Source organism: Manis pentadactyla, chromosome 2 (genome assembly GCF_030020395.1).
Source record: "Manis pentadactyla isolate mManPen7 chromosome 2, mManPen7.hap1, whole genome shotgun sequence".
Classification (NCBI taxonomy): Eukaryota; Metazoa; Chordata; class Mammalia; order Pholidota; family Manidae; genus Manis; species Manis pentadactyla.
In genome coordinates this window covers 180665288-180809466 of record NC_080020.1, presented here as the reverse complement: position 1 = coordinate 180809466, position 144179 = coordinate 180665288, and the positions used below count along the sequence as shown (strand labels likewise).

The 144179-nt window shown below is 43.9% G+C and overlaps 1 protein-coding gene across 6 annotated transcripts; it reads right to left on the bottom strand.

Moving 5' to 3' along the window:
- Positions 1–26384: 26384 nt before the first annotated feature.
- On the bottom strand, positions 26385–143446 carry SPRED2 (sprouty related EVH1 domain containing 2). 6 transcript variants are annotated; one of them, XM_057497136.1, is made up of 9 exons: positions 143116–143446; positions 142133–142311; positions 141868–142050; positions 139870–140540; positions 56786–56963; positions 48527–48695; positions 46254–46318; positions 31633–31782; positions 26386–29676 (listed from the first exon to the last, which is right to left on the bottom strand). In XM_057497136.1, exons 4-9 carry the CDS (start codon positions 139893–139895, stop codon positions 29011–29013), a joined length of 1254 nt encoding a protein of 417 aa, XP_057353119.1. In that variant the 5' UTR covers positions 139896–140540; positions 141868–142050; positions 142133–142311; positions 143116–143446; the 3' UTR covers positions 26386–29010. The 6 variants fall into 6 exon arrangements, with proteins under 6 accessions (XP_036776635.1, XP_057353119.1, XP_057353121.1 ...); XM_057497138.1 differs by having other exon boundaries at positions 139870–140537; XM_036920733.2 differs by lacking the exon at positions 141868–142050 and having other exon boundaries at positions 139870–140537.
- Positions 143447–144179: the final 733 nt, after the last annotated feature.

Genomic DNA, 144179 nt, shown 5'->3' with positions numbered 1-144179 from the left:
CAGAGCTGTGCCTCAAGTACTTTACCAGTGTAACCATGTAATTCAAGTAGGAGTTATAATCTCCACTTCATAGATGAGAAAAGAGTCTGCACAGGTAAAGGAAGCAGAACAAGGACTCGGCTAGGAAGCGGCAGAGGTGGAGTTGACCTCATGCATCTCTCTGGCTACACAACGCTTGCTTCAACACCCTACGACGGTTCTGCGTGGAGGTATCCATGTCCCTGCCTCACAAAGCCTTGATCAGCTTAGGACCCTGCCTGACCCCACCACTCATTCGGGGGTCCAGAGAAAGCACTTGCCTTCTGTGTGCCTTAATTTAACTCAGGCAGATGAGTAGAGTGGCTCCAGCTGGAGTGGTTGACATCCCAAGTGCCATTAGAGAAGTGCTTTGATATGAAGTGCCCTATAAGAGCCTGCTCTTCTGTTTACAGAAACCATTCCCGCGAAGAGAATTAAGTGGTAGCTCTGGGAGTGAACAAGTGAACGGTCTGCTGGGCACAGGCATTTAAATCCAGAACAGCTTGTCACACTTTCAAGATTTATCCAGTTCAGCCTTTTTTTTTTTCTTTTGGTAGGCTTAGTTTTGCCCAGCAGGTGTTCATTCTGGTTCCAAGGCTTGAATTTAGATCAGAACTTGACAAATTAGTCAACGGAGTTTTCAAAATCTCCACTCACAGCAGGAAGGCAAAAAATGGAAAGAATGTCAGTTATTAAGGTTAGCCGTGGTTCCTGGAATCCAAATGGCCCTTGAAGAGAACACTTGGGAAGGGGAAACATTTGAGTCGCTTAAGACTGCTAAGAACTTGCCATGTGCGGAATGCTCTGAGAGTGACGGGTGTGTGAGCAAGCTCTCAGCGACCACGGGCCGTAGGGACAGCCCAAAGGCCATCTGCAGGGGCTGAAGTGTGCGAGGGGGCGTTGCCTTCCGGGAAACGGTAACTCTGTTCCCATGCAGAGCAGCTGTGTGTCACTTAAGTAGCAGCTAAGTTTGCTATCTGAATTCAGGGATGTTTCCCAGACTTCCACGTTGTGAATAGCTCTGTTGTTTAAGATGGCCTTAATTGCTTACATTCTCCTTTGCCAGGAGCAGGGGGAGGAGCCTGGATCTGGGTCTCCTGTGCAGGAGGACATGATTAGTGGTTAGCCTATCTCTAAAAGCCCTGGGGAGCAAAGCGTAGGGAGGAAGGAAGGAAGTTGTGTAGGATAAACAAAACAAAGCAAAAAAAAAAAAAAAAACCCAAAAAAGCCACAAGAAAGTACTTCAGATGTGCAAGAATCTGTAATTCACTTCCTTATGGGGTAGTTGAAGGTTAGGACCTGGATTAAATGTTTTCATCTGAAATGGGAATATCAAGAAAAAAGCAACCAAGAGGGTGGAGTGCCTGGCTTGGTCTAAAGAGGTCCTGGAAACCGATTCCTCCTAATGGTTCTGGATGTTTAGACACATCAGGGCCTATATGTAAATTGTTTAAAAATATATCTAGCAAGTTTTACCGTTAGTCCATGCACATTGCCAATATGCCATTAGTTTTCCATGACCGGATTAAATAGGGTTTATGATCTTTTTGAAAATAATTCATCACGTTTTTGTTTTTAAACTGTGGTTTAAAAAAAGTGAATATACCGATAAAAAGTAAGAAATGATCTTTTGAATGTTAATCAAAACCCATTCCAAATGAAGGAGTCTCCAGCAGGCACTATTTTAGAGTACCTGGCCTGGTACCTGGTGACCCTCACAATTCAGGGTTTTACAACTTTCAAAGAAGAGATTCCTTGGGATTGATCCTGTGTGTCACACATCAGAGGTGGGGCTTTTTCAACGTCTTAACAGCCCTTTGTATAGACCCAAATACCTTTAAAAAGTAAAATTGGTGGGCATTTTAACAGGCTGCTAAATTATCTCAATATAAAGTGTGCCAGAGATCACTAAGCCAAATGCAGTTAGAAGTGTCAGCTTTGTGCAGCTGGTCTGGTGAGACGCTGGAGGGCCAGCTTGTGTGCAAGCCGAAGTTTTTGCAAGTTTTGTACATGTGTATATGTAGTCAATTAATCTGAGGATGGTCTGTCAAGTTGAACTTGACAATGAACCAAAAAACAAAATAAAAAAAGTAACAGAAATCAACTCATGACCATGTTAGTTTCAGTTTGTACAGAATGAGCACATTTGAAATGTCCTATGTATTAAATGGGCTTTGTAGGAAACAAATTTTTCTTCCTCAGTGGATAACAGTATTTCATCCTGTGTTAGTTACAGTCATTTAACCATAAAGCTTGCACATACTGTCAGGGGTCCCATTGTTTAGAGATCACAAGCTGCATTTCCTAAATCAAGTGGTGGCAGAAATAAAGCAACTTCCCGAGACATTCTACAGAACTTGAAAGGGACTGTATTCTGCAGTGTATTTTTCCCTCCTTCCCTTTTTAGAGTAGCACTCAAAATTGGTCTGAAACCCGTGACTTTTAAAAGTCACTTTAATTTGCATGAAACTTTGAGTTTTGAATTTGAAGAGGTGTTCTGCAGGGTTCTAACCTAGGGAAAAGGCAGCATGGGGTGATGTAGAGGGTATTCTGTGAACCCAGATCCCAGCAGGGTGCCTCACAAGCCAAGGGTGCGAGGAGGTAGGGAAATGTGCGTAAATCGCCCTTGCAGCCTATGAAAGTCTCTGAGGAGTCCTGCAGGGAGGAAACCGAGTGGACTTTCTTTTTGCTGTTTGTTTGCCTACAAAGTCTCTTTCTCTTAAACATTGCCTCCTTTTCTCTCTCTGGCCACCACCTAGCAATACTGTGCAAAGCACATTCTGGAGAATCCTGGACATAGCTGGGACTACAGTGGCTCTGGCCAAATCCCACATTTCAACCCCTTTTCTCCTCAGTAAACAAGTTTCAAGGTACTTGGAATACTTCTTAACTTCCATTCTCTTCCTCAAAGGTTTACTTTAGAACTAAGATTGGAGGATTTCACAGATTCTTTTTCATATTCAGAATGAGCCTTAGAATGCCAGAACAGCCGCAGATAGGAGGAAAGAGGACAGTGACTGGAAAGCAAATACCACAGTGGGTTAATGGATGCAAAGAAAACCTAGAGATAGGGAACTCTCCCCGTGTTAGCTCTTCCCACACGTAGGGGCTCTTCCACATTTTAAGTGTTGCTTCCTGGAGACAGAAGTCACTAACTCACCCTCCAGCCTGTCTTCCAGGCAGCGTCTGCCTGTCAGGCACTCCCACTTGGGAAGCAAATACCTGGGGACCCTCTCCTATTCAGGGGGGCAGCACAGGCCTGGCTTTCACGCCCGGCATCTTGTGTCCAGTGTCAGAGGGTGGGCGGCAAGGGCTCTGTCCAGAAGGGGAGGTGGCGGGGGGCCTTACTGAAGGCTTGTTTTTGCCTGGATGACCTCCAACTGGACTCCGGCCTTCCGAGGGATTCTGTGGGCACCCAAGGACCCCTTACTAATTTCTCTCTTTTCTGCTCAAAGCAGAAAAGGTCAGGGCAGGTCATGTTGTTTGCAGCTAAGACCCTGACTCATATGCCAGAAATGGCTAGGACACAATTCTGTCTTAATAAATCTGGGTACTTAGCAATGAAGGACACTGGAGGTAGTCCCAAAACATTTAGTTCAGTAATACAGAATGTGTTTATTCTCTCAAGTGTCTGGGATAAGAGCTCTGTTGACCATGCACAGCAGAGGCTGGCTCACTATTTGTCCAATTACAGACAAGTGCTCCCTTCTGTCTGGGAGCAGGAGAATCTGACTTTCATGGGAGCAGAAGGTCAGAAGAGCAGAGAACTTGCTCAGCTGTATCCTGCTGAATTTGTTTTTCTCACCCTATGAATATGATAAGAGTAATAAAATTCCCAATGAAGTTCCAGGAAATTTGGCAGCATTTATAAATGACAATGAAGTAAGACAAATTCGAGGTAGGGTTTTCCCCCTTCTTAGAGGAGCTGGCGGGGGAGTAGGGAGTGGTTGGTGCAGGATCAGAATTTTATTTGTGCCTCCTCAGAAACCAGGCAGAAGTGTTCGAAGTCAAGAAAGCCACTTCGAAAAGTATTTTCCTTGATATCAGGAAACTGCAGAATTTAATCAAGTAAAACCAAAGCTTTTTAAATACACTCTCTGCTGTGGGTTTAGCTGTCTGCTTGCCCTAAGGAAGATCGCAGCATGTGTTTTTTCTGAACCATTTGAGAGCAGCTCAAGACTTCCTGCCTCCTTATCTCTTAATGCCTCAGTGTTTATTTCCTAAGAACAGGATATTCTCTTACACAGCTGTGGTACAGTTATCAAATTCAAGAAACTTAATACTATTATGATAATCTCTTTTCTATGCCCAGTAGGGTGTCAAAGCATTTTCCCCGCTCTGGTGTGGAATCAACATACAACGGTGAGATACTGCATCTCCTTTGTTTTCTTTACTCTGGAGCAGTTCCTCAGCCTTTGTCTTTTAATGACATTGAAACGTTTGGATGACAGAGGCCAGTTACTTTATAAAACATTTCTCAATTTGGGTTCCTCAGATGTCTCCTCATGACGAGGTTCAAGTTCTGTGGCCCTGGCCAGAAGACAACCTAAGTGATGTTGGGTGATGCCCAGCTGCTAATCTTCATTTTGATCACCTGATCGATGTGCAGTCAGGTTCCTCCCCTGCATAGTTAACATCTTCTTCTTGCAGCTCTAGTAAGCAAGCTGTGGGGCTATATAACCTGTCTTCGAAGGGATTGGGGCAACCACATTAATGGAGGAGGCTGCCGAGGGCAGTAGTGAGAACTGTTTTGAATCCTGACTGCTTTTCGTTAGCTGTGGGACCTTAGGCAAGTTACCAAACCTCTCAGATCTATTTTCCTCATCTGCAAATGGGATAGTATTTCCCTTCCAGTGTCGTTAAGAGGATAAATAAATATGTAAGGTGCTTGGCACATAGGATCCATTCCATAGACGTTAACACAGTTCTCATTCCTTTCCTCTGCCTTTTAAAAGCTACTTTGAAGGTAGTGGTCTGTCGATCTCTTCTGATTGTGTCCAGTGTTCTGCAGGGGCATCAGGGACAAGCAAGTCATAAGCAACCTCTATAGCAAGAGGCAGATATACACAATCGAGGCCCACGGGAGAAGTGTGCAGTTCTCTGGGGAGATACTAGGTGCAGGGGCTGGAGGGAGCAATGAGAGGGCCGTCTCGAGGCTCACATCATGCTCACATGAGGGGTAGGTATAAGGAATATGACCAATGGGACAGAGACTATTAGACTGAATTAGGCTCCAGGACTCTGGCTGTGACCCAGCAAGGCCCCATGGCTTCACCCCATGCCCAGGCTGAGGCCAGGGACACAGGGCCTATTCTGCTCTGCCCCAGCTCACCATGTGTCCCCAGGCAAACCACCAATCTTCTCTAAGCCTCTGTTTCCTCATCTATAAATGAGGGGGTTTGGCCAAATCTGTAGTTCTCAATCCTGGCTGGGCATTAGAAGCAGTAGGTGAATTTTAAGAAAATCCCAATTCCTGGGCCCTTCTGCAGACCAATTAAATCAGAACCCAAACATAGGGATTTTTCAAAAGTTCCCTAGGTGATTCTACTAAATAATCTTAAATGTCCTTTCTAGCCTTAAGTTTCTACAAGGCCATGAACGGAATATTCTGAGGAACTAAATTTTTGTGAATTTAGAATTCACCACTAGCAATTCCTTCTTGTTTCTATTCCTATTTTCGAAAATGTTTCTAAAGTGGATACATCTAATCTTGGAGTTCCTTCCTACCTTAGTGTTTCTATGACTACATGAAAACGATATTCTGAGGAACTAGAATTTTCTGGTTAATTTAGAATCCCACCAAAAATTGCTTTTCATTTTTATTCTTATTTTTGAAAACTTTCCTAAAGTACAAGTTCCTCCCTAGGGAAACAGAAATCATAACTTCATAACATTGAGGATACCACATGCCATCTCCCTAGCCAGAGCAGACATTACTAATTGCTGATGATGCCTCCAACTTGCCTTAAAGATCTTTCTCAACCCTCAGCAGCCATGACTAATCAATCAGCTGACATATAGGATGAAACCTATTGACCATTCTGGGTATGGTGAGTTGAGCGCAATGTTTCTTTCATAACAGGGTATCTTTCAGGGCTTCAAAGGCAAGATTCCAGTAGCCCTCCCTCCACCCCAACTCCTCCAAATACACAGGACTACACAGGTGGTAGAGGAGGCTGTGCTGCATATACACTGATCTGGATAAGCTATGGGTATAATACATACAAATTTTATCAAAGTATGGTTTGCTGCTATTTACTTTTACTTAAACTGAACACAGAGAACTGGTTCTGGGGAAATAATGTAGCAAATAGAGTAAGAGCCAGGGTTCAAATTCTGATTCCACCACTTACTAGTTACTCACTTTGGACAAGTTACCCAAATTCTAGTCAATAAAATGTGACTAATGAGGTAGTAGCTACCTCACAGAGTTATTGTGACGTTTGAATGAAATAACAGACTTAACAATGAGGGTCTCTGACATGCAGGGACCTCTCAACAAATGTGGCCTATTTACCTTGTTAGTACCATTCAATGAAGGTTTTTCATTAATCAAGTTATGATGAGTCAAAATTTCAAAGAAGCGTTAGAGGTAGTAGAGATCTTTGTAATGGAGACAATAGAAATACCTATATTGTGCCCCAAACACCAGCTGGTGGGAGGGACAGAGGAATCTATGTCCATCCAAAGTGGGTGCTAGTCAGCATGGTCTTCCTTATGGGCAGTGATGCACACACATCTGGGATACAGTCACGGGAGCTTAGCATACTCAAGAGGAGCTGAGGTGCCCCAGAGGGGTGGTTTAGAAATTGGGGTGTGTGGCTTTTGGGTAACATCCCTGTTGGCATTTAGGGATAGGGGGTAGGGGGTACCTAGATTTCCTGCAGTGTTTGGGACAGTCCCAAACAATTAAGAATTGTCTCATGTCCCACATGACTTTTGAATTTTCCCCTAGACTCAGCTCACTACAAGTCTAAGTCAGCAATACTTAGAACATAATACTGAAAATAAGTTCTCAGAAGTTTCTTGGAAAGCCTAGCAATCTAGAAGACCATTCCATGGAGAGAAACTTAAATGGAAGAAAAATCTTATCTGTAAATTTCTGTGCAATTTATTCATGCTGTACAGGTTGCTGGTTCTATGCTTTAAGGATTGCTAACTACTAATTTTCCTGAAAAGGGTTTCAGTGCAGTAGGGCAGTTACTGTACAATGAAACCAACTGAAAATCTATAACCCATGTTTGATCTCTTTAAACAGACCTTGAACCAAATAGAAATTAATAGGCTCATGAAATGCAAGGATCTTGAATTTCATTAATGTTTTAAAAAACATTGTTATAATATTGCCATCTATATACATAAGATATATATAATATTTTATACATAATATATATAATAATCTTTTATAGCACAATAAGAAATCTAGGCTGTGAGAATTACACTTTCAAATGGTTCATTTTCTAGTTGCCTCTGCTGTTTCAACAGGATTCTGATTCCTCCCCAGAGGTCTTCCCCAACGCTTGGCCTTTTTTATTCCAGCTTCTCACGGGATTCAGCCCCTAGTTCTTTTTATGTATTGGAGACTCTGTCACTAGAGCAATAACCCTGCTCATAAAATAGCCACCTGCCCTGCTTGCTGTGCCTATAAAGAAGTCCCAGCTCTCTGATGGCTGGGTCTGTAGCTGGTCTTAGTATACTATCTCTATTTTAATTGTGGTTATTTGATTCTTTCTTTTATATACAGGTAAATGTTCTCTGTTGTTAGTTAACCTAACACTAGTTTGCATTCTAATGCACTCTTTTTTCTGTTCTTGTATAAACACCTTCTGATCTTACTTCTCTTAAATCCAAACCCCTTCATTATCAGTAGTACAGGCAGCTGGTTACTTCATTGTGTCCTCCATGCTTGAGCATTTCTATCTTGGAGTACACGTTACTTTATTATATAGTATCACCTTTTTATTTATCTTTCATAAATAAAAGTGTTTTTGGTTTTGTTTAGAGGAGTGGTCCTCAGTGGGTGGATGATCTTGCCCCCCAGGGAACATTTGGCAATATGTGGAGACATTTTTAGCTGTCATGATTTGGGGTGGGGGTGCTACTGGCACCTAGTGGGTAGAGGCCTGGACTGTGGCCAAACATCCTACATAGCACAGGAGGGCCCCCCCAAGAGTTATGTGGTCTCGTGTCAATAGTTCTCATGTTAAAAAAATCCTGTGTTAAAAGTTAGGGTATTACATTAATTTTTTTAATGTACAGATAACTATTAACCCATAAATTTCATTTGGGATACAGAAAGGAATTTACAAAATACTTATTATGCAAACAAGCCGAAAAGCAAAGGCATAAATCAAAATAAGAGGAAGTAGTCTGGGTCGACTTTAGATTTCTCATTTCCACCACAGCCTTTGAACTAGTTGTGTAAACAGAAAATGACTTTAGAAAAGTGCTCTATCCCTTAATCTCATGTGGAAACCAAAGGTCAGTGAGAAACCTCAGTGTGTCTACATTGCTGAGCACCCATCCTTTCAGGTATATTTCTTAAACGTCTATCACCAAGCATCCTCATTTCAGAAAACATTTGTTCAGCACCTGGTGAATCCAGTCTTCCCCACTCGCATCTGGACTGCATTTTTAGGGAACACTTGAGAGGGTCTAAGTCACCCACAGGACTTGGTAGGAACTCTTCCCTTTCAGCCGGCACCCAGCTCCAGGTCTGCCGCAATGCCTGACCTGAGAGATGCAGCCGCAGGAAGGCAATAGGGTTTCTTCCCTGTGCCACAAATATCCTGTGAAGAATGTCTCAGTATCATTTAAAGGTGTGGCACTTAGTGGGGCTAATAGGTGAGAGAAAAGAGTTTGTATATAGTGCCATTTAGCACAATCCTTCCCAAGATGCATTAGGAAGCCTTCTCTACAAATTATGTTAAACAAATGGAATGGAAAATTCCAGAGTCTGCAAAAAAATGAGGGTGAGCAGACTTTGGAAGAGAGTCTTCATCTCTTCTGGTGCAGCATTTGGACCCCGTTCCCACCATTTATCATGCTGTGTGGTTTTGGACACAACTGTATCCTTCGGTTTCCCGACGGCTGTCCTCTGTAAAAGGGATATGAAGCACCTAGCTAGCAGATGTCTGGCACACAAAAGATGTACTGTGAGATGCTTTTGCTTAATAAATCCACTCAGCATATTACAGTATGGGGAAAAGATGGGCCCACCACGTCAAACTGGAGCTTGCTTTAAAGTAGTTATATCTACAGCAGCTTGTTAGCACTGGGGAGGAGTGCCAGGCATTAAGCCAGTCCTGAACTTTGAGTCACCTGCTGGTTACTTACTCAATTATGGACTGGCTTTGGGCCCACAAACCATCTTAAGAGGGACCCGTTGGCTACTGTGAGAGGTTGCTGTATGCCAGATTATGTATAATCTCACTTTATTTCCACAGTAGTACAAAATATAGTTGCTATTGTACCTTTCAGTAGGTGCAGAAAGGGAGGCCCAGGGCAGTACAGTGACATGCCCTGGCTTATGATGGCGGGGCAGAGGGGCTGCGGCATGCCTGAGCCTGGCACGGCTTCTGCCTGCTGCCTTTGCACCTGGTCAGGGTCTCATCCCCTCCTTCTAGGGAAATCACTGCCAAAAGCCGCTCACCCACATCCTGGGTGTGGAGACTTTGTGAAGTCAGCTGGCACTTCTCAGGGACTCCCAGCTCATGGGGCCTGGGGCTCGCTCCTGCTCCAGCACAGGGACGGGTCCCCCGGGCCCTGGCTCCTGGCTGCCACATCTGCTTGGTGGAGAAATGGGTGGGGCCCAAAGAGTAGATTTATTGCTTCTCCAGCGCCTTGGGCTGCATCCCAGCCACCCAGTTTTGGAGCAATGACAAGGATGAATGTGTTTGGCTCCAGGCTCAGTCACTGAGGATTTATTTAGCACCTGCAGTAATAAAAAATAACAAGGCAGCAGCGTGCAAGGCACAGCGTGGGCATGTGGGCAGACGCAGAGGGGGTGCGGACAGCAAAAGATGTGTGCTTGCTCTCTAGCTGCTTGCAATCTAGTTGGGGAGAGATGGTTCCGGGAGAATCCTGAAGGAGGAACAAGGTGGGGCATCTTTGTGATGAGGAACCTGAGAGGTCTTGTATTCTGAGGTCTCACAGCTAGCAAGACACTGAGTGACAGCTGCAGATCCTGTGACATTTACACAAGCTCTTTTTTTTCTCTTTGGAAAAATTAAAAAATACAGCTAAACCACTAAGGAGGGGAAAACCACTTGAAATCCCACTGCCTGGCGATGACTACCATCACCCTCGCAGGGGATACCTGCTGGCTTTCTCCTGCCCTGTGCAGCTGACTGTACATGAACACTGTCCTTATTTTAGACTTGGATCCTGAACAGACTGTTCGAGAACCCTGTCTCTTTCACAGCCCTCACCAGCTGTTTAAATGGCTTCCTGCCCAAGGCAGGGAAGAGGGGGCACTTCCAGATGTTCCTCTCCTCTGCAGGCAGCACTGGGCTCCAGGAGGGGTGTAGGCAGGTGGGAGGTAGGCAGGGAGCGTGACACGTGGAGGGGAGATGCTCCTGGTGAGATGTGTGGTAGGACCTCAAGGTGCTGAAGGGAGCTGGTTCAGGCCTAAGGGCTGCAGAGGAGGCAGCAGGTGAAAACTTCCACCCCTGGGGTTCCTCCGTGAGATGGAAGGAGCTGGGCCTGTGGCTGGGTTCGTTAGGTAACCAAAGCTACGGACTCCCTCCAGCTTCCCACGTGCCTCATCAGAAGCCGCTTCAACAGGAACAAAGCATAAAACCAATGTTTTCTCACATGTGCCCCAAGGAACATAAATCCTACAAAAGGGTTCTCCAGAAAAAGTGTTTAAAAACAAACTTTGAAAAATATGGTCTGCAGTTACTGACCTTGGAGTATTACAATGCACAAAAGCTTACCTGTGGCCCTGAAGAAAGGAGATCTGAACTCCGGGTTTCCCAGATGTATTTTCTCAGAATAGCTCTTACCATCTACGGAATTCCCCTCCTGCTCCGAGCCCAGTGATGTTGGAGAAGACAGCACAGAGCTGCTGGGCTGGAGTCCCCTCAGCAAGGCAGCTTCCTTACAATGTTTGGAAAGCCCCAGGCCTCATGGGTGTCAGGTGCCCCTCCCTCCCATCCCCGCTACCTGCTCCCCCATCACCCCCCGCCCTGAAAGAGCAGAAGTCAGTAATCTCAAGGTCTCCTCCAGCACTGACTCTTCTGTTTCTGAAATTCCTGCCAATTAAATCTCACTTGGAGGGAATAGGAGGGGTGTGTGGGCCTAGGCCATCACATTTCTTGGTTAAATTCATTTACTCAACAAATATTTTTTGAATTCCTACTGTGTGCCAGACACTATTCTAGGCATTGGGGATTCAGGAGTGAATAAGGTAAAATCTTTTCTCTTACTTGCTCTAATGCAGAAACAGACTATAAACAAATAACTGTATCATATATATGTCATCTAAGGGCTATAAGGGGAAAAAGGGAATGCAAGCATAGTGTAGGATGGGGAGACTGAGAAGAGATGAAGTTTTAGATAAAGTTGTCTGGGAAGGCTCTTCTAGAGGTGGTATTTGAGCAGAGACCTGAAGGAAGTAAGGATAAAGCCCTGCAAAGATCTCAGGGCAGAGCATTTCAGGTGACGGGAACAGCATGTGCAAAGGTCCTGGGGCAGGAATGTGTTTGAGGAACAGGGAGGCTGGTGTGGCTTGAAGGAGTAAAAGAGGGAGAGTGCTAGGAGATGAGTTCAGAGAGAGAGTGGGGGCCAGATCTTGTAGGACTGTGAAGGTCATGTAGGAATGTCAGATTTTATTCACAGGGAGATGGGAAGCCATTGAAGGGATTGAGCAGGAGAGTGACATGTGATACAAGTGAGAATTTCTGCTAATGAGGATGAAGACTTAATGGTGAGAGCCCACTCTCTGTCTTTGAAAATACCGAACTTGGGAAAGTGACAGTTTCCATTTGATGACTGAAGATCTGGCCACATCTCAGGATTGGCCATTCATTCATTACACAGTTATTGAGCACCTACTATATATCTAGTTCTGTGCTAGGCACCAGGGATACAAATGTAGTTGGTATGACTTTTGAGTCCCCAACTTTTGGTACAAAAAAACATCAGAATCACTCTGCCCCCTAATTCAGTAGGACTCTAAACTCCCACTTGCCATGACAGCGAGGAGTCCCATCTCAGTGCTATTTCGGGGCTACCCTCCTTTCCACTGTGGTCCCATATGAATCCACTACTCACAGGTGCCTGGAAGAGGAGGGGTGTCTTGCCTCCATTCTGTTACGGCTGATGCCACGATGCTTATGGTCCAAGCCCACGGGTCAGGCAATTCTACCCCTCAGTACCAATCAGAGCTTCCAAGAGCCTTTCTTTAGTATCACAGCCCTTAAGACCTCAGTCTTCCTGGTACCTACTTACTACTGTTCAATGATCAGGTCATCAATGGCCACGTGGAGGCATAAAGCACGGTAACCTTCCCCCAGGCCTCCTGTGGTCCCACAGACAAGTAAGCCAGGGTTCCGGGTAGGTGAGGCTGTGCTGTCAGGGCGGTGTGGGGTGGATGAGTCAGAGACAGCCACACAGCCCATGTTCTCATGTTGTTGTTGTTTTAATGTCCTGTTCAGTGTTTAATATAATTAATACAATAATTATTCCTGTTTAGTTTTGTGCACCAAGTAAAGGTGTGTAACAGGCTGTCTGTTTTCTGAAAGATGCTGAATTTATTATGACTGTCGAACAGAAGCAGGTATATTTCTTTTTTTTTCTTGGAGGCAGAAGGACTTTCAGGGATCATCTAGCTGGAAAAACTGATTTTGTCCCTTAACCTTTTCAAGCAACGTGACCTCTGCAGGCCTCGGCTTCGTCACCTCTGTGCCCCACACTCCAGTGGATGTGCAGCGTCAGGCTCTCACTAGAAGCACTAACTGGCTGAACAGAGTTTCACTTGTTTATTCTTGTGTGTTCTGCTTTTGCTTTGTTTCATCCTTACCGAAGGGAAATTTCTTCTCTCCTTCTACTGTCATCTTCACTCTTTGCCTCTCCTTTTTTCTTTTTTTTCCTTCCTTTTTTATTCATTCACCAGTTTATTATGAGGGATCTTACAAAGAGTACAGATGAACAGCCAGGGGAAGAGGTACATAGGGTGAGGGCTGGAAGGGTCCCAAGCAAGGGGCTTCTGCCCCCATGGAACTGGGGTGTGGAACCCTCGCCCCATGTAGATGCTTTCACCAACCTAGTGACTCCATGTTTCCTTGTTTTTTTAAAGATCACTTGAAACTCTGGGTGATCAGAGTCAGGCTGGGGCCCCTCAACCTCACCTGGACCCTCCACTCAGCCCAGGAGGCCGCAGGTCCCCTCTGTTCAGGAAACAGGAGTGCCACCATGTCCTGCCACAGCAGAGGCCTGTCCTCTCCTGTATGACACTCTCAGCAAAGGGTCAGACGTCAGCTGGCAGCAGGCCTGCAGCGCTGATGAAGTTTAGGGAGTGCTCAGCTGAAAAGGGCACGGGTGGGGAAAGTGAACTGGTGTCACACACAAGGGCTTCGCGTCTTTCTCCCTCCTTTGGTGAGGAGAGCCCTTGCCCTCACTCTGTAAAAGCTCAAGGAGGAAAGGACGTTCACCCAGCTATTCATCAACCCTGTCTATGGAGTAGGAGTTTTGGGAAACCATATGGAGCTGCACACTTTTTAAGAAGGCTTTGGGGACTATTAATAGCAGGCTGCGCAGGGCACAGGAAGAGGCTACAGACGAGTGTTTTCCACAAGATGCTGCCAGGTGATAAAATATTAAAACCACTACCAACACTCACTCTTCAAGGAATGGTCTTAATGATTCTGTCAGATATCTGGGCCCTGTGGTCAAATGGACAGTGAACTTTAGGCTTTATCAAAAATAGCTTAATGGGTGCTGTAAATGGATGCCAACAGTGCTGAATGGGTGCCGGGCCCTGTGCTAACCTTACACATTATCTCTTTTTATCCTCCCAACCATCCAGTGAGGGAGACCCTGCTACTCTCCCCAGTTTACAGATGGGGAGACTGAGCTTGCCCAAGACCACACAGTTATGATGTAGTAAAGCTGGCTTGAAATCTGGGATTGGGATTCCAGAGCCAGTGCTTCCTTTCTTTCTTCTTTAACAAAAAACTTAAAGGGAAATAATACATGCACACATGGTAATAGTGCAGAGAGCCGACAATGAAAATTAACTGTCCCACCAGACTCCAGTCCCGATGCAGCCACCATTACTAGTTTCTTGTGTTGCCTTCCAGCTATACAGAATGCACACTCTGATGTGTACATGTTTGTGGGGCAACACATGGGTGGGTGCTATCTACACTAGCTGCACCTTGCTTTCTTCATTAAATATGTCTTGGAAGGCTTTGGTGTCTGTACAAAAAGAGCCACCTGACTTTTTAATGGCTGCATTTTGGTTCATAGTATGGATTTGTAGGAACATAACAAGTCTACTGCTTAGGGACATTTATGGCTTTCTAGATTTTTGGGGGTGCCTTTCTAGATTTTGCTACCAGTAACTATATTGCAAAAAGCAACCTCAGGCAAATGTCTCTGCAAATGTGTGTGAGCAACATTGTGTTTTTAATCACAAGAGCAAGATGACATCCAGGGACAGTTGGGTCACTCACGAGGTCACTGGCTCAGAGACAGCACTGCTGTCATCTCCTGGGCACTGGGGATGGTACCCAGGGGACCATGCAGGCTCTTGGCTTAGGTACATCCCATGCGTACAACCTTCTAGGTTTGATAGTAGCAGACTTCAGTACCGCCTGTGCCCCAGGGACATTTCTGAATGGAAACAAAAATGTGGATAGCAGAGGTTCCTCTCTCTAGCTACCATCTCATCACATCCCCCTTGGGGCAGCTGGGAACTGTAAAGGTCACGTGTGGAGCCTGCTGCCCCAGGCAGGTGGAGACCTGTTGTGCCTGATTCACCTGAGAAGGCATGAGCTGGAGTCCAGAGAGAGAAGCTTGCCAAAGGCCACACAGTAAACAGATTGTGGAGAGATCAGTGGGCTGGGGCTGGGGTGGAGTCTTCTATCTCTTTGTGCATTGGCCCCCCCACTTCCCCTCTGGGCTGGTGATGGTCTGCTCAACAGAGCTTTACTGCTTCTCTAGTTAGTACTAAGGCTTGGGAGGATCCAGAAGCCTCTGGGTCTGGGGAAGAGGGTGCAGGATTGATTAGTGATGCCTGCCCTCTGTGTAGGGGGAGGGGGTATTCCTCTTGTCACCTTTTTGTCTTCCCTTCACTAGAGTGAAGCTGGCTTTTTGTCTCATGAGGTTGATGTTTCTTATATAAATGCTGCTATCTGTGTATCAGTCAGGACAGTCTTTGGTGGTAACAAACACACCCAAATTTATATTATTTAATACTGAGATTTATTTTTTACTTCCTCCTTGTGTCAGGCACATCCCACATCAGCTGTTCTCCCTGTAGTGACTCAGTGACCCTGTCTGCTTTCATCTTGCAGCTTACCACCTCAATGGGGGCTTCCATGATTGCCCTGGTGGGGGCTGAGGGGCATATCACACACTGACTCTTAAATGCCTCTCTGGGTCACTTTTACTTAGCTCACTGGCCAGAACTAGGCATGTGATTGCACCTAACTGTAAGGAACTGGGCAATGTAGGGGAAATATATTGCATGGCTAATCCCGAGCAGTAGGCATCTCTGCCAAGCCCACAGGCTAGTGGGGCCAGGTGAATATGGGCTGCACTAAACAGGGCAATGACCACAGGCTTTTGGGGACTATTGTTAATAACAGTTGATTTGGGGACTAATATTAGCTTTTAGGTGCTATTCAATTGTTAATTTATCTGCAAACAGCTTTTATTTTTCTTAACCATCTTATTGTCAATAAGACACACATACAGAAAACTCCACGCAACAAACATAGACTTAACCTTAGTAAATTAGTACAAGGCAGATAGATACTCTTGACACTGCCTTCCAGGGCACTTAACAGTAGAGTTAATTGCTTTAATTTTTGGACTCAGTGCTCTATTTTGCCAAAATGGAGTCTAACACAGCTTTGGAAAAGTAAAGTTTTGAATTTCAGAGGTATAATCCTCCACGTCGACACTGACGGCTGTCTAATCTTGACAATGAATTTGCACTATGTCTGTGATCCAAGGGAGTGTGGAACTCCTCCCATCTCAGTGCATGTGAGGGAAGGCATGTGGGGGGCCTTGAGCAGCCAAGCCAGCAGCCTGGGTAAGCTGCTGCCAGCCCTCTCAGGGTGCCGTAACTCGGCACTTGGTTCCCAGGGCAGCCCGTTTCTTGTGGCCCCGGTGCTCCCAGAGAGCACGTCTCGCCTGAGAGGCCACCACACCCACCATGTGGCCCCTGTTCGAGGTCAAACTGCAACCTGGAGTCAGCCTGATCCTGGGGACTTTCAGCTCTGGGCAGGAACCCTATCACCCCTGCCAAGGTATGTGTCAGCCTCTGAGCAGCTCACCATGATTTGGTAACTTACGAAGGCCAAATCCTAGAAAGACCGCGTGCTCCTGGCTGCTGGCCGCCCAGCCCTGGCGCTGCTTGCCCTGCCTCCAGGGAGCCCAGCACACCTGCTGGGAGACACACTGGGCAGGGCCTTCCAGCCAGCTCTGTCAACACATATTTCTAGGCTCAAGTCAGACTTGGGAAGTGGCTTTTTCACCTCTCCACCCCCTGGTCCCCTGTACCCATTAAGCAGCTGATCCAGGTTTTGATGGGAAAAGGAGAAGCTTCATACTCAGAGGAGAGGAGAAGCAAGCCAGGTCACCCTGGTCTACCCCGGGTGCAACCCTTCTCCTGAGCAAGAGGCAAGGAACTTGGATCTTCTCACTCTTTTCAGAGCATCTGGAACAAACTCCCAAAATACCAGAGGCTGCATGCAAACCGCCTTTACTGTCATCAAGAGGACTGGTGAATCATGCAGAACACGCAATTTCTCTCGTCCCCAATTGCTGAATATATACTTACATTCAGTGCCATTTTACATGTGCAAGGTGTTTTTTAAAAAAGCCCTTCTCTCTCTTTTTTTTCTAAACCAAAAACACCAGCTGTAAAACCCACTGTTTCCTTCCCCGCCAAGTCTGCAGAGGTAGGAGGTGGTGGCGGCAGAGAGCCGGGCCCTCTGTGCTCTGAGTCAGGCCTCCCTCTCCGTGGCTTGCTGCCTGTAAAGCAAACTTAAAAGCTGGTGAATGGCACTTAGGGGTGTGCAAACATGCAGGGAGGCCTAAAATATTTGCAGAGGCACACTGCAGAATGGAAGGCCACTATGCACACACATATCTAGGCCCTGTTGGGGCAAAGCATCTTCAAAGTGGCTTCTGCTTTCTGTCCATCAAGCCAGCAAGGAAGCAAAGATGTTCACTGGAAAGCAGCATCAGAGACCACACCACAAATTCCTGGGCCCAGGGGGCAGACTCCAAAGGGACCGTGGCCCAGAGGCCCGTGTTTCTCCCTCTTGCCCTTTCTCCTTGGCTGCACACCACACAGGATGGTTTTGGGATGGCATACAATGTCAGCTTTCAGGGCTGGGCAGACATGATCGATTTTCTCTCTTTTGGCAGGGGAAGGCTTTTTTGGAAGACACTCAAAAGGCAACCATAGTTACTAATGGAGCATGGCAAGCATGAGACAGAGGTAGTTATTACCCAGGCTTGACAAAAAAAGGAAAAAAACATAGCATGGTTTTTACATCAAGCCACAGATATTAATTCCAAAGACTCCCAGGTGAGTGCAGAAGCAGACAAGACACACCTTGTACCCCTCTGCAGTATTCCCTATAAGATTCCAGAAAGTCCACACAAATGTGAAATCTGGCAACAGCCCTGTGACCAAAGATGACACCATGAGCCAAAATCCAGGCAGAATATTCACTAACCACATTGTCCGCTGGGATGCATTTAGAACGTTCTTGGATTTCAAACCATTTGTGTTGTCCCCCTGAGCCAGAATAGGATGGAGAGCCCCAGAAAGGAAGGAAATAGTCTTGTTTTACTCAGTCCCTCTGTCAGTGGTGATATTCCACCTGGACAGGTCGGAATTATCTTCAAGGTCAAATAGCCTAGTTTCATTCTCCAGTACTGTTCTCTCTGCAATAGCACAGTGAGAGAAGGATGGCTGAAGACATGCATCAATTTCTTCAGATTTAATTGCTAGAGGAAGTAGTATCAACAATGGTAGAAAAGGGAAGGGTGCTAGCAGGGGCTGCTCAAAGGTCTGCAAACTACATTTGATTCTCCAGCCTACTCAGAAATTCCCAGAGCTGAGCAGAAGCAAGCTTACCTTGGCTCAGAAATATTCCAGATAATGTTCACCAGGCATGAACATCTGAGCTAAAAGCAGGCTTAGATCCAAAGAGGAAGCTCCCAGTGCCCAAGGGGGAGGCTAAGGACACTGCATGTACCTTGTCTGATGGCTGAGGTTGAGCCTGGATAGAGGGCTCTTCACTGCAGTGATAAATCCCAACAAGGAGCATTGAAAAAAGCCTGAAGGAGAGGGAACTGCCCTTGAGACCAAAGGGCAGCAGATCTTCCTGAACACTACTGTTCTATGAGGAACTGATGTTAATCTGAGATTGCTACTTCTCTGCGTCCTGGTAAGATGAAGATAATTTGGCATCAGTGGGACTGGCTGAAGGAGTTAGAAGGACAAAACAGTCTGAGATGAGAGATACAGAGAGAACTTGCTACAATAAGAATATAAACTACCCCAAGAAGAGAAGAGCCAGAGTTAAAGCTGCATTGCCAGCAGATCAGAGCAAAACTGACTGCGACACAGCCTGCTAACCATGAAGGAGCAGCCGCAACTTTTCTCAGTATCCCTTTATACCCTCTTAAAAAGTGGGGACCCCAAAGAGGTTTCATTTAAGGTTATAGTTATTGATATAACCACATTAGAAATTAAAACAGGGTATAACTCCGGGGGGAAAGTCCCAGGGCAAAATACCTTTGAAACCGAAATCAGTCAAAGGGAGAAATAAAGTGGGAGAAACCCATTTATTCCTTACGAGCAGTCCACTTCTGCTCTCCGGTGCCTCTTGAGACCCAGCTGCAGAAGCGGCCCCACCCAACATCTCCAGTCTACATAAGCCCTCGGTAGCCCTAGTAATTACCTGTTGATATGGAGATGAACTACTTCTCTCCACCCCTTGGAAACACCTACTGATATGGAGATGAACTAAGGCCAGGCAAGACATTCTGGAAACATTGCAGTTTTACCTACACTGAGACATTTAAATAATACTTACTAACAATTCATTTAAAAATAACAAACCCTTTGCATATTAATGTAAATAACATTAATGAAAAGTAACTTTTCCCAAAAAAATTGTTAGCAAGAAGAGTTATATTTTGCAAATCATGTTAATATCTGCCGTAATAGAAGGCACCTGTATTCTCATAGCTGCATTTTTTTAAAAACCTTTTTTATTGAGATATAGGTGACAACATTAGTTTCGGGTGTACAGTTTAATGATTATTTGTACATAAGACGAAATGGTCACCACAGTCAAATTGGTTAACTTCCCTCACCATGCACACACATTTTTTTTCTTGTGTTGAGAACTTTTAAGATCTACTCTCTTAGCAGCTTTCACTTGGCTGTATACTACATTCCCAAGACTTCTTTATTTTGTAAGCATAAGTTTGTTTCTTTTGAGCACCTTCACCCATTTCACCCCCCCATCAGTTGCCTTGGCAACCACCAATCTGTTCTCCATATCTATGAGTTCAGGTTTTTTGTTAGTTTTTAGGATTCTGCATATAACTAACATTATATGGTATTTGTTTCTTGGTTTCTGACTTATTTCACTTAGCATAATATTCCTCCAGGTCCATCCATGTTGTGAGAAATGGCAATATATCCTTCTTTTTTATGGCTGAATACTATTTCATTGCGTATATACCACATCTTGTTTATTCATTTATCCATCAATGGACACTTACCTGGTTTCTGTATCTTGGCTACTGTAAATAATGCTGCAATGAATGTGGGGATGCATATATCTTTTTAAGTTAGTGTTTTTGTTTCCTTCAGATAAATACCCAGAAGTGGAATTGCTGGATCATATGGCAGTTCCATTTTTAATTTTTTGAGGAACTTCCATATTGGTTTCCATAGTGACTGCACCAATCTACATTCCCACTAATATTTCCTCTATACCACTTTGTTGAGAGTTTGTGTCATAAATAGATGTTGAATTTTGTCAAATATCTTTTCTGTATCTATTGAGATAGTCATATGATTTTTATTCTTCATTTTGTTAGTGTGATGTATCACATTGCTTTTATAGATGTTGAACCATCCTTGACTCCCTAGAATAAATTCCACTTCATTATGATGTGATTCTTTTATTGCATTGTTGAATTCAGTTTGCTAATATTTTGTTGAGGATTTTTGCATCTATGGTTCATCTGGGATATTGACCTGTAATTTTCCTGTGGTATCCTTGTCTGGTTTTGGTATCAGGAAAATGCTGACCAAGTAAAGTGAGTTTGGAAGTTTTCCCTCCTCTTCTATTTTTTGGAAGAATTTGATAAGAACTGGTATTGATTCTTCTTGGTAGAACTCACCAGTGAAGCCATCTGGTATTAGACTCTTGTTTGTTGGGAGGTTTGTAGTTATTGATTCACTCTCCTTGCTAGTAATCAGTCTGTTCAGGTTTTCTATGTCTTCATGATTTAGTCTTGGTAGGTTGTATGTTTCTAGGAATTTATGTTTCTTCTAGGTTGTCCAATTTGTTGGTGTATAATTGCTCACAGTAATCTGTTATGATCTTATGTATTTCTGTGGTATGTTAAAACATCTCATTTCTGATTTTGAGTCCTTTTTTTTCTTGATGAGTGTAGCTAAAGGTTTGCCAATTTCATTTTTTCAATGAACCAGCTCTTAGGTTTCATTGATCTTTTCTACTTTTTAAAAATGTCTATTTCATTTATTTCTTCTCTGATCTTTATTATTTCCTTCCTTCTACTAACTTTGGGTTTCTTTTTTCTTTTTTTTGAGGTGCAAAATCAGGTTGTTTGAGATTTTTCTTGACTTTTTTTAATGTAGGGATTTATTGCTATAAAATTCTCTTATAGAACTGGTTTGGCTGCATCTCATAAGTTTTGTTAGACTGTGTTCCTATTTTCATTCATCTCAAGGTATTTTTTTATTTCGCATTTGATTTTTCCTTTGTGATGTTTAGTAGTATGTTGTTTAACTAACCTCCACATACTTGTGAATTTTACAGTTTCTTTTTGTAATTGATTTCTAGTTTCATACCATTGTGGTTGGAAAAGATGCACGATATGATTTCAGTCTTCTTAAGTTTATTAAAATTGTTTTATGGCCTAATATATAATCTGTCCTGGAGAATGTTCCATGTGCACTTGAGAAGAATGTATTTTATTGTCTTTTTAAAAATTGAAGTGTAGTTGATATACAGTACTATACTGATTTCAAGTACCCAACATAGTGATTCAACAGTTACCTACATTATTAAATGCCCATCTCAACTAGCATAGTTACTGTCAACATAAAGATATTTTCATCCCCATGACTAATTTATATTATAATTGAGATTTTGTGCCTCTAAATCTCCTTCACTTATTTCATCTACCTGCTGCAAACCCTTCCCCACAGAAACCTCCAGTCTCTTCTCAATGTCTATGAATCTACTTCTGTTTTGTTCATCTTTTAGATTCCACTTATAAGTGAGATCATATGGTATTTTTCTCTACCTGGCTTATTTCACTTAGCATAATACCCTCTAGGTTCAACCATGTTGTTATAAATGGCAAGAGGTCTTTCCTTTTTTATGGCTGAATAATATTCCACTGTATATAGGTACCACATCTTCTTTATCTGTTCATATATTGATGGTCGTGTAGGTTGCTTCCACATCTTGGCTACTGTAAATAATGCAACAACAAACATAGGAGTGCATGTGTCTTTTTTAACCAGTAATTTTGTTTTCTTTGGGTAAATTCCCAGAAGTGGAATTGCTGGGTCATATGGTATTTCTATTTTTAGCTTTTTTGAGGAAACTCCATAATGCTTTCCATAGTGGCTGTGCCAATTTACATTCCCACCAACAGTGTATGAAGATTCCCTTTTCCCCACATCCTCTTCAACACTTGTTATTTGTTGTCATTTGGATAGTAGCTATTCTGACTGGTGTGAGGTGGTATCTCATTGTGGTTTTGATTTGCATTTCCCTGATGATGATTACTGGTGTGGAACATCTTTTTATGTGCCTGTTGGCCATTTGTTTGTCTTCCTTAGAAAAATGTCTTCTCAGGTCCTCTACCCATTTTTTAATTGAGTTATTTATTTTCTTGGTGTTCAGTCATGTGAGTTTCTTATACATTTTGGATATTAGCCCCTTATTAGATATATCATTTGCAAATGCATTCTCCCATACAGTAGGTTGCCCTTTTGTTTTGATTATAGTTTCCTTTGCTGTGAGAAGCTTTTTAGTTTGATGTAGTTCCACTTGTTTATTTTTGCTTTTGTTGACCTTGTTTGGGGAGACATATCCAGAAAATAGTTACTTACTCTGATGTTCAAGAAATTCCTGCTTATGTTTTCTTCTAATAGTTTTATAATTTCATGTCTTTAGATCTCTGACTTTGAGTTTACTTTTGTGTATGATATTCATTCTCTTGCATGCAGCTGTTCTATTAAAGAGACTATCATTTCCTTATTGCATGTTCTTGCCTCCTTTGTCATATATTAATTGACCATGTATGTGTAGGTTTACTTGTGGGCTCTCTTTTATTCTGTTCTATTGATCCACGTTCCTACTCTTGTGTCTGTACCATACTGTAGCTTTGTAGAATAGTTTTAAGTCAGGGAGTATGGTACCTACAGCTTTGCTCTTTTTTCTCAATATTGCTTTGGCTATTTGGAGTCTTCTGTGGTTCCATATAAATTTTAGGGTTGTTTGCTCTAGTTCATTGAAAAATGCCATTGGTATTTTGATAAGGATGTATTCTATTGCTCTGGATTGAATGTTTTGTATATGTTAAATTCACTTATCATACTGTGTTATTTAAGGCTACTGTTTACTTAATGATTTTCTGCCTGGATGATTTATTCATTAATGAAAGTGGGATATTAAAGTTTCCTACTATTATTGCTGCTCATTTTCCCACTTAGGTCTATTAATATTTGCTTTATATGTTTAGGTGCTCCTATGTTGGCTGCATAAATATTTACAAATGTATCCTCCTGTTGGACTGACTCCTTTGTTTGGGGAGTAGGGTCTTTATACAGATTTTAAGTTAAAATTAGATCATTAGGGTAGGCCCTCTTTAATCAACACAACTGATTATCTCCTTATAAAAAGGGGAAATTTGGACATACATACATATTAAGGAAGACAATATGAACAGACATAGGGAGAAGACAGCCATTTACAAGCCAAGAAGATAGGCCTGAGACAGATTCTTCCTTCACCGGCCAATTCACACCTCCGTTTTGGACTTTCAGCCTCCATAGCCAAGATAATAGATTTCTGTTGTGTAACCACCTAGTCTGTGGTAGTTTGTAAGGGCACCCCAAGAAGGCTAATACAAGGGGACTCTCATTTTTATATTTCTGTAGTATATGACGTTTACATGACTATGCACGTTACTGCATGTTACTTTTATAATCAGAGGCCTTCCCACCCCTGCCAAATATTTGGAAAAGCAAATGAGAGAAAAGAGACACAGAGGCAAAGGGTACCAGGCATGACTATCACAGCTTATTTATTCCTCCTTTGTAAATACACGGAGCCTACCTCTTCTTCCTCACCCCAGTCCGGCCCCACCCAATATTGCCCTTTGGGTCTTCAGCTTGCCTCAAGGGAACCACGAGCACTGGTGGCTGCTGTAGCTGAGACGGGTGGGCCCTGATATGCTACGTTCACAACCGGTATCTGGTCATGTAACAAGTCCCCAGGGTCATCTCCGTTCCACCCATCTAGTGCAGGCCTAAACAAGAAAGTATGGAGTGTCTAATCATCTCACCCCACAGAACAGAAAGCCCGACAAGCCTACAATTAAATGCCTGCTGCACTTTTACAGCTCTGGTCCCCTGTACACACAGACAGTCCTATGACTGCCTGCTCAAAGGCCATGTTAAAATAACAAACCACTCTGGGATTCCTGTAAATCAGAATTCTTCCAGCAACACTTGCACCCCTGGGAAGATGTACTGATTTTCTGGAGGGTGCCCACCTCTGTGGGGTTGGGGTGGGAACCAGCATTGGGTGAGCACCAGAGGTCCAGGAGATGAGGGCAATCAGAAAGGCCACAGGAGAGGGGCTAGAAGATTCTGGAAGGCAGCCCTCTGCAAGACAATGTGCTCTAGCTCTGGGGAAGTACGCAGAGCTGGATCCAGCCCCCTGGGCAGAACTGCTCTGATGGAAGCCACCGATTCCTTCAGGTTGCATGCCCTGGGGCTCCCGAGGAATCCAACCAGCCAGTGTACTTCTGGGGTTATCACTTGGGTCATTAACATATCTGGAAGAGCCAGGAAGGAATCAAATCCTAATTTTGAATTGCAAGAAGAGGTTAAGAAAAAGAAATCTCAACAAATAGGTTGTTAAGTTTGAATACTCACAAAATATCCAACATGGCTTCAGCTTCTTGTACTTGAAAAGAGGGTGTCCTTTCCAGGGCTGTTTCCTCAGGGTCCCAGAATACAGAAGAACTGAGGGGAGAACTAGCATTTTGAAGTGCCTCGTATGGACTGCACTGCAACCATGGCGAAGCACTTAACTTCCCTGATGAGCAGAAGCTAGGCATTATTCCACTCTTAGACGTGAGGACACCGAGGCTCAGAAAGGTGAAGTCACTTGCCCAAGGATTAATGACTAATAATGGCAGAAAAGACTGTGTCATGGCCAGTGACTGCGACCAAGCTAATGTAGTTTCTCTGTACCTGCTTCCTCCCCTGTAAGGTGGAAATGAAGCCTCTACCTCACAGAGTGCTAATGGAGGTGATGTACGTGTTGTGCGCAGCTCCTGGCAGGGCGCACAGGGCACCAAAGACGACAAGTTAATACTTGTCAGGCCTGCTGGGCCTGAGAGAGCAGGGAGGACTGGGCAAGGCTCTTGACTGGTGCCTGCTTTTCAAGCCCACAAATAGGGGAGGTGATCTGAGGTATCAGAGTGAGGCTGGGAGGGGACCTGAGCTCTGCACTTAGCCACCTGGGCTCAGGCCTGGACAGTCCAGGCTCCATAGGACTGCAGGTTACCTTCATTCCTTTACCTTGCTAAGCTTCAGTTCCAGGCTAAAGCAGGAGTAACAGACGGGGCAGGCCTTGAAGGAGACATGGGGGTCAGCAGGATCTTAGGACTCCTTCACTGCAGCTCTGGAGTGCCTTCCCAGTTTTCCTTCTTAATTGGAACAATTATTTAAGGATCAGTTGTCATAACAAGTAAATGCATCATATTTTCTTGGCAAATACTTAGTTATTAACTCACCAGTTCTACTTCAGAGCAATCGCATTATTCCTTTACTGTCAAACTACTTGAGAACATATTTTACATTTGATGTTTTCACCTCACGTTGAGTCTTCAAGCCACTGTAATCTGGTTTGTGCCCTTCGTCTCCAACAAAACATCTTTCATTAAATTCTCTAATAATCTCTTGTCAATCTTTATGGCTTGTGTCTCTCTTGCTTTCTAATTTCCAGCATCTCCTGTTTTTTCATCTTTGCCAGTGGCTTGAAAAGTCATCCCTTTCAGGAAGAGTTAAAACTAAGATGAAGAGGCCCCTTGACACATCTTTTGAGGGCCTCTCCCCAGTTCTCTAAAGAAGGAGCTGAAACCTTCCTCTGTGACCCTTAGAGGACCCCACACTTTATTTCCTCCAAAGGATTGTCATTTTGGCTTTGGAGCATCCAAAGAGCCTACCTGGAAGGGAAAGTGGGCCAAATGTCACTGAAACAGAATCACTCGAAGGAGTCCAAGGGTCTTGCCATTTTAACAATTGTTTTCTGTGAGAAACTCTTCCGAACTCCACACACATGCACACACCCACAGGAGATTCAGCAAGAATCGGACGAAAACAACTCGGAGGAAGTACAGCTGTTCCCTCTGAGGAGCCCGCGTGGGGGAAGCCAGGCCTAGGACGAGGGGGTGTTCCCCGGGCGGTGACATACAGCATTCCTTTCACTTGAGGCATCCGAGCCTGAGGAGCAGTGGTGTCCCCTTGGGAACATGACATAACCATAGGCGGGAAGGGCCTCACAAAACAGACCACACGGCCCTGTCCAAAGGAAACCCTTTCTCATCCTGTGGACAGCCACTCCCCCACCTGCTGTGGCTCCACCACCACCCTCCATTAGCCAGACAAACGCCCTGAAGTCAGTGATCTGATAGGATGTGTTTATATTTACATGGTACATTTTAAAGCAATGGCTACATTGGTCATACATATTAGAAACCATAAAAAAAAGTTAACTAAAATGTACATCATACACTTGTATATATATTTTTTACACAGAGGTAAAAAGGCTTATTATAAAAAATCAATACAACAGGGTTTTTAGTATACAGATAAAGAATGAATTATGCTTCAGGCACTTTAATTTGTTAATGTGAGCAAATAGCTTGGGGCGGGGTTGGGGGGAGCACAGGTTGGAGGGAAGCTTCCAAACAGAAAATTTTTTGGTTAATGTTTTGTTACCACAGATACAAAAATAAAATCTGAATAATTTCTCTCAAATGATTGACGTCAGTATGGCAAAGCTGACTGGGAAAATACTGCACACTGTTCAGCTGCAGTGTGGCAATTAGAGATGTATTTACATAAATGTCCCCATGGCTGTCCTTGTGCCTTTAACCGCTGCCTTCACAAACCAAAAAGTATATGCGGAGTAAGAGTCACTAGCGTTAACTGTTTGAAGGGATGGAGAAGGACCTTACAAGGGGTAAGGGAAGATAGGAACAAATAATGACTAGAGACACAAAGCAGTGGGATGTGTGTATTCTTCCTCAAATAAATAGGGGCAATTGAACTGAGGTCTAACAAAACGTACATTAGTGTTGTGCTTTGTAGAGAGGAGACCTTGAGAAAGACCCTGAAGAGGTGCCTCAGGCAGGGTGGGGGAGGGGGAGATGATCTCGACAACCTGTGGAGGCTGGCTGAAGGCTTCTAGATGTTCTCCAGGCAAGGAAACTGTTCTCTTTTCTTCCATCACCAGACTGACAGCTCTCAGCTCCTTTTCCAAACTGGAAGGCCCAAACCAGTCACTTCAACAAAGGAAAACATCTACCAACTAACTCAGAAGTACACTGGGTATTTACACCAATGACCTAACTAAAGAAATGCAATGGACTCTCAGACAAGATGGAAACATTCCATGAAGGTAAGCATGGCTAGCACTTTCCTAATACGACTGGCAGACAGGAAAAAAGTCCTTTTCCTTGAAGACTGATGTCCTGTGTGCACCAGAGAAGGGATGGGGGAAGGTGGGGAGACAGGGGGCAGATCATGCCAGCTGGCAATTACCGCAAGAAGATCACTGAGGGAAGCCAGCGCTGACAAGCCTGTCCCCCATAGTCTCCATGATGTTCTGACTGTACAATGCTAGGTACAGGTAACATTTCCTCTTTCTGCAATAAGACTATTTGGCTATTCCTTGCAAAGTATTAGAAAAATACTCTTTTCCTGCTAATTAGAAGCCTCCCATGTGGCAAGGCGACAGGCAGACCCAGTCTGCTGGCCTGACCATCTGTGCACCCACATTGGCAAGTCTGGGTTTGGCGTTGCAGGAGAAAGACACTTAGGCATTGGAAGGGTTTTTACATATGGCCTTGTTTTTTTCCCAAGTATAAATGAAGAATTTGGTGATGTGACATTGAGTCCAAGACAGAAACAAAAACACAAACCCATGAGCAAAGTGCAACCCACCACTCTTCAAATTTATGACATTTAAAATTTACCCCAGTTAACAGAAAATAGCCAGTGGAGGTGGGGTAGCTCCTATAGTTAGTTGTATTTAGCACAATAGCGTTTCTCAACTGGAACTTGTTCAGAGAACACTGGTTTGTGTCTGAATAGACTATTTCGTTTGCAAAACAAAGAGGAAAATTTCTTCATTAGCATTTTCTTCTAATATTGCTAAATTTTTAGAGTGGTGATGACACAATTTAAAAAAGTTCTACTTTAGGGGTATTTGGGGAGGCTCAGAGAAACCTGAAGTCCCCTTTCTAGCCCTGGTCCAAGATGATGCGATGCAGTTTAAGGAATTTTCCTGATTCTCGCAAGTTAATCTGAAGTTAAGGCTCAATTCTCAAATCATTTTACAGGTGAATGTTTTGCATCAGGGAGTAAGTGACAGAATCTGGGGGGGACCAAAAATGACGATGGGTTTAAGATAGAAACTGCAGCTTAAATGGTAAATTTGGCTTTAGAAAAGTGAAAGTGATCTTGTTTTGTGGTAGAAGTTTAACTAGCTCACCTCCTATATATAATAACTGCGGGTTAAAATACTTCTTGGTAGGGTTTTCATCATTCTGACATCACACTTCCGCAGGAACCCGACGGTCCTCAGGCAAGCTGAACCAACAGAAACATAGTCCTGGATGCTCTTGGAAAAACCAACTACAAAACCCACTCCAAATCAGTAGTTCCGACTGCAGGCGCCTCTTAACTGGAAGAGGTGAGTAGGAAGGAGATGAAATCACCACATGTATAAGACAGTTAGCTTGATTACAGACTGCTAGTAATACACGAGTCTCTGCAGAGGTTCCTTCCCTTAGAACACTGTGTCCAGGAGCGTGCATGTGTGTGGGTGTGGGTGTGGGTGTGGCTAATGAAGAGTGGGGGTTGGTGGGTGCGGAGTCCACAGGCAGGTCCCCAGGCTGGAAGGGCGCCTTCAGGGACTCGGGGGGCAGGGGAGAAGATGAGCGCGTGTAGGAGACAAGTTCCCCTGTGGCTGTGGAAGGAGGAAGGGGAGGGAAACGGAGTCACACGGCCGCTTTGTGCTTCCCGCCGCAGCACCCGCACATCACGCCGCAGTGGTAGCAGGCCCGAAGGGGCAGGTAACAGCACATACAGGGGGCCAAGAAAGACAAGGCAATAAGAGCCATCCACCGGAGGCAAAACTTCTCGTCGCTAGTGTCGCACGAGCACGGGTCTGTATAGTCTCCCTCGGGGTCCGACATACAGTGATAGAGCATGCTGTCCGCACACCACATACAGCTCACCCGGCGGATGCAAGTTCTCACGGAGTCGGGCGCGTCCTGGCAGTGGCCCCTCCGGTTCTCCTCGTGGTTGAACATGTCCCTGCAGTACTCGCACCGGGAGCGCTCCCCGTCCTCCTTCCGCCGCCGGGACTTGCCCCGCGAGGGCTGCATCTTAATCACGCTGCCCCCGCGCCCTTTGGGGTCCTCACCGAGGCCAAAGTCCGAGGAGTCCACATAGGGATAATTGTAGTCGTGCTTGGGAACCTCGCCCTTGGCGAAGCGCACGTAGGAGTCCGCATCCTCCGAGGTGTCCGCGAATTTGCCCCTCACCGGCGCGTGCCGGTAGTCCTCGTAGCCGGTCATCCAGATCTTCTCCCTGGGGTTGATGCGCACAATCTCCTCGTCGTCGTCCGGGAAGCTCACCTGGTGGTAGGCCCTTGGCATCGCCTGCCCCAGGGAAAGGGAGGCATTATTTTATAGCAGTGGCCCAAAAAACCAAAAACCGAATCAACCACCCCCCTCCAATATGCACTTTTCACCTTGACAAAGGCATTTCTCTCATTACTGAACATCTTATATTTGGAATTGGTGTCAGTCCATTCCAGGGTCAGGAAATCAATTTCATGGGTGGAGACCAGCATTTTCTCCCTTTTTTGTTGAAGTAGTACCATATATGTGGGCAAGTGTGTACTCTCTAAGAATAGTTTGAATTTTCAGAAGCTGAGCACATCCAGATCAAGACACAGAAGGTGAGGCCTCCTCAGGACACACCCCACCCCCTCCCTTCAGTAACCTCCCACCCTCAAGGTGCCATGTCCCATCCTGATTTCTAACATCTTAGATTAATTAATTTCACTTGTTTTTGTACCATATGTTCTTTTGTAAGATCAGCTGTTTTTCCCAGTGGAACGGAAGGATACTGGAGTACAGTGCACGTTACAAAGGTAAGTACTTTTCATCTCTGTGCACACTGGGTAACAATATAAAATGTATTTCTCAGTGTGGGTCAAATTCAAAGAACAGAGGGCATACTAGGAACTATAAGGCTTACAAGTACCTTGTAATCTGTTAGGAAGATAAGATGCCCAGATATGAAAAGGATAGCAGTGCGTATCTGGGGGCCACCAGCATGGGTTCAAATCCTGCCAGGACTTTAGAGAGTGAATGGCAGAGCTCGACTGTGAGCCACACCCTCGGGCCTCAAAGCCCAACAGTTCTCCCTGAGGGTGGGACAGACATCTCAGCAGGCAGTCCCACTGCACTGGCAACACTGCCTTGTCCAGAGCAGCAGGTGCTGAATGGTTACCTAGGTTTGACATGACTACCAAACTGCTCAGGGCCATGGTGCAACGGCTGAGAGAGAATCCGCACGGTGCCAGCACAGAGCCTGAGCTGCAGATGTGTGGTGCCCACTGCTGCTATTGTCATTACAGCAGTGCCAGAGGACTTGGCTCAGGGCCCAAAGGTTACCCATCGCTTCCCACCAGACTGTGAGCTCCTTGGGAGCAGGTCATGTGCCATGTGCTTTGTTATAATTCCTGTCAGATTTCTGACACCAGTTACCCTGACTTTGGAAAATTACCATCTTGTAGTACTTCAAAACCAACCTTGGGTGCTGACACAGACTTCACTAATTATTTATTTTGTCATGTAAGGGGAGTCAAAAGGTCAGTTTCCATCTACTGCTACCATCATGTGGTTTTAAAAAAGAACATTTTAATGCCAAAATATTAGGAAGTACACAACTGATTGATTTTTAAAAAGTCGTATAAATCTAGCTTTATGTTAAAACCCTCTCCCCTAACCCACATTGCCCTCTGCTCTGCAAGTAGACCGGCAGCCACATCACCCAACATGGGCACCAGTCCATGTCCCACAGTTTGGGAACCTGCTCTGCAAAACAGCTGCTCAGTAAATATTTGTTGAAATCACTGAATTCCAAACTCTAGCTACATCTCTCTGAGCAAGCCCTGGGCCCCAGGCCCCTGATGCCAGGGCGCTCAAGCCAAGCGTGTAAGGCATTCTTCAGTCCTGATCGTGGCTCTGTGCTTTCAAACAAAGGCAGGAGGCAGCACGGCACCTGGGGTGAGCACAGGCTTGCATCTGAAACTTGTTCCATCAGGGACTCTGCCTCTCTAAGCCTCAGCACCCTCACTTATAAACTGGGGATGCCAAGGCCCAGCTGTGTGGGTTAAGTGACACAAAGCACAGAAGATGTCTGATGCCCAGAAGACCCCGAGTAGGGGGAAGCAGCCCCCAAAACCTTCAGTATGGCGTGGGGTACAAAGTGGAACACAGGAGGCCTGGGCTTGGGGCACCTGGTTGAACAGGAGGGGAAGGGGGCTGTTCCAGAATTGGAAGGCCCCCACCCCATGACCTCAGGGGAACAAGACTGCCACTCACCTGTTCAAGGTGATAGTGGTCCGTGGGATATGGGTCATGGAGGTGGCCCAGCGTATAAACCCTCCGGTGCTCACAGGATGTGGGAGAGGAGATTGTCCGCGTAGGCTGTTCCCTCTTCTGAGAGGAATTAGAAGAACTGTCTGTAGCTGTCTGTTTAGAGGGAGATAACCAAGAATTAATTAAAAAACAAACCAAAACCACACACCAAATTGTAGCACACCTTTGAGCCCCACTTGTGGGGTCGTTTGCTGGATTTCCCGAAATCTTGTGTTTATCTTGGCTGTGGGAGGCAGGAGGACCCCTGAGAGCCCAGTCTGTCTAAACACGATGTGGCCGGCTCACCGTGCAGAGAAACCCAGCTAGCAGACCCTGGAAAGCTGGGTTTGTTTTCTCCAACGTGGAAGCAGTGACAGGCTTTGGGGAAAGGCTCACTATGCCAGGCCTCCTGCTGGTTCGTCGCCATTTGACCAAGAACCCTGGTTGGGAGGTGCTCTGGCAAGCTGAGGAAATGCAAACAAGCAAAAATCAATCCTAAATGTTTATATGTGGGCTAATCCCAGCCTGAAAGTCTGAGAGATAAGGATACTTCAGTGGAATCATGGGCACTGACTTTCCAGGAAGAAGTTTTGTAATACTGTGTTGGAGGCAAGTCGCGGGGGTGACTTAAACTGGAAGCAAAATGGATGACCTCACAGAGGGATGAAGGCTCCCATCTGTGGAGGGTGAATGCACAGCTGCTTTCCCATCAGAGGCAGTGGGTGTAGACTGGCACCTGTGGAAGGTGGTCGGCTGTCAGGATGGACTGTGCCGTGAGCGGGGCACAGGGGCCGCCGCCTCCCAATACACTTGTCACCGAGATGCTTCCACTCCCAGCTGAGGCTTGATGAAGCAGGCCAGGTGATGTTCACCCTCCACAACCCCCCACCTAAGAGCCACCTGCTCATAAAGGGCTTTGTTAAATGAAGCTGGCAACCGCCTTTAAAGCCAGGGCCCCTGAGAACCACCCCCCCACTTTCTTAGAGTCACAGATTATTTATTTCCCCAAACAAATGCAAAGAAAAAGTTTTTCTTGTACCTAGGTGTCCTATTTCTCACAAATATTTAGGAACTCATCCCTGGCTATTGCTTCTCTTATATTCCCCTTAATTTGCTTATCTCTTTTTATTTTACATGTTTTGTGTTAGTATTATAAATCCTTTTGTGGGCAAAAGCAAAGTTATAACAAACAGACCTGTAAATTATTCTTACCCTCCTCCCCATTTATAAAGCCATAAATACTCAGAAAAATGGACAAGTATTTAGGAAAAAGATGAGAATGAGACACCCATATTTCCATTACGCAACACAACTACTATTAATTTTTAAAACTTGGTGGACGCGTGCTGCATCTCTTTGGGGACCTAAACTTCCTGGATTTTTCTCTAATTCTGTTTGGTCCATGTGCTATGGGGTCAATGGCTACTTCAAATCCCTCAATCCATAATGACTAAGATCTGGGCACACGGTCTTCTCTGAGGCAGTAAGGAGAGATTTCTCTCGATGGAGAGGTCAGAAAGGATGCTGTCTTTATCTTGGAACTTAAGATCTAAGGGTCCTATTAACCTGGAATCCTGGTGAGGGCACAGGGAGAGAAGCTTCTGAGGATGAAGTGAAGCAAGACCAAGAGAAGGCAGCCCCACAGAAACCATTTGAGCTGCTGGATCCACTCAAGCCTGAATCCTGTCCACTCTAGGATGTTCCAATGATTATGAGCCAATTTGCCTTAGTAACGTAAGCCAGAAGGCACTTGGGTGTGTCATTTGGGCGCACTTTCTCCTCACTCTTGGCTCCTTTCCTGCGGCAGCATTTCCAACTGCACCACAGTCCTGCTTCCCTCTGGCCACCCTGCCCTGCTCTCCGCAGAGGTGTGCAGCGCCTGCCACTTCCCTACTCTGCCTCCTGGGAGCCACCCAGCTGGCAAACAGCACGTGCTGGCAACCACTCTCGGGACTGTGTCTCCCCTTGGAGGTTGAGGGCCTGCCCTCCTGCAGGGCGGCGGTGGAGATGATCCTAAGGTCTGCTCCTGAGATGCCCAGTTACTGTAGGTGTCAGCCAGGACTGACTGACATCATCAGCAATAAGGGTCTCCTATCGTTTCTTTCTCAATGGATTAAGAACTCAGAGAAGAACTGCTATTTATCCCTCAAATCCCAGTAACCAAAAAAGACCAAACTCATACACAAGTTTTACTTCCAAACTCTGGCCTGTCCTCTGACTCTCACCCACCCTTTCCTTCCATCTCTGGAGGTCCTGTCACCTCTTAACATATGGGTGGTTGTAGATCAGATGGCACAACAAAGCAAAAGACTTACTAGTCTCAGACTGTATGAGGAGCCAGGCCCTGGCTACATGTGAACATGGTTGCAGGTAAAATATCGTCTCCACATCACTCTTGGGGTCCTGCCGACCACGGCAGGCAGCCACTGCAAAGGTGGACTGAAGTGCAGCCCCTGACCACCCAGTGGGATTTCAATATCCCACAGGGCTACTTCTCAAGCTCAGGTGAGCTCTTTTCAGTGCCTACCTGAAGAGGTGTTATGCTGAGACTAAAACAGGTACAGTTTCTCTAAGTAAGAAGGTACACTTTGCTTTATACGAACCCAGGAGATGAGGGAATGGGCGTCTCACAATACAAAGGTTTCTAAAGATCTTAATAAATACTTTCTGAATGAGTACACAAGGGCCTGTCGTTGTGATTCAAATCTCAATGGTTAAATTCTTTGATCCAACACCCACATGAGTAACCTCCTGGGTTAGAAGCTACTGTTATAGTGAACACTGTAATGGGCACTCAGCATTTAGTTCTTAGAAACCTAGTCAACCTATCATGATCACGTGTGTTAGTCATCTGCTCACCTTAACCCACCCTATTTTCTGTGACCCATGTCCAGGTTAACAATGTGTAGAAAGTCATTCTGAGAAATGAGGCACACCCAGTTTTTCCTAGTATCCATTTCAGAAATGCCACCTTCTGATGCACCCAACCTACCTCCCCAGCCCCGAACAGCCCCTTCCCACAACAGAGTCAAGTGCAAAGCTTCCTGGACATTGTCAGAGAACGTGAGACTGAGAAAGACCTTTCATATCCCCTAATCTGATGAGGAATTTGTGCAAAGGAGCAAAAAGGCCCACAGTTCACTGCCTCCTGCGGGCAGAGCTGACAGTCCAGCCCACAGCTGTCCATGCCCGGGCTGCTTGGGGAAGGAGCACGTGCAGGAGAGGCTGCCCTGGAAGCAGAGGCTTATTTCAGATCTATGCCGTCAACCAAAGCTTGCCAAGTGGTGAGTATGACCTACATGAATATGCTGTCATGGCAGCTCCAAGAAAGATGGGGGAAAGGCTCCTGTACCCCTGCACCTCTGCCCTGGCTCTCCCACAAGTCTGCTTGTGGTGTCCACCCATGACGGGAGAAAAGCAGCCCCTCTAAGCTAGGCACATATACACATTCACAAGCAAGATTCTGGAATATCTCTGCTCCCTGTGTGCGCAAGCTAACGGCACCTGACAACCTACTGATCTGACAGCTTCACTTCAACTTGGAAAGACAGGCTGTGCTTGAAACTCATGCTCTCCAGATGGTGTCTCTGAACCGTTGTGAGTTTGAGCTTGGGAAGAACAGAACTGGAGATCCTCCATGGCTACTCTATGCTTGGGGACCTCAAGTTCCTAAAAGGGGTGGTTTCAGCAACAGGCTTCCTGCACCCAGAGTGAGCAATCAGAGTGAGCTTTCAGGGCTGCCTGCTGGCCCACCCACTGTGAACAGCGAGGCGCAGCGCTGCTGTCTAGGAGCAGCCGGGTCATGGGAGGTCTCAGGCAACACAGTGAAGTGAGCAAGACTGCTGCCCCCTGCAGATGCACCCTTCACAACGCTCTTGCCTCTGGGGGTTTGACTCTGACTCAATGTCAATGCCTAGTATTAAAAAGATGTCCAATTAAGAAATTTGTAACCTAAAATGCAGCAGAGTACAGCTGACCCTTGAATAAGAAAGGTTTGAACTACACAGGTCCACTTTTGTGTAGATTTTTTTCAATAAATACCTTGGAAAGTTTTTTTTGAGGTTTGCAACAATCTGAAAAACATTTCTCTTGCTTTATTCTAAGAGTATAATACAGAATATATATAGCATACAAAATACCTGTTTATCTACTGTTTATGTTATTGGCTAAGACTTCTGGTCAATAGTAGGCTATTAGTAGTTAAATCTTTGGACAGTAAAAGTTACACATGGCTTTTTGACTGGGTTAGGGTGGGGAGGTGGCTGCTCTAATCCCCGAGCTGTTCAAGGGTCAATTATTATAATGCTAAACAACATCATCTCAGCTCAGGAAGACTGGATTTGAATTATTCTCTGCTAATAAAAAATTGTGTGATTTTGGTCAAGTTAAAGTCTAACTCCAGTTTTTACATCTGCGAAATGAAGCTAAGGTCCTCCTCAGGGTTGCTGCAAAAACCACATGAGATTAAACATTCCCAGATGTTACTCCTGATATACATAAAGGTTACAGGTCCTGTTATGCTGACACTGTATCTCATCACTTTGCTTAACTCCCTTATGAAAGTTCAAATAGAAAAATCCAGAGAATCACTGGATAAAGTAAATAACATCAACTACAAGAGTTTGGTCTCCTTTCCAATATTTATTCTTTCCTTTTCTTGTCTTATTATGTCTTTTGCCAGGGCTTCCAACATGATGTGGAAAAACAGAGGTGTCATGGCCCTGCTTGATTTGAACCCGATTTTAATGGGACTTCCAGGGATTATTAAATATGATGTTTCTAGATAATAATAGTGATGTAGTGATGATAAAGTTCCAGAAGTTTCCTTATATTCTTGATTGCCAAGAGTTTTCACTAAAGATGCTGTATGTCACCAGAGGGTTTTCATGTATATACTGAGATGATCACATAGTCTTCCACCTTCACTTTGTTTTATTAACATATGAATTAAACAGTTAGCTTTTCTAATACAAGCTGTATCTGCATTCCTGGGATATATTCTACTGATCTTTCATTCAATTTATTTTACAGATACTTGATAGGTGTGATTTGTTAACAACTTTGACTTTGAAGCCTTACATCTAGATTCATAAGTGAGTCTGGCTTCTGTTGTTCTCTAATTGAGTTACCCTGGCCCAGTTTTGTAGCAGGTTATGCCAGTCTTGTAGACTAAGCTAGACAGCTTTCCACCTTTTTCTTTTTTTCACCTTTTTCTACACTTTGGAACACTATCTATTACAGGGGAGTTGTGTTTCTTAACCATCTAAGTTTGGTCCCTTTTTAAGGGTAGACCTTTGATTACATCTTCAGATTGTCTATGATCACTGTAAAAACTCACACATCTAAAGTAGTAAGAAGCTTTGTGTGACCTGGTTCTTAAGTCCTCTAACAGGGCAGTAAGCTGAGACAAGACTTTGATAAAGAAGAACACAGAAAAGGAAGGAAAGAGATGTGGAAGGAAGGGTCAGAGAGTACTGAGATAAAGGGAGAACTGCCAACCTTAGAAACACAGACTAGACTAGAGACATGACAGGTCCGACTAAATCCATTCCTGGGGTGAAATCACCCATCCCTTCCCTGAAGTGTTTGTGGGTCTGCACTGGGTGAGCACCCTGTCGAATGTGCGCCCACACACGGAAGGTGGCATGGGCTGGAGGCGAGGCCGGGTGGGTTTCTTGAGAGGGGCACTGGAGGTGGGCAGGTGGCATTACAGATGGGTGGATGACCCAGACCAAGGACTGGAATAAGAAAAAAAGAGGCCAAAATTTATCAGTGAACATCTGATATACTTCTTCAAAAAGAACAACCTTCTAATAGCTAGATTCTGCAGACAAACGTTGTACTATTTTGAGAATTGAGGTATTTCCTATAATTCCCCAGAATTTAACAACAGATGAGAGGAAAACCATGGAGCTTCAAAAGTTGACAGACTTTTCCTCTGAATAATTGACTTTACTGTTATTGTATCTTGACAATAAAGGAAAATCAGAAGTACAAAATACACTGGGTTGAGGCTATTCTCCCAAGGTCAGCACTGCCTGGTTTGGGTGGAAATTGGTCTGAATAGAGAAAGGTGACTAGAAGACAGATGCCTAATGTTGAACCTGTAGGCTGGCTCCCTCCTACCATATATGCGAATTTTGTAAAATATAATTTCTTACTCTTGGAAATTTGGCTATTCTTCCCTCTCCTATGTAGGGACCTTTAGTTTACCTGGAAGTTCTTGAAGAAGCACATGCAGTTGTTCACACGCCCCGGGTCTGGGAACGAGACCTCTTTGTTCGAAGGCCAACCTCCTTGACAAACAGGATCTCAAGGAAGGAGAGAAGAAAAGAGGCCAGGCCAGAGGTTTTGCTTAAAACTACCCATCCTGGGATGGGATCCTGGGCACTAGCCAAGGGCTTCTTGGGGTACTGATGATGGGACTCTGCATTTCAAAATGAAACAAGTGTTTTCAGGATTATGTGCATCCACTCAGCTCCCCTGGGTTTTCCTGCTAAATTTTTGTTTTTCTAATAAAGGGTGGGGGTAGAGAACAAGGTGGCAGCAGCTAGCAAACAGCACTTAGGGGAGAGGAAAGGTGTGCGCAGGGCTGTTTTCTCAGGGACACCTGGAACTTATTAGGGAATCTGGTTTACAGCTTTCTGAAGTAGGACACCCCTACCGAGTGTCTCGATGAGACTATGAGAAGGCTGGCAACTGGCAATTTTCTTCTCCCTCTTGGGGATGGAGACAGATGGGACAACCCCACCCTCCAGAGAGACAAGCAAACAAGTATAGTCGCTTCATCACCCCCATGCCCCCAGGAACACATGAACTGATAGAACGGTACACAGCGCCCGGAGCCAAGCCCATCCTGACAGCCACTGCAGGTCAGCAGGCCTACATGTCTGAATAGACATAGAAAATAAGGTTAAGAAAATGCATAAGAAGCCAGACCACATCACTCAGGAATCATCTAGCACCGTTAAGCAAAAGTCACACTACAGAGAAGGAATTGGAAACTTGATTCCAGGCCAGGCTCTACCAAACAAGTTGTTTATCTTCTTTGGGCCTCAGTTTCCTCATACATAAAATAAAGGGGTTGCCCCAGGTGATCCCCAAGGTCTGTTTGAGAGCTAACAGTTTCATGTGTAATCCTTCTCTCCTCCTCCTAAGAACATTCTAGGTTTGACTAAGACTGCTGCTTAGAGGATTCAAGAGCCATGCCTGTAGAAACTGTTATTTTACATTTTCAAAGATGGCTAACTTGTTATGATCACAATTTGTATTATTTTTACTGTAATCCACCACCAAAATAGGTCTCAACAGCTGATGCAACCAAAGCAATATTCCATATTCTTACTGCAAGGGCTTTTTTGGTTTTTTAAAAAAGTATGTACACATGCTATATATAAAAATATAAATATACACCATTGGCCTCAACCTCAGGCTGGGAGACGAGACTGATCACATGCAACTCCGGGCATCTTTTGCCTCTCAGAAGACAGTGACCTGGAGGGAGGGCCGGTGACCCAGGAGGCCCTGGCCCACGAGGTCTGGGTGCTGTTCTTCACTCTTCAGCAAACACACCTTTTCCCGCAGTACCAGGTGGACGGGCTTCTGGCCGCCCCTTATCCCTTTGGTAAACAGAAAGCTGTCACCCATTTGGGGCTCACCTGTCTGAAGGGCCTACACTGGCTCAGGGGTCCTCTTCCAAAGAGGACAAGCAGAGCAAGAAACCAACCAGGCACAGGGAGGAGGCAGTCTGGGCCCAGGAGGCAGCTGCTGGCGGGGAAGAGACGACTGTCCCCAGCTCGAGGACAGTGTTTTCTCTGGGAGCCAGGGGACAAAGTGAGTATTCTTTCCTTGTGAAAAAGCTACAGAAACAACATTCCTACACATGAAAATGGTTTGTTTGTGCTTCTAAATATTGAAGTTAGGTGAAATTCCGAAATGAAAGGACTCTGCTCATCAGCCCATAGCTTAGCTTCACTGCACTGCCCGCGGGGTTGGAAGCAGGAAGGCTGGGTGTCAGGGAACACTGAGTACATCCCCTGTGTGAACTAGCAAAATGGAAATAATAGGATCCTACTATCCATAGCTTAAAATGATAAGATGATATATGGATAAGTGAAGAAAGACACTTGTGGGTGGCCTAGCAACATGCCTCTGGGCTTCCTGAAACTGAGAGCACTTCAGAGCTTTTGTTTTGAGCCTTAGGTATTTAATTGCTTTAATTTAGCCAATGAAGGTATTACATGCTGAGCAAAAAAGATCCTCCTCTTACTATGTAATGTGAGCTTGATAATTACTGCCACCAAGAAGATGAAGCAGCTCCCGCCCATCTTCTGAGACCGTCCACACCACCAATGGCACAAGGTCTCAGCCAGCAGCAGTGACGGGACGCTGCTTCCCGCTGTCAACCACCAGGAAGCACTGGGCTGCTCCTCCCAAAACATTTTTGCCTTTCTTAATAAATCCCCGCAGACCACTTTCACTAAACTTTTGAGAAGTAATTTAACAATTTCAATCTGTTTTCTCTTTCACTTAGCTTCCCCCTGCCCTACTCCCGTCCCCCTAATTCCAAAGGGAGAGACAACAGAAAGCATTTTGATCAAGTCATCATCTAAAATGAGACTGGTGCTTTGAAGCAGGGACAGGGGAGCGTCACGCTTTCACTGAAGACAGGAAGAGGTGGCTGAGGCTTTAATCTAATGCACTAGTTCCACCACTTAGGCAGCTCTTTTGCAGTTAAGGGAATGTGGTATGCTTAATATGTAAAATTTACTAACATTTACTGAATAAATATTTCCTTTCTTTAAAGTTCTCTGAAAGACAGCAGGCTGGGGTTTGCATTCTGGGCAAACCGAGGGTGAAAATGAGCACTGGTGGCTTCCTCTCTCTGGGCCTTGGTGATTCTATCTGCAGAGATGGAAGTGTCCAGACGTACCTCACACGGTAGTCGTGAGGACCAAATACAATCTCACATGTGAAAGTGCAGGGGACGGTGCCTTTCGTAACTCTCCTCTGGGCCAGCAAATGGTCTTACAGGAAATATGGTCACCCTGAGGAGGTTTTGATTCTAAAGGGTCGATGATCAGAGCTAACTAATGGCTGGAACCAAGTTCAGAATCCAGGTCTCTCCTTAGCCTCCAAACGGCAAACTCAGGGGTCACATACTGCTTCATCTTGAAAAAGCAAAAAAGAAAACTCTTAGAAAATCAGTAAGTGAACCCCATTTATTACAAAATTGGTAAACCTGCCTTCAGTATTAGTGTTTGTTGGGGATGGATTAGGTGGAAAAAACTCTTTAAGGAAAGGAAATTTTTGGTATTCTGCACTCTTCCAATTTTATAAATGAAACCTTGGTAATTGCAAAATTCAATGAATTCACTTTTTCTACTTAATCAAGAATGAAAATAAGTGCAACTTGCAAATATTCAAAAGCCCAATCTACAAGACCAATTGCTTCTTGGTATTTTGATTTCAAACCACTTGCTCTGGCCATTCTTTAGAAGACATCTGGGGGGATGGGAGGTGGTTCTGAGATGTCATGAGGGACAACTGCTCTGAATAGCCTGAAAGTAATAAAATGCAGCTTGCAATAAACAGGATCTCAAGGGGTCAAGCCTAGGGCATGAGGAAGGACCACATTTTCCAGTCGGCAAAAGATGGCCAGAAGCTGACAATGCTGTAAAAGCATGACATTTTTCCTATGTGAAGGAAGACTGGCTATGTAAAGAAATGAAACTGATGGAACACCAAAACATAACCCAAACACCAGCCTTTTTCAACTGGGTGCTAGGGAGAGAATTCGGGCCTACCCAAAATAATGCGAATAACTCTTCTCAATTCTGCAAAGGATGGCAGACAGTATCATGCTGGGTGCATAGGAGAGAAGACAACTCTATACAGGATGGATGCCTTAAGGAGCTGGGGCTTAATGAGGAATCCCTGTTGAGAAGGGCTGCCCAAATCCAGAAACAATAATTAGGTGGTCATATAAATCTAGACTATGGGAAAAAAATCCAAAACCTTAGGCAGTAGGCCTTCCAATGGCCAAGCTTTGAATTGTTATATCGGGGATCTCTACTCTCCAATGCATGGTGGGTAGGCTCCAAGTCCGTCATATGAATGGGCCACACAGAACAGTGGTCACTTATTTATCCTCTTATTTCTTCCCTTTCCAAGCTGGGTCTAAGAGAACCCTAAAATAGCTCTTGCATTTGTGTAAAAAACAGAACAGCTGAAATATCATAAATATAATTAGTCAGTAGAGGAAGAGAAGAACAGCAGTGGTGACCTGGAAAGGCTGAGAAGTGTTCACTGCTTCTCCACTGTTACACTCACGTGACCTTAGGTAAGTCACTCTCTGACTCTCTGAGCTGCTTCCGTGACTGTCCATCAATGAGGCAAATCCAACTTCACTTGCCAGAAGTAGGCAGGCTGGCTCACCTGACACGAATTCAAAATCCCCTCCAATGCCAAGACCTGGAAATCTAGGGAATTAATGTCTGCATGTCTACAGCTCTCCTCGCCTCCCACAGGCCAAACATTTCCAGTTCACTCCTGTCAGCTTTAATAGCTTTAATGTGCCATTATTTCCATGGTGGGTAAAACCTGCTTCCTAACACTAGGCAGAGAACAGCTCAGACAGGAGAGCCTAGAGCCACAGAACTCGGCTCCTGCTGCATTCTCTTTAATCTCTTTAAGCCCTGGATGGGGGCAAATCAGCATTTCTAACTATAGTGTCTCTCTTGATTCCTCCTTAACACCCCTTGTTCCCCAGAGAAATGCCCTGTAATTCTTTCTTTCTAAAAACTACGCACATGTATATCACTTAGTATCCCAAACAACAGTCCTGCCCTCTCCATCTTCTCGCCAGAGAAATACACTCCAATTCTTGTGGCTCTTTCCTCTTGTATTTCTCTCCATTTTTCCAATGCCATTGGTTATACTACTATTTCATGATTTGCATAGATATTATTTAAGGACTTCTTACTATGGAAGATGAAACTTAGTTATTTTCTACACCCCAAAGCATCTTTCTCTACAGCAAATATTTCCCTAATCCCCTGGTTTTAGAGGCAGAATCCAGCCACTCAGCACGACAGCTGAAGCACCGGCAGCACTTGAGCACAGATTCTAGATCAGCCTGCTCTGAAAGTATGTGTACACTGCAGCTGCCTTCTCCCAGGATCGTATTAAAATTACCCTGGTCTGTCTGTAAAGATGCTAATAACATTTGAAAGTGATTTTGGATTTCTGCAGCAGTAAAGAAACTGCTGTATTTTAATGGACCAAAGCCTACAGAACAGGAATTCAGAAAACTGTTCATTGAATGACCATAAAACCTGGAGCCTCTCCAGTTCTACATAGTCCATTTTCTCTACTCATCCCCAAGAATCCCCTTCCTTGCACACTCCAAGCTTTCCGGTGTCAGAGTTCTTAAATGCAGAGATCTGGGAGGAAGTCAGTCCCAAGCTGGGGTATAAACTAACCCCGCTTAGGCACAGAGCTAAGCTGGTCATGTCTCAAGTTTACGATGGCTTCCCCTGCAAGATATACCAGAGCACAGATCTCCTCCACAAGACAAAAGTACAACACAGGGAACAGACCTGAGGGTCCTCTATCCTGTCCTTCTTGAGTCTCCCCACCTCTGAAGTGAAAGAAATGAAAAGCTGTCGGTCAGAGGCCTGGAGAGTGTGCTAACTCTTAGCACTGCCAAAACCTCCCACTGCTTCAGGCTAATCTTTACATTGTTGGGGCTGCTTCAGGCTAACCTTTTCATTGTTGGGGCTGTATATTCTTTGCATTACTCATCTTACACATTCATAGCCACTGGCTCAGCACTAGAGTTCCCTCACACAGCCATATTTAATGCTAGACACACCCCTGCCTAGGTATTTTGTTTACCTGGACTGGTAGTTCTACCTGAGACCCCCATGGAGTCGATGGGCCATGAAGGGATGGTGCACCAGGGAAATCTGATGGGAGGCAAGCAGAAGCAGGAGCAATCAAAGGTTTATAGAGGGTGACAAATCCAGAAGCTCAGCTCCTATTTGCAGACTCAGCAGAAACACAGCTAGAAAAATATGACACAAAGCTACCGAGAATCCCTCAAAATCACCCACCTTTAAATGGTCCCCCAGGATAACAATAAAGCAAATGAATAAAGTAAGAAAAACTTGTAATTGTTGCACACTATACCTGGGCTTCAGGTCTTTTACAGAGTACCTATGAAGCAAAGCTTTACTGGGTTGCATAATAGTGGATTACTTACTTCTAATTAAAGATTCATTCACTTAGGAAATAAATGAAAACAAAAAAGGGGGAGACTTTCAAGTGGCAAGAGAGAAACAAACAACAGAGTGCTATGGGATTTTAAAGGACAGAGAGCAATCATAATTGGTTCAGGGGGAAATATTAGGACACATGAAGGGACAAACAGCCCACACTCAGAAAATCAGAAGAATTCTCATCAGGAGTCTCTGGCGGTGTCTCCTGCAGGAAGGATGTGGACACCCCAGGCTGGCGGCAGTGAAATGGGAAGGCGAGGCATGGGAAGACCTGGGGACCAATGGTGCTGGCCCCTAGTGACAGTGCGGGGGTAGGGTATGTGTCCGTGCGTATGTGCGCAGGTACACCTATGTGCACGCCAAGCAGGGCACTAACCTTACTGAGGACTTGCAACATGGTTTTACCATCTCGAGATTTCAGGAGCACGAGCTTGTTTTGTTTTGGGGGGGTTACCACGAGAGTTGGCGAAGTGTGAGCAGAGACAGCCCATGCTTGCTCCATGGGAGCTGGGGTGTCCATTCCGCCAATTTATTCCCCAATGTAAAATGTGCATCAATATATTTTCCACAACATCCACAACAGCCCCAAGGAACCCTCTGAAACAGAGGGAAACTCCAGCGCTGGCAGCAGAGACAGATGATATACCCATGGTTCTTCAAGTTATATCTGCAAAAGTTTTCTTGCACACATGGTATTCTCTTAGAGAATTCTAATTCCGGTCCATTATAAGTTGTAAGATGGTCTTTATGACCGTTTATCATCTTTTTATAATAAAAGATTTACAAGTTCTAAACATTGGCCTCACCAATAAAAATTTTAGAATAGGACAAGCTTCAGGAAGCCATAGACTACACAGGAGTTAATGCCGCCACTCATTCCTTGGCTCCAGCTTTCAGACATCTCATTGATTGTCTTAGGATAGGAAGTCCGACAACAGAGAGCTTGTGAACACATGGAAAACCTGGCACCTGAGCCCCTGGTGACCCTTCCACCCTTGCATGGGATGTGTTCCTAATAGCCAATGGCCTAATGGCCAGGCCTGTCTTGGGGAAGGGAGGTATTATTATTAAGAGGCCCTTGCTTGTAAACAAATAGAAAGAAGGCAACTGATCGTACACATCAGGGCCTGCACAGAAGGCAATTAAGTGGAGTGCCTTCTCCAATGAGTTCCGAGTGTCTGCAAGAAGCAGGGGTGTTTCTACACTTCCTTCCAGGCATCGGTGTTACCCTCAGAGCAGCAAGCTGATGCCCTGTGGATTAAAGGACAAAACCAGGAGGATGCTGGCTTCCATCACCCCCTTCCCTCTTGCCCTCTCACGATTCTATAAATCACTCTGGCAGGTAGCTGGGAAGCAGCTGCGAATGACAGTTTTACTCTGGAGCACAGGAAGCCACCTTTTAACCCGCCTGCTGTTGTTTGTCTCTTGAAACGTGACAAAGGAACAGATGTAAGCAACATGCCAACTGCTCGAGTGCTGTATAAAGCCTGTTCAGAGCCACGTCACACCAGCCACTCCATGGAGGGACAACTGAGCTAATTTCCTGAAATCCCTACCATGCTCCATTCACCTCAGGTTGGGATGTGCAACATAGCACATCCCCGCTTCCGCCTTCACCCCCACGGTTTCCAGCCTCAAAGCCTCCTCCTGAACCATGTACAGATGCCACAAGGACCAGCCCAGCCGCACCTCCTACTGGTCTTCTCTGACCCCTGTGCCCCTTCTCCTCTGGACCAGAGTACTTTACATGGTCTGTGCCACATGTATGCCTTTTATGGGTCAGTCACATCTCTGCCTGTACCATCTGGTATCTCCATGAGGGCTGGAACCATGGTTCACAAGCCCCTGTACTCCCAAAGTAGAATTTTTATTAACAGAAGACTAAGGTGACCTGTTGTCCTGGTTTGCCTGGGATTGAGGTGTTTCATAGGACTGGGGAATTTCGGTGCTACAGCTAGGATAGTCTGAGGCAAACCAGATAGGTGGTCACCCTCAATCTGAGGGAAGACAGTGAGAAAACTTTGGACAGGTCCAGGAGAGCTGGTATGTTGTGCCGCGTTGTGGATTGTACCCCTGCAACAGGGGCAACAGAGGCCAAACCAGCACAGCAAAAATTGTGACAAAGCAGGGATCTCCCCAACAGGGTATCCTAATAGGAGAACCATATTGGGGCATCTCCCTCAAAAGAGTATCTCCACAGCAATAGCAAATGAAAATTGCCAAGTGTCTCTCTTGCTCTTATAGAGAATCTTTCTCTGACTATTCACTAACTAATCTGGAGAGCAAAGGACAAAGGGAACTTACTGTAAAAACGTCATCGTCACCAAGTTCAGCTTCATTATGTATGGTAGAAGATGATGTTGTTGAACCTAAAAAGACAAAAGAAAAAGTGTTTCCAAAGACGGTAAGTCAATCTAATCATTTAAGAAGTATATTTTAATAAAAACACATTCCATAACTTTTGCATGTGAATCCCCAACAGAAATATATTACCTGGGGATTAAATGCTTTTAATTTACTCTTTAACTGACTCTTGCCAGGATGTTCCCTAAATTAACTTTGCCTGTTCTTGCTCTCAGTTAAGCCCTCAGACTTCTGCACCAACCACTACAGAACACACACAGAGAGAGGCACCTCCGAGGCGCTGAGAGCCTGCCCACTGCTCCGCCCCCCCCCCGCCCCCACAGTGATCCCTGGCTCCCCACCGTGTAGTGCAAAAAGCACACTGAACCCTCCGGTCAGACCCGCCCCAATCTCCCTGTGTAAACGACTTCGCTTTCTGGTTTTTAAAACTACCAGTGATGGGGTTTGTCTAAATAGCTTGTATGGGTGCCTACTGTTCTGAAATTCAGGCACTGCACTCTAAAACCCAGATCGTGGCAGCCACCTTGTGAGTGGATACCTGGGTGAGGAGGTTTTCTCTTGCAATACCAGGGAAGCAGTGAGTCTGCTCTGTTTCTGCAGGCCAAAATTCAGGCTCAGGTTAGACAACCCAGTTTATTGCACCATGAAATAAACCGGTCATTTAGGGTTCAATTTATTTACACGTTCATCTCTTTCTTCATTCTGGTACACAAGTCAGTATAACATCCCCTCTTCCCCTCTATTAGTACCCAGTAATGTGTGGATCAAGGGGATCCATTTAACTGACATCGTTAATGGCCAAAAGGAAAATATATTTAAATTTGCTTAAGTGATAGATATACCAAAAGGGAAATTTATTCTCTATCTTCTCTTTTTTTTGGTTAGGTCTTAAAAAATGTGCATTTAGAAAATACTCGCTATTATATAAAGTTGAAATTAAAAGAACTGTTCAGAAAAGGATGAGAAATATTTAAGTTTCAATGAGGGATCATAGGAGGAAAAACATGTCTCACAACACCCTCTGCACACTGTCAAAGTTTCAGAATTTTTCTTTACTACTTTAATTACTACAGCCAATCAATGTTTAAGGCAAGTTTGATAGAAAATAGCTAGGTAGAGTGTATACAGAGAAAAAAATTACAAGTAAGAGAATCACATTTTGTGTAACTTCAGTGATTAAGTACATGGACACACTACACTGCAAACTTCTATCAACAATACAGGAGCTATTTTCTCTTCAAACATTTAAAAGCTATGTTTAATAACAACACTTAAAATATTGGCTATCTTATGTCAGATCTACAATGTGAATACTAATTTTTATTCTTTTGGGCAATTATATGGTTGTAGTTCATGGATTCATGTTCTAGCTGGAATTGTCTTACTACTGATGGCAAGCAATTTTCCTTTAAGATTTGCTTTTCTTTCTTTCCCTCAAGTTCTCAGTGAAGAAAATAATTTCAGAACACTTTTATGCCTTAAACAAATGAAACATACATTCTGATTAATTTCCCCAAATACTGAATGGGGCCTTAACATGTTTTGCTTGATATTTCTCTCTTCCACAGGGCCCTGGCTTTGGTACCTCTGTCCCTCTGATTTGGTAACTAAATGTGTTGAAGTGGAGAACTTACATATTTTCACTTGTGGACTCTAGAAAAGCCCATGAGAACTAACTGTCCAACAGCCTCCAGGCCACCATCAAATGCAATTCGCCAACTACTCACTCACCCACAGACTAAGGCCTGAATGGAACCAGGGCTCCAGGAATCACAGATTCCCTTTCTTTTTAGTGGCAGTCATATGCCTGGGGTCTAATTACAGAAGGGCAGTGGGCAGGCCTGGAGCCTTCTGGTCCCATTAGAATCTATTCTCCACTTCTGAGCCATGATAGATCAGACCAAAGCCATTTCAACAGTCAGGGAAAGATGAAATCTATCAAAAAGTCATTCACATGGAAGTCCAGAACTTGCCTTTTCAGAGAAGAGTCTAAAAACCAATTGGGTTCATTCCTTACTCTGAAAAGCATCTCCTTTTCCCCTGCACTGTCACTATAATTGGTCTCCTTGGTTGTTCCTCAAGTTTTGGCATCTACTGACCTGGGCCTCTGGACCCGCACAAATAAACCTCAAATACATGATGGCAGGCAACTGGAGTTAAGAACTTGGAACATTCCCATATTCCCATTAAGAATGCAATGAGAAAATCAATACCTTCTATAAGGTCTTCAATTGCTTTCCTCACTCCCCTGTCAAAGGCACGAGCATCAGCAGGGCTTTGGAAAGTAAGTCCAAACTTCCTATTGTCGACCTTCCAATGATGAAAGATTGGGTTGGCTTTAGTGTAGACCAAGTCCTTCCTTACATAGCATTCCAATACCACCTGAGGGATTCAAACACACAGGCTGGTCACTTGTGAAACACGAGGGGGTCTGGTCACAACTACGAACCACCCATCATTGATGGCAACCAAGGAAAGCCCTCCAGCCCTGTCGTCACGTAGCTGTGAGTCTCTCCATCTCAAAGCAGCTTTACTTGCCTCTCCCTGGTCTGCGCCTGGGAGCCCTCCCTCCTCGCCCCCCTTGCCCAGGGGATCCCCACTGTACCGCTCGACTCAACCACTCTCTTCATCTCACTCACTTTAATCGCCTCTGCCCCTGACGGGGGCACTAAGCTGAGGCCCAGGTCTTGGGGCTTTGCTCTGTTCCAGGCTGACTGCTGCTATGTCAGGGCCTTTGTCTTAATGGCTCTCAGTCTTTCCCTCCACTGTCTGAATAGGTGTTTCCCAGTGACCTCAAATTTAACATGCTGAAGAATTTACTAATCTCTTCTGAACTTCATGTCACTAGTTTCCTTCCCCAAATCTAGCAAGTCAACCCCTCTCTGTTCATTCTCTCTGGCTCAAAAATCTCAAAGGTTTTTTCTTGGCCTCTTCTGCTTTCTCTGTCCCCTGTATTTACTCTTTTATTTACTCCAGTTCTTCTTGTCCCCTTCCCTATTTAGTACTCTATTTCATATCATTCTGTAACAGTTCCATGTACATTAGTCTGTTCCCCTAAGCAGACTATCAAAGATCAAGATGTATCATAAAAATAACTTCCCTCTGTAGCTAGCACAGTGTTATTGTTGATAAAGATACCAGAGTCTAATATTATACAAGCAGCACTGCGAGCATGTGAATGTAAGCTTCATTATTTATTCATAAAGAGCTCCAAAATATCGACATGTATTCCTATGGCTTCATTGTATATACCAAAAATGATTTTGCTAAGTCTTAATAGCTTTGATCTTGTTCTGGCAAAGCTCCACATTTAACAAAATGAAACCTTATTAATCTTAGACTGAGTGAACGGAAAGAGTAAAGGCCTGCCTAAATTAGTATAAATTCAAATTTGAGAGTATCTTTAAATGCATTCAAGTTTCAAGAATACATCTAAGCAAACAGAAATTAAGTGCTGCCAAACAAATGTTCCCTGACTTAACAGATGAGAACAAGTCAAACTGGTCAACCAAATAGTTCCAAGCAGTTAACTTTATTACTTTGTATTGAAAGAAGACAACAGTCCCCTCACACAGTTCTATTTATGATTAAATTGCTTATTATGGCCATTTCCCCCTAAGAATAGTGCAATGATTAAATGTCAGCCCAGCCCCATTCCAAATTGGAGAAATCCAAATAGCCAAGGCTTTAACTAACAAATGCTATCTATTTTAGAATTTAATAGTCTCAAAATAAACTTTTTGTAAAAACAAAGACTTTCAGTTTCTCCGTATTTTTAGGGTGAAAAAAATTAGTCGTTGGTTGACATTTTCCACGTTTAAGATTATCCCAATAGTATTTTAGAGAAGTTTAATAAATTCTTAGAAAAAAGCTCAGCCACCTAAATTAAGTGAGGGGGTGGAGCTCAGATACCATCTCTTTATGCCCTCTTAAAGTAACATCATCACATATCTAAGTGTAATGATAAAAATGAAAAAGTTTAGGTGCTTTAATCTTCAAAACAGGTATAAACCCTTTAGGGAAGTTTAGGTGTTAATGTAAAACTTGAGAAAGGCTTTAAAAAATATCCTTTTAAATAAGATGTATGGGGAGAAAAGAAGTTATTATATATTCTTGTTGGAAGCTTTAAAAATAATCCATACAAGAAATACATCTCATAAAAGATTTATGTAATTCAGATGAATACATGAAGGCTCCATTCTTACTCCTAGCTCCCTCCCTACCCTCACACCTCTCCATTTCTAGAGCTACCCACTGTCAGGATGGTGGACACAATCCCAGTGCCCTTTTCTGTGGCTTCCTCATATACTCACATAAGTTTGTGTGAGCAAGTGTGTTTAAATGGAGCCACACTGATCAAGTGCTCTGCAACCTGCCTTTTATTCTCTTTAAAAAACTGTCTTAGAGATACAGTAAGGTAAGAAAGGATTCTGTTTAATGGACACATAACATTGCTCAGCATGGATATATTAGAATTACTCAGCTATTTCCCATACTAATGGGCACTTGGGTTATTTCTACTTGGTCACTTTTACAACAATGCTGGGATATGCTTCAGTGCGGTCTTAGGGCTCCTGGGAGCCCTCCCTTCTCCATCCCTAGGCCCTTTCAGGGGGTCCAGGGTGGCAAAACTACTTTCACCTCAGACATTTGTGCCTTTTCATTGTATTGCTATTTGTGCCGAGGGTGCAAGAGGCACGGTGGGTGAAACTGCTGTGTGCTGGCACCAAACTGCGCTAAAGTCCCCGATTTATCACTGTTATATGATCAAAGCAAAAAATGCCAGCCTTCCGTAGGATTACGCTTGTGCAGCAGTTAAAGATGATTAAATCTTGACCCCTGAATACACACCTATGTGATACAATGGGAGGTACATGGCATCGGACTCTTGTACCTGCTTCTGCAGTCAATCTGCTGTAGTGTGCTGCTTTAGTTGGAATGGAAGCAGCAGCTGGCTGTGCACAAATGCACAGCTGGCAAAGGGAAGAGAGCTCCTAACAGCCTTTTCAACTCTGCGGCATGCAGAAGAATGACAGCTGTCTCCAGGGGAAGTACGTGTGCGGTCGTTCCAGCTGTGAACTGAACGGACTGCCTTTTTCATGGATCCCCACATTCACTGGGAAGACCAACTGCCAACACCTGACTCAGGTATTTGGCAGACTTTTTCTTGAAAATGGACACAGGGAGTCCGACCCTTCAGGAAAACAACTGGAGGTTATTTGTTGCCAATAACAAAATTTGAACTTTCAAGTATTGGATGGCTTCCCAATACTTAAATACTTTTCTAATGAGATTAGTGTAAGATGAAGTAATGAGATTTTTTTTGATACTATAGAATAAAATGTATCAACACTTGGGAGATCTGCCTAACTCAGGAGATCACTAGTTTCCAAATGACCAATGCATGATGTTACAGAAATCAGGAATGAGTAGAGAATCCATTCAAAGTAAAAGATTAACTAGTGGATTTTAACTGAACAGTATGAAGAGTTAGTTACATTGATAATATGGCTTCAGATTCCACATTTAAGAAACCACTGCAAACCGAGTTTTGGTATAGGATCAGAGATGTGCATCTATAATGATCTGAAAAGGCTATTAAAATACTCCTTTTCCCAACTATTTAACTGTGTGCAGCTGGGATTTTTTCATATATACTTCAACCAAAACAACATACCGCAACAGATGGAAAGCAGGAGTCGATATCAGAATCCAGCTATTTCCTAGTAAGCCAGAAATTAAAGATATTTGCAAAAATGTAAACACAATTCTCCCTGATTAATTTTATTCTGGAAAATAGTTATGTAGTTATTTGCCACAAAGTAAGTCATTTATGCTAACATTTTAATTAAGACTTTTAAATTTCAATTTCTAATATGTTAACGGTTAATAGCTATAATCCACAAAAAGTTTTTTGGGGTCCTCAATAAATTTTTGGAGTGTAAAGGGATCCTGACACCTGAAATGTTTGAGAATCACTGCTGTCCATAAATCTTTGTGTGAAATAGAATTTGGATGTGGAACTGCCAGGTAAAAAGGTACGCACATTTTAAAAGTAATAGCCTGCCAAAGAGCTTTTCAAAGAGCTCGGCCAGCTGCATTCCCACCAAATGAGATCGGGAGGGCTCACAGACCTGCACATGGGCAGCGACTATAGCGATCAAGCTCCCAGATGTTGTAACTAATCTTCTTTGGGTGGTTTCTCACAGGATTTGTTTAAGGAGTAATACCTAAAATGATTCAACTCAGACATTTTAAATTAACAGAGAATTTCCCAGGAAAAATGGACTGTCCCTAACTTACAAGAAATTATCCAAATAACAACTTATGAATGGATGTATGACACACAGACTTTTCCATACAACAACGGCAGCTAAGTTCACAGGCCTCAACCTGAAATTCAAATAACAGCAAAAACCAGTGTGCTGAAATTCTAGAACTGCACTACATTGGAAATGAATATACTGCTTCTATCAGAAAAAGCACTCCATGTCCTAGTTGGAATACTGGGAACTCTGATACCATCTATTCACTGTATTCCAAAAATGATCTATACACCCTCTTTGCCATTCCAACATTTAGTGTGTGTGTGTGTACGTGGGGGATCCTTCAACAACCCACCCCGTTTGCAGAGCTCCCATGTACAGTCATGCCTTTCAGTGGGCAGAAGTGCTGTATTATGGAAGCTTGGAGGCCAATGGAGGGGACACTGTATCTCCAAAGATGTATGCGTGAGTGCTTGCGCACACGTCTATGCATGCACGCATGCTTGTGTAGTGGGACAGACTTGGAGTGGGATGGGGAGGGGGGTTAAGTACCACCGAGTATAGGAGTCCAGAATTTCCCAGTGTGAAACAGGCAAGGTGAGGGGTATAAAGATGGAGCAGCACAGCTGGGTGGTATGGGTGTGTGACTTAAGTACTAGTGGAGATGAAAGCCCACAAGTGTACAGACAGAATGTAAAGGGGTAAAGGGGACAGAAGAGGAATGGAGCGATGGGGAGGGGACAAAGCCCACAGTCCTTGTTGGGATATAATTAGCTATGAGAAATACTATTTGGTCATTCATACGACCAAATATACATTTCCCAGGTATGTAGGTCTTTATCCACAGTTCCGGAAAACACTGCAGTCTTAAAGGTGAAATGGGTGTTTTGTCATGTTAATGAGAGACTTTTGGCCCCACCCAAGGGCAGGGGCTGGAGGGTGAATCAGTCAATAGCCAATAATTTAGTCAGTCATGACTATTCAATGAAGCCCTCACAAAACCCATGAGAACAGCTTATTTCACTCTGTGCTCTGCTCGGTTGGATCCTGCCCTCTCAGGGAGAGCTGCTGTGCTTGGCAAACCGGAATGCCTTCACATACCACCAAGCCAGGCCCCAAGCTCCACAAGGACAGAACCTCCTCTATTTGGGACCTTGCCCTATGTACCTTCTTCATCTTGCTGTTAACTTGTATCCTTTATTAAGTTGGTGAACATAGTGTCTTCCTGAGTTCTGTGAGCCGCTCTAGCAAATTAATCAAACCTAATGGGGAGGTCGTGGGAACCTCCAATCTGTAGCCAGTAGGTCAGAAGCACAGGTAACTAACTGCCTGGGGCTTGCGACCGGGATCTGGAGTACGGGGGTGGAGGGCAGTCTTGTAGGATGGAGCCCTTAACCTGGGTATCTGGTGCTGTCTCTGGGCAAACAGCATCAGATTTGAGTTCTCCAACACCCTGCTGGTGTTTGAGAATTGCTTGGTGTTAGTATGTGTGGGTAGATCCCCTCCCACATACCTATCCACACACTGAAATTGCATCTAGGTCCCCAATGAGTTATACCACTATTACTGCTAGGTATAATATTATTACTGTTATACATTTATGTAGGGAAAAAATACACCATTGCATTTGGTGTCAGTCAAGTGGGAATCACACTCGTACAATAGCAACAAACGGAAGCTGGTCCACAGCAGGACTGTCCTATTACTATGCAGAGTTGGTAATGAAGGGACCAGGTTTTGGCTTCCCAATGAAATGGTTCTCAATGCTGGCTCTGCTAAGGACTGCATACCCCAGGAGGGCATTGCATCACTTCTTGGAGCGCTGAGTTGCCCCACTATAAAGTGGGGGTAAAAGTATCTCCCTCTTTTAGAATGTTGCAATTTAACTCAAGTTACTTACATACAGCGACTCCAACAAAATGGTAGAAGTCTACAATTATTATGTACAAGTCAGTGGTAAGGTACAAGTTTACAAATGTATTTATAAAATGAAGAAGCTGGATTAGACAATCTAAAGGGCACTTTAGGTTGACATATTCTATGACAGATCAGACAAAGACCAGGAAAAAAAATAGCTCCAAGAAGATCTGTTAGGTGAGATAATGTGCTAACACAAAAGCACTAACAACAAAAATAAGAAGAGAAAAACTTTTCAATCAAAATTTTTGTACAAAAAGAACACTAAAATAAAAAGGCAAGCAGATTATAAAAATATTTGCAGCAAATATGGCAGACCCAAGTTAGTATCTTCATTATACCAGTGGGCATCAAGGAAAATAATAAGGCCCCAATGGGTAAATACGCAAAAGACATTAACAGATAATTAAGTTACAATTATTTAACAAACAGAAACATTTGAACTCATTAGTAATCAACAATATGATACCATGGCTTACTTCACCATATCAGGAAAGAGTTAAAATATCTGACCTTCAAAAGGTTACCGGAAATTCTCATATATGCTGGTAATAGCTCTTTGTACAGTAATCAAGTCATACAAATTTCACCCCCCAAATTATCCCAAGAAAATAACAAATGTAGAAAATGCAGGAAGGTATCTCTAAATGGAGGTAGGTAATTCTGGGGGGAAAAGGGGAGGAGCATCTTAACATTTATAGTAACACTGAAATCCTCAGACCATGAACATCAACTGACAGCAACATGGAAAATTTCTTATGAGAATGGTAGGGCAACACAAAAGGGATACAAAACTCTTCATGAGCTCTGATTGCAGCTATGTCAAAATAAAAATATGTGCAAGGGGGAAAACAACATCAAACGGCCAAAGGTGGTTGTGCACACATGACTCTGGCTCAGCTCTGAAGGGTCACAGTGACAAGGCAGCAAATAAATACAGGCCCCCAAAATGGGTCGCCAAAAACAAGGAGTCTTTCTGAATCAGAATTTCTTCAGTTATAATTACACAGGCTGCTATAAGGATACGATACAACCTAACTAAAGGACTGTACTTAGCACACAATAAATGTGGTAAATGAGAGAAAAATGGTAGTACTTTTTATTGGTAGTGTGGTTACACTGCTTTACTGTGACTATCTTACAAACAAGAATGCTTTAATTATGTGACTACTATGTAGGGAATTCCCTGAATGGACACACTTCTTAAAATGAGCTATACTCCCCCTTGAAATTGTCATTCATTTCATTTTCAAAAAGTAATCAACTGTGAAAACAGCATTACTGTTAATCCATATGTAACATTTACAAATTGTTCTGTCTTATCTATTTTGTAACTTTTCTAAACAGTAAGAAGTGGTTGGAAAAGATTAAATTTGTACCCTTAGCTTGCCTCAGCTAAGGGTCTCAAATGTAACACTGACATATTCCTGTGGTATCTTTATATTTTCTCTATTGAGATCCTCTACGACCCCGCACATTTTGAAGGAATGGTTGGCTTGACTATACACTCCATGATCAGATACAGGTAGGAGTAATGTTCTTCCAGGTTCAAGGTCACCAAGTGAAAAGGAGACTGAATTTCACTCTATATTATAGCTTTCTTCATAACAGAATGGGACATTTAAGTTCCTTCATGAAACTATGTTATGAGCTATCAATGTTCCCACCCATGTGAAACAGTAATTATTAGTCTTCAAAGTATATATTTATAAGCATATAAAATTATTATAGAAGTGTGATATCACTTGTTATTTTCTTTTTCCAAACATATTTTATTCATTAGCTTGTGAAAAAAAGCTATAGCATCATTTGGATAAGCATTCACCTAGAAGTAACCAAATGTCCGGTGACATTCTACCTTGGAGTTTACCATCCACCATCCAAACCCTATCAATGGCTCTATGAAGAAACCCTACATAAAAAAAAACTGACTTCTTAGATCACTCCAGTGTAATTCATGATAGAGAACATGCTTTTGTTCGGAGTATCTTGTCACAGTGACAGAAAGACGGCTTAATTAATCAAGGATGCAAACAAGACAGCCAAGTACACCACTTTTAAGCATCTGAGTTACACAGTGTGTGGTTAAAAAGTGACTTTGCTGGCAAGCATCCGCTTCAGAGGTCTGATTTCTGGAGCTTTCACAAGAGTTTAAAGTCAGAGAGAGAGAGAGAGAGAGAGAGAGAAAGAAAAAAAGAAAGAAAAAAAGGCACCTATGGGCTATGACTTAACATAAAGAAATCAGTCATTGCTGATTTAACCCATTTAACATTGCATGTCTGCCATTACCAGTTTGTCTTTCTGTCGTTCACCATGGATGAGAAAGCCGCTTCGTCCATTGCCTTCGGGGTGCATGACCTTACAGACCCCCACACGACTGATCCCGCCTCCTTCCTGTGGGAACCATCCCCCGCTGGAGTCATCTCTGGTCATAACCACAGCCTTGACACGCACAATATAGCTGTCACTAAAACGACAACAAGAAGAATGGGGCATGACAATGGTCTGGCAGCTACAGGACATGTTCACAATGCAAGATGACCACCAGCCAGCACTTTTCTGGACTCATCAAAAGAAAATCTATGCCTGGCAGCAACCTTAAAAGGTAGCCCATCTCAACTTTTAGGGAAAGAAACAAAAAACACTTAAACTCAGTATCAAAGTACATTTTAAAAAAGATACCCACTAATTTAAAAATATTTATGAGTCTTTGAAAATATATGTATGCAGGTATGACATTCTCCCAGTTTCTGGGTTAAGTATTAATAATAAAGTTAATGAACTGATTACTATAATTTGGTATCTGTAAGTGGGAAAGACAAGCCTATTAACCTCAGAGGATATTATGGTTTTAACCCTTAAAACTTAGTTTACAAAGAATGACCAAGGTTTACTATGTTAGAAAGCTAATAATCTTCTGATTTAGCATGAAAATAGGAATCCACTTCCAAATCACAAATTCACCATGCAATCAATTATATAGTTTGGAAAATATTTCAATTCAAACACCCTTTACACATGTGTAGCCTTCTGTTTATGATTTTATTTTTTCCACTCTAAACATCAATTTTAGAATAAGTTCTTTTGCACATTTGCCAAAATCCTCTTTCTCCTCCTGAGACCAACTCTAGTTTCTTCTCATTCTTCATCCCTTTTTGGGAAATTTATTTGGATTTTCAGCAAGGCTATTAAATTCTCACTTGCTGTTTTCCTGCTTTGGATAGAATTCATTTTCTACTCAAACATATATTCATGTCCTCTATACCCCAGGCGCTGTGCCAGATTCTAGGGAAACAAAGATGCAGGGTAACACAGAACCTTCTTTTTCTTCGGGGATCAAGGAAGACCATCCCCACCCCCGCCCCAAACACATCCTGGTCACCGAAATCTGCAATCTGATGGAGACCATTTAGATAGTCCCTCTGCTACCTCACTCACCACAAAGGCAAAGTCACCCAGATTTTTCCATGATTCCCTGCAGCTCGCCCTCTACCGTGAAACCTCACCCTTCCGCCCCCATACTGTGCCCCTGGGACTCAAGGTCTAAAAAACCCCCTTACTTCCTCATCCCTTACTCTGACCATTCCTTTCATTTTGATGTAGCAAAATATACACCAGATAAATTTTATTCTTTTAAGAACTTTAAGTGTACAATCCTGTGGCATGAAGTATAGCTGACCCCTGAACAACATGGAAGTTAGTGGCACTGACCCCATCACACCCTGCAACTGAAAATTTATTTAACTTTTGACTCCCCAAAAACTTAACTGCTAATAGCCTACTGTTGACTGGAAGCCTTACCAATAACATAAACATACATTTATTGGGAAAAAAAATCTATGTATAAGTGAATCTGTGCAGTGCTGTTCAGGAGTCAACTGTACATCCACACTGCCCTGCAACCCTCACCACCATCCATCTTGAGAACTTTCCTATCTTCCCAAGGGAAGGTCCGTACCCATTAAACACTAACTCCCCATTCTCCCCAGCTCCTGGCCACCGCCATTCTTTCTGTCTCTGTAACGACTACTCCTGCTGTCTCCACGCTGAGCCTGCGCGTGTGGTAGGGGATTCATCTCTGCTGCAGGCAACCTGCCCGCTCTCCAGTCCCTCTGAAGCTCAGTCTGACCACGCCCCCCACTGCCCGTCTTCAGTCTTCTGCAGACCCCTGGGTCTCAGTCCCTCACTTCTTGAAGACATTGCCAAGCAGGCTCGCTGTCCCCCACCTCTCCCTGTGACCCCTGCCATGACTCCTGGTAGTTCTCACTCCTCACACAGAGGGTTCTTCCAATTCCCTGGCCCTCACAGCTTCTAGAACTCTTCTCCTTCAAAGCCCTTGTCTTACACCCAACCTCAGCCACCCACACCTAGGTCTAACCCTTGACCTTGGCATTTCTGACACCTGCACAGTCTCCGTGACTTCCACTGTACACCCTCCTCCTGCTCTCCGGCCACCACCTCCCAACCTTGAGGCTCCCTCCCTCCAGGCCCAGTGTCCTTCATCCACGGGGCGACAATCTGTTCTTCTGACCTCCTTCCTCCCTCCCACCCTGTCCCCATACCCTTCATGTTCCCACTTGATTCTCTATCCAACTTCAGTTCCGTGGTCTACCAAGACACTCTTTTGCACAAAAATTTAACACACTCACCCTCTCCTTCACTGCAAATGCCTGGTGAAACCCCACCATCTGCTTTACTCCATGCCCCCACCCAGGCTGCTGAACATGTTAGAGGGAAAAAACACCACTCCACTTTGCTCATAGGTCTTCTTTTAAAGGCATAACCACTCAACCTTAAGTGGGCCCTCAAGGGCCACCCAGCACCCTGCTGCCCTTTCCTTACCCATCCCCAAGAAGATCACTGCACACGTCCTCTTGGCCTTTCCTCTTACATGATAGATGCTGCACCTGCACCCCCAGCATGCCTGCTCCTCTGTGCCAGTGCTCTCTGCCTCTCCTCCTTTACCTGTGGCTAAAGCATCCATGATCCAAGTCAGGGGGAACAACTCCATGTGAGTATCTTCTAAGTGAAAAAAGTGCCCAGATTCACATTCTTATCCAGGGACTCCTTCCCTGAGCCTCAGATCACTAAAACCGACTGCCTATATGATTTCTCTGGCTGGACGTCTAGTAGGCATCTCAACCAACACATTTCAAAAGAGTTTGAACTCTTTATTTCCAATACCCTTCTGTCCTACTGGTTCTTCCTTTGAAGTATATACACAATCCACTTCTACCACCAACACTGCCCTGATTCCAGTTACCATCACCTCTTAGATACTCTTCAATAGCCTTCTAACTTCCATGCTTGTCCAGCTTTCTAAAAAAATAGAAAAGTCACATTATGACATTCTACTCAAACCTCCAATAACTTCCTACATTACTGTGCTTATCTTGCCACTTTCCTTCTTGCTCATTCCACTCTTCAGGCCTGCTGCCCTTTATAGTCCTCTACATTCAGTGCACTTCTACCCCAGTGCCTTTGCACTTGCTATTTCTTTCACTTACAACGCCACTGCCCATTCTTGTCCCCACACAACAAAGAGGCTCTTTCCCTTATTTCATTCAGATCTCTGCCCAAGGTTATTTTCGTCAGAGAAGACCTCTCTTTCTACCTTTATATAAAGTAGCACCATCCATTCCTCTTAAATGTTCTCATCCTTTTTTGTCTTTCTACATGCTACTAAATCAGACCTGCCCTGTCAGCCCACTTTTCCCAACCAGGATGTAAACTTCACAGGAGCAGAGACTTTGCCCTTTTTGTTCATTGATATTTCCCCAGAGCAGCATCTTACATGTAGTACACTGTGGAATTAAGGTTAAATATACAATATTTACAAAGAGGTTTTTTTTTTTTTATGACTGTATCTTAAGGATTAGCAAATATTTCAATGCCATGCTGACCAGAAACTCATCATCACTGAGGCAAGAGCCAGCCTGCACTCAGTGGCCTGGGAGTGAAGGGTGGGCACCAGGAAGGACCTGTGCTGGCAGAACATTGTGGACTGTGAGTGAGAAATACATGATCCATATTCCTACAATTACTAACTAAGTACAGTGGTGAAGAGTGGGCTCAAGTCTGGCCTCTGATTATTTCTTATGAGCTACATGACCTTTGGCTGGGTGATGTAACTTCCATTTTCTTTTTATTTTTTTCTTTTTTATTTTTTTGAAGAACATTATGTTTATTACAGTCACTGTCCATCAGCAGAGTAAGATGTTGCAGAATCACTACTTGTCTTCTCTGTGTTACAAAGCCCTCCCTACAAAGAGGTTTTAAATCAATTATTTGTAGCTAACAGAATCTCTGAGAAAATAAAAGTGTTCAATACTCGTTGGCTTATGAGCCATAATGGCTTAACTGGGATAAAATAAAGGCATCCTTTCCATTATCATGAAATTATATTAAAAAAAAAAAAGAGCACATAGTTTATATCAATCCATCCATCTCAGGATTCAATTTGCATATGCCTTTAGGTCACAGAGATTAAGAACATTGTATAACATTTGCTTATAATAGTTATGTACAAATAATTTGAAAATACCCTTCTTCCCCAACACCCCATTAATTCTAGGAAAACTAAGGGTCCCTAGGATTTGAACATCTCCAGTATGAAACACAGCTTTCTCAAATATTCTGTGTACGATGGGTTCATTCCAATGGGAAATGGCCAGGGTAACTGAGATTCTCCACACTTCTTGTTAGATACATGCTTTTCCTTTGTGCTGAAGCCCTGTGCTGTTCTCCCTTCCTTGAGGGGATTAAACATGGAAAGAGGAAGTTTGCATTACTTATGTTACTGCCATCAACTTACTTTCAAAAAAGTATTCATCTATTGGAGACACTTAAAAATATTCTACCACTCGGCTTCTAGACCACAGGGGCTATAAATTTTGGCCTTTGCTTGTGGTCTGTAGCATCCTTTCCTATCCTGATTCATCTTAGGCCCCTTCCTGAGGGCGCAGACTTCTCTGAGATGGGGGCGGTGCATGTGTTGGGGGTAGGGCTGGGGCAGAATCCCCCCTTTCCTCTCGCAACAACCCTGGCAGCCAGCATTAACTGAGGCATCTGGCTATTTAGAACAAGGCAGGGGGATAAAGTGTTTCACTAAAAGCTGCAAAGGATGTCTGGATAATCCAGCTGCATGGCGGCCCGCCAACTGCTTCCTATCTGTGCTGTATTTATGTCACTCAGACACTTCACCCCACCCAGAACAGAAACGACAATGATTCTACCACCAAAAACGTACAAAGGAGAAAAACTCCCTTCCCACCTTCCCTCCCTCTTTCTGGAAAGGATTAACATGTTTAAACCAGACGTGTGGTTTTTCTGGGGGGAGGATGGAACAGGAAGGGCAAGGGCAGATTAGCCTTTTAATTTCCACAAGGAAAATGCTTCTGGTATGCTTTAGAAAAAAAAATTTTTTTAAGTGCTGTCAGTGGCAAAAATAACAAAATTTTAAAAGCTGCATCCCAAGTGCCGACTGCTCAACCAGTGTAACTGACTTGGACCTGGTAGAGTTGCACACGTGGGTCCAAATTCTAAGTGAACGGAGCCCAGCGTCTGCCCTTGAGCTAGACTGCTCCAAAGAATCAATGTCATTACAAGTGGTGTCTGACTACCACCACTCAAAGAACGCCATATTCTTCAGGTGTGTTGAGTAAAATTGGCTTTTATGAATGGGACAGAGGATCTGCCACTTACACAGGTTTAAAGAAAACACTTGGTGTTGGCTTTCTTGTAAAAACAGGACTTACTGGTGAAATAAGCCGGGCAGAGAAAGACAAGTACCAAATGATTTCCCTCATTTGTGGAGTGTAACGCAAAGCAAAATTGAAGGAACAAAACAGCAGCAGACTCACAGACTCCAAGAAGGACTAGCCGTCACCAAAGGGGAGGGGTGGGGGAGGGCGGGTATGGAGGGAGGGAAGGGGATCCAGGGGTATTATGATTAGTACACATGGTGTGGGGGTGTCACGGGGAAGACAGTGTAACACAGAGAAGACAATAGTGACTCTGTGGCATTTTACTACACTGGTGGACAGTAACTGCAATGGAGTATGGGGAGACTCGATAATATGGGTGAATGCAGTAAACCATATTGGTTTTCATGTGAAACCTTCATAAGAGTGTGTATGAATGATACCTTAATAAAAATAAATAAAACAGGACTTGCTGTCCTGTGATCACTCAATATGCAAAAGAGGGGAGGAGACATCCTTCAGCAGGATGGGGAGGCAGAGAAAGAACAATTTCAAAACTTAGGTTTTTATTTGTGGGTGCTGATTCCAGGGTAGCACAGCAAGGTTTGGATCTCAGTCAGGCCTTGATGTTCTAAGGTCTCTCCAGATCTGAAACCGGCCCTGCCTGGGGCACATTACAGAAGTAAACAAAGCAATAGTAGGAAACAGTGGTGAGGCAGCACTGTGTCTGTAAATACTGCTCAGGGCCAGACAGGTCAGCAGTGCCTCCACCTTCTCCATAGCTGGAGAAGCCTCTTATGGAGCTTTAGTTTCCTCCTTGGCAAAAATGAAGAGAGGATCTACCCTGCTGGGGTGTGCTGCGGGTTAAAAGCAGGGCTAGAGGTCAAGTGCTCGACACAGAGGCGTTCGGCACATCGTGGTCATCACCATTTCTTCTGAGAGGGTGACTTTGATCACGAAACAGGGCCTGAGACCACCCCCCTCAGACACTAATGAGTGGGTTTCCAGACTGCCCGCCTTTTTTAGTTGTCAGTGAGCAGAAGGCAGGCAGGCTACCGAGCCCTTGACAACAGAGGAAAATCCAACATGAGCCTCCAGCAATTAACACAAGTTGGATTTATAAAGACCAGAGCTGAGCCTACATTTCAGGCACACCTGTAGAGGAAATAATTTCATGTGCCCTCTGTGAACTGGCCCTCTGCTCCCTGCACCTCCCCCTGGATTTCAGGGATAATCTGGACTTCCTCACCCCCTCCTTAGGGCCGGCCCTTATCTGATCACAAGGCTCCTTCTTCTCTCCATTGTGCTAACCACTGCATTCACTTTTTCCCAGCCTCTTTTCCAGCCCTCTCCACTTCACCAGACCTTGAGAGGGATTAGCCAAGATCCCAGCCTCTCAGGCTCCCTCTTCCACCCAGCACAACCCCCAGCCGCCAGCTGAGCCAAACGTAACAGCAAGGCCTCCAGGGGAGCCAGGCACACACTTTTTGTAACCACCCTCCCCCCAGTCTTCCTTGTGTCTACAGTAATAAGGATTCTTTGATTCCATTGAATTATACATGTAAAGTATTATACAGGTGTATAAAATGTACGTGTATATGAGTTATCTATGTCTAGTCATTCTTAAAAAAACAATCAACAAACTTTCAGCAGAATCAAGTGTTGAGAAGCCAAATACTGTTCACAGTCTATTTAGGCAGGTGGTGGTTTCCTGCATGGCTGTTACTACTAAGTATCAACTACTGAAGATTTTTTTTTTTATATTGAAGGGTAGTTGACACACAGTATTACATTACATTAGTTTCAGGTGTACAACACAGTGATTCAACATTTATATACATGATAATTCTAGGTACCAGCTATCACCATACCAAGTTGTTACAATATTTTGACTATATTCCTTATGCTATACATTATGAAGAATTTTTTTTGTAAGTGGACTGTTCTGGTTTTAGAAATTTATATATTCTGAACTTTATAGGCAAGGAAAGTCATACATAATGTAATTTTATGCATGGTGGTAACATGATTTTCAGCTCCATACAAGCCACTGAAGGTACAACCCTTGCTCTGCCTGCTTCATGTCTATCAAAATGTACACTGTTTGAACAGCCAGGCTGTTACAGAAAACAGTGGTAAGAAAAGCCTGCTAATGATGCTGGACTAGGCAGTGGCCAGAGGCACCAACTCTCCTCTCAAACACTGATGAGCAGGCACTTTGAAGCAGAGAAGAAATTTTCTGAACATTAAATGTTTGCTTCACAAAAAGGACTGGTAGGAGTGATATCTGAGTTGGGGAAACTGAGAAGAGAGCTAAGATTGTGTAAGAAAAAGGCTCCCCCAGAGTTACTGAGCATATGTAAAATCAGCCACGAAGCCCACTTGAGGGAGAGTCCTCTGGGAAACTGTCTCACCACTGGATATACTAGTCAAAGAATCCACGTATTTGAACAGGTACGAACACCAAAACTGTGAACTTGCGGTGCCAAGGCGCTCTGCTGGTGACCATGTCTACGGAGTGAGGCGAGCAAGCTCTTCAGTGCGGTCCTCCCTGCGCCCCTGCTTTCCGGGAGGCCACAGCTCATATGGTCCATGCACAGTCATTCCCCCCCGAGTCCAACAGAGCTGTTCTGTTTTGTCTTCATGATCAATTTAGGTATCTTAAAAATGGTATGTAATGGGATTTCAGGAATGCAACCCCACCATATAACATGGTACCCCCTAAAAGGTGGTGCTGGTGGGAGGGCATGACTGCTTCACAAAGACTGGGAGGTAATCTTCATCCAGGAAACAACTGAGGTTGAAAGCCAGGGGTCCTGCTTATCTTGCGGGAGCCCCAGAGGGGATATGAATAGGTTTTCCTCCTTTACTGTGTGCTGGGCTCAGAAGTCTGTGAGTGAAGATACTAGAAAACATTTTAGGAATCCCCAGTTTAGTCTTGCACCATAAGCCAGTATGTTCTGCTGTACTGCAAGGTCACTGAGCTCTCTGTGTCCCAGTTTTATCCTCGCCCAGAGTGGGAGGTATGGTCATGCCCATTATCACCCTTGCATGCTGGGTATAAGCCCAGCATCTCTGCTACCTGCTACACTGAAGCACAGAAATAGAGCTACTCACCCCCACACCATTTCCTAGGGCACATATTAAAAAAAGGGTTGCTTTCTCTTTTTGTGAGGGATACTGCCAGCATGACTGATGTTTGAAATAGGAATAATTATTAAATCTAACAACTTATAAATCATTCTTTAGAACCAATCTTATTAGCAAGTGAAAGTTTATTAGATATGGCCTCTAGTATTTTTATTTTCCTACTGAAATTTTGACACAAAAATACTCCTTTAGAATACCTCCTGCAAACTCCTATTTTTATAAGTGAGTGAGTCTATGATCCAAAATAAATGTCCACAGCTTGTTTAGCATACAGTGCTTGTTTAGTATGCTACATGCTTCCATCATATTTTCCTGTAAATCACAATGCACTGTAAATAGATGCATTTTCTAATCCCCCCAGTGCTACCTTAGACCTGAGCTCTGTCTTGCTCACTCACAAGAACCAGAGCAGCAAGTGCCCTGAACACTCTGGCACATTCTCTCTCCCGTGCGGCCGAGGCACCTGCATACGTTCTCGGGCATGGACGCTCTGCAGGGCTATGCCAAGTCAAGGATATCAGGTAGAGTGCCATTTGCCACTCTGGTCCTTCTTTCTTTGTTGTGTCCTGTGACCCATAAATCGCCAAGAAAGGAAATGAAGCAAAGACACAGAGAAGCAAAGATCAGGACTGGAAGTTAAACATGTAAGCTTTACACAGGCTTAAGAGGCCTTCGAGGACAGTTGAGAAACACCAAAGCAATTAGGGACCCTCTGACACCTTGCAGTCTGGGAGCACCGACCAACGTGCGAGGGAGCTAGAACGACGTACAGCCAGCCAAGGCCATCAGAGCTTTCAGTGGCCACCACGCCCCCTGCCTCAGTGAGAGTCCAGTTCTAGGGGCAAATCTTCATGGACTGTGAATGCAAGGTGGCGTGGCAGTGCCAGGGCCTTATAAACCCTGATTTTGGGTTTCCTTCCTAGTAAGGTTTACTAAGTTCTATTAGACTTATTCTCTGTTGCACTATTTGAAACAAAATTCCTAATTTAACTTCTAAGCTTTTATTGCCTGTAGTTTCAAGAATCATAATTCCTCCACAGGAAAGGAGCCATTCAGCTAGATTCTACTTACATTGTCCTTTTTTTTCCCATTGTAAAAACCTTTTCACAAAGGCCTTTTGATTTTTATTTATTTACAGTATCAAATGTCTTAAAGATGGAACTATAGTTTTTACGGAAAAGAAACCCTCTTACAAACATTTAAATTCATCAACCACAAGATTACTAAATATATAATACTCGTGATGACTGATCACTTATAACTGTGGCACAATAAAGATAAAGACATTAGGGCTGGTCTGCTAATGTACAACCTAAAACCATAACACTGGGCAGTTTAAAACCTGGACAATGAAGTATTGGCTGAAGTAAATCTTAGCTTCAGAAACTGAAAAGGCAATTTTAGAAGTGGTGTCTGAGACAGATTTTTTTTAAATGGCTCTTTGGCCACTCTCCCCGGGTCATTGTAACTTCCCTGAGCAAATACCTCCTGAGGTGAGTAATGTACTCAGCTAGAAGAGAGGCCCAGATGAGGTCCAGCCTGCAAAGAAGGAGCAGGACAGACTTGGTAGTTTACTGTAGGTGGTACACAATCAGTTAAGAAAATTATTTTTTCTTGAAATTTGAAAACTATGTGCTCTAATTCCTACAAATAGCAGAAATCCTAATTTCCCCACCCTGGGGGTCCAAGAAACTAGACATTCCTGGGCTGGGCATATGCCCCTTAAATCCTAGGTGGGTTCCATGTCAACCACTTGGGACCTCCATATCCTCATCTGTTGAGTTATCCATTCGGTGGGTAATCACCTTAATTACTGTGAAATACATCACATGATTCTATGCACTGTTGCAGGTGAGAATTATACTAGCACAAGGGGCACAATCTCAGCTGGACATGTCCCCAACTGCCTCCACTACTTGTTCTTTCTACCTGTACATCCAAGAATCGTATCTGCTCTAGAAAAGTTATTGAAGCAACAAGATAAATACATCCATGTGAATGCATATATTATTTTAATGTTAATTCTATCGTAGCATTATACCCAGGTTGCTCTAAGCACTAACATGGATATTTTAAGATCAGCTAAAACATTTTAGGAAATTACTGTAAGATTTTATCACAACAGTTCTTTAATATTCAAGGCATCTATTGGTGATTTCTGAGTTTTCATCACAAATCACCAAAACATGGACAACTTTGACATGAGCAAACTACTTTTAAAAATGAAATTCACAAACAACAACAAATGTTGGTGAGGATGTGAAGAAAAGGGAACCCTCCTACACTGCTGGTGGGAATGTAAATTAGTTCAATCATTGTGGAAAGCAGTATGGAGGTTCCTCAAAAAACTCAAAATAGAAATACCATTTGACCCAGGAATTCCACTCCTAGGAATTTACCCTAAGAATGCAGCAGCCCAGTTTGAAAAAGACATATGCACCCCTATATTTATTGCAGCACTAGTTACAATAGCCAAGAAATGGAAGCAACCTAAGTGTCCATACGTAGATGACTGGATAAAGAAGATGTGGTACATATACACAATGGAATATTATTCAGCCTTAAGTAGTAAACAAATCCTACCATTTGCAACAACATGGATGGAGCTAGAGGGTATTAGGCTCAGTGAAATAAGCCAGGTGGAGAAAGACAAGTACCAAATGATTTCACTCATCTGTAGAGTATAAGAACAAAGCAAAGCTGAAGGAACAAAACAGCAGCAGAATCACAGAACCCAAGAATGGACTAACAGGTACCAAAGGGAAAGGGACTGGGGAGGATGGGTGAGAAAGGAGGGATAAGGGGAAAAAAAAGGGGGCATTACTATTAGCAGACAATGTAGGGGGTGCGGCACGGGGAGGGCTGTATAACACAGAGAAGACGAGTAGTGATTCTATAGCTTCGTACTACGCTGATGGACAGTGACTGTAATGGGGTATGTGGGGGGGACTTGGTGATGGGGGAAGTCTAGTAAACATAGAGTTCCTCATGTAATTGTAGATTAATGATACCAAAAAAAAAAAAAAAAGAAGAAATTCACTTTATTCAAACTGAAACAGGATGAATCTACGGAAATGGTTCTGTCCTAAAGGGCTGAGTTTCAGGGTGATTAAACAGTGTAAAGTGGGGATGAGGGAGTCCTGGGAGGCAAGAGGCCAAAGTCTGAATCTAGGTTTATGATTTTGTTTTTATTGTCTGCTGCTTTGCTGAGCCTGGAGTTCAGTGGAGTTCATAATTAATCAAGATCAAAAGATTACCAACTTAAAATAATCCACCCCTGAAAAACCCTTTCTTCTACTTTTTACTCAGAAAGCAGTAATTTTCTTGACTTTCCTTTTGTTTTGCACACCCTTCCAAAAATGGTATTTACGACCCACATTTAAACCCCCAAAACCCAGCTAATGGGAATGTTAGATTACTAAACAAAATTAGGTCTTACCACATTAAAGTGTACATGGAATAGAAAAGCTGGTACTTCAAGACACAAATGGCAAAGGGAGTTGTTTATAAAGTTAATAATCTCCAATTCAGGTCTTTAAATTATAGCCCTTGAACTTCTGAGCCTGATTTTCTCAGAATATCTTTGCTTTCATTCTTAATGAACTGGAGAAAAAGGAAGAGTGCTTAATGATCCACTTGCTGAATGTTTAGGGAGAAGTCACTAATATCTGAAACATACTTTGAAATGTGTAAGAAATAACGGCCTCTTGGATGGAAGTGGGGGTAAAGCAGTAATAGTAAAATGTAAGTTGCAGACAGGAGCTGGTGGGTGTTGACTGTACATTTCTTCCAACTTTTCTGAACTGAAGATCTTTGTATGGAGGAAGAGAGAAAATTAACAGTGCTATATTCTAAACGGAGATCAGCACTAAATGTAGAAGATGCTGGTAATGGTATGGAAGCATCTGGTTATTTCTCATGCGATCCAGACTACATTTCCCATTTTTTACCTGCCACCTCCACCCACTACCCGAAAGAAACCATGCTTCAAAGGTTAGGGAGTGACTTACCAAACTATGTTAATACCAAATTCTAAACCTACAAAGTCCTTCACAAGCTAGTCCTTAATAAGACCTGTTTTCTAATAAAAGGAGGTGCTCCCTGAGCCCACAGGGAGGAAAGTAAGTCAGTCCATCATGTGAGCAACAGGCTGACTGGACTTGAAGGGCCTCCCTGCCTATTCCCGTTGGAGGCGCCAGATATGGATGCCCTTTCAGGTGGCAACACTACCAGTTCCTTCACTTCCTTTTCTTCCAGGATTCTGCCACCTCCCTGTCAGAGATGAAAAGCTGAACACACAAAGAAACAGATAAAGCAGACACAAGGCATTTGTTCTCCCAGAAGACTTCTGGACCTCTTCCTTTCCCAGGGAGAGGCCAGAATAGAGGTGCACCAGCAAGTGGAGCCTAGGTCTTCCACAGGCACCACGGAGGGGCCTCACGAACAAATTAGCTACAGACTATTTCAGCTAGAAAGTGTTGCAGAAACCATCTGGACCCCTCGCTTAGGAAAATTATAATCCAGACTGGAGAAGGGACTTGTCCAAGATCACTAGCATTAGGAACAGGTAAAGGATTAAGAACCAAATCTCTGTAAACAGCCCCATCCCCCCCACCTCCTAGTCTTAAAAGGGTCCTGTGTTAGGGCAAAGGCCCCCATATCCAAACTAGGTGATCTAGAGGATAAAAGGTATTCTTGTTGGCCTCTTAAAATTTATTGGATAGGCAACTGACCCTGAAAGGAATCACAAGGAGACACGAACTATCAGTAATAACGTAGTCCCAGGGACAATCAGAAGAGCTGCTGGGTGGGCCTGTGCAGTCCTCCTCAGCCTGGCAGAATTTCACAGCCACAGAAGCAATCCTCATTCTTTGGTGGGTCCGTCAGCATGCCTAGTGCCACCCCCAGCAGACTTGACCTCCACCTCTCATCTTCTCACTTGTGGGTGAGACACCACGGACTCTACCACTGTGCCTAGTTTTCCTGTATGCAAAATAGCAGTAGGAGCCAAAGAACCTTTGAGGTCCCTTTTCAACTTGGGCCCCCTTTAAAATTTACATTAAAAAAAAAAAGAAAAAAGAAAGAAACACGGCCTAGAGTCCTTTAGCTGTGCCAGAGGGCTTAGTAAACTTCAGCCGCCCAAATATTCTACCGAAGATCAGAAAACTTTCAGCAGTAAAAGGCAACCGAAAATACCTCTCAAACTGAAAAAAATGCTCAAAACTACAAAGACCCGAAACCACAACAAACTAACAGATACGTTCTCTCAGTACAAGTGTTATCATGCCATTAGAGAGTTCCAAGGAACAAAACTGGTCTACCAAAGTATTTTGAAAAAGCAAGAAGATGATGAAAATTCAGTTTTAATAAGTTTAATAAGAGCCTTTGAATAAAAAGACATGAAAACTAGCATCTAGCTGGGTTTATGCATCCAAAAAAGTGAGCTTCTCTTCAGCCACCTAGATGAAAATCCCCAAGACATATTTACGGAAAAATGCAGGCAAAAAAGAGGAGAGAGATGTGTCCCTTTCCTCCCAAATAGTTCATTGACGTACTTTACCAACTGACACACGACAGATGCTCTAACATCAAACCTTCACTACGTTCAGAAAGAAAGGGGACAATGTTAGGAAGGGTGAGGAACAGACTGCTTAACTTAAAGATGGGGAGGCATTTATTGTAGACCTTTGCTAAAGCAACTCTGCACTTCAAGTTTCATGTCTAGGCTGCTTCACAGTCGCAGGGAGTTCTGGTCCAAAAGTGTTCTTGTACATCAGCTGTTTGGAATGTATTTTCCCCACAGGAAAAACAAAATGGTGAGCAGCAGGATTCCCAATCCTGTCCAGGAAAGCCTAATCTATTCCTAAAATTCCTGGCAAGCCAAAAGTAAAACACTTAAGTTAGGTTACCTCACAATGGCCGGCTTAAATGCAAATATAACCGCACTACGGGCCTCCCACGTTACCGGGGAAATGGTTCTTTTCTCTTTATGATGGCAAAGACTCTCGGGGAGCAGCAAGAAGGGCAGGGACAAGGCAAGCTTCGAGCTCACAGGTTCTTTTTTTTTGAGAGGGCATCTCTCATATTTATTGATCAAATGGTGTTAACAACAATAAAATTCTGTATAGGGGACTCAATGCACAGTCATTAATCAACCCCAAGCCTATATCTCAACAGTCTCCAATCTTCTGAAGCATAACAAACAAGTTCTTACATGGTGAACAAGTTCTTACATAGTGAATAAGTTCTTACATGGTTAACAGTGCAAGGGCAGTCAAATCACAGAAACTTTCGGTTTTGATCATGCATCATGAACTATAAACAATCAAGTCATATATGATTATTCGTTAGATTTCTCTCAAAACGGGGGGGGTGAGGTTCTAAGCCTCACCTCTGTTGATCCCCAATTTCTCACCTGATGGCCCCCCTGCAACTGTGCCTGTCTTAGGTTGTTCCTCCCTTGAGGAATCTTACCCGTCTCTGGCTAACCAGTCATCTTCCGGGGCCATACAGGGAAATGTAAAGTTGGTAAGTGAGAGAGAAGCAATATTCTTTGAAAAGGTTAGCTTTTTACTTCTTTGCAGATTTATGCCCTCGAGCTCACAGGTTCTTGATTAGTTCTGGACCACACAGAGAGATGACATTTGATCCAGCAGGGTACTTCCTTCCAAGTTACTACATGAAGAGCCATCACTCAATAACACATGCTTCTATTAAGTTACTTTCCTGCCAGAAAGGAACTGGGCAGTAAGGAGAATGTGTACGCCAACTAACTACCAAGCTTGCTCACTGTTGAATGCTAATATTCTTAAAATATTGTTTCATTTACAGGAGCATATTCTAGTTTGATTTTGAGTGAACTTTCAGGGCACACTAGAGCTATTCCCACATGAAGAAGCCTGCCAGCTTGTGGAAGGACGAGAAACTGCTCTATTTTAAGACTCAATTTTCAGGGATAATTGAGACTCTGGATGGTTAAGCTGTTGAATTTGGCTTTTTTGGCCACCACCACCACTGCTTGTGCCAGGGAGCCCAACCAAGCTTTAGGTCATGCATTCAGTCAGCGGTGGCTAAAGACCACCGCCTGAGGCAGGGCAACTGAGTGGCAGGCCAACTTCTCCCACTAGACAGGTTTACTGACTAGGTGGCTGTCTGCGTGGCCAAGCAGATGCCTTTACACTACCATGAAGCCATGCTGTCACCAGAGGCTGCCACTGAGGACCTGAAGAAAGAATAAAAGGGCCCCCGTTGTCATGTCTGGTCAAGGGGAATAACCCACAGCTCATTTCATTCACCAGTGCACTTCCGCCACCTCCCAGGACTAAACTTGCCTCTAGTCAAGTCACAATCCCTGAAGGCACAGTGAACACACCATCCTGGACTGGAAATTGCTTCATACCCAGCAGTGTCTTACAGTGAGTAACTTGGTCTAATGTTGTGTAAACTAAAAGGTTAGGTGATACGACATGCTGGCGCTTTTTGTGTGTTTGCATATGGAGAATTAACCCTAACACTTATTGATGGTCAACTCCTATCTCAAAAAGCAACTTCACATCTATGTTCACTGCAGCCTTATTCACAATAGCCAAGAGGTGGACACAACCTAAGTGTCCGCTGAATGAATAATGAAAATGTGGTATATATACACAACAGAGTATTTTTCAGCAGAAAGAAAGAAAGAAATCCTGTCATATGCTAAGACATGGATGAACCTTGAGGACGTTATACTTAGTGAAATAAGCCATCACAAAAAGACAAATGCTGAATGATTTCACTTATACATTTCACTATCTAAACCAGTAGATGACCTCATAGAAACAGAAAGTAGGATGTTGGTTGTGAAGGGCTGTGGGAAGAGGGGGATGGGAGTGATTTAATGGGTACAGAGTTTTCAGTTTTGCAAGATGAAAAGGTTCTAGAGAGATCTGTTGCACAACAATGTGCATACAGTTAACACTCAGGTACTGTACACTTAAGAATGGTTAAGATAGTAAATTTTGTGTTGTGTATGTTCTTTTGCCACAATTAAAAAAAAAAGACAATTTGAGAAACAAAGAGGGGCCACTTGAAATAGGTATACTCAAGAAGGTCCCCGAATGCAGAAAAATTTGGGGCTTTGGCTAAAGAATATTTCCGTAGTCTTTATAAACAATGCTGCTATTAAAAAAGAAAACCCACAGAACTCTCCCCTAATTATAAAAGCAGCATATGTCCATTGTGCAAACTACCTACATCATAACCATCCTTTCATCTAAGAAATATTCTGCTGTATGATGAGGAACAATAAACAAATTTACAAGACCTTGTCAAGGTAACTATAAAAGGAAGATCTTATGCTTCAGATATAAATGTAAATGTTGCCTACACTTTGTTCCTTGGGATCCAAGGCAAATCACCTACATTAAAAGCACAAACATTTCCTCTGTAATTGGCTTTGCTGAGATAAAAATGGCTTTTCCTACAAAATCATCTCAGAAAATGGCAGAAGTTAATTATAATAGACTTTCCCCTGTTAGGATTAGGGAAATTTGTTAGAGCTTAATTAATTATATTCTAATACAACATTTATCATGTTTACAGAATCCCTAAAAATAATTTTTAGATTAGTCTCTTTTTCACTTTATTCTAACCTCAGTTTCTAAGATTATTTAAAAACACAACCACACATTTAAAACACACAATCACAAGGATTTTCTAACAGTTCCATTTCTTCAACATGGTGGTTAGCAATGTTTTTAAATATTTCTTCAAGCAAGGGGGTGGGGGGCTGTCTTATTTTCCTTTGGAACAAGTTCCTGCCAGATTTTGCACATTGCAGCTCTTTGGTGATGTGATGAGGTAACATGCCCACCCACAGACACTAATTTTGCTCTTCACCCTTCCCAAGCAGCCTTTATGACACATGCTGTCTGTGCTCCATTTAATGGAATTCAAGAGTCCCAGTCAAATAGGAGGCCCCATGGGGCCAGAGTGGCGGCCTGCAACCCATCTCTTCCACTGGATGGGTACAAGGGACATGTGTTTAAAAGAAAACCTCACAGTCAAGCCCAGCATGGACACTGCCAATCTGAAAATCTTTACAACTGCATGAATTAACACTGAAAACTGAAAGTCACCTCTTAGGTTGCAATCTGGAAGGAGACCGTATCTGGTTTCAGTTGCTTGCTCACTGACTATGAGGATGACGCAGGTAACTCCTAGGGTGGCTCTCAGAGAGTGTGCGGCAAAGGAGGCAGATTTGTCATGCAAGCCAACAGCTCTTTCTAAAAGGGTCAAGGGCCAGCCTGGTTCTGAAGCATCTGCTTTCTCTATAGTGATAATCAGTTATGAAGGAATGTTGGTGATTAGGAATCCACGTGGGAGTGGGCAAGGCTTTCACAAGTGTCCCACGTACACCCTAAGACACTCTGGGCATGGACGTCAACACAAACAAGCCGTCGGTGAACTTATACCTGTAAGAATGCTCAGGACTAATGCAAGTTCGTGCTGGTTTGGTATGAGAGTGGTCATTCACTCAATTTATATGTCCTTAAGAGTAGGGTTTATGTCCTAAGAAGGCTGTTCGGTATTTCTGGCTTTTCCGAGCTACAGAGGAAAGTCGATATTTCCCGATAATGCAAAAGATACACCTGCAAGTGCTATTAATCCCATCCACTATGTAGGCAGAGAAACCATAAACCCCGGATGTGGGGAGGACAGTGTAACAGCAGAACAGTGGGCAGTGGACAAAAGGCAGTGGGCAGGTACAGCCCTACCCCCGGAGCTATAGTTCTCCACCACACATCCATAAATCATCTACCCACACAGCAGAACAGACTGCAGACTCACTAAACAGGTCTCTAAGTACAGGTATTTTTATATGCTGATAATCTACAGTGATCTTAAAGAATCCTGTTTTTATTAAATGGTTACACCGAGTTCATTAAAGCTTTGAATCATTAGAATATAATTTTAACTGATGTTAAAGAGAGGAGGGGGGTCTTCAGATCTCAAAGATTGGGGAAAACTGTCCTTGATGTTTACTAATCTGTCCTATTAGGATATTCTGGACCCTTTAAGCTTCAAGGATTCAAATGCTCTCCCTGAATGCCACTCCCCTCAAGGAGGAAAAAAATCCTTTGTCCAAGGTTGTGTCACTCTACTTGGCTCAGAAAACATGGCCACCAAAACCATCAAATGAATTTCTGAGTTCATTCTCAAATGAGGAGGTTCTTTCTTGATATCCACCCAGGAAGAGTTAGATTCTGAAGAACCAAATGGAAATAGCTAAAAGTTGCTTCTGCACAGAGCAATTGGTGGCTCCAGACTACACAGACTTCAGTAAATCTCTGAATAAAAGAAAACCTAGGAGGAATCTATCACCAATGAGGACGAATCGCCACTGATGAGGGAATCAAAGCAGGGACAGGGCTGGGCCCAAAAACAAAACCCTGTGCATACACAGCTTTGAACACAGGCAGCATGTCGCTCAGTATCTATTGATCACTTCCAAGTTGAATGATACGAGACCCTTGCCACTGGCCCGGGCTTTGTATTCCCTTTCCCTCAAAAGGGAAAGAAAGAATCTAAAAACCATGCAGTCACTCTGGACTGATGGCTCATGGTGCTTAATAGCAGAGTGGCCTCTGAGGAGTGGTGGTAGCTACAACCCTACGGGTGATTATCATCACCGACTTGGATGATCAATATGCCTTGAGTGTGTAATGCAACCAAAGCTGAACACAATCTATGCTGCCCTGACATAACTGGGACAGGACCTGAGTCAGTGTCAGCTACACAAATCAGAGGGAAGCAAGACATTTTCACAGAAAATACTGATAATCAAGAGCTTTGAAAGAAATGTTTTTATAGACTCACCTGTAATCATTTTCTGTAGTCCTCAAAGAAAAAAAGATAGACTAACACTTAAGATTTCAGCAAAATTAGAGATTCTGACTTTAATTCACATTATTTTTCTGATGACTCTCCACAAAGTGAACCCTGAGCTAAGCGTGGCATGTACCGAAGCTGTGAGAACTGTTTACTGTGAGAGAGCAAAATTCAGGCTTGAGTTCAAACTAACATTTTTAAAGTAGCCTTTTGCCTACAACTTTAAAAAGTGCTAATGACAAGGAATAAGAAGGACCCTCAGTTTGAATCTGAAGTATTTTTTAGTATCACTAAATTCTATTATTAAATATGTACAACATATGCATATATATATATACACACACACACATAAAAATAAGCACTACAGATGTGGGCAGAAAAAATTCTTCACAAAACCCCCACATATTTCAAATACTGTTCTTCCTCATTGTCCTCTACCATAATTAGCATGTTACAGCATAACAGGTGGCTTTCATTTATAGAATGCAAAATTAATGAAATTTGGAGATGGTCCTGTCTCCAAAAACAAATTGGCCATTCTAAAAAAAAATGTATCCCTTAATCTACAAAACAAACAGAAACAAACTGAATTCCCTTCATGATGGCTTTCTGCATTATCTGAATTTCTGAATGTTATTTCAATAAGTAAGTTTAATAAATTTCCAGCAGTTTAAAATACACGTACCCCCAGAAAAACAAGTCATTATTATGGACTTGTCAAGAAAAGGTAAAAGAAACAAAGACTGCCTACTTTTCCAGCTTGGTAACCCCAGATCTGTTTAATGCTCTCTGAGGGTAAAGATTCACCATCGTAGACAGAGATGCTCCACAAATGCTATGTCTTAGGCAAATTTTGGGCAGTTGTGTTATATGACCCAGCCGTTGAGACAAATCAGAGAAGCATAAATAGTACCACTGTAACTAACTACAGCATCTAGCTCTATCTAGCAGGACACAAAAGGTTTTTTAAAAAAATGTGAGTAGACACTGAATGGATGGTCAACACACAGAGGAATGTTTAACATACTCAAATAAACAAGATATGTGCCTAACTAGTCAGGCATTTTAAATCTAGTGAGTGAAGAAAGAGAGAGGGGGTCAGACAGGCAACACAGGCTCCCAATTATGTAGAACAATCCTGCAGATCATGTGAAAGCTATAATTAAATGTCGTTACCAAATCCCCACTACCCTTTCTCCTACCTAAAAAAAGTTAATGCCTGAATTCAGTATGAGCAAATAATGATTTGCAAACAAATAGATATATTCGCTCAGTAGGGGAATAAAGCTTTCTTGTACCAAATCATGAGTCTTGGGGGAGGGAGTGAGGAAAAAGCACAATAGTGAAAAAAAGTCCAACATAATACACACAAGCTATCATTAGACAGCTTCCTTTAGCTCACCTCTGTTTATTCTTTCTTTTTTAATTATTAAGCCACCCACCCAAAGGTATATACCACCTCTGCAAGCTGTTTCCCAAGCAGCATCTTTTAAACTCAGGACTTAATAAAAGGTACGAGTTAAGACCATTTCTAGCTGAGTATCTAAGGAGAAACTTGTTTTCAGAAAGGGAGATGAGTAGACAGGAGCTCTGTGTCTATCACAAGACCCACGGTTACCTATCTGTCCTTGCACGTGGACACACACACACACACACACACACACACACACACACACACACACACACTTCAGTTCTTTACAATTAGGATCATTTTTTTTTCTCCCTTAAAAAACATTAGAAGAAATCATCAGAAAGGTTAGAAGGAGAGGACAAAGAGAAAATAAACTTTATGTAAACAGAAAGGACATACCTGCCGGGCGATGCCATTTCCTCTACATCGTGGAGCCCAAGTGCTGGGTATTAGCATTATTGCTACTATAAAGCTTCCGATAAAAATGGATTGTCTCTTGTGGACCTGCAAACCAGCTGGCTGCTTGAGCAGTGGTTTCCCCCATATATGATTCAGTCTCCTTGGCAAATATACTGCATCGTACTCGATGAGTCATCGGAGGGTTAGTCCGCATTTTATAGGCCTGTTGTGTCATTACTCACATTCAATATCCTGCTTCTCAAAAGTGGAAGCTGGAAGCCTGACAGCTGACAGATGCCTTTTCCAATTAAAATATTGTTTTAAAAAAAATTCCTGTATAAGTTACCATTATCAATCATTGATGATACTGTGAAACGCCTAGGAAGCAAATGGCACAGTGGCTCAGTACTCAAGATTACAGTCTGTGGAACCACAAGTGAAAGCTGTTCACCTGCTCCCATCTCCTAGCCAAATAATTTTGTTCAGTGTTGAGAGTAAAGACCCCCTCCCCTCCTTTAAGCTATCAGTCAATTAGTATAGGCATGGATCCTACTAATTTTTATGGTGCAAGGTCACCTAGCTGCAGGAGCTTTGCAAAAAGTACACAACAAAATTTTGACCTTGGGTTAATTTAGTTAGGTGGGATAGTGGCACTGTGTTTTTAAAATGTCTACCTTTTAGAGAAAGTACACCAGGGATGAAATGGTATCTGGTATGTGCTATGAAACATTTGAGCCAATAAAAGGGGGTGCGTGGCAAAATCTTGGCAATTGTTGCATCTATGTGGTCAGGATATGGGGATTGGCTGTATTAGTCTCCCCTCTTTTGAGTGTCTTTGAAATTGTTCATAATAAAATGTTGAAAAAAAAAATTTTTTTTCAGTCCCTCCGGTCTAATTTTTAACCAAACAAGGCATTTTTTAAGTTAGGTCTGAACCAACCTCACCTGAGAAGGGGGCACCACTCACACAGTGCAACCCAGTGGCCTGTGGGTGGGGGAGCTTCCAGTCTAAAGTATGACACACATGTCCAAAGGCCACTGCAAGGCTGCGTCCAACGCCCTGAACACACACCTGAGCCCTCTCCTCCCAGCGCTGTTCGGTGGTTGTTCCTTATGCTTTCTTTGAGGGTACGGGCCCCAGCCTCATTTGTGAGCTCAACGTTGACATTATGAGGGGACATGGCTATTTGTGGCTTCCTTATATGGTTTTGGAAACACTCCATGAGTGGTTATGTAAGTCACATCCTCCGTCCCCTTCTACCAAACAAACCTGTTTGTAAGAGGGCACTGTGTTTGCTCGACCCACTTTAATGCTCCAGTTGGGTTACTTAAACCATCTGAAGGAGGAAGAGAGCTTTGATTTTATGGCCAGAAAAAACCCAGATATGGAAGCTCCAGTGTATGTTAAAAAAAAAACACTGTTGAAAGTAGATGTCATTAAAAAAACCATCTGAAAGTGAGATAAGTCATAGAACACTTAAAATGAAAGTCTAGGACCAGGGGACTGCTCCCCTTAATTCTGAAACTAAAGGACAGGACGGTATGTGAGGTCACAGTTCCCACCTCAGCCAAGGGCCAAGCCCGGTCCTCAAAGGACACTGCCCAAGAGAGCCGAAGACCTACCGCAAATGGTTGTGACAGTCCCTCCACCACATCAAATGACCACTGCGTGAACCCAGACTGTTTAGGACTGTGTATGGGCTTGAATGGAAGCCTTCCCTGGTTCTCACAAATTCTTTCCCCACAAGGACTGCAAGCCACAGGTTTATCAGAATGTTCCTTTGCAATTTATCAGTAACTTCACACAAGTGCAAAGTGAGATTTTCTTCATGCAACAGGTACAAATCAGGAGAATAAACTTCTAGCCTAATTTGAGTTTCTCTAAGTATTGTCAAGAAATAAATCTGTAGTTTATTAAAGTATTTATTACTCAGATCTCATCAATACAAGTACAAGAGTAGTAGCAATAATGTGTGTAAAACACAGGAATGAGAATAAAGCAGACATGGTAAATGTAAACAAGTGGGGAACTGGGTGTAAGGGGTCCTTCATACCATTCTTGCAACTTTTTTGTGAGCAAGAAAAATTCAAAATAAAGTTGAACACATATTCACAAACACATGAAGAAAAATCGACAACATACAATCCTTGTTATCCACCCCACACCAAGAAAAAGAAAAGAAAAAGATTTTTACAGATTTAATAACTACCATTGTGGTTGCTGCTTCCAGCCTCACCCATTATAAAAAAAAATCTTGTACCATAAGAAAATTTACCAAAATGTAAACACTGGGAAATGACTTTGGGTTAGGGTTTCTCAAAGGGTGTATCTTGCAAAGAATTTTGTAAGAGGCTCCAAAAACAAAACAAGGAAGCAAACATTTTGGGAAAACTACATACTATATATTCTCAAGAATAGGTAAGTTCATTTAGCTTCGCATTTCACAAATTTATTTGACCACAGGAACACCCCTCCCCACCCCTCTTTCTATCCTTATGAGCTGAAGGAAGCATTTTTGGGAAACACTTGCAGGTGATGGATATGGGATGTTTTTTCCTGACCTTGAACTGTTCTTCATAACACACATTACTTATTGTAACAAAAGACACCCAACTTGGTTTAGGCCATCTTTAGCGGCTATTTCTATTTGGTTTATATGCATGCTAACGACCATCACTAACAGCCAGCAAACAACTTGGAGAATGGGATCATTCTCCTGGCCCACAGTGCTGCAGCCTCCCAGAGGCAGTGGAGAAGGCTGCACCTGTGTGTACACTGGGTGGACAGCTCATGTCACTGTTGGCCTAAGAGGCAGCTGGCCCTGGGAGAGTCCATCTAGAGGAGCAGAAACTTGCTCCAGGCCCAGCTCCATCTTGTCATTTTCATAGCACTGGGCCTTGGAACCTGGAAACAAGCCTGATGTCCTTGGCCTCAGAACTGCCCAGGCCTCTACAAACTCATATTCTTAGCAGTGATCCTTCCTTGGGTGTTAAGAAGCAAAACTACCCGGGAAGCACAGTAGAACATGGATTCCAATTTCTTAGAACTTGCTAATATGCTCTTATTCTTTAAATTCTTGCCATGCTTTAATTTGCACAAGTTTTTAGCAATTATCTGTTTGGATTTTTTTTTCCTTGGCTAAAATTCAAATACTGGCTAATGTCAAGATCTAAAAGCAACTATGGATATCAATGATGTGGGTCCTGTACTGCATAGTGATGGAGACCATGAGCCTGGACTCAAGATGTCCTGGTTCAAAATCCAGCCTGGCTCTTACATGATTAACTTCTCTTAGCCTCTGCCTCTTTATATGTAAAATGGGTGTAATACTATTAATAACCTCACAGAATTGTTCTGCATGAGATGGATATGATTATTCACAAAGGTGACACGGAGCTTAGGGCCTAGTCACATAGAGAGCACTCATTAGTTCATGCAAACAACAGCGATGAGGATGTTTGTAAGCTTTATGTTTAGACTATGGGGGGGTGGGCAGATTACAGCCAGCCACCAAACTGGTCTGTTTACATATCGTCTAAGGCTGCTTTAGAGCTACAAAGGCAGAGCTGAGCAGTTGGGACAGAAGCCACATGGACCCCCAAAATGAAAATATTTACTATCTAAACCTTTACAGAAAGTTTGTGGACCCCTGCTGATCAGCATGTGGGTGGATAAAGAACCAGGTCTTTTCCCTATAGAAGTTTGGTATTGGTCCCTTATTCTGCTTAATGTCTCAATTCAGAATCACATACACAAGTATTATTTATGGTGCACTGGTCCACAGGAGCTGTAGCTCTTGGTTTCCTTACAATGCAAAACACACACCACTCTGTCTCACGGCAGGTGGGAAATCTACAGAACCTAAGGTTGCCTGTTGGTCTCGCCACCTCCCCTCCTCCCTGACCTGCCCTACTTCAGAGTCCAGTGACACCAGCTGATGTGTGCGAGTCCATGGCCATGCTTCCCCACCCCCGAGTCACATCTGTGCATTATGTCGAAACCACGTGTGTCCCCGGGGGCTTGAAGCAAGAGGTGAAAGATGATCTGGAAGAAGCATTCAGGAAACTGAGCAAACAGAGATCAAGGATGCTTTTAAGAGGGTTGGACAGCCATGGGCAGGATTACAGCACAACAGGCCTTCAGAAATGAGGGCTGCCACTACATCGCCCCTGTCAACAAGAGCCCAGTGAGGAGACTGAGGGCCCAGAACAGCCAAGAACACGCCTCAAACATGGGTCCCAAAACGCATCCTTGCATACGACCGTGCTGATTCTATTTTTTGGCAGGAAAGGTTGTTATTTGGGGAAAACGAACCCACAGCATTAATGGATAATGCAGGTGAAGGGACTCATGGGACTGGTCTCTGGGAGAGGAAATTTTAACAAAAGGATTTGTTCTAACTGCCATCAGTTAGTTCTCTTACTAAAATAAAGTCTGGGCCAGCTGTTCAGACAGACATTAAATCTGACGTGTACTTAGATACACAGTCTTTCTGGTCATTTGTTGCCTTATTGGCAAATATCAACATCTTTGCAAAGTCAGTCCAATAGAAAATTGCATATGTTTAAATACCAACATGAATGAGGAGGGCTGGTCAAGGGGGAGGAGGAGGAGGAGGAGGAGGAGAGGATTTCTACTGTTACCTGCTGAGAGCAGAATTTCAGAGCAGGTATGCATAGTGACAAATCTCACTTGAAGCCAAGTCAGTATTTAGCCATGTCCCCTGAAGTGTGACTGTCTGGCACAGGGGTAAAATAAGGCTCTCTGAAAAGCTCACGATTAACTGGGGGATGTTCAGCTTGGCCAGCATCAAAAGACCTGCACTGATTAAATGTGCACGGGCTATTATGCTAAGCGGATTTTTTTTTTTTTTTTTTAAATAAAACACCCTACCATGTGAGGGCCTTTCAGAGCAATGCCTGTGGATTCAGTCAGGTTTCTTTAGGGAAATGTGAAAGGAACGCACATCCAGCCAGTGCCCACTCAGTATGGACTGCTCTCTATGGTTATATCAATACTCCCCAAATTTTGTTCCTGGATTGTATGGAGGAAATACAGGGACTTCTAGGTTGATTCAATCTAGATAATCAGAGTTTCTCCAGAACAGGATGCTACACAAACAGAGCAGGACTGATAAAAAGAGAAGGGATATGAAATACATCAGAAATATGGGATAGTCACTGGGAAATGGAGAACCAAGGGCTAGGTTAGAAAGAAAAAGGTAAGAACATTCAGGGTTCTGGGCAAATGGCCAAAGTGGAGGCCAGGTGTCCCTCAGAAGATCAGTTTATCCTTCAAGCCTGCAGAGCAAACAGGACCTGGCATCAGAGACCTGGGTTTGAGAGAAACCAAACTTAGATTTAGGGGTAGAATTTAAGCTCAAGGATGAGGGCTTTCACCTAGAAAGGGCATATAGGAAGGGCCTAAAGGGCAGACCACTTAGTTAGTGTATTTAACATCTGCCAGGCTGAACAGCAGGTATGTGTGTGAAATGTGCTTAAGGGTGGAAGGCTTACTCCTCAAGGTGTACTCACACCATGAGGATCACCACACAGACTGGGCATGCTGGGCCCACATTTGCCACCAGCCTAACTCAGGCCGCTCTGCTGTTTCCCTAACCTGAAGCCAGAATAAGACCTCCAGCTGCCCACAGGCCACCTAATTCCAGGAACAGTCTTCAAAAGAGAAATCTACCCCTCACCTTAATGTTGGTCACAAAAAAACTTATCCAAGACAGTGGTAGCTTCCTAGTTAAGTGAACCTTCCACATGGAAACCACCTGTTTGTCAGATGGCTATAGAGACATTCAGTTGTGAAAATGGAAATCTCTCTTGAGAACTTTCAACAAGTCTTTAATCATTTGCCTATGTAAATAGCACTCATTATTGGAGTTAGAAATCCTGCAGATTCATTCTGGTAGGAGGCTGTAGCTTGGGCCTAGCTTTGCCACCAGTTACAAGACCTTGGGTGGAGTCACTTATCTTTCTTGGGTCTCAATTTCCTCATCTAGAAAATGTAGGGCTTAAACTAGTCCAGTCCTGGAAGCTCCAAAAGTCTACAAGGAATGAATTGGAACAGCTAAATAAAAAAATTGGGTAATAATGCAAGTAGACAGAGAAAGAGGGGTGGACAGAAAGCTGGCAATGTTGGTGGATCAAGCCCAAGGGACCGGTGGGCAAAGCTACATTCCTGACCCTGGATCTGAGGGATCAGCCTAAACTAACACACCAGTTTAAAAGGATGCGTATCTCACCCTAAAGCTAAAACTGACTTTTCCTTACAAACAACATTAGTCAACAACATAGCTAATGTCTATGTCAACATTAGCTATGGCTGTATCATGTGTAAGCAGTGAGCCTTACAGTTTCACAGGACTTTTATCTGAGACAAACACCAGAGACAGGGAAATGGACTCTAGTATTAATCGCCTTTTCTGTCTTCATGGCAATCAGGGCCATGATTACAGCATTTTGTTATGACTTGAATGTCACCTTTGCCTTTGGACTTGATATCCTCAAGATAAGGTTTTTTCTTTTTCTTTTTCACTTTTGCCAGTAGCTCAGCACCTGGGAAATGGTAAACCCTTGGTAGATCAAGTTTCTTTCATTCATTCAACAAAGATGAACTTTTACTGGTTTAAATAGGGGGGTGAAGAAGATTACAGGAATGAAATGACAGGGGGTAGCAAACTTTGATGACGTATGTTTTTTATATTACAAAAAGTGGTAAGTTTACTACAGAACATTTAGGATAAAAGACAAACATTCACATGGAATGACATGTAGGTAGGTGGTATAATTTAAGAGCATTACAGGCATCTATAGCTTTGAGGTGCACTCTTGTGAACTTAATGTGATCTTTACCATTGTCTCAATCCCATTAAAAATAATTGGGAACTGATATTTCCCTATTTTTCTATTTATTCACTTCTGATAAAAACAAGAGGTATTGTGTGCAAGGCTTAGCAAGATATCTTTTTTCCCCTCCTTTAGTTCAGCACCCCAGAGGGGCAAATGAATAATGTATGTTTCTCAAATCTTATGGACCTTAGGTATTAACTAAAAAAAATTAAAAGAGCAGACTAGAATTCTAAAATGAACCTTAGAGGTATCTAGTTCTAGATCAATCACACTTGACAGAGGAGGAAACTTAAGACCAATGGCCAAGTTTCTTACTCAAATTGAGTTGTAGGAGCCAGAACTGGGCCCCTAACTTCTGACTTTAAGTCCTTTGTTCCTTACTAACGTAATTCTTCATAAATTCTAGCTAAAACCAAAATCAGCCCTAAGTTCTCTCACACTGTTAACTTTTAGCTTCTGAAAAGCAATCTGAGATGACTCTAGAACAAGAAAAGTAGAGATGACAGTGTCCAAGAATATCTACCCACACTAGAATTCCCAGGTGCCTGGTTAAGTAAGTCATCAGAAGGGCAGTCAGAATTACTCTTTACTCTGAAAATTGTTTCTGACTTTGCCATAAACATTTAAATTCTATCAGAACTGTTTTAAATGGGCCAGCGAATCTCAGTTAGGGCTTGCTGGTCAACAGATTACAAGACATCAGATAAGGCTCATGGATGACTGACCCCAGTGCCAGCCCCCTTCCCCATGGTTCACCCTGACTCTACATATACAAGGCCCAGGTGGTGAACATCAAACTTGCTTCAGGTATGTCCCCCTCTAGGAACCCCTGGGAGTGGCCCTAATAAAACGCTAGGAGAGAGGAAAAGGGAGAATCCAAATACCTCACCAAGAAAGAACCTTGCTCTGTGTGGCAGGTGAGATGAGTGTATTTCAGGGGAATCTCATATATGTGTAACTGACCTTCTAAATTCACCATCTAGCAAGAAAACAGAAACTAGAGTCTACTTAAAGAAAGGAGCTTCCTCCTCTCAAGAAACACATCCCCTAGACGTGGCTGAGATTGGGGGACCCACTGTCCACATGCCTCTTCTGGTTCACTGCCATTGCTCTAACGCTAGCCAACCACCTCATGTGGTGCTCCGTCACAAAAACAGTGAGGGATCCTTTCCGAGAGGAACAGGGGAAAGGTTGCTGCCAGCCTCCTATGAAACCGCCAGGGGTGATGATGACCACATGGAGTTTTCATTGTGTGCAAGGCTTTGCCTAAAATAGAAAGAGACCTGTGGAAGAGGTAACAAGTCCCTGATCAAACCTCAACCTGATCAGTACTCACCCCTAGAAGAGTACTCACTGTAGTTAGTACTCACTCAGGAAAAAAATGGACAAGGAGGGCCTAACCCTTCTCTTCACTTAGATGCCATTTCAAAGGGCAGCTTTCAAGTTTTATTTAAATAAATATCAGATGGCAAAGAGGAAAGAGTGGGAGGAATGGACAATGAATGTGGGCCTCACTTATTGCACAGATGAAAAACCAAAGAGTAAGCACCAAATGCACAAACTGAAATAAATATAAAAGGTATATTTGTGGTAGAGCCAATAATAAATAGTCTCTAGTGTCCTTGAATTTTAAAGTTCACTCCTACATGTTCTTTGCTACAAGTGTCCCCAAAGATTCTTTCATCCCCTCTCTCTATTCAAGAGGGAGAAAATCGGTCTGTGGAATTCACGTGTTTCCTCTGAGCATGAGCCCTGGAGGAATCGTCCTTGACACGAAGAATGCGCTGAAGAGCAAGTCTTAACACTAGAACATTCCAAGCAGCAGGGTGGGACCATTTCAGCTTAAAGTGACTTTGCTACCACTCAGTGGAAGCTGGAAATAAATACAAACACAGAGACAGTATGGCACACAGGATACCAACAGATAAGCGAAAGACTGCAGAGAGAGGGGAGAATGGGAAGGGAAGCCACCACTCCACCCTCTTCTACTGCAGCTATTCTCACAACTCCTCAGAAGAGAGTAGCTATGTGCTGGAGGACACAGCCCACCTTCTCTGATCAGTTTATATCTCAGGATGAGGAAAGAGAAAAACCCATGAACTTCAGGACAGAGTCAAAAATTTATAATCTGCTGCTGAGCAAGATATCAAGGGAAGAACGTGGCATACATTCTATGGGCTGGTCATAGCCTCACCCATCTATTTCAGAAGAGATTCTGGGTGTTTAAGTACCAGTAAGCAGTGGTCAGAAGCTTGTGTCACAGATTAACTGGGGTATAAGCCATCAATTTATCTGTATAATGTAAGCATAGATGTATTTATTCTTTTCAATTAATTGTTCTGCACAGGTAATATATTCATGATTCATAACCCAAAATATAAAAACGTATACTCCCTTCACATCCCATCTGTCCTGTGCCTTCTCCCATTCAACAAACCAATAGTAACCACCTTTTAAAAGTTTTTTTTTTGTATCCTTCTAGAGTTTATGTAAATATAAATATGTATTCTCCTCTCACACCTTCTCACAAAAAAGGTAGCATACTTTCACATGTTCTTGACCTTGCTTTTCATCCCTTGAAGATCTTTCCATATGGGAACACAGACAACTAATTCATTCCCTTTTTTACATCTGTATAATATATGGCCAAACCATGACTTATTTAACCAATCCCTTATTCATGAGCATTTAAGTTTTTCTGAACTTTTGCTGTTGAAAACAACTATATATTAGAGTTGCCTTTATATATTAGGATGCTTGTTTACTGCTCTGTAACTTACTGACTATGATAGAAAGAAGGAAGAAAACCTCATAACTGCAAATCCATTTGAAATCAATAAAAAGCCCTTCTGAAGAAAAAAAGTATGGTTAGAGAAATACAAAATGAGATTCTGATCTGGTATGATGCATATGGAGCAGGCATTTAAAAGATATTTGTGGAAAGAGTGAGACAGTTCAATTATTTGGGTTGTCCATCCTCCATCCTTCTTCTCCCACTCAACCTGCAGAGCCCCACCACCCAATCATCCTAGGGGCCTTCCAGGCCATCAGCCCCTCTAGGAAGTTCTGACAGCATTCTGTCTCATAGCGGAGGGACACTGTGCCATGTGGTGACTGGTGGGGCATCCGATGCTACCTCAGAGGTTCAGCTGTAGATGAAGCCACATAGAGCCCTCTGTCCCCCGACAGAAGCAGGGCTGAGCTGTTGCTGATCCCTGCAGCTAGCACACTTCCAGGTGAATCCCCAGAGGTAACCAGCAAAGCAGGACCCCTCAGCAGAGTCGAGAAAGGAGCCCAAGAAGCAGTTCCAGCCGTTCCCTGCCACTGCCTCCAGCAAAGAGGCAGGGAATTCTAAGCTGTCCACCAAGGTGACTCATATTCTTTCCACCATCAGCCTGAAGGTGCTATTCTAAATTTAACAAAGGGAACATGCCTTCAGGCAGAAGCACAGCAACACGGAGGTGGTTGTGGCAGGGGGAGGAGTGTGGGGGATGCTCAATAAACGTTTTCCTCTGTGACAGGTCAGGGTCCCACCAGAACAGCTGAGGAAGGTAGGGAGGAGAGGAAGCCTATCCTGTAACATGGGCCGAGCTATTTACGTCTTTCTGGGGGTGCATATGCATCATCCCCTGTGTGTGCACAGCAGCATCTCAATTACCCCAGGTTAAAGTCAAAGTGTTAAAAATGATTTACATTTGCTTGGAGCCTAACTGGAACAAACCAAATGTATAAAAGCATTGCATTTTTGAGACAAACTGGAGAAAACTGAACATGGATTTGCTATTAGAAGAGATAAAAGATAAAAGATCATTTTCTGCTTGGTAGGGTGATAGCTGGAACCTAGAATTATGTATATAAATGTTCTACCACTGTGTTGTACACTTGAAACTAATGTAATGTAATACTGTGCGTCAACTACCCTTCAATAAAAAATAATTATTAAAAAAAAAAAAATCATTTTCTTAGGTGCCATAGTGGCACTGTGGGTTTTTTTAAGTGCTTATCTCTTAGAGATACATATTGAAGTATTTATGGATGACACAATGCCTGAGACTTCCTTTAAAATAACCCAAGCCCCCCCCCCCTTCTGCCTGCCACCCTCCAACAAGCACAAGTGGTGAGGCGGAACATGAAGGGCCGCTTGAGTGAGTCCATTACAGTATTCTTCACCTTTGTGAATGCTTAAGACATTTCATAGTAAGAAAACAGATTGGTGCAATAGCTATAGGCAACAGAGACCTTACTATTGACTACAACAGGCAGTTCAATCCTTAGGGGTGGCACTTTGGCCTCAGATAGCCTCAGATAACAGGTAGTGATCACATGAAAGCAAGTCAGCTTAGTTAAGTGGCTACACCAGAAGATTTTTCAGTCCATCAACTAAGACACTAGTTCTCAAACTTGGTTGCACATTGGAATCACCTGGAAGGTGTTTTTTTAAATTGGTGCCTAATTTAATTACTGGGGGGGGGGGGGGTGCAGCTTGGATTTCCAGATTTTTCAAATTTCCCCATGTAATTCTAATGTATAGCAAAGTTTGAAAATCAGAGCCCCTAAGAGGATGGTTCAGGAAAAAGTCAGGGATGACAGTGAGGGACCAGTGTCGGCTCGATGCTATCTACTTGAGCCTGCCTGTGACCTCCTTGGCCTAATTCTCTGTCTCTCCAGGGTCCCTGAGTCAGGGGTCCAGGCCAAGTTCCATGAATTACCAGTGCAATCAAGGACGACACTGGAGCTACAGTAAAAACTAGGGACTTGGCAAACAGATTAAAACCAGAAGTTGGGCCCACTTTACATCCAGACAGAAGTGACCTGTTACCAATGCAAGATTGCAGTTCATATTGGGGATTCCTTTGACTGTTCCCCCACACCCATCTGAACAGTACAGGCCTGTGTGCATCTTGCCGAGGCCAGCCTACATTAGCTATAGGGAAAGCTCCTGCTTTAGGAGGCCAAAGGGTCTCAGGCAACTTAATTTGTTATAGCTGCTGAGTGCTGCAGCTCTACCAGCTGGCCTTATTCAAAGCAGAATGGTCAATAAATATGAGATGCCCTCTCAAAAAAAAAAAAAAGCAGAAAGGAACTGGCGATTCTCTTAGGAGTGCAAGCCCCATCTCACAAAGGCACCGGGGAATTTTCCTGCAGCAGGTGGCATATTCTAATGTACAACTGTGGGCCTCTGCCCATTTTCTTGTGGCAATGGGGTTAACATGGCATCATTCTCAGGGCCTTGGGAGAGGTGGGGGGGTTTGCATCTGTTAAGGCCCCTCATACATGAACTTTTCTGACCCTCATTCATAACAGTCCTGCAGTGGAACTGTGCTCCCATTTTACAAATGAGAGAAATGAGGCCCAGGCAATCCTGGTTATGACACCATAATCAACCCAGCAATAGAGAGCAGAGCTGGAATTCAACCAGCCAAATTTCAAAGCCCCATGATCTTTCTTTCCACAGCCATGTCCTCCAAGATAAACTTCAGCACATACTGAACATGGCACCTCATTTTCACCTGTAAGAAATAATCCAAAGGTTGCTTGGTGGCCCAGTCTTCCTAGATGAACCTATTAGTCATCATGAGCCTGAAGGTAAAACACTGAACTTTCTTCCATCATTTTCCACAAGTACATGCATTTATTCCTCCACCCATGGTGAGTCCTAGCTGAGTGTTGCTTTCTAGTCACTCAGCAATCCATGGCAATATGGAAGGAAGGGTGCCTCTCACAGGCTGAGCTTCAAAGTCCTGCTCAACCTGAGGGCCCTTCCTTTGACACATACTCACAGGTTCAGATTTGAATTCTGTGCTCCACAAGTAGTAATCTGATGTGGAATGCAAGTCTTTGTAGGTCCAAAGCCAGGTTTTGGCTTCTACTCCTTGGATGCAAGCAATCTTTTTTCTGCTGCTGGCCCCATCAGCAGCTACACAAGCTCCAAATGTAAGGCCAACTCAGGCTGCTGCTGCTAACTAATGCAGCGGGTGTAAAAACTACTTTCTACTCTACAAACACAACCTTATAGGTCTTAGTCAATACTGTCCTGAGGCCCCTGCCTCTAAAACATTTGCCCTGGGAGACTCTAAGTGTTCCAGAGATGCAGTCAAAAGCTGCTTGGAACCCTTTTTCTGGAGTTGCCCTCAAAGCTAGTCTTACAAGAAATGAACTGGCCAGTAAAAAAAACAACAAAAACCTTATTTTTCAGTTAAGCACCATTTTAAACTTATAGTGGAGCCATTACCAAAGCTTATTCTCAACTTATCAAGCTTAGCTCCAATGAACCATTTCCAAAATCTTCCTTTACAGTTTAAATACTTAATGTTACCATCTTTTTTGTTATAAGGAGTTCCATAAAAAGCTTCTGAAAATATTTCAAGCAAGTGGTTGGGAGATGAAGATATGCATGGAACCTCCTGGGGTAAGGTCATGGCTTTAAAAGCCTCAACACTCAAGCACAAAGGTACATATTCAGTATATGCTCTGGTATGTTTGCCTTAATGACAAATACCTCCAGCCACTTGATCATATATGCTGGTGCATTTTGTATATGCCTCTAATCCATCATGTAGCATCCAATGGCATTAATGCTAATCATAGTGAAGTGTCAGCTGACATCTACTGGATGTGCCAAGTGGGCCACACCTTTAGGTGTCTCTTGAATTCTCACAGCACTTCTCCGGGACAGGGACTATGAGTATCTCCATTTTACAGAGAAACCACCACCCAGAGAGTGAAGAACACAACCTTAGAAGTGGAGAAGAGGTAGAACCCAAAGAGCAGTCTGACTCCAGAGCATGCAGCTCTTACTACTCACTCCTACGTCTCATTTCCATGTCACCAGGTCAGCCAGCCAGCTGTGGAATTGCCTATTCTATACCAATTCAGCAGCTGCAGGGCAACCTGGAGAGGCAAATGTGACATTTTTTGAGACAGCCATGGATCTTCCACTGGACACAATAGTCACACAGAAGATTCTGCAGTGTATAGTGTTTTAAAAGCCATGCAAGAGGGTATCCTCCTAGCAAAGCTCAGAGATGCCCACAGTACTCCTCAGCTCTTTGCGAGTACTGTCACCCAGAACTGAACCATCCCCTTGGCACCGTGTCTCAGCCTGCACCAGCAGATGTGTGGATACTAAATGCTTTTGCTGAATAAACATACATATGTGGGCTGATCTGGGCCCCAGAGAGTGACACCTACCATTCAACAACCGGCTCTGGAGTCACACAGCCCAAGTGGCACTCCATGGCCCATCAATTTCTAGCTATGAGTTCTTGCACAACTTATTTCATCTTTCTAAACGGCAGTTTTTCCATCTGCAAAATGGGTCAACAATGGCACCTACCCTGGGGTGTCTCGGAGTTCACAATGCCAATTAATTTCACATGTAATAAGGCACACTGCACAGAGTGAGCGCTTAATAAATGCTGGTTCTCATGTTGATTATTCCAGCACAGGCTCAGTATATGAAGGGGGGCAGTGTGGACAAGACATGTCCAAAGTACGGAGTGCCTTGGTGCAGGGCTGTTCTTGATGGCTGATGACAGGCTCCTAGGCGTTGGTACCCAAGCAGAGAAAGCTCACCATGTAATATCCTTTGACAAACATAAATCCAACAGGTTCTTCCTGGACCTCTGAAGTCATTGTGAAACTCCTCCTTTATCAGAGAATGATTTGGGGCTTTCAAACACCAGTGGAATTCCCCACGCAACCCTTTTTCTGAAACACCACTACAACATTAGGAACTTGGTTGGGGTCCTAGACTTCTGCACTTTGCAAATCAGGACTTCTTAAGCTTCACATCCACCTCAAGGTTTCCCAAGATACGGTCACACTTGAGTACCATCCCAAGAGGGGAAGGGGGGAAGGGGGACCTGGGAAATAGAGGTTTCCCAGGCCTGTTTGGGCAGTTGGCAGCTACTAGAGCCTGACCTGGGGGCAGAAGAACAATCTAAACATGAAAACAAAACAAAACAAGCCCCTTTGGACATCATTGTCTCTGCAGGTCCCATGGTTGACAGAAAGGAAGGGTTTTGAATTTGAAAAAAAAAAGGCTTCCAGGAAAGAGGCTGGTCTGCAAAACAGGGCAAAAAAAAAAAAATCAAGCCAGGAGGGGTGCCTTTGAAAGGACTTAAAAAAATTCCTGCTGCAGCTTAAGTTATTAATTCTTTGTCTAGAAGTAGGCTGTCTTACTCACTTCCTCAGGCAGGCTATGGTTAGGGCCGGGTCCCCCCTCAGCCAGGCCACCAGGGAGCAGACCGCCCCCACTCCACCTCCATCTCCATCTCTGTCTCCATCTCCATCTCTGTCTCCATCTCCGAGAATGTATTTGCTTCAAAGCTGTAACTGGCAGCTGACCTCACAGCAGAGACTAGCAGCTCTGTTCTACAGAAATGTAACATGAGCCCCATATGCAACTAAAGTCATTCTAGTCCCATTAAAAAGGCAATAAAAAATAGGCAAAACTAATTAGAATAGTATAGTTGACATAATCCAGTGTATCTAAAATATTTTCATTTCAACAAGTAATCAAAATGAACAAAATACTGAGATTACTTTATATTTTTGTTCTTTGTAATAAGGCTTCAAAATCCCATGAGTTGTTTTACACTTAGAGCACATCTCAGTTCACACTGGCCTCATTTCAAGTGCACCACAGCCCAGGTGCTGGCTAAGGTATGGGACGGTACGGGACAGTGCGGGTCTAGAGCAGAGCCACAGTCAGCACAGAACTTCCTAATCCAGTCACCTGGATCGCTGACGGGGAGGAGGTGGGGCTTTGTGCAAAATATGCCATCCCAGCCCCACCTCACAAGGTTTTAGTAAAAGGCAGTTGGCTTCCCTCCAGGTTCTGCCGAGGTGCAAGCTGCCACCCATGCTGCCCAGTCCCTGTGGCCTCTCGGTGAAAGTCAGACAAAAAGGCTTACATTTTAAAAGTACCCACCAGCATGCTAACTTGGGATTTGTAAGCACAAAAAGTAGGGGAGCAAAGAAAGTCTCCATGAGGCAGGTGGGCTCACTGGGCTGATGAGTGAAATACCCAGACCTCCGTCAGCCAGCTGGTCTGTCTGTCTCATCAGGTCTGAACCTGGCCCAAGGGTCGACATGGCTTTCCCTCTTCCTTTGTGCACAGTCATGAACACCGAGGACACGCCAATCCCCTGTCGGTGACAGCAATAAGGAAGCTGGGGGCCCTGCTGATAGCCAGAGGATGTCATAAGAACAAATCACGGTCCAGTAAAGGGTATTGTGAACTCTTCAAAGGGGCAGACAACTCTGGGGCTATTATTCCCTTGTGGATATTCAGTAGGGCACTGAAAATTTTCTCAGATTGGGCCCTCAGCTGCGGTCACTTTGTCTCCCTAGGATTCTGGCCACAAAAAAGCCCCCCTTTAACCTGGAGGAGGTGAACCCATCGCAGTTCACTCCCCATCATCAGGTTGCCCGTGTTCTGGGAAAAGACTTTCTGGTTTACTGTAACTCACTGGGGCTCCTAATAGAAATCTCTCAAAGGCGAAGTCTGACACACCAGTATGAAAAAGCTCTCTTATCATTTGGAGAAAATAATTTAGGGCTGGGTAGATAAACATGTACAGGAAATACTTCTATAGAGGTCCTGATCCTCTGAAGATTAATAACCCACGGAACTGGAGACCAGCCTCAAACTCAGAGGAAATAGGCAAGTTATAAAAACAGGAAGAACGGGAAGTTTATTTTTGGATGAATATTTGTTCTAGTGAAGCTCTCAATACTGACAAAAACCTTGATCTGTAGGTCATTTGCTGCAGTTCAGCAGCTGCAGTTCATGTTTCCACAAGCTGTCCCACCAGAGATTTCCGGGTCTTTCTGGAAAGGGCCTTGCTCCACTCCTGCAAAACATCTGCCTCACTGCCTCTGGCTTAGGGCCTCCTTTCTCCTGCTGGTGGGTGGACCCTCCAGCCCAGCTAACACCTCAGCCATCCCCAACAATGCTCTCTATCTTCCTCCCCACTGCCTGAAGCCTGCTCATCTCCATCAGATGTGTTACTGTAGCCCTTGGTATCTGCTCTGTCTGTTCCAGCATGGTCTGATCAGCCTCCCTCTATGGACTGCCAGCCTCCCGGTCTCCCCAGCCTCTCCAATTCTCCTTCTACAACCCCTGGCAGTATACCTTCCATGGCTCCCCACTGTTTCTAGTATAAATCAAACTTTCCAGTTTAACAGAGCCTCACAATCTGGCCCAACCCACCTTGACAGCCCCACCTTCACAAGCAGGACTAGCTACATGACTGGCAGAGCCCGGTGCAAAAGGAAAGTAAATTGTGGGGCCCTTTCAAAAACTAAGAATTTCAGGATGGCAAGAGCAGAGCACTAAACCAAGGGCGGAGGGGCCCTTCTAAGAGCAAGGCCGTGTGTGACTAAGGAGGCAGCACACGTGAGGCAGGCCTCCCACACACCTCCCCCGAGGCTGAGCCTGTCCAGGTGGCAGAGGCTACCGCTATGAAGAACCCTCCTCCCCTCCCCTCCTCTCACAGAAGCTCATCCCTCCCCTCCAAGAGGACTTCATGACAAGGAAATAGGCTTCCATCCTCTCAGGTGACCCATTCAGATGCCCTTCCACTGAGCTCTCTGGTCCTGATTTATAGGATGGGTATTTATTTACCTGTCTCTCCCCCACACCTTAATTAGACCAATAGGGTTCACTACTTAGTCATTTCCACGCTCCCTCCTACCCTTACAGCACAAAACTTGGTAAACGTTAGTTCTCTGCTACAATTTCTATTGGATGGCCATTAGGAATATTGTTTTCTATCTTTAGTGGACATTTACAAAACCTCGTATGACCTCACTAAGTGACCAGTTAAAGGGGAAGGAAAAAGTCCCCAAAGATATTGTTTTCACATACGAGATGCCTGGACCCTCTGGAAATAGCATTACATGAGTTTGAAGAATCAGAACAGGAACTTCTACTAACCACCATTCTGAAACCGACTGGCCAGACACAAAGGCTGCACATGTTGCCTCTGACAGAGGCTTCACAGGTGGCCTGGCTGGCACGGTGCAGAGATCTCACCCCCTTCCTGGCTGCTGCCAGCACCGTGTGAGGTGCAGTAGAGGAATGGGCAACAGGAGAGCCAGCATTACCTTCTTTCACCTTACCTGGCTGAGCAGAAACCCAGAGAGGAAGGAGGTGATCAATGTTCAGTTCCCTACCAAGAGTCACGGGGATAAAGTAGGATAAAGTCGAGGCCCTGGGGGTTTTCTTACCCAGAAACTTTAAGTGAGATCTCATTTCCTTTGAAATGATGAACTCTCGAGGGAAAATGTTTGTGGGCCCTTAAACTGGTTTGAGCAAAGAGGCAGAATGAGGCAGGAAGCAGAAGAGCTGAACAATGATCGCCACTACCCCTTAAATGTGGACCTGCTTTATTATTCTTTAAAAGAAAGAAAAACAACTGGAAATCCCAAATAGCTTCCTAAACATTCAGGCAAAGTTGATTTTTCCAGCAATTGTGAATTGATCATGCTCATGTGAGATGGTGAGGCCAAGACAAGAGGATGATATTTTATCAGAAAACACTGGCATTACCTTTGATTGCCTGCCCTCTGTTATCTTTGCCACAGGTAGTCAAGGAATGTTCCTCCTCCAACAGACCATTCAATAACAAGAGACAGTAATAGCAGCAGCCCTCATTTATTAAGCCAGGTACTCTCTAGGTAAGGGCCGGATCCGCCATTCTCTATCCCATCTCTCCTGGCACTGAGGACAAATCATACTTTTCTTGTTTATTAGTTTCCCTCCTTATTGTGTAGCTCCCCCTTAAGAATGTAAGGTCACTTCTGATTCCCCAGGACCCAGAACAGCACTGCCAACCTAGTAGGGTCTTAATGTAACCGTGAATTTGTAAAAAATGTATCATCTTCATCCTTACAGTATAGTTCCCATTTCATAGAGGAAGAGAAAATCAAGTAACACACTAAGGGTGGTCTAACGGAGGATATTTCAGGTTTTGACCCTTCAGCTGTTGTTCTGTATGTGGAGGGGACTTTGTTGTTTCAGAAGCCCCAGGCATAAAAGCATCTTTTACAACATTCACTGTAGAAACCAGCTTTCCTTGTCACATTTCACCCAGCAAACATTTCCTGTATATGATTATTTAAGAACTAGTTTGTTTTAAGTTGAAACTAGTTTTAATGTTACAGAAAAAGATGTCAATTGTGAACTATTCAGCCAATACCTTGAATATCTAACCCCCATGGTGTGACCGGGGGACCCTCCCATTGTGACAGGGTGATTTTGGAGGGACTATCTTAAAAGCCTTGCCTAGTGTGAGTTAAGTGGTAGGATTCAGTCCACCCTTGTTCCCTCAGTTATCACGGAACATGGGACACAGAAATTCCAACTGGCCACCAGAAAATCTCCTCAGTCTGTACTTGAAACTCCTGGCTGTACTTTCTCCTTAAGGTGGATAATCACTGTTTTCCAGCTATTGCCACAGAAAAGGTAGTATTAACTCCCTCCAACAGAAGCTTCTAATTTTCATCTCTAACAATTTGTAACCCTGATCAGTTAGTTTTTGCACAAAATAATGGTAAGCACACCCAGGCCTCAGTTTACTGAACAGAAAGCAACAATGAGATGTATTAAATTCCCATACCAATAAATGAAAAATAACACAAAACTTTCAAAACATATTGAGTGAATGCTTCAAAATTATTTTTGAAGTAAACAGGACCTGTATTGAAAGGTTCAGTGTGCATGTGAACTCCAGAGCGAAGGCACCACAGCATTTGGTTTAACAAAGTCAGAAACATTACAGTACTTAACCCTATGCAAGGCAGAATGCATATTGTTTGCAATTTAGATTTAACAGTTTAGACTATTAACTAAAAATGCCACCTTGAGTTGGCAATGAGGCTCCTGTATTAAGGACGATGGCAGGCTTAGTGCAGTGTTACACACCCATAAAGCACCAGGCCAGCACCTCGCCCATGGGCTGTGTTCTGTCATTTATTTTAACTTACTCTGAAGAGGAAGTTTAACCTGAGTGAATCCAGAGTTTATGAAACTCTGAGCCCTCAAGGTAAGGATCGTGTGCTCCCATCAGGGGCAGGGCTGGAGACACTACCAGGACCTGACAAAGGAGGGTGGGTGGGGTAATGCCAGCCTAGGGTGCCATGTAGGCAGGCCGCCGGCAGGCCGCCCCACTCAGCCCACGCCTGCCTTCCAGTGAAGGTCTCTGGTCCGACTCCACCCTGGGACGTGCTCAAATTAGCCAAGGCCCATGGGCTTGCAACTCCATGCCTGGTGACTTTGAGCCCAGAGTATAGTGAGGACCTGCACAAACAGCTCTACTACTTGATTTGGTGTGGGTGACTGGAAGAGGGCCTGGTCTCATGGGAGGGAGGGATGCTCAGGGGCTGCTATCAATGGGGCAGGAAGTTCCTTAGTTCCCTCCAAAGACTAACAGTGCAGAGGAGGGACAAAAACCATCGGGAGGGGGGCAGGGTAAAAAAGCAGTTCTTCACACACATACATACATGCTCCTGTTGTCATCTTGGTCACTTCCTAGGTACCCAAAGCAAAATCCAAATCCTGAGCATATGGTTCAATATTACAAATTTATATTTTTAATTAAATGATCCCTGAAGTCTAGCTCCTAGCCCACACTCTCCCCATTCTCCCTGGCTTAGGGGTAAACGACTCACAAGCCTGGGCAGCCACACAAGCCGCCAGCTCTGCCAGGGTCCGCAGGCAGTGTGGGCAAACCATCAGGGAATCCTGACAGGCTGCCCGTCCCCTCCATCCAGCTTCTCAGGCCCCCCCCATCCCTCTCTCCTGAGGGAAGAAAGGCCCTCCACTTCACAGCCCCACCCCAACGTCAGGAATCCACCTGGCAATTCTCCTCATTCTTACTCTCGTAATATCTCATCTGCTTCCAGAAAGGCAGCAATACAAAGATATATTAGTCTTTTTTTTTTCCTTAAAGCAACATCTTGCCTTGAGAAGCACAGTCTTCTCTCAAACACTAAAAATTCTGCAGACCCTCTTACCTCTATAATTGTGAAAGAAAAATTTTGCTGCATTACACCCTCTTACCTCTCCAAAAAGTATGTTAAGGGGAGGGAGGATGACTCATACTTTTGAACTTTTTGGGCAGAATAGGATAAAGAAAAACACAGAGCCTTTGAAAATATAACACACAAAGTCCAGATTTAAACCCTGTTTAGCTTAAACACCACAGTCCTCGTAAAGTACCACCTAAAACTTCATTTTGTTATTTGTCAAATAACAGCTTTTTAATATTTACAGCAAAAAAACAACTCCCCCACCCCTCAAAGAAACAGAATTTGTGCTTCTATCTCATGGTGGAGGAATGCCAGCACCTTCTCATTGTTCAATTAATGTGACAAAACAATTAACCAGAAACTCTGGCAGAGTTCTTAGCAAGGTATAAGTTCAGACAATTGAAGGTATTTCTTTTTGGTACAAAAGAAATGGAATTGCTCTAACTTGAATTATTAGGAAGCCCTTTGAAATGCATAGACTTTGAAGGGGCTGGAAACTCTGAAGAAGTAAAACTGTGTTATAAGGAAAAAAAACGTGAAATACCTTTTTAAAATGTGGAAAGTAAAGAAAGTTTGTTAAAGAAAGATTTAAAACAAGTAAGCAAAAAGAATAAATACTACTTGTGAGCTACCATCCAAAGATCACTACAGCTAGCAAACATATGCAACCATGGGGGCCTTCGTTGAGCAAAGCTGAGCATGGTTACCCTGACATACATCACCCCCTCCCCATGTTCAAATTCATCTGGAAATCTGCAGCGTCCACAACTATTGTGGAAGATTCCAACACCTACACAAATGTCTGATGGTCTGGGCCGAGAAGCCAAAATTACCTTCAGAGAAGAGGTTGACTAATGAGCCAGAGTAGGCAAAATAAAGGAAAAGGAGAAGTGTTTCCAGAAATAACCAAGGCTGCACCTGGACCTAGCCCTATGCCACAAGATCATGTGGCAAAACTGAAAGAACCCGTCACTGAAGGCCAGCAACTCTTCTATGGAAATCCCCACCCCAGGCTTCAGATGGGGCGGATGGCGTTTCCTCTGCGTGCGGTCAAAGGCAGGCCTGGCTGTGACGGGCTGGAGTAAAGCAGCCGTGAGGGAGCATGGCCCAGTGGGCAGAAACAACATAAACGTCAAGAGGCAGCAATGGGAATGGCTGGAGCAACCAAATGGGTGATGCACATGGCGGTCAACAGTCCAGACTCTGGATCCAAGCTCCCCGAGTTCCAATCCGCATTCCATCAAGAGCGGTGAGGCCCTGGGCAAATTACTCGATCTCTCTCTGCCTCTGTAAATGGGATGTGATAACAGTAGTCATTTCCAGGGCTGGCTATAGGACTCACGACAGCTCACCACCAAAAGCATTTAGAACGGTAATGGCTACATGCAGGCACTATTTAAGTTTTTGCATATTTATTTTTCCTTGTGTTTTCTAAAATAAGTCATATTAATTTTATCATCAGGAAATCTATCTCTTGACTCCTACATACCCCATCAGTCTGTCACTTGTCACTATCTTTGGCCCTTCCTGCCACATGGCACAAACTCATCTCAATACGCACGCATATACACTAGAGTGGCCAACTGTCTAGGGTAAGACTTGAAATGCTAAAACCAGGGCAGTGCCAGGAAAACTGGAACAGCTGGCCACTTAACATACACATAAAAGAATAGAGAAGAAAACAAGAGTCACCTATAACACCACAGCTCACGTGTATGCCACAACCAGGGCTAACAGTCTGGTGTAGTTCCTTCCAGTGCTTTTGCTATGCATATGTTTTAGGCAAAATTTGGTCAGCAGTTTATAGATACAGAGTTCTGTTTCCGCCCAATGCTGTGTTCTCCTTATTATTAATAATTCCTTGAAAGTACTGTTTTCCAAGGCTAGATACTATCTGGTCACATGGATGTCCCATGTGGCTTAACCACTCCCCTAGACTTTCATACCCATACCTTCACCTCAAACCACCACTGCCCATAAAACTCTTGTCATTTGATTATCTTTAAATTTCTAGAAGGGAATTTTGGATAAAGATGAACTTTTAAAAAAGAGTTGTATTACCACATTCCTTTCCAGAAAGGATGCACTAAATTATACTCCTAACAGTGTACGAAAAATGCCCCCTCACCAAAGCCATGCCAGCACTTAAAAATATTTTTCTATTTGATAACTAATAACAGTTTCATTTCTGTTACTCGGGTAATTTGTGAACAACTGCTGTAAAACTGCTATTATGTTTTCATGGCATTACTTTAGTAATCTGCAGGGTTAACTATTTTGTTCCATGTTTAGTCAACTATATTTTTCTCTCTTAACCAGTTAGCTAGGCATTTTTAAAAGTATTGTCAATTTTTCTACTGGTCGTTTAAGTGTGTCTTTTCTAATTTCCTGAACTCTTCCCAGTTTTATGTTAACTATACATCAGAAACAAGGCAAATCTCTTTTTGCATATCAGTCTATTGAACGTCTCTGGTATCATACAAAGAGAAGTTTGGAAACTCAGTGATTCCCTCTGTAGCTTCTTCCAATACTTTCATGCGTGGCAATCCTTCCATGAGGTGAGTTAAATATCTAGAAGGGAATTTTGGATAAAGATGATCTTTTTAAAAAAGAGTTGTATTACCATGTTCTAGCTTATTTTGTTGAGGTTTTCATATTTTTTCATATTTTTAAAAATATACATACATCATGGTTTTGAAATAAAATGTGAGGTGAGGCTCTACATTCAAAGGAAACCCTAAAATCCAAGGTACAATGGAGTTGTGTTGAAACGAAGAAATTGTTAAGAAATTAAATCTGCAGGATACAAACTGGAGCTGCATGAGACCTACTCTTAGTAATGAAACAGCTCATTAAAAAGCTGTACTTGACAATGAATGGGATCATCAGAACTGGCCAGGGACAAGCAATCCTCCTCCTTCCCCAGGCCCTAGCCTTCCAAAGTGCTCTTTGAGTGGATTGTTGGGAGTTGAGTGGAAAGGAAGCAGGGGGCAGTGCAAAATAAGCAGGGGGACGGGGTCAGGCCTTCTGGCTCCAGACCCCAACAAATGAGGTTCTACCTGCCACTGAATAACAGGAAATAAGAAACTGTGAGGAGCCAGTCAAGAGTTTAAACCAGATTTCTCCCCTGCCTCCTTTACAAAAGGCAACAATAGCTCATGCAACTAGCTATTTTTCTTACACTGACTTATTGCTACAGAGATAAAAACAAGGTAGCATGTTATTCAAAATAATCCTGCGTGTTAGCATTCAAACACCTTTCAGACACCTGCACACAAACGTGGGAAATAGGCCACCTCTCCCCAACCTGCCCCTGTCCACCTGGATCCCTACCCTCTACCTGCTTCCCCAAATTCAGAGCTGAAGAGTACAGTTTTACTCAATCCCTATTGTTCAATATTTCTAGTTTTTCTCTTTGCAATAATAATCACAATAAAGGGATTTACCAGATACAAGGAAGATTTTTGTGTGTGTTTCTCCTGGTCTATGGCTCCTTCTCCCAACTACTATCTCAGGCATTCTCTTATACAAGGGAGCATACGGACTATTCTTTTTGGAGAATTCATTCATTAACTCAATCAAAATAGTTATTGTCTGTTGTCAGGCTACTCCTGATAATGGGAGCAAAAAGCCATGTTGCAGTCAGATCTGGGTTCCAATCTCAGCTCTGGTACTTAAACAGCTGAGGGATCCTGAGTAAGATACTTACTTACCTTCTGAACATGGGCTTCTCATCTCCAAAATAGTTCAAAATCACAGAAGTAAAAACTGTTGTAAGGACTACTAAGAAGGTGTAAAAGTATCCAGGCAAGAAAAGTGTAGTGTTGATCAATAGGAGCTGTTCCTTGGGAAAAAAACCCTTTTCCTGTGTTATACACGAGTAGATGAGACGTTTCTTTATATGTATATTTTTTAAAGTCCGGCAAAAATTTTAAATTCTCATTTCCTCTCAGGTAGGTAATCTAGAAATAGATCAACCACCATTCAATAACTAAGCAATTACACATCATTAGCTTCAGAGAGACGATTCTGCAGAAGAATCCCTGGTTTTAAAATTCACAGATGTCTGGCAAAGAGTACTGCTTTTAGAGGCTGTCTTAGTCGGGGATAGCTGCTGGCTCCCTGCACAGGCTGCTCATCTGATAGAAACCCGGAGGTCTTTGTGAATGGACACAAACAAGGGTTTAATGGATCTTTTCTTTCAAAGCAGCCTTAATTAACCCAAAAACCAAGAATATCTCTGGGCCAAATCTAACTGAGGAAGGAACACACTTTATCTGAAGACTGATTTCTTATCAGTGTATGTTTCAGACAAACATTCACCCGACCTACTTGAATTTGAAGAGAGAAGCATCCCCTGCCCCCCACTGCGCCCCCCCTCCACCCCCCCGCAGCCAGCATTTACTGCACACCCACCGGGACAAAGTTCCTTGCAACAAGCTCGCACCTCAGCCCAGCACCTCAGTGCATGTCTGCCCATTTCTGATACTACGACTGATAGGAGCCATGAGGTGTCTTCTTCATTATCTCAGTTTCCCTGCACATCAAGCCCAGTCCCAACCACAGTGAGATTCAAAGAAGGTGGAGTGCAAAGGACTAGATACTCAAGGACTAGCCAACGTGGGACTTTTACTTCTATATTAATTTAAAGAAACATTTTAAAGCCCTACATTTTCCCATAATGCTACTTCCATGTCTTCTTCTCAGGCAAATTTATATTCCAATATAGTGATTTTTATTCATTTTCTGAATGAGGAAAACAAGAGACTGCTTGGGTTGGGGTTGACTCTAGCATCGGTGTCAAGGGGACTGAGATGTCTGGTGACAGACCTTACCACATCCAGCACCTCTCCATCACCAGTCCCCTCCCGAGGTATCCAGCCTATCGGCCACCCATTCCATGTGCCACCGCCTGACTTTCCTCACTCCATCCCAGGTCCCTCTCCCGCCTCAGATCTAAGGGTTCCGCAGTGATCACCCGAGGCCCCAGTTCCTCGTTGTCCACATACCCTTCAATTACCAGCTTGAGCCTTCTTTGGATTGTGTCCATGGCCAAATCCAGCCCTCAGAGGCCTCTGCCCCACCTGTGAGCCAAAATGCCCCAAACCGGACCCTTTCAGTCTGTTGGTGGGGTTGGAAAGGAAGGTGACTTGCTCCCTCCTCTGCTCACGCTCCCCTAGGCTCTCCCCAACACCTGCACCCTACAAGTCACATGCCTCTGCTACCCCCTTTGGCTGCTGCACCCCAGTTCTCACACATCCACTGCTTCCTCCCCCAACCCCCAATGCATCAGCAGCATCTCACAGCTCCTGCAGTGGCCTGACTGACCTCTCATCTCTGACCTCAAGTCCATCGTGCACATCATACTCAATTCTACTTCTAGCCTTGCTAAACTTTTACTCAGTTTCCTCCTCAGAGAAGGGGGCACAGCATCTATCTCAGGGCTGTTATTAGGATTAAACGACATGAGGGGTGTCAGGCAGCTGGCCTAGTATCAGGCACATAGTGAACTCAGATGTTTTGCTTCACAGTGGGAAGCCCTGTGGTGACCGTGTCACACTCCATTAAAAGCCTTCAATGGCTCCCGACTGCCTACACAGTAATTAGCTCAGCATTCAATGTTCTTTCTTCCATTGGCCCCAAACCACTTTTTTATAAACTTCACCTTTCAAACTCCTCCTCCTTCCCTCAAATATCTTTTGCCTTAGCTAATGCCTGCCCTGTCTTAGAAGCTAACAGTTTGAGATTTGGGTTCAAATCCCCACTCTTACCAATTTGAGTTTTCTTTGGTTATTTAAATGCACCAGGCCTAAATTTTCTTAGCAGAAAAAAAGTTGCTATGGGGATTAAACGGGATAATAAGGTCGATCCCTCCACCAAGTGCCTGGGGCATAGTGGGAGCCCAATAAGCACTCACAGCCGTGCAATCAATCACCCACCCATCCTCTTGCTTTGTAGCTCATGTGTTACATACCGCCTAAAACACCTCCCTCTCTGCACAACTAAGCTTGTCCCCTTCAAGGCTCAACTTATATGTCACCTTCTCCATGAGGGTTTCCCTGAAATTCCCCATGTAACTGGCCTCCTTCTCCTCCTAGATCCGGGCAGCCCAGGGAGCTGTTCCTGGGCACTTGATGGGAAAAGCGCCCTGTGCTCGCCCTACTGCAAAGCCATCCTCCACTTGACGACAACATTCATGGACAAGCCCTATGTCTGATTCATCTCTCTGTGCTCTCCACAGTCCTGCATATGGCAGGAAGTTGGTAAATATTTGCTGAGTAAAAAGAACAAATTTTTGGAGAAGAGGCAAGAGGGAGTTCCAAGCTTTGAAGACTAAGAACCCGGCACCACAGTGACTGAGCATCAGGGTAGAGACGATTTGTCCTAGGACACAGATGAGAAGTAAAGAATGTTTTATTTCAAAGGAGCATGGAAGCCAAACTATACAAGGAAAATGAAGTCAGCCTCCTGCTGTCCACTCCAAGCGAAGCACAGTTGCCTCTCCAGAGCCAAGAGTGGCCGCCATTTTAAACAACTACGTCACACTGCCGCTGGGCAAAAACAGCCCTTAATGCTTCAATCCTGAGGGGAGGGACTCTTGTACATCATGTGCTTGAAAAATTAGACCTTTGATCCCAAGAGGCTATTCTAAACTTCTAACCAGGCCTGTCTGCTTAGCAGTTCACTCCTTAAAAGCATGTGTTGGTAGCAAGTACAGCTGCATTCTTAATCACTTACACCCCCCAAATAACTAAAGATAGCTTGAGGAGGTCTGCCATATGCCAAATTCTTCATTTAAATAAGAGCACAAGAATTATTCATGCAGGAAAAATTCAGTCATGGTCACCAGAAAAAAGACCTGACTTTTTTGTTTTGAATGCAACCCTGAAGAAGAAAACTTATGATAGAGAAATAGATGCACACTACATCTTGGCACCACTGTTCACCAGGCTTATGTGATCTATGTGGCCTGGCCTCTGAGACTCTCTCACTCCAACACTGATGATGATATCCTGCCAGATGATCCAGGCCCGTCAGCCAAGGAGGACAAAATCAGCCAGAGCTCACCACCACCATCCTGGACTTCTTTCATTGGCAGCTAGAGTGCGTTGTGGCTTAGAACACAACTCTTATTTCCTTTTTACCCAAGCCCTACCAATCTATGGAGGCAAAACTCAGTTCCTTTCTCTTCTGTGAAACTTCTCTCAACTGCCTAAACCAAGATAGTCTTTCCTTTCCCCCCATCAGATTCCTACAATGTTTCTGGAACAGTTTTGGCCTTATGCTCACTATACAAGGTAACACATAATTGCATTTAATTCACAGACTCTGGCCTTTTTAACTAGACTGCCAACTTCTGGAGGACAGGGGCCTTAACCAGACTTCTTTAGACATGTCACTTCCTCCAAAGCACCTGACAGGGCTCTTCTCAGCATTGTTGAGGATAAACAGGTATGAATACTTCTCCAGTGAAACCTGGATGCACAACCCTTCTGACATCAGTTTTCATGATTATCTAGGGGCTTTCTCAGGTTTAGCTCTTACATCACCCTGGCTCCACCACAGTTCTCCTCCTTGCTCCTTAAATGGTTTTTAGGTCACTGTAATTAAATCAAGATTTGGCAATACACCAGTGTAATTATATAAATATTTAGAGCTGACCTTGTAAAATTCAATGGTTATATATTTTTTTATAACTTTGTTTTATTCCTATCTTAAAAGCAGACTCCTTTAAAAATTTTTGCTTAGTTCCTATGTATCAATTCTATTCCATCTACAAACTGGACCAGAGCTGAAAAACATTGTCTCGGTGGATCAAAAGCATTTTTGCTCTTTGCGCCATCCCTTCTGGGAGCAACGCCCTGCCTCCTCTGTCTAGACTGGCTGCACTCAGGGCTTAAGTGTGTGGCTGCATTGCTGGGACTTCTTCCCTTCATTTCTGTTCTACACTGGACTGTATTCCTGGATTTCACAGTGTTCTTTCTCCCTTGCTCTGATGGAATATTCTTTGCTCCCCGTTTTTGGTTCAGTACTATACCTGGAACCCCAGCCTTTAGGATTCTGAAGCAAAAACTTCCATCTTTTCCACCCCCCAATTTTCCACCCTGCACCCTGGCAGGCAGTTTAGATTTAGCTTTCTCTGCTCTGCTCAACCAGTATTCATGCACTGGGCATTCCGTCTTGCAAAATGTGGTTGACATCTCTCTGGGAGGTTTCTGGGTTTACACCATTTTTGTCCCTTACCACCATTTTAGTAAGAGTTTGGGGAGGAAGCAGAGATATATACATTTGTTCAGTTGATTATGTTTAGCCAGAAGTGAACAACTGAATGTTTACAAACAGAACTGCAATGTCAGTCACCATGTCTCCTGTATCACATACAAAGGCTTACAAGCAGTGAGAGCTCAAGAAGTATTTGCCAGTAATAACGGATCAGAACTTTAACTAAACGCTAACATCAGACCACTCAGATTATCAACTGTAAAGCGATCAGGATATTAAAATACATAAACACCTGTTAATTTTTCTCAGGTAATCCTAAAGGTATGCAGTTTTCACTGGAACTCCGACTCACCTGTTTCATGCAAGACCTTACCTTCCAACATTCTCTGGAAATTGCTTCTTTCAGCACAACACAAAGCAAAAAATCTCTAGGGATAATATTTTTATTATCTTACCTTTGCTCAAACACTAGTGAATAAAGATCAACGTTGCTAGAACTTTAGAGCTCTTTGCATTCCAGATAAAGTCATTCATTTATTTAACAAACTCTTAAGCTTCTACAATGTTCAAGTACTTTCCAGGTACTAGTATACTCTAGAGAAAAGACAAACGAGGCTCCTGTTCACATACATGGAGACGGACTATGAACATATGTATCAACAGACAGTGGTTAAGTCCTATGTGGAAAAGTTGGGTGATGTGATAGGTGACTAGGGTGAGGAAAGTCATCCCAGAGGAGCTGATATTTAAACTCAGATACAATTATCAAGGAGCCAGTGATGGGAAGAACAGGAGGAACACCGTTTCAGTCAGAGGGAATGGCCAATACAAAGGCCACGAGACAAGAAAGAGCTTCCCTGGCTTGAAGGACAATGGCACCAGATGAAGAGAATTATAACACGGGCCAAGACAGGAATCCAGGGTTGGTAAGCCAGGTCAGGATTTCCCAGTGGGAAAGGTATAAGCAAGGAGATACAGGAAGCAATGTGGGTTCTGTAAAGATCATTTGGCTACTCTGCAGAAAGTGTATCACACAGGGGCAAGAGAAAGGTAAGATGCCTGAGGGCTGTGGCAAGGCTTCAGGTGACAGACTGTGGCAGTCTGACCAAGGCAGGTAATTGCGAAGAGAAAAAAGAAGACAATTTCATTTTGTTGTGGAGGAACAGACAACTCTGTTGATGTATTAGGTATGGGCAAGCAGTATAGGAAAATAGGATCAAAGATACCATGAGATTTGGGTCTGGACAACTGAGCGAACAGTCATGCTATTTGTCAAGACAGAGAAGGCTAGCAGAGTGGGCTGCCAACTTGTAGGGGATCAGAAGTTCTGTTTGGGTCATTTTAAGTTTAGATGTGTGTTAGACATCCATGAGGCAATCCTGACACAAGTCTGGAGTTCTGGAATTGCCAGCTGGGAGAAATCAATCTGTACACTATCTACACACTAGTGCTATGACAAGCTGTGGGACTGGATCCACCAGGCAGGCCTGTGGAGATGGAGGAGGACAGGTTTGAGTCCCTCCAGCTCCTGCACAGGAGAAGCCTTAGTGTACAAATAGCAATTCCTATTAGAGTTCACTTCGTGATCACAGCATCTTATGACAAACTAGAAGGTAACTCGTACCTGTATTTCTTGCCTGAATTTGAATACTGTAATTTGTTTCACCAAAACAGCTGCATCTGAACAAATTCTGTCAATTCAGAAACAAAAATCTATAGGCATGGTACAGACATCCAAAGAATCCTAAGTAATGTTTTTATTTTGCAAGACTACAGGTTTGCTTCAGTAGTAACCAAAAAAGGGTTAGACCATGATGAGCACCTTCGGTCAAGTAGAGAAATAGAAACGAATCTACCATGTTCGGGGTATTTTACACTTCTGTCAAAGAATTTTCTTGGCACAATTCATACTTTTCATCAACACCAAACCCAGTAACATTTGATTTACATCCAAAAGCCCAAATATATTCCCAAAAGCCAAATATAAAGCATCAGGCTTCACTCAAGGTCCACAGTGAATCCTGAACTGTGTAGGCTTCTAGGAGGGGTGATGCCAGCAGCACTGTATTAAACATACGTAAACCAAATGACAGCCCTCCTAAGGAAACAGCTATTTCCAGAAGGGATTGGGTATAGAAACATCAACATTTAGAATATGACATGATAGATATCTTTAGAACACAAAGAAAAACCTCAAAACACTAAAGACAAAGTGAAGCCTTGCTACTAAAAAGTTTTGTGGTCTGAAGAACATGAGCAGCAGCTTATTAGAAATGCAGAGTCCTAGCCCCTCCACCCCTGCCTGCTGAATGGGAACCTGTAGTTGATCAAGACCCCCCACGTGATTCACGTGTACATCAAAGTCCAGGTCTAGGAGGCCTAGACCTCAGGGCACTTGCTTGGTACAGTGCTTGTTGGAGTGATAATCAGGTGAATGCAGTACGTAAAAGCTTAAGCGGCATAATCAGGGTTTGAAAAAGGAACATGCATGCTAATAATGTTCATGTTAACTGTCTTAAGGATTGTACATAGGCAGGCACCCATGTAAAATAAAGTTAAGATCGGTAGTCAAATATACTCACAAAGTTATTCACAGATATTAAATGTATCGATGAACTGCATGGTAACTAAGTATAAGCACCAAGTATATACAACTTGTCTACGATCAAACCAAGTTGTTTTACAAGTTTCTTCTCTTTATTGGATGGCTCAATAGTCTGAGTAATGGCAATTTTCCTGGGGTGTTTTCTCAGGGAGCACTGTTAATTTAATGTAGATATTCATTCATACCATATCCCTGGTCATTCATCTGGCAGATTCTGCTTGAATCTCTATTATGCCAGGCACTGAACACAGCAAAGAACTAAACCTTACCGTGCTCTGGGAGTTGGAGAGTCGACGGACCCCCAAGTTTGGGACATAAGATCAGGGAGAAGCCACTTAGCAGGCAAAAGGTATAGGTTGTAGGTCTACCAAACTGCGCATCCATTTCTTATAAATGTGTACACAAACCTTCCCATGTGCCACTTCCCAGCTTTGACAGCACCTTTCCTTTTCTGCCGAACAAATCCAGGAAACCTTTGCCGATCAACTGCACTTAGCTCCAGGCACTTGTTCCCTAACAGAACTTTTCATTCCCCACTTTCCCTCCAGTCTTGCTATCTTTGGTTCAGAATGTTCTTTTTTCTGTTACACATGTTATAAACATGCGTAGAAAGAATAATGATGATGATAATGGCAGCTTCCTGATATTTACCATGTGCTTCCTCCTGTGCCAAGCATCATCTCATGTAACTGTACAGACATCAGTCCACTTTACAGAAGAGAAAAACTAAAGTTTTGAGTTTATGTAACTGCTCTAGTCACATGAACTAACATGGCAGAATCAGGGCTCAATTCCCCTTCTTGTAATACTTTTCAGCTTGGTGGAAAATAGGAGAGTTGATGTAAAAATATTGATAAAGGAGGTCGTTTTCCAGGGAGTTACTGAATATCCTTTGCATCTTTCCTTTTATCACCATTCCAACAGTGCTTAACAAGGGCCAGCTGCCATAAATCATTCTCACGTTTCCTTCTGATTCCAGCCTCAAATATTCCTAGCTACAATGTTTCATGGTGATTCTCTTTTCCTTCATCACAAACTTGCTCCAAATGCAAAGTAACTGAACGACTGTCCAAATAAGCAGGATGAAAACTCCCCCAATTATGTCCAATACACACACCTGAACTTAATGGGACGTCAACACCCCCAGAAGATTAATCAGCACTTCGGGGCTCCGGAGAACACAAAGGCTATTTTGTGGGAGTAATGCTGCGCTGCAATCATCTTTTCTGTGATTACACCTCATTTTATAACAATGTTCAGACATTTGGCTTGAACAAGTATAGTAATTACATTTCTCACTTGGAACTAATTTAAGCAGCTCCATCAGAGCTCCTCCACAAGTCCTCAGGCTCCTCTGCCCTCTCCTCCTACCCAGGGCACTCCTGCTTGCAAAGACCTGGGACCTCTCTGCTAAGTGTTCCCCCTTTCCTTCAGGCGCTCTTGAATTTCCAGACGAGTTCTCCAAGCTGACCCCCTACAGTGAGAAGCACACCCCATCCCCTTTCCTCCTGGTATTCATTTGGATGATTCCCTGTGAGAAGTGAAGTGGGGTTAACTCCCAGGCCACATCTGTAAAAATGGTGCTTCTGGCCTACATGTTGATGTCTACTCCTTAGAGCTGACAACGCTGCTCTGAGGTCAGAAGAGCAACCAGCCCAACGCGGCAGGTCCTCCAGAGCCCCAGCAAAATGCCAGAGCCACAAACACTATCCCAGAGGCAGAAAATCCCGTGCACACACCCCCTTGCCCCCCACCCCACTGCCCCCAGTGCTAAGAGAGAAACCAGGATTTCCTAATCCTCTCTGCCCAAACCTTTCCAGTCCCCTTCTTACAATTCACTCTTCATAGTGGTCAAGAATAAGGAACTGGAGGGGCGGAAGATGGCGGCATGAGTAGAGCAGCGGAAATCTCCTCCCAAAACAACATATATCTATGAAAATATAACAAAGACAACCCTTCCTAGAATAAAGACCAGAGGACACAGGACAATATCCAGACCACATCCGTACCTGAGAGAACCCGGCGCCTCGCGAAGGGGGTAAGATACAAGCCCCGGCCCCGCGGGAGCCGAGCGCCCCTCCCCCCAGCTCCCGGCGGGAGAAGAGCAGGCAGAGCAGGAGGGAGACGGAGCCCAGGGCTGCCGAACACCCAGCCCCAGCCATCCGGGCCAGAGTGCAGGGCCCTCGATACTAGGAAAACAGGGCAGCAAGAACAGTGAGCAGGCACTGGAGGCTGGGCGACAGAGGACATAAGAAAAGCGCGTGACCATTTTTTTTTTAGCTTTTTTGCTGTTTTGTTTTGGCGAGCGCTTTTTGGAAGTCTTAAAGGGATAGGGACCCCAATACTAGGGAAACAGGGCAGAAAGACCGGTGAGCAGAGGCCTGAGGCTGGCACCGGAGAATAAAGAAAAACGAACGACGACCTTTTTTTTTTTTAATTAAAAACTTTTTTTTTTTTTTTAATTAAAAAAAATTTTTTTTCTTTTTTTTTTTGGTGGGCGTTGTTTTGTTTTGGCGGGTGCTTTTTGGAAGTCTTAAAGGGGCAGGGCGGGTCACTTAATCCAGAGGTAGGGAATCTGGGATCTCTGGGCACCCTAACCCCTGGGCTGCAGGGAGCAGGGAGGCCCCTTACGGAGATAAATAGCCTCCCAGCAGCTCCTGCTCCAACGCGACTCCACCATTTTGGAGTAGCTGCCCGAGCCAGGCCACGCCCACAGCAACAGCGGAGATTAACTCCATAGCAGCCGGGCAGGAAGCAGAAAACCTGTCTGTGCGCAGCTGCACAGCACAAGCCACTAGAGGTCGCTGTTCTCCCAGGAGAGGAGGGCCACAAACCAACAAGAAAGGAAGTCCTTCCAGCCGTCACTCTTCCTAGTTCTGCAGACTATTCCTATCACCATGAAAAGGCAAAGCTACAGGCAGACAAAGATCACAGAGACAACACCAGAGAAGGAGACAGACCTAACCAGTCTTCCTGACAAAGAATTCAAAATAAGAATCATAAACATGCTGACAGAGATGCAGAGAAATACGCAAGAGAAATGGGATGAAGTCCGGAAGGAGATCACAGATGCCAGAAAGGAGATCGCAGAAATGAAACAAACTCTGGAAGGGTTTATAAGCAGAATGGATAGAATGCAAGAGGCCGTTGATGGAATTGAAATCAGAGAACAGGAACGCATAGAAGCTGACATAGAGAGAGACAAAAGGATCTCCAGGAATGAAACAATATTAAGAGAACTGTGTGACCATTCCAAAAGGAACAATATCCGTATTATAGGGGTCCCAGAAGAAGAAGAGAGAGGAAAAGGGATGGAAAGTATCTTAGAAGAAATAATTGCTGAAAACTTCCCCACACTGGGGGAGGAAGTAATCGAACAGACCACGGAAATACACAGAACCCCCAACAGAAAGGATCCAAGAAGGGCAACACCAAGACACATAATAATTAAAATGGCAAAGATCAAGGACAAGGAAAGAGTGTTAAAGGCAGCTAGAGAGAAAAAGGTCACCTATAAAGGGAAACCCATCAGGCTAACGTCAGATTTCTCAACAGAAACCCTACAGGCCAGAAGAGAATGGCATGATATATTTAATACAATGAAACAGAAGGGCCTTGAACCAAGGATACTGTATCCAGCACGACTATCATTCAAATATGACCGTGGGATTAAACAATTCCCAGACAAACAAAAGCTGAGGGAATTTGCTTTCCACAAACCACCTCTACAGAACATCTTACAGGGACTGCTCTAGATGGGAGCACTCCTAGAAAGAGCACAGCACAAAACACCCAACATATGAAGAATCGAGGAGGAGGAACAAGAAGGGAGAGAAGAAAAGAATCTCCAGACAGTGTATATAAAAGCTCAATAAGTGAGCTAAGTTAGGCAGTAAGATACTAAAGAGTCTAACCTTGAACCTTTGGTAACCACGAATTTAAAGCCTGCAATGGCAATAAGTACATATCTTTCAATAGTCACCCTAAATGTTAATGGGTTGAATGCACCAATCAAAAGACACAGAGTAACAGAATGGATAAAAAAGCAAGACCCATCTATATGCTGCTTACAAGAAACTCACCTCAAACCCAAAGACATGTACAGACTAAAAGTCAAGGGATGGAAAAACATATTTCAAGCAAACAACAGTGAGAAGAAAGCAGGGGTTGCAGTACTAATATCAGACAAAATAGACTTCAAAACAAAGAAAGTAACAAGAGATAAAGAAGGACACTACATAATGATAAAGGGCTCAGTCAAACAAGAGGATATAACCATTCTAAATATATATGCACCCAACACAGGAGCACCAGCATATGTGAAACAAATACTAACAGAACTAAAGGGGGATATAGACTGCAATGCATTCATTCTAGGAGACTTCAACACACCACTCACCCCAAAGGATAGATCCACTGGGCAGAAAATAAGTAAGGACACGGAAGCACTGAACAACACAGTAGAGCAGATGGACCTAATAGACATCTACAGAACTCTACATCCAAAAGCAACAGGATACACATTCTTCTCAAGTGCACATGGAACATTCTCCAGAATAGACCACATACTAGGCCACAAAAAGAGCCTCAGAAAATTCCAAAAGATTGAAATCCTACCAACCAACTTCTCAGACCACAAAGGCATAAAACTAGAAATAAACTGTACAAAGAAAGCAAAGAGGCTCACAAACACATGGAGGCTTAACAACACGCTCCTAAATAATCAATGGATCAATGACCAAATCAAAATGGAGATCCAGCAATATATGGAAACAAATGACAACAAGAACACTAAGCCCCAACTTCTGTGGGACACAGCAAAAGCAGTCTTAAGAGGAAAGTATATAGCAATCCAAGCATATTTAAAAAAGGAAGAGCAATCCCAAGTGAATGGTCTAATGTCACAATTATCGAAATTGGAAAAAGAAGAACAGATGAGGCCTAAGGTCAGCAGAAAGAGGGACATAATAAAGATCAGAGAAGAAATAAATAAAATTGAGAAGAATAAAACAATAGCAAAAATAAATGAAACCAAGAGCTGGTTCTTCGAGAAAATAAACAAAATAGATAAGCCTCTAGCCAGACTTATTAAGAAGAAAAGAGAGTCAACACAAATCAACAGTATCAGAAACGAGAAAGGAAAAATCACGACGGACCCCACGGAAATGCAAAGAATTATTGGAGAATACTATGAAAACCTATATGCTAACAAGCTGGGAAACCTAGGAGAAATGGACAACTTCCTAGAAAAATATAACCTTCCAAGATTGACCCAGGAAGAAACAGAAAATCTAAACAGACCAATTACCAGCAACGAAATTGAAGCGGTAATCAAAAAACTACCAAAGAACAAAACCCCCGGGCCAGATGGATTTACCTCGGAATTTTATCAGACATACAGGGAAGACATAATACCCATTCTCCTTAAAGTTTTCCAAAAAATAGAGGAGGAGGGGATACTCCCAAACTCATTCTATGAAGCTAACATCACCCTAATACCAAAACCAGGCAAAGATCCCACCAAAAAAGAAAACTACAGACCAATATCCCTGATGAACGTAGACGCAAAAATACTCAACAAAATATTAGCAAACCGAATTCAAAAATACATCAAAAGGATCATACACCATGACCAAGTGGGATTCATCCCAGGGATGCAAGGATGGTACAACATTCGAAAGTCCATCAACATCATCAACCACATCAACAAAAAGAAAGACAAAAACCACATGATCATCTCCATACATGCTGAAAAAGCATTTGACAAAGTTCAACATCCATTCATGTTAAAACTCTCAGCAAAATGGGAATAGAGGGCAAGTACCTCAACATAATAAAGGCCATCTATGATAAACCCACAGCCAACATTATATTGAACAGCGAGAAGCTGAAAGCATTTCCGCTGAGATCGGGAACTAGGCAGGGATGCCCACTCTCCCCACTGTTATTTAACATAGTACTGGAGGTCCTAGCCATGGCAATCAGACAAAATAAAGAAATACAAGGAATCCAGATTGGTAAAGAAGAAGTTAAACTGTCACTATTTGCAGATGACATGATACTGTACATAAAAAACCCTAAAGACTCTACCCCAAAACTACTAGAACTGATATCGGAATACAGCAAAGTTGCAGGATACAAAATCAACACACAGAAATCTGTGGCTTTCCTATATACTAACAATGAACCAACAGAAAGAGAAATCAGGAAAACAACTCCATTCACAATTGCCTCAAAAAAAATAAAATACCTAGGAATAAACCTAACCAAAGAAGTGAAAGACTTATACTCTGAAAACTACAAGTCACTCTTAAGAGAAATTAAAGGGGACACTAACAGATGGAAACTCATCCCATGCTCGTGGCTAGGAAGAATCAATATCGTCAAAATGGCCATCCTGCCCAAAGCAATATACAGATTTGATGCAATCCCTATGAAACTACCAGCAACATTCCTCAATGAACTGGAACAAATAATTCAAAAATTCATATGGAAACACCAAAGACCCCGAATAGCCAAAGCAATCCTGAGAAAGAAGAATAAAGTAGGGGGGATCTCACTCCCCAACTTCAAGCTCTACTATAAAGCCATAGTAATCAAGACAATTTGGTACTGGCACAAGAGCAGAGCCACAGAACAATGGAACAGACTAGAGAATCCAGACATTAACCCAGACATATATGGTCAATTAATATTTGATAAAGGAGCCATGGACATACAATGGCAAAATGACAGTCTCTTCAACAGGTGGTGCTGGCAAAACTGGACAGCTACATGTAGGAGAATGAAACTGGACCATTGTCTAACACCATATACAAAAGTAAACTCAAAATGGATCAAAGACCTGAATGTAAGCCATGAAACCATTAAACTCTTGGAAGAAAACATAGGCAAAAACCTCTTAGACATAAACATGAGTGACCTCTTCTTGAACATATCTCCCCGGGCAAGGAAAACAACAGCAAAAATGAGTAAGTGGGACTATATTAAGCTGAAAAGCTTCTGTACAGCAAAAGACACCATCAATAGAACAAGAAGGATCCCTACAGTATGGGAGAATATATTTGAAAATGACACATCCGATAAAGGCTTGACGTCCAGAATATATAAGGAGCTCACACGCCTCAACAAACAAAAAACAAATAACCCAATTAAAAAATGGGCAGAGGAACTGAACAGTTCTCCAAAAAAGAAATACAGATGGCCAACAGACACATGAAAAGATGCTCCACATCGCTAATTATCAGAGAAATGCAAATTAAAACTACAATGAGGTATCACCTCACACCAGTAAGGATGGCTGCCATCCAAAAGACAAACAACAACAAATGTTGGCGAGGCTGTGGAGAAAGGGGAACCCTCCTACACTGCTGGTGGGAATGTAAGTTAGTTCAACCATTGTGGAAAGCAGTATGGAGGTACATCAAAATGCTCAAAACAGACTTACCATTTGACCCAGGAATTGCACTCCTAGGAATTTACCCTAAGAACGCAGCAATCAAGTTTGAGAAAGACAGATGCACCCCTATGTTTATTGCAGCACTATTTACAATAGCCAAGAATTGGAAGCAACCTAAATGTCCATCAATAGATGAATGGATAAAGAAGATGTGGTACATATACACAATGGAATACTACTCAGCCATAAGAAAAGGGCAAATCCAATCATTTGCAGCAACATGGATGGAGCTGGAGGGTATTATGCTCAGTGAAACAAGCCAAGCGGAGAAAGAGAAATACCAAATGATTTCACTTATCTGTGGAATATAAGAACAAAGGAAAAACTGAAGGAACAAAACAGCAGCAGAATCACAGAACTCAAGAATGGACTAACAGGTACCAAAGGAAAAGGGACTGGGGAGGATGGGTGGGTAGGGAGGGATAAGGGGGGGAGACAAAGGGGGGTATTAAGATTAACATGCATGGGGGGGTAGGAGAAAAGGGAGGGCTGTACAACACAGAGAAGGCAAGTAGTGATTCTACAACATTTTGCTATGCTGATGGACAGTGACTGTAAAGGGGTTTATAGGGGAGACCTGGTATAGGGGAGAGCCTAGTAAACATAATATTCGTCATGTAAGTGTAGATTAGTGATACCAAAAACAAAGCAAAAAAAAAAAAAAGGGCAGTTCCTGTGTGGTAACCTCCAACGAGTTCTACACAAGGGTATAAAGGGCATATAAAAGTGTAGGCAAAGGGTCTGTTTGTGTTTATACAGAGGATCAAAGCCTAATTGGGCTACCCCGAAAATGAACTAAGATACGATATGAAAAAGAACTTCCAACATCTGCACTCTCTGGAAGACTCATGCCAGAAGATGATCATCAAAAAACCCCAACAAAGATCCACGCACTGCTACAGCTGTAGATGCACTCATCCCACCAGCTCCTGGACTTGCCATGGGAATGAGGAAGGAGATATCTAAGCTGTCCTGTGCATACAGTAAAACAACAAATTTGACTGGATCTATACTGTTGGAACTCAACCAAGAATTTGGAGAAGTGCAAATTGTAGCGCTCCAAAGTCTTACAACCACAGACTATTTACTGTTAAAAGAACATAAGGGATGTGAACATTCCCCAGGAATGGGTTGTTTTAATTTGTCTGATTTCTCTCAGACTGTTCAAGTTCAGTTGGACAATATCCACCATATCATAGATAAGTTTTCACAAATGCCTAAGGTGCCTAACTGGTTTTCTTGGTTTCACTGGAGATGGCTGGTAATTACAGATATGCTTTGGTTATGTAACTATACTCCTATTATGTTAATGTGTGTGCACAATTTAAGTAGTAGCTTAAAACCTATACATGCTGAAGTTACTCTACAAGAAGATATATCAAAGAAATAATCAATCTTCCCATGTTTTCTTCCGCCTGCTACTTCTATAGCTTTTCTTCTTCCTTCCTAATTACAACCCTTAAATAGAATTCGTGCCTCATATCAAATTTACCGAGTATCATAATTCTTCCAAGTGGTAAAGATACCTCAAGACAAATGCTGGGCATAGAAGCCACAGGGCATAAATATGCAAAGAAGTAAAAAGCTAACCTTTTCAAACAATAAGGCTTCCCTCTCACTTACCAACTTCACATTTCCCTGTATGGCCCCGGAAGATGACTGGTTAGCCAGAGACGGGTAAGATTCCTCAAGGCAGGAACAACCTAAGACAGGCACAGTCGCAGGGGGGCCATCAGGTGAGAAATTGGGGATCAACAGAGGTGAGGCTTAGAACCTCACCCCCCCTGTTCTGAGAGAAATCTTCTGCATACGTGGATGTTTTATTGCCCTGGTCTAGCTTGGATTAACACATAGTCTACAGGCACACACCTGATCATCTACATTTGCTCTCTTACAACACTAAACTATGTTTTCTACCTTTATCTTGTATCTACCTACCACTTCAGCATTTTATTAAAAATAATAATAATAAAGAGAGAAATGTGGTATCCACATATAAATCAAGTATAAAAACCAAATGAGTATTCATATTTGAACTGACTGTTTAGAGTTCATAATGCATGAGCAAAACCGAAAGTTTCTGTGATGACTGCCCTTGTACTGTTCACTATGTAACTTATTCATTATGTAAGAATTTGTTCTACATGTAAGAACTTGTTTGTTATGCCTCAGAAGATTGGAGACTGACGAAAATTAGGCTTGGGGTGGATTAATGATTGTGCACTGAGCATTGACTCCCCTATACAGAATTTTATTGTCGTTAACAACCATTTGATCAATAAATATGAGAGATGCCCTCACAAAAAAAAAAAAAAAAAAAAAAGGACAGACTTCCAATGGTAAAATAAATAAGTAACCGGGATGTAATGTATAGCATAAGGAATATAGTCAAGATATTGTAACAGCTTGGTAGGGTGAAAGCTGGAACCTAGAATTATGTATATAAATGTTCTACCACTGTGTTGTACACTTGAAACTAATGTAATGTAATACTGTGCGTCAACTACCCTTCAATAAAAAATAATTATTAAAAAAAAAAAAAAAAAGAATAAGGAACTGAAATGTTAAAAGCAGAAAGCAACACCAGCCACACACTCCTTCCCTCCCCCAAATCAAAGAGCCCAGTCTGACAGGGTGGGACCAAGTGTTTGATCTGCTTGTGTCCGTGCGCACAAGTTTGCCTCCAAAACTGCAAGGAGCTTTCACAGAGGCGATAAGAAGGAGCCTAACTAGCTGTAGAAATGAAGTTAATCATTACACGCTGTGTGCACCACACCTGGGATGTTCTTTTTATCTCTGGGGGGAGTTGTTCAGGGGTGAGGATAGAATGGAAGGTCGGGCAGGTAGCGACACATACCTGAGAATGTGTTATTTCACTTTCCTTCTGCTTGCCAAATCAGTAGCTGAGAGACAGGCCAGATACAGTTAACATCAAGTTCTCCTTTGCTGGGTGCAAACCTGTCTCACCAGAATGGCCTGATAAAGGGAGCTGCCACTTCCTTAGCGATAAGATCTTCCTTTCCTGAGGGCTCAGATCCACAGGGGAGGCCACCAAATCTCCATCAAGCCGCCTGCCCCAGTGGCTCAAACGTGCTTCTGGTCCAAGTCACTGGACACTACTTGGGGCAGTGGAAACTTCAGTCTCTTTTTCAAATGGGGCATTCAGCTCCTTTATTCATGACTGCAAGTTCCACATCAGAAAGTCTCTGACCTTAATAGCTAGAAACTCCCAAATCCCAGTGACTTCTGAACAGAACTTGAGATGCCTGCACATCCATATTGGGGGTAGGGGGTGGAGGGGCAGTGATTAACATCTATGCTTGAATTCAAGGAAAACACCACATGCAGTGAAAACCCATCAAAGGACAATCTCTAGGGCCATTTAAATTGTCCTCGCCAAGACAAGACGCAGCTCAAGGGGGCTCTAATCTACTACTGTGTGGTCAGATGAAGGAGAACTGCTGGTATCAAAGGGATGGGCTCGTGGCATACAGTTTCCCTCTGCTGGGGTGGGGGTGCTGCCTATTTACAGCAAGCAACGTTATGCAGACTCTTTGGTACTGTGACTGTCACACACACCCCCGCATTCACTTGCTTTACAAATCTAGATGTTAGTGTCTGGTTTGCTTAAATCAAAAGATCAAGTTGTATTTATTCCCTGTGGCTGGATCACTTGCCCTCATGCCTGTGAAGACACCATACCCCCTCATGCTTCACCTCGGGAGCACAGGCAACTCCCCAGAACTCCATTTTGGGGTAGTTCTCCCTTTGGCTCTTGGGGGTGTCTTACAATACAATTAACACAACTGAGTGCAATGCTCTAGTAATTTTACTTTCTAGAACAAACAATAGTATCAAAAGCTGGACAAGGAAGCCAGAGGATAAAGGGACAGAAAAAAATGTTATCAAAATGTCTATGACATGGCCCACATGTGGAAGCTAACTCTCTAATACGCCCCCAACCCAGGCCATGCCTCCTTTCCTCCTCCTTCTATTTCTTTCCCAGAGTCCTCTCTGACACCTTGGACAGTCACAAATCCTTGGCACAGTCTAGGAGAATCTTGGTATTCAATGAACAAGCGGTGAATAGCTCGAGATTCTTCTGGCCCATTTACTTCACTTAGACAGGATTTATCAGTCTGTTTCCAGCTCCCGAGATAGTTTCCTTGAAAAACCAGTCTCTTGGGCCCCTCTCCTCTCTTGGTGGTTCCATCTTCCAAGCTGCCTACCAGGGGGGCTTGATCCTTCCCTTCTGTCTCGGCCTCAGGCTCCCTCAAAGGCTTTAAGTTGGAACTGCTTCTAGTAAGTTGAAACTACTTCCTAGACACAGGTACCATTCACCTGGCACATATCCCAAGGACCTCAAATGTGCCAGACGCAGCAGCATGGACTTTCAGGGGCTGCGTCTAACTGAAGCCTCACAAGCCTCATATTGTTAGTTCTATTCAAAGGACAATTTGCACTTGGACACTACTTAAAAAAGAATAAAGCCACCTTAACAGCCTCACTTCTAGTAACAAGAACTGTGTTTCCTGACGAAGACTTTAAGAATAACTTTAAATGCAAAAAAAAGCGCATAACTTCATGTGCTGATGCCAGAGACCACAAGTAGTCACAGTGGGCATCCGGCTTCCCTGCCCAGGCTGGGATCTTTAGCATATTTGCAGCATTTAATTACACCTCTTCAGGCAGTCTCCTGTTAAAATCTCATTGCGCTTACCATGCCAGTTCTTAACCTCACTGGATAAAATGGTTCACACATCAAACCAAAAGAGGACCTACCTTTTTCCTCCTAAGGATGAGATGCTTTTGATAAGTTAGGTTGAAAGACGTCATGCAGAGAGCTTAGAGTGAGACCGGAAGGACCCTATTGCACTTGATGCCTTTCCTCTGAGGACTGGGTCTCAGTGCAGGGCACCCCGGTGGCGTCTGGATGGGGTCCTGGCCAGTGTGAGAGGACCGGAGGCTTCCTGCGCCTATTGCTGGGGAGAACCTCGCGCAGAGGCTCTTAGCTGACTGCAGCTGCTAACCTTCAAGTTTCAGCCAAATCTTTTTTAAACCATAGCTCTGTCTCAGGGTTTTCAATTTGTTTTCATCATCCTCCTCAGCTGCAGCAGATCCTCTTTTTAAAATGGACTGCTTTCCATATACCAGCCGCCCCACCCCGCTGCGCACGTGATCCACGTGCGCTCTTTTAATCCTCCAGCCAATCTTTGAGGAAATTACTCTCTGCAAACGAGGAAATCATAGCTCTGGACCCAGGCAAGGCTCATTCAACCCAGGCTCTGAAAGCCACACTGCAGGAGACTTAGTGCCCCTCCCTTCTTCCCTAGCTTTCCTATGACATCCCTACTGCTTACAGGAGGAAGGGTGATTTGGTCACTTGCGGAAGTGCTAACATGGCATAGTGAATAATTACTTAAATTATATGCTTTTAAACACCACTCCCACATGACATGACAAATAACACTTACACCTGGATGCTGTAATGGGCCACACACGCACAGGTTATGTGAAAGAACTGGCTTTAAGGAACCTGTAAAACTAAGCTAAAATAGGGGACAAAAGTAACAGATGGAATGTGGGCCTGAACAGCTCACTTCCTTGCCTTAATTGGTTTCTATCTTGGTGTTAATTGACTTTGAGTTAAGTGCCTTTCATATAAATCGAAGAAAGCTGACCTTAGGAGAGCTGGTGACTTGTTGGGTAAATATATCTTTATAGACTTCATAAAATGCAGATTGTATAAACACATACTCAGGAACTATTAAAGCACTGGGTGGCAGGAGTAAAGCTCAAAGGTGGCCTTAAGATTTATGAGTACTCAGTAGTTGGACAGTTATAAAAATGAACCTCAAGGATGTAATTACAGTTTAGGAAGTGCATCTCAAACTCTGGCTTGCAGGCAGAAAAATCACTAGGGGAGAGTTTCAAAAATGCCAGTAGGGAGAGATTCCTTGGGCCACATGCCCAGGAGGCTGATCCAGGGTGTTGGGATTGGGGCAGGGGTGGCGGTAGGGGCATGCAGACATGTGTATTTTCACAAGCCCTGCAGAGTACTGACTGAGGAAGTGGCCCAGGACCAGCTTCAAGAAACAATGGATTTCAATGCTAAAAGCAGCTCACTCTTTCTCCCTGGCCTTCCACAGCCCTACCAATAATTATCACCCTGGTGATACAAGAGACTTGAGTCCTTTACCTTGATACGGAGAGTTTGTTTACAGCAGGAGGGAATGCTCTTCCCTATCCCTGCCCAGCACACCACGAGCCAACAGGATGCCCAAGTGCTCAAGCTGGCAAAGGAGGGCCTTCCTTTGGCCTTCTCAAAGGGAGAGATGACTATTCCTCTAAGCCCAGAGCAGCTGATGGTGACCCACATATCCATCAAAAGGAAGGTAGGTGCAGGTTCAGTCTGAGCAGCATGCATTTTCTATGCAACAGCCTAGCACCTTTACACGGACTGTGACCCCCAGCCACCCTAGACTGGATGAAAGAGAGGCAAATAGTCATAGTGTCTAAGAGTCTGTGGCATCTGGGAAAGCACCTTAATTCTGGGTCCACATTTTGCGAGAGACATGGCTGAATGTGCATACTGGTAAGAGGTCGGGGCTGATGTTTGACCAGCAGAAAAGGGAGTCAGCCAGCAGGGCGGTTGGGACAAGAGAACCAGCTGTCACTGCTTTGGAGGACGGGTTCCACAGAGCCTGCTGACAATCAGAACTGCACATCCAAGTCACTGGGCACATGGGTTCCTTATCTCAGAAGTGTTCAAGTCCAAGCAAAAGCTGGAGGTACATCCAGTGTGGTAGACCAGGACATACTTCTCAGCTCCCTGAACTGGTAAGATTTTCAGAGCCTGTAATGGGGGTGGGGTGGGGTGGGGGTGCCGGGTTGCTGTGTGCTTTTACACAACTGTGTCCTTGACCATGAATAACCCTAACCCCAAAACTTATCAGAGCGGTTCATTACATTTGTTTTTTTCTACTGGATATAGAGATTGCCGAATTAAGTATCAAATGTGGCTTAAGTATTTTTTTTTAATTGTGGCAAAACATACCTAACACAAAATGTACCACTGTAGCCATTTTCAAGTGTATGGTCCAGTGTCATTAAGTACAATCACATTGTTGTGCAAAACTCTGTTCCATTTTGAAGTGTGCCCTTCGTGTTTTCTCCATTAAACAATTTTTCAGCCTTCCCCCCAAATGCCACACTTCTGGTAGACAAGCTACAATCCTAAACCCTGGCATCAGTTTTTTTTAGAGACATCTGTTTTAAATCAGTGTATCTTCATTTCTGGTAAAAGCACAGGATTCTGTAACTGTTTTCCTTTAAATTCTAGCAAATACCAGTCCCACATTAACAAAGGTTTGTCAAAAATCAACTGCAAGAACGATTCTTGTTCCCTGTAAAATAACTGGCCCCACTCCACCAAAAATGGGGGGTGGGGAGCAAAATTAAAAACACCTCTCTATATTTACTACTTTAACTATTAAAATAGCTGAATTTGTATCCTAAAGGCCTCTTTTACATCACTGAGGAAAACTCCTGAAAAAAAATTAATAATAGGGCTTTCCAAGTTTCGGCCAAATCTTTTTTAAAAAATAAAAAAGTTGTAATTTGGGGCAGCTGTAAGCGATTTTTCTCATGTGCTTCAGAAGTATTTTTATTAAATAAAAGACCTGTTGGATCAACAATTAGAACTTATTTTGCATTGTCTATTACGATCCCATGTCACATGTAACATCAACTTGACATCTTCCTAAGAGATTGTTATCTAACTTGAATGAGATGCAACCAAGAGGACAGGGTGGGATGGAAAGGAGCAGCCTTCTTTAGAACATTCCCACTCACGGCTATGGATGTGTGCCGCCTTCTGAATACCTTGATGTGTCAGACTACTCCAGGTAAAGCAGTGGCTGTGACAGACTGGGGCATCAATTTTTTTTTTTGAGATTAATTGACACATAAAATATTAGCTTCAGTGATTTGATATTTGTAATATACTGAAAAATTACCACCACAGTAAGCCTACATGTTTAACCAGGATCTTTTACTAGGATCCCTGGTCAATACCCTCTTGGTTGTATTCAACCCTCTAGGTTTGGTTGTGTCTTCCCTTCTTCCAAACCCCAACTAGTCTAAAGGAAATTAGAATCCCCTGGATTTATTTTCACACTGACACAGTGGGTGGGGGTGAAATTCTAATTCAACTGGTCTAGGGGTGAGAAAGGTCAGTGGAAAACATGTTAGGGTGTTGTGTCCTAGACTGCACCCCAAACCACCCCAGATGGGCCCCACCTTGGGGCCTCTTGTTATATTGATAAATTGTCCTTGTTAGGACAATTGGGGGGAGGGGTTCTGTTTCAGGTTGCATGCCAGGGGACAGGGGGGTGGACCACACCTGTCTAATTCTCCTGGTCACTGTTGTGCCCTGGACACTGAACATGGAAGGGGGATCTGCAGGCAAACCATTTATAATCAAAGGGCCCTTATCATCTGGATGATCCAGAAGCACTGGAACCAGGAGCCTGAAGCCCCACAATGGAATCCTCAGGACCACAAGGCATCCTTTATGAGTAAAAAGCACGCCTGGATGATGGGGATTAATAAGGGGAAACAAAAGGGGAGGGGAAAGAAGCCCAAGGGAAGGTTTTTTTTTTAAAATACCAGTTTCTTCTCCTACACAGGCGGTATGAATCTTGTTATTGCAAGGTGGGGGGTGCTGACTGAAATGTATAGTTTCAGAGCAGGACTTGGAAATGGATCAATTCTCACCATGCAAAGTGGGATATGTTCTCCCAGCCTGTCTGCTGGACCCTGGGCTCTAAGAGACACTATATCTTGACTTGGCAATTGTCATTCTTCCTCCAGCCTGGGTTTCTACATGCCCTTGGCCAAAACACTAGCTGTGGGATTCAGTACAGAGGAGAATCCCAACTTTATCTGGAGTTACCATGTGAAGCACAGCCTCATAAAAAAGTAGAAGAGCTACCACAAAAAATGCTCTTGTATGTCCAGCTGGTCAACAATTCCTCTTTGTGGTGCCAGCACCTTTTGGCTGAGAAGTGTGCAGGGTTCTCAGGCTGGTGTACCCACACCACCACCCTTCCCATCCTGGCATCCACCTAGCCCCACCCCAGACCTCCGTATCACATATTACTTCCTGCCATCTATGACCACACAGCTTTGGCAGTTAACATTAAAAGCAAGCACATGGGGAGAATAGAAGGCACTAAAGCTGGGGAAGAAGAACAAGCATAGGTATGTTTCATGAACTTTTTTGCTGATGCCCAGGTGCAAAAACCTTGAAACATCACATGCATTTCAACTTTTCATCTAAGATGGCTCATCTCCTTTCTCCTAGGATGGCCAGCTGAAGGAAGCCCCCTCTGCCTCAACTTCCTGTCCTCCTGTTTCAGAGACACACGTGAAAGCCACACCTCAGGACCCCTACCTGCCAGATGCAGGCAGGCAAGCCACACAGGAAGTGTGCGGCAAGCTCATCTTTTGCAACTTTGCACAGAGGCTGAGCAAGGCCACCAATCTGTTCAATGTTGATGCCTCATAATCTGCATGGACCACTTTTACCTGTTTACCTAGACTGAGTTTCCACCATCTTTTTCCTGTCTCCTGAAGGCTCAACAACTCAAGGGTTGCAATTGCATGAATGTTTAACAACACCCACAACAGGACTGCTGGAACCAAGGCCCGAGGACATCTGCTTGCAGACATATCCCAAACCACCAACCAGCTGTGTGACCCCAATATAATCACTCAACTTCTCCAGACTGCAATTTATATGTCAAAGAAGGGAGCTGAGTGGGTGTTTTCCTAAGATCCTTTCCAGTTCTACAGGTTTATGGTCAACTCTATGAAGTTTTTTTTATGAGTATGTTTTACTCTATGAAGAAAGAGCAATGTATTTGCCACTTCACAAAGGCAATTTCAGCGGACCAGGGCCTTATTGCTGCAGAAGCGATAATACTAAGACCAAGCATAAACAAAAACCAAAACCACCACTGGGGTTATTCCTAGGTTGTATGTTTGATCTACAAAGTTGATTAACTAATCATTCTGAATTTCACAGCCACTTGACCACCTTCCAATATATATAATGACACCCTCTTTGGAACAAGCTTTTTATAGCAGTGCCCACTGCATTTAATTATAGCCAGAGAGAAAAGCTCTGTCCACAATAATTAGTGGCCTCCCTGACTCCAGCATGACCCTTTACTAGTCTGACTAGTTTGAATTTACCACCAAATCACTTCATCATCTCTTTGCTTCAAAAATCTTAAACACCGCCACTCTACCTAAAGTACAAATGTCCAAACACCCACTTTGATAGCCTAGCATTCAACAGCTTCCCAAATTTGGCCTCAGCCACCTCAACCTGCTCTTAAGTGAGCTACTCCAGCATAAACCTAGAGTTCCCTGTCTGTGGAAGAAACCTCTGGACATGAAATCCGTCCTATCTTGCCTGACCCACCGGTCTCCCCACAAAATACCACTAACCATCCACATCTGAGTCCTCTAAAGCTCAAGTCCTACCTTGTTGTTTGAACTCCCCTCTGACTGATGTAGCAAAAGATTTTAATGTCTTCTGTGTGCTTTTCTCTATTTTAAAAAAAGATTATGCTTATTTTAAATAAGAATAAAAATCATTCTTTTAAAACATGAACTCTCCTCACAATATTTGGAACAAAAGAGTCTTCCGATATTACTATGGTACTAAACACATTGTAGATGAGAAAGCTGAGTCCAGAGAAGTTTGACATCTTGCCTAAGGTCACACAGGTTAGTGGCAAAGAAGGGATGGGAACCTAAGTTTTCTGACTCCCAGAATTCACTACACATGGCAACTAGGTACTCATCTTCTTTGCTACTTGGGAGCTTCTAGTGTTGGGTGTATCCTGTTTTCACAATAAACAGAGCTGTGTACTGCACAGACCAGGTATTCCACAATGCTGACTGCAAGAGCAGAAAGGGCTAGAGTTGGAAGACGGAGACTCGCCCCCACACCCCCAGCTTTCCCTCCTTTAATCAAAAGACCTAACTTTATGCCAAGTCTCTAGGATAGGTCCTGACTCATTTTACACCCGCACCTGCACCCTGACCCAACTACCTCCAACTAGTGGGCCTCTGCTTTCTCCCAGACCTTCCACCGATCCACCCTTGAGTGGGAAGGCATCCTCTGCACATGCATTCCCACAGAATGACCACACTTATGTTCTTACACCCAGAAAGTTGGTCACAAAGATGCCCAACTTTCTAAGTCTCCCCAGGCATTGTATTTTTTAATGACTGAAGATTGAGAAAGATACATGACAAACATCCACCATGAATTCTGCAGTGTTTTAATGAGGTTGTGTTTTTATTATTCTGTAAAGGAGCTATGCAGGGCAAGAGAGTAACAGATATGTATGAGTGACATTATGTATTTGGTTCATAAACACTTGCCGTGCTTATGGATTTTCAGTGACTTATTTGGAAACTGCTGGGTGGTGGCATCAGTTCAAGACTTTGGATGTAGTATCTAAATGCTGGGGAGTGGGGTAGGGACCTTAAGTCTTTTATTGCCTTCCTGTGAAAGAAAAATATGACAGTCTAATGAAAATACGACCAGAGAGAGGGTTTATGGTCACCTCATTCCAGATTTCCCATTGCATCTGCCTCCACGTTGGAGTTATTACAATTACAGGTGTTGGTACATTTACTGTACTTCTTTCTAGTGGAACAAAGGGTCTTTCACTTCAGTTCTCTCATCTATTCCTGGCTTTCCTAGCAATGCAACCTCAGGAAGAAAGCCCCTTTCTGATTCATATTCCAGCCTGTCCCCCCACCTCTTACCAGGAATTATCTCTAAGAAGTAAGTGCTGACAAGTGATGGGTAATTTGCATTTTAACCCTATTCAAATTTAGGTAAATGGTTTAATATGCATGCTAATATTCCATCATTATGCCAATTAAGGAAACTATTATGTTAAAGTGTTTAATCAGGAGAATTAGGGAGAACTCCAGACACCTAAAATTAACCTCTAATAGTCTTGACATTCATTTCATTTAAGTGCAATTTGCCAAGCCATAAGCAACTCCCTGCCTAAGACTTCTGCTTAGGCACGTGGGGATTCCTGATAAGACCTAAAAGCAATTCATTTCCTAACTAGATTGCTGTCTAAAAGAATAAACACAAAGGGCTGCAATTTAAATACAATCAAATCCCCAAGCAGTCACATTCCAGAAGACTTAAACATCATCATCTTGGTCCCCAAGAACAACAATGCTATTCGCATCAGAAACAACACAACCACTTCCTCTTTCTCTGACCTTCTCTGTTTAATTACTTCCTGTGATTTCTTCTAGGGCTGAGTGTGCTTGCTTCCCAGGGCAGCAGGCTTTCTATACAAGACTGACTTGTCTGGAAGGTGCAGAATGTCAGCTGTCAGACATTACACACCAAGTGCTGGCACTTGTTTCTTTGTAAATGATAGATCTTGGGCCTCCTGGCATTCACCAAGAACTTTTCTGAAGCCATAAGGAGAAACAGAAAAAAGGAAAGAAAAAATTCTTTCAGAACAATGCCATTGAAAAAGGTATACCGCACAGCTGGAAGTCCTGCCAGGGATGGGGAATGGCAGGTGCTTAATATATTATCTCTTATAGCATATAATAAGCACCACCTTCTTGGCCAATGAGTTTCTAAATGCTAAGCATGTGAACTGTTAAAAACAAACTTCATCCAAGTAAATTTGAAGATCTGATTGGCTTTATTAAGCGACTCATGAATTAGGCAGCAACCTCCCTGGCAAGCAGAGAGAGGCTCTGAAAAACTGTACAAAGTGGAAGGGTTTTTACAGACAGGAAGGTGGAAGTTATTAGTAAAGAAAATTAGGCATTGGTTCTGTTAAGGTCATTTTTTTTTTAGGAGAAGAGCCAAAGGTCTTAAAATGCTGATGACCCCAGCTTCTTTCAGGAAAGATAGAGAGGCTCAGCTGACAGATTATCCTATCAGTGATGTGGACCAGAAAATTCCTGACTGATTACATTTCTGGGGGAGGTTGAAAATAACTGGGTTTAAGTATTAGGCCCTGGTTTGGTGACTTGGCCTAGCAGAAGTGACACCATGTTGGGCCTGTGTCTTCAATTTTACCAAAAGTCAGCTTTGAAACCACAAACTTGGCAGCTGTGAGATCACTATCACAGCCACAGATAGGCACTTGCTACTCCAAGTGTGGGCCAGGCATCAGTGGTACAAACAGTACCCGGAAGTTTGTTAGAAATGCAGAATCTAAGGCCTTACTGAATCAGAATCCTCATTTTACAAGATTCCTTATGCACGTTCAAGTTTAAGCCTTCCTCACAAAACAGCCAGGCTAAGCCACAGGTCCAGGAGAATACAGTGCTTCGTTAGCCAGACTGCTCACACACACTTTCCACCCACGATAAGGTGGCTAGTGCTCTTCCCAGGATATATCAGAGAGCGGCTCTTTGTATCAGTACAGTAAAGGCCACTTCAATGAACAGGGCTGAACAGGAACAAACATACAAGGAAGAAAGGTCACCTCGGTTTTGAGGTGCTTACAAGATTCGAAGTGAGTTCTAACTGTGTTCGCCCAGCAGTAATATAAACTAAGCTGTACACACAGATTTTCTATATAAGAAAACGGAGGTTCTTCATAATGTTCTACAGACATGAGATTTGCAGTCAAAGGACCTGGATTAAAATTAACAAATCCAGGGGGGATGGGCCAGATATGTGAAAGGGATAAAGAGGGACAAACTTCCAATTATAAATTAGTCACAGACATGAAATGTACAGCATAGGGAATATAGTCAACAATGTAACAACTTCATGTAGTGAAAGATGGTTACTAATTTATGGTGAGCATTTAGTAATGTGTATTAATTTTGAAATTACTATGTTGTCCACCTGAAACCAATATAATATTATATATCAACAATACTTCAATTAAAAAAAAATCTTGCTCTGTTTCCTCAGACAAGATACTTAACCTCTTTGTATCTTTTCCTTGCCTGAAGCTTGTGGACACAATTGTCGGACATATTCCATCCACATGTGGAGTGTGCAAGTGCATGTACGCACAACACACACACACTCACCCTAAAAATAACTTGCAGAACTTGTTAAGGGATTCTGGAAAGAGTATGCAGCTCTGTACATGCTCTGGATGAAGGGATATCTCCCACACCAAGTCTGAGTACCCCAATTCTTGCAGTTCTAGGAGGGAACCTGCAGAAGGAGGGGAAGGAAAAGGAAAACAACTCTGGCAGTCATTCAGTTAGTCCATCATCAAGATGATACTGTCCTCATACCCTTAAGGCATATCAAAGAGCCCAGCACCCTAGAAATGACAGCTCCCTGTGGGCAGACACTCCCTCTGAGTGGCTCTGGTACTGTTCAGCTGATGGAAGTGTCTTGATACAACAGGTGCAGTAAAAGTGAATGGCACTCAACAGCTAGTCAATCACCCCCTTTCCTTGAGCATCAACCCCAGTTATTCATTTTATAAAATTACTTACACATGCTTTACAATTAGGATCTAACTACGTTCTAAATCAAGTTCTTTAGATTCAAAATCTACCACGCTCCAGATACCTGAAATCTAATCCCTTCTAGTTTTCCTTGCCATAAAAGCCATCTAAGAATGGGTAGGTAGTAAGGGCCTCAAAGCTGGTTTCTAAATAGCAGACTCCTGATTTGTTCACACACAAATTAATGAGAAGGCAACCATTTCGCCTTCAGGGCTAGAAGTAATATTGGGCACATGCAAACCACCCTGGCAGAGGAGACCTGTTTAGGAATTGGAGCCTGAGAAAAATCACAGATCTGATTTAACTTATTAAGAAAAGGAGAGAAATTCAATTACTATATTAACACTATATTCACACTCATGCAGCTTTGAAAGGTCTATAGAAATGAGTAAAATTATTGGGATACTGATGATTAGATTAAACTGGTGGTCCAGCATTCACTTTATTCCTTGGCTGGAAATATCAAATGTAAACACAACCTGGCATGCAAGTAGGCAAAGAAGTCATAAGCCAACTTACTCCTAAGAGAACCCTCAACCCTACCCATCCCCTCTAAGCCTACTGGTTTTTATTTTTAGAAACAATTTGAACACTGTTGGCAATATGCTTTCTAGACCCCAGATAGGGATGGCAAGAGAGCCAAGGATGCTACTACAGCTAAGTACACTGACAGCGAGAGAGGAGACAAGCTACTAGAGTAACACAAATTCTCAAAAAGCACAGCCAACTAGAATCATTGCACAAAGGGGCCAATAGTCAGGTGGGCATTACTGATATCATAGTGTCAAATCTAAGTGCTATCCTAGAGGGGCCTGCCCACCAGGAGAGCACCAGAGTGTCAAACAAAGAGCAGAACCGGACTTCTAGGCTCTAATTCTCCTCCCACAAATCCCTTTGAGCAACTCTCCTAGGCATAAAGTGAGAATCTCATTTCTTGCCTGGAAAGGCCTTGTAAACTCTGAAAACAAATGATACTTTGTTCTATGACGTGAGACCTACCAGAGGTGGATGAGTGCTACCGAACGCCCCGTTTATCAGGTGCTGTGCTGGAACCCTTTGCCTTCCCTATCCCACTTCTACTTTTTAAGGTCCTATGACATAGTAGCAGAATGAACTTAGTTCATATTAATCCATGGCATAGCACACGTGCCAGGGTCCCTTATCCAGTAGAGGGCGGAAGCAGAATGTGACCTCCACTACTGTTATGCAGCCTGCCCCTCTTGGTAGTTTTTTTAAAAGCAACCTCAATATCCTTTTGAATGTAGGTACAACATGAATAATCGCTTAAATGTTCATATATGGTAAAATTATTTTTCAATTAATATTTACTTAAACTAATCAATGAACATTGGTAGAAAGCCTACCATGGACTCAGCACTCTGCCAAGCTATGGGTAGAGGGGTTAATAAGCTATCCTTCCCACACCAAAAAGGGCAGATAGGCCAAGCTTCTCTGTGCATTCGCAGGGTGGGATGCAAACACAAAATAAACAGCGCTTATCTGAAAAATCAATAGTGGAGGCAAGAGCCAAAGCAATGCAGTGAGAAGAAACACAAGGAATAAACAGTGAACATGAAAAGACAATGATGTCATTACGAGATGAACTAGGAAAGACAATCAAAAAACTTATGCTGATAATTAATCTTTAAGCATTTACAAATGGACTACAAGGAATATATCTAAGAATGAAAAAAAAAATTTGAAAAATCATTATTTTAGTACATAGAGGAGCCAAAGCCGTATGTTTTAGAAGCTGCCCGCATTGTTCTAATTATCTTTACTCACAAGTGCTAATTGCTAGGGTGAAGTCGAAAGCCATTTCTTTACCTCTGCGTGCTACGTGCAAGTAAACATAAAAATTTTGTTTTTAAATAAATATTCAGCTACCCTTTGATAGTAGTGTAAAAAAGGTTAAGTACACTATCATGTGCACAATATGGCACATTCAAACATACTGTTGACAAATTACCCGAGAAATGAACAATTATAAAACAATTGTTCTATACTTCAGCCAACTCCTGTGCCAGTTAATATCAACTATTTTACTAAGATCCCGGCCTGACTTCCTTTCTATGACATGGAACACATGTGTGGTAACAATCCTTTATGCCTACCTGGCAAGCATTACAGAAAATGCGTTTTGCTCCACAGAGTACCGAGTGCACCAGTGCAAAATATTCCTTCTATTCCAGCAACTAATAGCACTAGAAAATGCCTTTTAAAATCATCAACGTTCTAGCCTTACATATTGATTAAAAAGGAAACATTGATAAGACTAGTTATCAAGTTTGTCGATATGACTGGGTCTTTTTTAAAAAAAAGCCCAATTTCCTTAAGAAAATACAAACCAAAACAAACAACCACATACACCAAAACTTCCTGCTCTGCCTCTATTATCATCTTGCTCAGTTTCTGAGGATTTTGCTGTTAGACCGTGTATCTGTGTTCGGCCAGTAACACAGGAACTATGCCAGTATTGGAGTTCATCAGCGCAGCTGTCTCCAACTTCAAGTGTAAAGACTCCATCAGAACCCTGCAGCTACTGCAAATTGTTAATACTGTGATTTCTGCAGAAATTCTCCTGCAGAGGAAGAAGCACAGGCTTTGGCTTACGGCACTCAAGATTTGCTTCTCAGTTCCCAAGAGTGACTGGAATCAAAATAGTTTTGAGTTGTCAGTCCCAGATCACCACCACCAGATAATTCTGCACCCAATTTCCACAAAACACACCAAGGGATTATGTGCACATGAAACTTCTCAGGAGACTATATACACCCTCCCAAATACAAGAATTATAAATACTGCATTAGTTGGCAGTGATGAAACAATTTAAATTAATTGAATCCATTTTTTAATTCAATAGACATTTATGAAACAACCACAATGTGGCCAAAGGTCACACAACTAGAAATTGGGCCAAGAACTAGAAAACTGAACAGTTGAGACGTAATCTTGAATCCAGAAAGTTCATATTCTGGGTCTCTAGCTGGGCATAAGCCCAATTCTAAATGGTGGTAACTGCCACACAGTGTGGGGGGGGTTCTCGATTTTTGACTTGGAGAGTGTGTGTGTTGTGGGGGAACCTAGTTGGACCTCAGAAAAGGCTCAGCAGAATGAGCAAATTTTCACTTGCTGGAGAAAGGAAGAAAGAAAAGAATTTCAGAATAAAGAGGAAAGTAAGCAGACAAGCTTCCTTTAAAGTAATTTTAGATGGTTTAGTACTGATCCACGTTTTATATTTTCATTGGTTAAACGAAGTGGGAAGCAGAGGGCATCAGTTATACAGAAAGGAGGTAGCACTTGCTAATATTCTTGTGAAAACAAACCTAGCAGATACAGGTTAGGCCAGGTGCCATCAACAACTAGAACTCAGGCCCTGAAAGAGGCACTTAACTTTACTACTTTATGCAAGGACAGTGACTTCATACAACGAAGATGCCCAGCTTACAAGCTTGTTAAGGTCTTTCCAAGTGCTTTGTTTGCTTTCAAGATTTTCTGATGAATGGACCAAGATTCCAATTCTGCTTAGTTAACTTCATGTTTTTAACACTTAAGGATTCTATTCACATACAACAGAAATACATCCCCTTTTGAACATGAATGCAAGGAATATGAATCAATACTTGTTGCATGGGTCTAATTTCCACAGCTGTTATTTCACTGAATGTAGAGCTAACACTCCAGTAATAACCAACGCTGAATTCACACTTCTATTATCTTAAGGTGTATCAGAATTCTCAAGCCCAGGTTTATTTTAATTCACTGTAATTCAGTATGTGCCTCATAGCAGTTTCAGGGAAGATAAGGGAAGTGGAAAAAACCACAGCAATGATAGATTGTCACCAGTTCAGAAGAATTAGGGACAGAATGAGTGGCAGAAACACTGTGAGCTCTTAAATCAGAATGACTAAGGCTGGCCACCTCTCTCCCTCTCCCCATTAGAGACACAAACTCACAGCAGTTGAAAACACTGTTCCTTCCTAAACCAGGCAGCTGGGGTGCTCAAATCCTAGCACCTTCAGCTACTGATGACTGTGGGCAATTTACTTAACCCCTCTGGGCCTCAGTTTCCCCATCTGTAAGTGGGGGAGACAATACCATCTAATGGATAGGATTGTTGAAAAGACCAAAGAAAAAAACTAGTCCAGAATATGTTTGCTGCTTTGGAAAATAACTTTACTTAGGCTTCCTTATCAGTTAAAAGGGGTAACACTTCTTTGTGCGGTTATTTGAAAATTAAAAAGCTGAGAAAGCAATCTCGGTGCCCTGCAAAGAGCAACACTACACACCTGTTTTCTGCTTGGTGCTGGACTGTTTTACATATACTATCTCATTTAATTCTCACAGCAACTCCATGAAATTAGTAATATTTTTGCCTATTTTATTCACTCAGATAAAACTTGAGTTTTCTGAGTACACAAGTAACTTGCCTTAGATCAGAAAGTGAGCAAATGACTAAACCTTGAGCTTTAAATATATGCTCAATGTATTAACCCAAGATATTTGGCTCCTGGCTGAAATAACCAGTTTAAAAAGACATTTTTCAGTTAATTGAGACTATTAAAGACATCAGGGAATTATTCTTAATTTTGCGCAATGTGATGATAGTATTGTGGTTTCATGGAAGGGTATTTCTTATCTTTCAGGAATAAACTCCTGTATTTAGATATAACAGTTCTGATGTCTAATTTCTTTGAAAGGTTTGGGCAAAAACAAAAAAACAAAACAAACAAACAAGCCTTTTTTTTAAATGGGCTACCTCTCAACATCAGAAAAAATATGACTCAAGGTGACACTAGGAATTCATTCTCAGCAAAATGTGTGTTGCAGAGGAGAGTTCACGAGAATACGTTATAAAGCTGAATGACAGCTCCTTGTCTTCTGAGTTTACAGCTCAGTTAAGGATTTCTTCATTTAGTCTGTGAATTTCCAACCATCAACAGTCAAACAGATGCTTTAAAGATGCTGAAAAAATATATGCGATTAAAAAAAAAATCATCCACTCCTTTGTGCAAAAGAACACTTTCAACAGTTTGCTGATGTTCTTTACTTTTTAATTTTTATTTTTAAAAATCCATAGAATTGTAAAGCTTAACATACATTCTCTCATCTGGAGCAGGATCACAGGAAAGGCAGTGGTGTATTTTCTACATGGAAACTGTTTTTAGGACCATTGGCAAAAGGGCCTGACAAGCTCCTGAATTACCATATATTTATTAGAGATAAGTTTTAAATTGACATGGAAAACAGCATTAAAAGGCAAAACATTTAATATTTTCTAAATTAAGCATGATTTTACCAGTTGCAAGATTCTGACTTATGGTACTCTGATGCTAAATGTAACATATTTAAATATTTGTGTAATTTAATACAAATCCTAAATATTTGTGGGCTGTCAAGAAAACCTATTTTACCTATGGCACAACTACATCTCCCCTAGGTCTCCAGTACGATGTCACTAATTCTCTTAAAGTAACACAGTTTGCCTACTTCGAAAAGGTATCTGATGGACCTCAAACATAAAACCATTAGAAGAGAAAAGAGATCAAAATTCATATAGAGAAGGGGTAAATAAATCTAGCAAAAACCTAGGCTAATACGGCTACCATAAGCCAGTAGTCTGAGCTTCCAGACAGGGGTAGCAAAAAAAACCAACAAAAAAGCCATCTCAGTAACCTCTCTAACTCAGAGATAAACCTTCTTCCTTGCACTAACATTTAAAGAGTTTTTCAGATGGGTTATTACCTAAAAACGTTTAACAATATAATGGGCAGGGTCCACAAATGGCAGTTTACAGCCCATGTAGCCTGTTTTTTTGCCAGGCATTTCATGTCTCATGCCAAGGTCATTACATTAAAAGTAATCCCCAGAAGACGATTTCTGCAGTGGGCGAAGGCGCCAGTTTTCTGATTCTCTAACTGAAACCAGAACCTGTCCTCAAATATCCATTGTCTCAAATGGGCCTCTGACAGCAGAGGCGGCAGCCAGTTCCATGCTTAACTGAACTGCTCTGAAAGCCTGAAATAAAGGTATTTATTTCTTGCTGGTGATCCCACCGGAAATCCCTTTGCTTTGGATACCAGATGAGGTAGGATGCAAAACTGACGTGCTGCCCTGAAAAGGGAGAGGCCAGGCCAGTATTCCCAAGGGATGGAGCCAAGCAACCCAAGGTGGGCCTGTGGAATAAATCTCCTGAATCCCGAAGCATGGCAACCATCCCTCCTGGCCACTGCTGCTATTCGTGTATGCAAAGGCAAACGGCGACCCATAAAAATACCTAGAACTAGTCAAGTCTGAAAAGGGGCAAGGCCCAGCAGCATTTGCCTTCCTCTCCGTATTTAAGCCCTACAAACACAATTTGTTTGCATTTTACCATTTCGATACAGTACACGAAGGAAAAGCAGGATGCCTAATATAGAAAAAACGGTAGATATGGTATGACTGCTGCGACATACACACAAGGAAGGATCCTCTCTAGCTGTAGGTGTCCAGGAGGCTAGGGGTTTCTGCTGTCAAAGCTCCCTGGGGGACCCGCAGGAAGGAAATTCCCTTTCCCAAACAACACTTTCAACCCCCCTCTTGCCTGGCCTGGCAACAGCAGACGCTAAAGGATAAAGGGGCATTTTTTTTTAAGTGAGTAGATTCTTAGAATAGTGCACGGCAATTCTGTCACCTGCTGCAAGAGAAGCCCTCCCGTCGCCCAGCCCTGAGTCACTTCCCCTCTCTGCATAGAGCCTCAATGCTCGCGGAGGGAAGACCCAAGGCCTCGAGAGCCGGCTGCTCACAGCCTCCCAAGCCCCCACAGACACGCGCGGGGCCTTTCTTCCGGGCTCGTCCCCGTGGCTACACACTGGCCCTCCGCGCCCCAGAACGCGCCGCCGCTACCTTGGCTAATGGCAGCTCTGAATGAAAGGAGCCGAGACAGGCTCCAGATTTATGAATGTGCAGGGGAGGAGGGAAGGGATATCATGTGACAATAAAGGAGAGCGTCTTATTCACAAAAAAAAAGTGGCTGCACAGCCACTGAGCAGCGGCGTCGGTCGCGGTGCGGTGACCGCTCGAACCCGAAGCCCACGACCTCAGGCGCCGGTGTCTGAAGCCCTGCTTCCCTTGCACCCACAATAGGACACGCCTCGGGCGTGGGTGGAAGAAAGCCGAATTGGACTCGGCGGCCGCGAGGCAGGAAGGAACCTCACCTTGGCCCGGGTCTGGAAAAGGGCACCGGTCCCGCGGAGGACCGGCTGGTCAGCCTGCAGCCCCTCCGACGGAGCGCCCGAGCATTGTTCCCCTGGAGCCCGCGGGCCAGGCTCGCGGGCCTGTGCACGCGCGCACACACACACACTGGCCTGCAGAGCAATGCCCCGCACACTCCCGCCCGCCCCAGCCGCACACGACTCAGATCCACCCGCCGAGCTGCCCCGACCCCGCGGGGTGCCCGTCTCGGGCCCACAAGCGCGTGCACACACTCTCACAAACACCGCTGGACCCCTCGGGAGGCTGCAGCACGCTGACCCGCGCAACGACCCGGGCGCGCGCAGACCCTTCTCAGGCTGCTCTGGTCCTCGCCCAGCTCCGCCGTATTTTTTATGAATGAAAATGTGGTATGCAAATGAGAGCGATTCAAGAAAACGAAATGGCGGAGCTTGGGCTCCAGTGGGCTCCTGAAGGGACTGCAGGGCGAGCGGCGGGGCAGGAGAGTCACAGAGTCACCACGGTGACACCCACCGACCCCAGGAAGTCGCAGCGGGGCTGTCAGGTCTTCGGCTCCGGCTACTGAGGATTTCGGGGTCGGGGGAGAGAGGGAGTGTTTTGAGTCCCCGGAGAGGGACCCGGGACAGCCCCGAGGTCACCCGCGCGCCCTTGGACCCCGCAGTGGCCACCAGCCCGTTGACCCAAGGCGCGCCGCCGCCGGCCCGCAACAGTTTTTGCCCCCTCCTCACTTCCACAAGGGTCAAAACCTCGCATCCCAACCCCACAGGCCAGCGAGACGCTGCACAAGCCAAGTTCACCCGAGGAGCGTCCCCGCCTGCGTCCTCAGCCTCGGCCACCACGCTGCCCCCGCGGGACACCCTTGGCCCACCCCGCGGCCAAACTTACTCGTCTGGGTGTGTTTCTTCGGTCATTTTCCTGTTCACCTAGACGCCTGTCCCGCGGCGGGCAGCTTTGCTCCCTTCATCTTCCTGTCCGCTCACCCCACTTCTTCACATCTCCGGAGATCGCCTCATTTGGCTGGGATGGGGGGGCGGCAGCTACAGATAAAGGGGGCGCCGCAGAAGGCTGAAGGGGAAGGAGGGCGACCGGAGCGCAGGGTGAGGTTTGGGGGAAGGGGTGCAAAGGCACACTGCGGGGGAGTGAGCGCCGCAGCGCCGAGGGACTAGGCGGGTAGGAGCTCCGGGGGCTCAGGAGCGGGCGGAGAGGGAGAGATTTGGGCCGGAGACGGCGGTGAGGGACAGAGGAGAAAAACAAGCGCGCCGTGGAGCGGCGGGGACAGAGAGGAGGCGGAGGAGGAGAGCGCCGGCCGCGCTTCGGGGCTCGGTCCCAGGTCGCCCCCCGGGGGGCCGGGCCAATCAGGGTTCCCGGGAGCGGTCGGCGGCCGGGGGAGGTGCGCCTGGGAGGCGGTGCAGGGCGCCCCGTCCGAGCCCCATCTCTCTACTCCACCGATTTACTCCATATTGGATTCTCACGGCCGCCAACAGGAGGAGGAAGTAGGGCGGAAGCGATGACGTCTTCTCAGCGGCTAGAGGTGGTGGAGTGCAAAAAGCTTCCTACTTGCGACCGAAAAAAAAAGGTGGCGGGGGGGAGAAAAAAAAAAACTTTGTCCCTCTTACTGAGCATGCCCGACTTCCTTCTCCCCGCAACCCCTCCCCCGCGCTGCCCCCCGCTTCCACTCCCGGAGGACCTCGGAGCCGGGTTGTTTGCGCGGCGTCTGTCTGGCTCCAGATCCTTGCCGTCAGCGCTCCGGGTTTTAAGATTCCCCCATAGAGGGGGCAGGCGGGAGCCGGGAGCCGGGCACTCGCACACATCTGGCTCGGGTTTGGTTCCCTGCCTTTTCCAAACCCCTGGATTAAAAATGTTGGTGGGGGGATAAGGGACGGAGACGGACAGTTTAGGGAAGAGCCGGAGGTGTGGTCGGGCTCAGATCACCAAGTGCCACCCAATGTGGGGAGGAAAAATGGGGGCGGCACAGGTGCCTTTGCCAAGATTCTGAATGGCAGAGGCTTTTCAGTTTCATGTGAATCTTGGGATCTTTTTTGCCTTGCTTGGTGAATAGGCATTTTTAAGGAATCATTTGTACACAAAAAATAAAAGCCAAGTCCAACACAGCCCAGAAACGTTTGCATTTCTGTAGAAATAATGAGCTTTCCCGGGTTAAAAGTTAAAGCCCAAATGTGTTTTTACAATTACTCATACTGGTGGAGGATGGCCCTTGTCCCAGGCCCTTGAAGGTCGTCAGTTCCTGGGCCAGAGTTTGCAAGCCCTGTGGACTCTGGCACAGCGCGATGGTAAGAGAGCTCCCCCAGTCCAGCTCCCCCTACCTTTTGTCTTTATTTCTCCTGCCTTGGCCTGGGACCACCACCTGGGTGGGCGCATGCGCTCCAAGCAGCACTGTCTGGGCATTGGGCAGTGCTGGCTTCCTGGGCAAAAACCCTGCACGGTTGGGCTCGGGTCATTGCTTACTTTGATGCTCTCCTGTTGCAGTCTTGATATTCTTTATAGTGTCAGAACAAGGGACTCCACATTTTAACTTTACACTAGGTCTCACGAATTACGTAGCCATTGGATATTTCCTTCTGGAGATTTGCTAAGGAGCAAGAGATACAGTCCCTGCCCCTTCCTCCTCTCCAAGCACAAGAGACTTTTCTACCCTACACAGAGATTTTAGGTAAATAGAAACCACTGAACAAATAAGGAGAAGATTAAATATATGCCTCAAATGCAGGACATCTAAAGGGCATATGTATGCGTTTGAAGAACCGTAAGTGCTCCAAATATAGTAAAAGTTTCACCTTGAGTCAGGAGAAACTAGTGGTTTACTCTAGGCTTTGTGCTTGTCACAACCATGATCTTTGTGGATGTGGATTGGGGTTCACCTACCTTTGATGCTGAGTGCTGGTGTGGTGGTGTAAAGGGGACTAGACAGATGAGAACACCTAGGTTCTGGTTTTCTCCTAGCAGCTCTGAGACCCTGACTGAGACTTTTAGCAATTCTTCAATTTCTTTATAAAACAGGGATAACAAGGCCAAGATTGTCTTTCTGTTTTTGAGGTCGTTGAGAGTCTAGGAGAAAACACTGTCCAAAAGTAAGATCTCATTGTTCTCTATATCCCCATAAGGCTAAGGCATCTACCTACTTTCTCACCTTTGGCTGCTGTTGCTTTTCTCCTGAAGGTGCTAAAAGAGATCCCACTCAGTCATTGCCAGACTTCCAGGAACAGAGACTTTGTCCATGTCAAAATTATCCATGCAATGGGCATCTCTGCTATGCCCTTCAATTTCAAAGTGCCCAAATAGCAAGGTGGCAGGTGAGGTGATTAACTTCTGCAGGTAGACAAGCTGAATCAGTGTCATCACCACTTACTATGGGCTCTCCACTGGCAGTAGTGCATGACTGGCCCAGCACAAGGACCAGGCAGCCAGAGAAACAAAGGAACACATTCTAAGGTCCAGGAGTCACCAGGTCCCCACTTGGATGTCTTGGTGCCAGACTCCAGCAGGTCCTTAGATTCTTTGAACCTCGGATTCAGTGTTTGTAGTGCCAGAATACCCGCAATATAGGGCTGCTGGGAAGATTAAATGACTATACACTGAAGGTATTGCATTAAGCACATTGCAAATTAAGAGATTAATGGCAACTCTTTCTTCTCTTTAGCCAGTTGGATTACCAGATGCTCCCTACTCCGCTCCCGGTCCTTCACAGCCCTCTTAATAATATCTTCCAATTGTCTTCTGCTTTTTTCATCATCCAAAAGGGGCCTTTTTATGGAAATGTTCCTAGGAAACCACCTCTTGATCTTCCCCATCAATTACTAGTTGTGGCTTCTGTAGCTCCACAGAATAAACAGCGATATTGGGAGAGTAACTCAGATGTTTACTGATGAGCATCAACGTGTTATCAAAGTCTGCCAAATTGTTACCAGAATAGGGAGTTACACGGATTCAGGGCTTTAATGACATTGCTGAAAGATACCCCCATCCCCGTCTCTCTCCCACAACCAGCAAAACGGGGCAGTCAGCTCTGAACACTATCAAATCAAGAGTGTCGACTCAGAGCGAGAGCTTCACAAGTAATTTGGACATGCTCACACAGAAACCCAGCGGAGCTCGCTGCAGGGTCCCACTTACCAGCCTCTCAATTCCGAGTCCCAGGCAGGGAGCACCCCCACCCTGTTCTTCCCGCCGGCCGCCCGGAAAGCCCGGAACGCGGAACTGGAGCGACCCTCGGCGGCCGCGGGACGGGCATGCTCAGTAGACCCGCAGGTCCTATTTCACTCGGAAGCTGGCGGCGGCCCCCGCCCCCTCCCGCCCAATATGGGCGCGGAGAGAAGCCGACATTTTATCCTTCTCTGCAATCTGCTCTCTCTCTTTCGTGTCTTTCGCCCCTTCTCTGCGTCCTCCCACTCCTTACCGGTCGGGGTCCGGTAGGGCCGGGAGTGTAGATCACCCCGGGGAGCGGGGGTTGAAGGGGAGGATCCGATCAACCACGCGCTTGGACGCGCGCGGGGAAGGGGGTCATTTGGGGAGCACTCCACTGTGCTCTAAGGTTTGGGCCACCGGGCCGCGGCCCGAACCGCAGAAGCCCCCTACTGCCGCGAGGCCCCCACTACCCACTCCGCGAGGCGCGCGCAGCTGTGCCCCTGCCTGTCCTCACCTCACCCCTATTTCTGCCCCTTCGGTATTTCTCAATGACCGGCGCTGGAAGGACACTTCCGACGGGGGAGGGAGCGGGTGTCATTAGCGCTCGGTTTATCAGTTCCTTCCGGTCTGCCCGGAGCCCAGCCCTGCGGCTGCTGGGCCGCGCCTCGGGCGCCGGGTGCCTTTATTATGTTTAAGTAAGCGGTGGTGTGTGCCAGTGTGTGCCAAGTGAGTTTGTAGCCCAGCTGTCTCCCGCAAGACCCGCTGGCAGAAATAGAAAACCCAAGCTCTCCCGTAGTGAAGGGGATGATGCAAACTTAGAAACTGACCCGACGCCCGGGAATGGTGCCACACACACCCCACCCCCACCCCCGGCGGGTAGGGTCCCTGTCGGGGCTTGAATGGCTCGAGCCAGATTGCATAATCTGCACGGTATAAATAGCCGGCGGGCGGGCGGGCGGCTGAAGCTCTCGCTAGCACCGATAGCGTGCAATGCTTCCTTCCCGATGCCGTGCACTCCCGGGTCATTTTCTCTTTCAGCTGCAATGCTGGGA

Coding starts and splice junctions, on each gene's coding strand:
- SPRED2 (XM_057497136.1), bottom strand. CDS start 139,895: ATGACCGAAGAAACACACCCAGACGA. Junction 56,964..139,869: donor GAAGAAACACACCCAGACGA/GTAAGTTTGGCC, acceptor TTGTCGTTTTAG/TGACAGCTATATTGTGCGTG. Junction 29,677..31,632: donor ACCACTATCACCTTGAACAG/GTGAGTGGCAGT, acceptor TCCCTGGGGCAG/GCGATGCCAAGGGCCTACCA.